Source organism: Eublepharis macularius, chromosome 7 (assembly GCF_028583425.1).
Source record: "Eublepharis macularius isolate TG4126 chromosome 7, MPM_Emac_v1.0, whole genome shotgun sequence".
Lineage (NCBI taxonomy): Eukaryota > Metazoa > Chordata > Lepidosauria > Squamata > Eublepharidae > Eublepharis > Eublepharis macularius.
The window spans coordinates 88,114,487-88,258,665 of record NC_072796.1 but is presented as its reverse complement, the minus strand read 5'-3'; the positions used below and the strand labels follow the sequence as shown (position 1 = coordinate 88,258,665).

The following is a 144,179-nucleotide window of genomic DNA, read 5'->3' as shown; positions in this document are numbered from 1 at the left end:
CAGGATCAGGAGTATAGCAGGAGGGAATGTCCGCCCCCCCTTAACCCAGCTACAATCAAGTGTGGAGCAGGCAGCAATGCCCACCCCCTTCACCCAGCAAGGATCAGGCATGGAGAAGGTGGCAATGCCTGCCCCCTGCCTTCACCTGGCTGGGATCAAGAGCAGAGTAGGTGGCAATGCCCACCCTGTCCTTCACCCAGCAAGGATCAAGCACAGAGTATGCAGCAATGCTCACCCTCCCTTCACCCAGCCAGGATCAGGAGCAGAGCGGGTGGCAATGCCTGTTCCCCTTTCACCCAGTCAGCTGAAGGTATGGAGCAGGAGGCAATGCTTGCCCCCTGCTTCACCCAGCCAGGATCAGGCATGGAGCAGGAGACAATGCCCTCCCTCCTTTCACCCAGTTGGAGTCAGGCACAGAGCAGGTGGCAATGCCCGCCCTCCCCCTTCACTCGGCTGGAATCAGGTATGGAGCAGGAGGCAATGCCCGCCTCCCTTCACCTGGCCAGAATCAGGTGCAGAGCAGGTGGCAATAACCATCCCCCACCTAAACTTGGCCAAGATCAGATACAGAGCAGGCAGCATTGCCTGCCCCCTCACCTTCACCCGGCTTCGATCAGGCGCGGAGGAGGACACAATGCCTGCGTACCCACCCTCCCTTTCCTAAAGCCCATTGTATTTTTTCCTACAATGGGCTTTGTTGCTAGTCTTCTATAATTGTCTATTCAGAAGGTTTCAAAGGCACAGGAAACCCCTCCCTTTCCCAAAGAATAGTTTTTTGCTACACATGTAATGTGCAGTGGGGAACAGAAGCAGCTTTACTTCTGCACCAAATGAAGGTCTGCCTGTGAAGAGTTAAACTGACAGTAATGAGTTACAGCTGCAACAGAGAGTGACTGGGATCAGGTGAGAATGGAGGAGTGTTTGAGAGAGTAGGATCTCCTCCATCTCCCCACATTAGTACCAGCTCAGATTTGACATCTGATAGATTTACCTGCTAGGTGAGCTTTTGTATTAATCAAAACAATGCTCACCACCTTCTATTTTGAGTGAAAATCTTGGTGGATTTGCTGGTTGTACAGACAGATTCTCATTCTGCACGTTTATTCAGTCCCACTGTGTTCAATTGCTTTACTTTTAGGTAAGTGCACACAGGAATGCATCCTAAGAACTCACCAAAGATATTCTGTGCTTCCCATTGCCTTCAGCACAGCATGGTAGAAACTTGTCTCTATATGGGATTTCACGGGCCACTGTTCTACTCTTCCATATAGCACATACATATCTTGTGGCACTACTATGGCAAACACTGCTAGTAGATGATGAAAGAAGGCTTTTTTTTGCCAATACTAGAGCCCTATACATGAGCTATGGACATCCCAACAGTGGTTTGTAAACTACCATGGAATACCATGGACTGGCTGCAAATTTAGCTGGAATCCTTTGTTTTGTGAGAGCTATATGGATGTGGCAAAACAAGAAGGTAGCACTAGTCCTTTTTTCCCCTCCAAAGACTCCAGTAGGTTAAAACAGTTTCTTGCCCTTGTGACTGTCCACTCCTATAGAATAAAAGGTGGGATTTTGCCCTGGAGGACTTCAGGATTGGGACTACAGAGGAGGCTACTCTGCTCCTGCCCTCATACATTCCATCCCATTTCTGGCCAGTTCCAGCAGAGTAGGTAAAGTTCCACCAGAATCATTCTGCCTTAACATGATGACAGCGCATAATGTCAGCAGCATAATCTGAGCATAACTTGAAAGGACTGTACCATTGCTCTCATTTCAGAAAGCTTGGAATTAAAATGTTATTTAATAATAGTTACCATCATGTTTTTAAAAGTACCTTTAATCTGCAGGTGCTCATTTCTATTTTCATGTGCTATTCTCATATTAATTTTTCTGGTAAAAACTAATACTAAGACTCAATTTGTTTGGCAGTTTTTGATGATGAACAGTGAAAAGATTACTTTTCTGGTCACTTCATTTTGATGCAATAAAACAAAGTAACTTGTGATACCATGACCCTTCTATAACAGATGGTTGTTCATCACATGCTGGGTTCAGGCAAACAGAAAAAGAGGGCAAACCTGTGAACCTAAAGTGTTAAAGATAAGGGGGTTATTAAAAATATGGGACTGTGAAACATCATCAGCCAGTATTCTAAGAGGCATGGAGCACAGAAACTCAGATGTCTGACAAGTAAACAAACTATGCAACTGATAATTATCCAGAACCCACAAACATTAGCCTCAGCAAACATGGGGAAAAAAATGCATTTGTCCCAAATATGTTTACAGTGTGCTTAAGCTATTTCTTTTTCAAGATTTCACTTATAAAGGGCACTGTCAAATTACCAGATCAGGTAAGACTGTAAGAAGAGCCCTGCTGGGTCAGACCACTTGTCTATTTAATCAAACATCATGTTTCGCACAGCATCCAATCAGTGGAGAGCCAACACTGCATAGAGGCCAAGGCGTTTCCCTGATGTTGCCTCCGGGCACTGGTATTCAGACATTTACTGCCCTTGAATGTGAAGGTTCCTTTTAGTCACCATGGCTTGTAGCCATTGACAGACCTATCCTCCACGAATCTGTCTAATCCTGTTTTAAAAGTGATTATGTCTGTGGCCATCACTGCAACCTTAGATAACGTGCATATCCCAATTCCTGACATACTTCTAGTACTACTGATCTCCAGCTGGGACGGTAGAATCAGCATGTGATCTTTTGTATTAGCTCCAGCATTTAAAAACACGGGTTGGCACCAACGAGTTTTTCTACTGGCGAAAAGGGGCCCTTTAAAAAATCAAAAAAGCCTCTTGGAAGTCACAGGGCCTGCATGTACCAATGTGTGGGTTGGAGGCTGTAAGTGCAGATGAGATTGGGTGAGTTTGAGTGAAAAAAATGGCTGGATCCAACCGTGTGTAAAAACTTGTCAAAATAAAACCTTTTGCAGTTTTCTGGAAACACAACTCTTTTTTCTCCAGAGAAACGGGCCAGGGCTCTGGGGTTGGAAAAGCCTCATTCTCTCCTCCAATGGTTTTTCATCCATGATGAGATAATGAAAAGCTAAATAAAAATTAGGCTGCAGTGACAGGATGTCCTGTTGTATTTATCTAGCAAAGGCAGATACATGACTCACAAATGTTGGTTTCTACCATGCCATTTACTTTTTTGTTTAAATTTCTACTTTAAGATACGGTTCAAGGCATAACACATGCTTGATCAGTTCAACTGCAAATAATCAGATTTCTCTAGTTTTTAAGGCAGTCCTGTAGTTTAGTATTGAGCTGGTAACTAGTAACATCTCCAGGCCATCAGGGATTTCTTCACTGCTACTATAACTCTGCTTTTAGAAAATGCTCCTATAGGACAATGATACATATAGCTCTCCCTCTATTTTCTTAACTTCAGTATGATTGTCTCTTACACCAAAAGACAGAAAAAGCTCTGTATGTAGCTTTCATAGCTCTGGGCCATGTTACAGAACACTACGAAAGTTGCCATCCATGGCTTGTTCATTGTACCTTTTGGCTTCAACATTGTTTGTAAGTGGATGAATGCTATTCTGCTTATGCAGAAACAAACTGTGGCATGGAGGTGTTGCCTTTTGCTGGGAGAGATTTTGCCATATTGTTATGGGATCTGTATTGTGTTAGGATTTCATGTTTGTTAGCCGCCTTGGATTTTTTTTAACAGAAAGACAGATATAAAGTAAATAAATATTCATTATGGCAACTATCATTCATTTATTAGCAGAGTTCTCTGGGTTGGTTAAATTAAGATTAGCTTTGATTATTTTTTAATAGCTGGTTTTCATTCAGTAGCTAGGGTGGTCAGCAATGGTGACAGCCAGTTTGGTGCAGTGATGAAGAGTGATGGGACTCTAATCTGGAGAGCTGGGTTTGATTCCCCACTTCTCCACTTGAAGCCAGCTGGGTGACCTTGGGTCAGTCATAGCTCTTCCAGAACTCTCTCAGCCCCACCCACAGGGTGATTGTTGTGGGGATAACAACAACATACTTTGTAAACCACTCTGAGGGGGTGTTGTTCTGAAGGGCGGTATATAAACTGAATTATATTATTATTATTATTAGTAAGTCAGAGGTGACTTCTGGTGCCATGGATCCTGCTAACACCTTCCCTAGTGTCCACCAAGTATTCTTAGAAAGTGGGTGGGGCCAGATGGGACTTCTGCCCTGCAGTTATCTGATTGGATGTGCAGATTAAAAAAAAAATTATGGTGTACTGGCTAGAGTGATGAACTAGGATATAGACAACCCAGGTTTGATTCCCTGCTCTGCCATGGAAGCTTGCTGGAGGACTTGGAACAGTTACTTACTCTCAGCCTAACCTACCTCACAGGGTTGTTGTGAGGAAAAAATGGAGACTGAAGAAATGGAGAATGGGGTATAAATGAAGTTAAAATATAAATTATAATATTACTTTGGCGGTTGTCACCACAGCACAAGAATCTTCACTGTGTAACTAAAAGTAAATCGTGTGCATGCAAGAAAATATTGTAAAACATGTTCATGTTAAATAGGGCTTCTGCCTGGAATGTTGAACAGTTACCATTAGAATTATAAATAACCTCAATCCCTGACATTTTGCTGTTGGCTATGCCTCCCCTGTGGCAGCTGTTTTGTGGTTATACCTACAAAGCTGTGTCAGAATTCCAAAGGAGCCTGCAGGCTCAAAGACACTGGGGGGGAGAGGACCCCACTACCTTGATTCTACTTTGACAGAATCAGCACTTGTACTAAGTAGCTGACTCTCTATACAGGCAACACTTGAAAAGCCCTGGGCAGCAACAAAAGCATCACACTGTTAGATGGACAATATTAAATGCAAACTTAAATTTACACCTCCCTCCAATTGTTTGTTTTTTATTCTTCCATCTTCCATGGTTCTTCCACCTCTAGTCCAACAATCTTCTTTATTGACCTGAATTTCTCTCTTCATCCCTTTTAATTTTCTTCTTTTCACCTTTAAACACTGTGTTTCTCGAACTGTTTTCACTGTTTGCATTTTCAAATCCTCCTTGTTCTTTAAATTATACATCATCTCCTGCCAGCCACAGCCTACTCCAATTCAGTTTACAATGTAGGGTAGCACCAATTTCACTCATGGAAGCTTATAGGATTTTCAATAACCTTTTATTTTTCAGATATTTAACTTAAGGTAGTTAAGGAACATAAGGTAAGTTTTCCAAAACAGCAGTGTGATAGTTTCAATATAATGGCCTCGCATCTCCCAATGTAAAGTTAATAATATTCCTCAACACTAACAACCACAGATAACTCAAGTCTTCTTAGAAAATATTTTATTGATACATGTAAGATATCTTAGACATTAATTCTCAAGTCAACAAAAAACAAATACTCTAGAGCAGTCACTAATTGTGAAAATAAATGAATAATGGAGAGAATAAAGTTAGGGATGAGCCACTGTGCATCAACAAAATTGCACATACACACACAGAGGTCAGGATACATCTTGCCTGATTAGATCACCAAAATAGGCAGTTATGGTCTTCAATCGGTTGTTCAGAAAATTTTGCTCTATTTCAGCTTTTCCTCCTGGTCCAGCTAAAGAAGCGATCTTTAAAAAAAAAAGATCAAAATGATACCTAAAATTTTTAGTTAAAAGATGAAAAACAAGTACAACCTGATTGCTTCAGCCATTGTTCTCCCAGCTCACTTCACTTCTGGTAACATAGCTGAGTTTGCAGAAAGTTGTCTAGCATGACTGGCACTTGAAGAAGTGAAGCTGCAGAGTTCAGCTTCTCCTGTGATTTTTGGATGTATATATTAGACACTCCAAACCACCAACTTCATATATATGAACAGAACAGATACATGAACAAATAAACTTTGCTGACTGTGTCACATCTAATTTAGTCCTCAGATATGTGCATAGGTGTACAGCTTTCACATCACATATTCATTTATTATATTTTTATCGCCCAAAATGATCCCAGTAATCTTTCTCAGATCTAAACTACTCAGCTTTTTTCTAAAGTGCAACCCCAAAGACTAACAAAATATACCGCAGCCTGCTGTCCCTCCCTGCCCCATTTGATTTTGTCATGATGTTAACTGACTGCTACTCTAGATAGCTCTTTGCAAAAGAAAAAAAAAACCCTCTCAAGAAACTACATGGTATATTATTTGAAAGGGTCAACAACATTTTATAAAGAGCCAAATTATGTCAAAATTCATAGTGTTAAACAGAACCAGCATAAGAAAACCTATTTTCATAATTGAAAATATATAATTTAACATGAATGATAATTGACATGTTGATTAATAATCCATAAAGATTCTACAGTACAAGCACTGGTTGCTGTGACTATTAGCAAGTAGCTAGAAGGAATCTCAAAATTAGTAATAAATATTCAAAAGACTACTTAGTATTTGCTGTTTTAGTGCACCAGAGTAAATCTGCACATGGTTCACACTTGGATTGCTAGCACTTTGTTCACCTCTATCATTTCCATTTAAGGGTATCTTTACAGGGCATCTCTAAACAGCCCTTTAATCCCATGATTTTTGCCTGCCATTCCTTTCATATACAGGATATTCTAGCATCTACTTATCCCTCCAATATATTCTCCTATTTTTAAGCAAGCTCACCAAGTACATTTAGAACAGTTATAAGATATTAAATAATTTTTAAAAAGCGGGGAGGGGGAGATGGTACATACAGGTTCCCTCTAATTTACATAGTTAAGCAACAATTCAGATCATATTGAGACATGTTCAAAACTTCTTGTGCATGTGGAAGAGTCTACCCCTTTTCAGCCCAAACGCCCTTCCCTGCTCAAAACATGTCTCAAATTGCATTTTGAAATTCGTTTCAGTTTTGATTTCTTTTTGTACAGTGCACACAGAAGCACTCTGAGAAAAACAGAAGGCAAATTCTGAGGACTGGCTCCAGGTTTAGAAAGTCCTGGGCAAGGTATCTCTGTGGGCCCACCTCCAAGCTTGCCTAGCTTCTTTCACTCCATCTGTCCTCCACACACAACCTGTGAGTCACAGCTGCAGCCCCTCCAGAATCTCAAATTAGACCATGGGTAACTGTCTCACAAGGTTTTTGGGGATGACTCCCCATTTCCTTGTAGGAAGATCTCTCTGCAAGCTCTTGTGAGAGCATGTCTCTGTTTTTGAGCCCTTTTAAAACAGCCAATTTGTAATGTTTTTATACTGAGCAACAGTACACCCACATCTGGAATACTGTGTACAGTTCTTGTTGCTGTATCTCAAAAAGGATATTGCAGAACTGGAAAAAGTACAGAGGTGGCCAACCAAGGTATGTAAGGGGCTGGACCGTTCCTATGAGGAAAGGTGGAGGTTCTGTGACTTTTCAGCTGGAAAAAAGAAGGCTAAGAGGGCACATGGTAGAGGTTTACAGAATTATACGTGGGGTGGAGAAAGTAGATAGAGGGAGCTTCTTCTTCCTCTACAATAACAGTTCTAACTCAGGGGCATTTGATGAAGTTGATGGGCAATAACTGCAGAACAAAAGGAAATTATTCTTTACTCAATAAGTAATTAAACTGTGATGCAGTAGGGCTTTTCTTGTTTTCTTCTTTACAAATGTTTGCACTCCAAGCCTTCTTGACCCATATTTCAGCCATACGGAATTTTCCCACAAAGCTGCATGAATACAGTGGACTGTAGCACATATTAGACTCTGGACTGGGACATTAATCTAATACTGGCATTAAAGAAGACTAAAACAAAACACCTCAGGCATTCTCCTACAGTCGGACAAGTCAGGAAGGAGTTGGCTGGGGGAAAAGACAATATGGCTGCAAGTTTCTACATTACTGAAAGTTCAATGCTTAATATAGTTTCAGTGGGGAACTTGCATCGCTAGCAAGAAAATTTCTTCGGATTTGCCTTCATCAGGATCTTCTGTATCCGACTTCAGAATATCTTGTGTGTGTGTGCGCGCGCACACACACACACACACGAGTATTGTTCCACAGTTTAACAAATGTTTCATCAGTAGTTTAATATCTATTTTTAACAAGTAGAATACAATTATCCAAGCATGGCTGAAGGCAGAGAGCAAGTGACATTCTGCTGACTTTCTTGATATGAATGTTTCCATGTATCAAGAGTGCTTGCCACAGCAAGGACTATATACCCTGACTATATCATGCCTTAATTCTATTTACTGATAGCCTCTGGAAATACTGCTACACTTACACGTGGTACTGAATAAATAAGATTTTATACTGACCAAGCATGAAATTCTGCAGATATCAAACCATGTATAAATGCCTTTCTACAGAATATTATTTCAAAGTTTTGCATCTATATTCCTTTAAGACTTCTGTTCTGGCTTCAACACACTGAACTTCCTCTATCTTCAAGCTATTATTAACCGAACAAACTTACTGTAAAGAAAGAGGAAGTAAAAACCAGTTAATATTTTAAATGACTGATTCCTTGGCAGGCAAAAGAAAAATCAGAGGGCTGCCCAACCCCCTGACAAAATGTGTCCTTTCATTTAATACACACAAATCCTGTTTTAGTAAAAACAAACAAAACCACAAGCACACACAACAAACCAGGAATCTGGTAGTATAACAGAACCAGAAATCCATCATGATGAGGTAGCAAAGTGCCCCTTGAAGGGGGTGGGGGGAAGAAGAGCTCAAACTGCAGGATCCTTAGGAAATACGTACGCAATGCCCTGCATGCGCTACGCTTTAGGAGCCACCCTCAAGAGAAGATCAGTTTCAGTACTGACAGGCAGAAGAATCGTGCCAGTCATTTGTTTATTTAAGAGAAAGCAAAGGGTGTTGTATTCAGGAAAAGGACTGGTGACCTCACTTTTGGGGGGGGGGTGTCTGCGTCTCTCCCTACATCCTTGCATTCCCAGACTGCAAACTCCCTGACAGGAACTGAGAACCAAGACTATTTTAACCTGAAAAGCACTTCCGTTTCACATGCTCAGCTGCCAATCCTCCAAGTTCTACTTTTTAAGACGTGTAGAGCACAGACAGCAGATGAGGTGGCCGACCTGGCTGGACTTCCAGACTGCAGGCATGGGATCACATGACAACTTATCCCCCAACATAGTTTTTCTATATTCAGGGATTTTTTTTTAAATGGAGGAACTTTCTGCTGTACAAGTGCTGTAGTCAGAGATACTACTTATCACTTTATCTGCTGACTATGAGGACTTAGGGTCAGTCATGACAGAAAATAGAACTAGAGTACGGAAGGGAGAATGCTGGCAACTGGCTGTTACATATAACTTGTCCAACAGACCGATTTGGAAAATAAACTAACAAGTTAACTTTCCTGTACTTCCTCACATGACATACTGTATTTACCCAGCACGAAAATGACCCTGAATGTGACAATCCTCCTGCCAAATAAAAGTTACACACAAGAACTTTTGATGTACATACTTGCAAGAAAAATATACAATAATCCCCTTCTTTTCTTGGCATCACACTTGGATAAAGCCTGCTTTACCTTTTGACTAGATACAGTATTCACAAGAGAAAATGAAACATTCAAATTCAGGCCAAGATCTGAACTGAATTCTTAAAAACTGAGGGGCAGGAAGATTCATCACCTTCAAGGTACTGTGGACAATGTATCAAACAACTGAATCAGAACGGGGATACATTTCAGTCATGAATAAATTAAGGAGATGCTGAAGCCCAGACACAAAATAAGGGCAAATTCAAAAAGCCTCGTGGCAAGAAATTGGCTATTGATAAAAATCGCTATTTCTTCAGCTTCTTGCAAGGTAACTGGGAAGTCAGCAAGGGTGAAAAAGTAAATGCAGCAACAAGTTGTATCTTATCTCCTCTCCCCAAAAGAACTCAGCAGTTTCTTCTCTAGCTAATATAAAAATGACTGGGGGCCATTCTCCTGAAACCAGACTTCACCAAAGTTCACTGAACTCTGGCAGTTCATGAGGGAAAGAACTGGATTGCATAAGACTTTTAATACAGACTAGCTAGAAAAAACCCTGCTTTTGGAAATTCCAGCCAATATTCAGTTCCTGACCTCTCTGCATTTGGGTTATTAAAACACATTTCTTTCATTTCCGATATTTCAAGGCACTTGCACTGTTCTACCTAAGAATGTAAGTGTTCCCATAAAAATAATTTGCAACTAGGACAGCAACAGCTCCACAGAAACATGACCAAAATTAAACAAAGAAAATGATCCAATCCAGACACACTGCTTGCACAAGGAGGATTCCCATATGTTTAAAATCACTCCCTGCTTGATGCACATGCAGACAACAAGGAGATCTGGACACCAGTACATGCTTACTATTCCCCCTTTCAACCCCACCTCTTCTATTCAGTGCAAGTTACTAGTAGTCCAGAGACTTCAAGAAACACTGAAAGGATGATCAAACTCCTGTGACAATGTCATCAGTGATGGGATTATGTAAGTCAGAAGTCTCCAGTAGTTTGCAAACTAATGGAAGTTCACTGGCTACTGCAAAGCATCATGTGTATTCCCTATAAAATGCCAAGGTAAAGAGATGAAAAGATTCACTCAAGGCTTTGATAACTGGTAAGAGGTAGATCAGGATAATTTTTTGTTACTTAGAAGCATCTCCCACGAAAGAAAGATTATGCAGCAATGTTTGACAGGTTTTTCACCATAAAGATGCAATCCTTTGTACCTATTGACCTAATTGGGACTTAACCATGTAAGATGTGTCAGAGAGTAGTTTTTCCAGCACTTTTCAAACTTCCACATGCATATAACTCACCCCTTGTGATATGCATCCTGCAGCCAAATGAGAAATGTTTTGGTCCTACTTGACGTGATGATCCTGTACTGAGGTAGCTGTAGGATGTGTCTCTCCTCCCCATGGGAATTATTCCTTTAATTGGACCAACACATTTGCACAGCCTCAGCTATCCTCACAAGGAACACTGCAATTACTCAGCAGAGTCTTATTTGCATCCATTTATCTTATGCATATCCCTGCATCTTATATGTATTACCATGTTCTTCCAGTGGTTTTACAGATGCAATCATTTTGTTGATTCTGTAAATATTAGTAGTATACAATAATTCTGGAACCTGTTCTGTCTGAATAGATTTCACTGAATTTTTATGGAAACTTGGGTAAGGACTCAATATCCCAGGAGAGTGTTTCTGTGTACACTGAAATATCAATAGTGCTGAGAAACATCAGCGCTCTGGCTGATTCAATCACTGCATTCAACTTCTTGAAGGATCAGTATCAGAGAGGGTGGCCTTTTGAAGAAACTTCAAAGGAGAAATATGAAACTGAAAATGATGGGATAGAAGATAAAGTTTGTAGTTGTTCCTGGGGGGCTAGTAAGTTGTGAGTTACATAACATTTTATTTCGTTTGTACTTTGCCTTTCTCTCCAGTGGGCACTGAAAGCATTACTATATTGTACAAGGTGCGGTTAATTCTCCATCTTCAATATTATTATCTACTGAAGTAGATTGCAGCTAAATATTAGGAGAAACTTCCTAGTGGTAAAAGAGATGTTCAACAGTGGTGGAACAGACAAGCTCAGGAGGCTGTAGACTCACTTTTACTAGAGGTTTAGTGAAGCTGGGTGGCTGAATTGATTAGATCCAGAATTACTAAAAATAAATAAGGACTGGTGGGAAACTTTCCTAGCCTCACTATTTACTTATATTGATGAAACCAGCCACATCCCCAAAGACTGGGGAATGGCTATAGTAGTCCCTTTCCATAAGAAGGGGAAGAAGGAGGATCCGTCCAATTATAGACCAATCAGCTTACTAAGCATTGTAAGCAAGTTATATACAAAACATCTGCTGGAGAAATTTTTAGACTGGCTAGACCAGGAGGATATAATTGCTGATGAGCAAGCTGGGTTTAGAGCCGGCAGGTCAACAACAGATCACTGCCTAGTAATGCAACACCTTGTAGACAAATACGCTACAGGAGGCCAAGCATCACTTTACGCGGCATTTGTTGATTTAAAAGCAGCTTTTGACACAGTCTCTAGGAACAGACTTTGGGAAAAACTGCAGGCCTCCTCTATTGATAGGCGACTGTTGTTCCTTATTTGGGCCATGCACAAGCAAACTGCCCTTAGAGTGAGGTACAGCCGAATTGGGCATTTGACTGACCCCATTCAAACTTACAAGGGAGTCAGGCAGGGGTGCCTTCTTAGCCCCCTTTCTGTTTATCTTCTACATCAACAATTTGGTAAACCTTTTGAATGACCCTGGACTGCACCCTCCCAAATTAACAAATAGGCACATTCATGTACTGCTCTATGCAGATGATGCTGTATTACTTTCTAGGACCCCCAAAGGGCTGAATTGAGCCCTAAAAAAATTCTCCCAATTCTGTGATACTGAACACCTTCTAATTAATTACCAAAAAACTAAGATCCTGGCTTTCGGTAAAAATCCAAAGATCAGACGATGGGAGCTTCAGGGGCATCTGTTAGAACAAGTTACCAGCTTCAAAACAATAGATAGCAGCTTTGTTGCTGATATGGAGAAAAAACAGCAAACAGTATCCTGAAATTCTATCCATCACAAGGGGGGCAGTATGTACCGGCTGCACTCAGATTGTTTAAAGCCAAACCATTGGCCCAATTAGTATACGGATCATTCTTGGGGCTGCCATCCTCCTCTTTCTCTCAACTTGAGAGACTGCAGTCCAAATTCCTTAGAGCTCTATTACAAGTGCCCAAATGCGTGCCTAACTCATGGGTTAGACTGGAAACAGGAATGTTAAGGGCAGAGGCCAGAATCACCATCCTTTCAATTTTCAAATGGCTGTCAGGAAGTCTAAACCCGCAAGGTCTGCTCCCTCTGTTATTACAAGACAAATTTCAATCTAATTGGCAAAAGGCAACTCTGAAATCCCTGGGAAAATTGGGTCTTTTCCCTCAAAGTCTGTTAGTCACGGGGTTAGACCGGGCAAAATCACTCATTAAGCAGAGAGTGACAGACACAGAAAGACAAAGAGATTTACTTAGAGCACCAGGTTTTATTTCCTCAGATACTACTAAATATATTGCCACTCCTGCAGCCTATTTTTACTTTCTTGAATCCAGTAACTCCAGAAGGGCATTTACTTTAGCTAGAAGTTCGACTCTACCCTCTGCCGTTCTGGAAGGAAAGTTTAAAGCTGTCCATTACTCTTTTAGGCTTTGCTCCTGTCCCCTAAGAGAAATTGACTCAATGGAGCACATCTTCTTTAACTGCCCAAGTCACAGTAAAATTAGAGCAGAAACCATCAGTCCATTAGTAGAAAGGTTCCCTGGAAGTTCAAATAAAATCAAACTTGATTATCTTTTGTCTGATCGGAATCACCAGACAACACGTCAAGTAGCAAGATTCCGTGCCCAGGTCTACAAGCAACGTAAATCACCTATTTATGATGATCTTATTTTTCTACTCTTATATTTATTCATCGTTCTTTTCCTGTATACAGTCTCAACTGTTTTTAAACTGATTTGAAAATGGTTTTATATGTGCTGGTCGCAGACTGTAATAATAAAGTTGACTTGACTAGATAACCTTCAAAGCCCCTTCCAGTTTTAGCACTCTGGCTCTAGTTTGCTAACATTTACTTGCTTCTGTGGCCCAGATTTGAAAGAGGTACACACCATTTTATGCCAACTAAGTATATCAGAAGGCAAATACTTCGACATGTTAAGTGCCCACCCAAAGCCCACACCAAGCCTTACAATCTGTTTTTTTGACTTTAAATGACATTATGGCTGTTTTCACACTGTCTATAAATCTCACGAAACTCACGGAAGGCTGCCGGCTTTCTCCCGCAATTTTTGACACCATCTGTTTACAAAATGCCACAAAGTGATTTACAGAGTTTTGTAATCGGATGGTGTTAAAAATCACGTGAGGAAGCCAGCAGCCTTCTGCGAGTCTCCCGCCATTTATAGACAGTGTGAAAATGGCCTATTTCTTATACTACGTATTACTTGTATGATTGCTCCCTCTAGGGGAGGAAAAGGGACAAGCAATAACTGGGAATGTTCTATCACGCTACAACTAAAGTGCTTGGTCCTTTCCCTTCATGGCTTCTTATCATCTGGAGTGAGTAACCTGCTGGATTCAAGTGGTAGTAAATTCCTGCTTGAGAGAGGGGATGGCCCTGACCTCATGAAAGTGGCAGTTGTGAGACCACACCTAAAGAAATGCTTTGGAGTTCTAATGAATTATTCCAACTATTAGCTGTTAACTGCTCTTCTGTTTTGGGGTACATTGTTCAAGTAGATGATGGAGGTAACTGATGTTCTGGATCCTATGTTAATTACCACATGGCAATTGTGCCTTGGCCACAACTGTAGCTGCACATATTTCCAATGCCAATGTGTTAACGATGTCAGAATTCAAAGTTTTCATAACAGGAATAAAGCTGTTTCTATTATGTTAGAACTGTGACCTGCCATGCTGTTTTATAAATATTCTCCTCTGTAATACAGAAGCTGTTTGCTTCTAAAACTTAAAAAATGAAAGCAGCTGTTTCATGCTTAAATCCTGAAATCCTCCCCACCCCCCTCTCTCTCACACACACACCCATCTCACTGTGTTTGGAAGATGCTTGGAGGGTAACACATTCCATAAGATTGTTTCCAAAATTATACATTTAAAATTTTAAAACACTGTATTTGTCTACACTTTACACAGGAAATTACTGTTCAGTGCTGTAGACTGTCTATTTTTTGTACTACAAGTTTTGGGGAAAACATGGCTTTCAGTTTACTCATTCCAAAAGGGAAAATATCATAGAAGTTTTTTTTCTTCAGTCCAGTATTTTCCAATTATTCCACTGGAGAAATTGAGAAAGTTCTCAGAAATTTTCAAGCTATACAAGTTGAGTGAAAAAAAACCCTTGTCTTAAACTTCTCACAAGATCTAAAAGAAAATATTTTAGTTTTTTTTTCCAATGCTCCCACAAATCTCTCAATTGTTCCATTGGAAAAACGGGGAGAAATGTTCTTTGACAACCCCCCCCCCCGCCTTTTCCCCCTGGGCCTTCACATCTCTACTTGTTTACTTCCTGACAGCACTTCTGCTGATTTGGTACGGGCCCATTTAGCCCAGCATCCTATTGATAACAACTAGTCAGATGCTTTCATAAAGTCTATACACTGGGCAGGAATGCAACAGCTGTCTCCAGGATTTGCCCCTCAGCAACTTGGTAAAGCTGTGGTTCTCAGTGACAATACACCTGATTTGCAAAAGAAGGTCCCAGATGTACTTCCCCATATCTCAAGTTAAAAGGATCAGACAGGTGATGTAAAAGACCTCTGTGTTGTCCCTGGAGAGCTGCTGCTGCTAATCAGAATAGACAATTATCTTGGAACCAGATTCACTTTAGTTATCATAACTACTATAACCATTGAAAGACTTATGCTCCATGACTTATCTGGCCATTCAAGTCATCTAAGCTTGTGACCCTTTTTTAAAAAGCCATCTAAGCTATTGTCATCTGAATTATTCAGTTGCAGTGACACCTCCTTCCCAATTTCTAGTATTCTGTGTGAAGTTTTAGTGTTATATTCTACCTACACTGTCCATAATTTTATTTCTATCATGTACCTCCTTAATCTTTTCCCTAATCTCTAAAATAAAAAAATGCAGTATATTTTCTTGAGCATCTGGGATTGAAGCTTAATGGCAAATATAAAAAGAACTTTGAAAATTCTGTACCATTTCACACGCACAATCCTTTTAACAGCTCTGTGTTATAATATGTAAATTGCCTCCATATTTAAAATGTGGAAATTAGGCTGAAAGATGTGTTAAGAGCCTGCTGTTTAGTACGTTGAAGAGACAGGATTTGAACTAGGGCATTCCAAGTTTCCATTGTGCTGCAACAGCTACACCTGACAATCACCACTCACCTGGTCAATATCAGCATTACGAGGAAGGAAGTACACAACATTGTTGGTAATCTTCTGAGAAAGTTTGAAAATTTCAAATGTAGGGATGTGTCAAGGAAGAAAAAGTTAACATTTCCTTTTTGGAGGTTCTCTTAGTCAACATTCAGAGAGTTGGCACGAGTGTGCTGGCCCAGCCCCCGCCCCCCTGAGCACAGTGCTGATGCATCATATACATGTCAGCCACTGTCTCTAAGATGATGATGATGATGATCATAACAACAACATTTGATTTATATACTGCCCTTCAGGATGACTTAACACCCACTCAGAGTGGTTTACAAAGTATGTTATGATTATCTCCACAAAAAACCACTCTTTGAGGTGGGTAGGGATGAGAGAGCTAGAAGCTGTGACTGACCCAAGGTCACCCAGCTGGCTTCAAGTGGAGGAGTGAGGAATCAAACTCGGTTCTCCAGATTAGAGTCCTGCACTCTTAACCACTACACCAAACTGGTTTTCTGCCACTAAACTGATCAGGACAACTGCTTTCCAAATGTTGCTGATGGCTGTGAATATCTGGGTGCAGAGACTTCTGCCACTCACAGAGAAGATCTGGTATGCCCCTCCACGAAACATACCTCATGGAAAGCAAATCTTACACATTTTGTTGGTGTCAATAAGTGGAATTAGGATTAACTATGAGTCTGGCCTGTACCTTTTATGTGTGATGGTGGATATATGAATGATTGCCACATCTGGCAATGTATACAGCCACCCAAAAAGAATGCAGAAATTTGAATATAGAAGAGATTAATATTACTGTAAGGTGTTCCTATTTCAGGACAAAGGGCATGACTGGATAAACATCTGAAATCTTTCAGCACCATGAACCATATAACTAAATCGACACTGATAAAATACAACTGTAAGAAAAGGTTATTACATGATTAACTACACTTTATAAAACCAAACCTTCCAAGGGCCTTTGATTTTGCTAAGAAATAAAATCTACAAAAATCTCCCAGGTGACAGAGGCTCCTTTCACATCTTTTCTGTCAACTCCAATGGAATAGCTGTAAGCTGCTTGTTTTGTCCTAATAATTAACAATTCTGGAAATCTGCCTGAGAATGCGCAACAGCCAATTAAGGAAGAAGGATCCCCTAATCTAAAGTAACGACAAGACAAATTTTGTCACATTTTTCAACCTACAATAGAAAATACTTCTAGAAAAAGTGCTAAGGCAAGATTTGATAAAGAAAAGGATATCCATTGGGAGAAATCATTGTTTCAATATCAAAGATTTCTGCAGTGGCATATTCAGGCCCACCCCATGGAGGGCTAAGGAACACAACATCTGCTTTTAACCTGGATGCCAGCTGCATGAAGTTGCCACATATGAACTCTATCTGGTCTGCCACGCCATACACTTCTGCATTATTGTGAGCAAGAGCGATCTTCACAGGATCAATATCGATAGCAATGACTGAAAGGAACAAAATAGATCTCTATAAATTGGTTGCAAAAAATCAGATCAGACACGTTATTGTCAAACCACTTCCCAAAACTCAAATTTTCCTGGCATTTCAGGCACAATCCTATTTTAAATATTTTCACCATGGTTAATCAATGGCAATTTAGTCACAGGAGTGAATTCAATGAAACATACTTACAAATTCTATTTAAACTTTGCTTAACGTAAGCCATGCTAAGTTTATGTAAGTTATATCAATTTTTCTTTGTATATGAGACAAGTAAATGGTTTAAATGCTGTGCAAGGCACTGAAGATGTGACCTTTGTTTCTGCCAAGAAGTATCCATTTGGAAACAGCTGCCTCCTTTTAAAGGAGGATTCTTGGTTGAGAATCTCTTAACATTTTATGGACTCTTCCAACATTTTATGATTAGACCCAATCATAGCTGCTATTCTGTGATTGTTCCCCAAATTCTACAGTTGTGACAAGGCTGGGGACTTTGGCCTACTGCTCAAAGACCAAAAATGAAGAAAAGGCCAGAGAGTTTGATGGAGCAAAAGAAGGGGTTGTATCACATATATTTGTTTTACTAATGGTGATGCTTCCCTGTGGTGCGAGGTGCCAGTAGTAGAAATTGCTGCCATTATTGGGAAAGATTCATGGCATTTACCTCAAGGTAGGTATTTCTGTTAAGAAAAGAATGGAACCAGATCAGTACAAAGAGTTCTCAGAAGAAGCAAGTCTAAGAAGAGACTGGAGAAGAGAAGGTTTGTGCTATAAAGATAGTATTGTCAAAGACTGACCAAACATTGACCAAAGGAAAATCATAATACAAGGTTCTGCAGTGCAGTCAAATCAAGTGGGAAAAAAAAAGACAAGTGGAAGCTACAGGTGAGTGCTTCCCTGGCCCACTTACATCTCCAGCCTCGCCATAACCACTGTCTGAGCTGCTACTACACATGTATGCACCTCTCCACCTCTTCTTGTCCCTGACACTACATTTTCCTCAGCCAATAAAATACTGTTTTGACAGCTGCCAATCTCATCTCTTTTCTTACAACTGACAAAAACATCAGAATATATAGGTATATGTAGGCTATAGCATTTCAGTTTGCTGTGACCCATGTTCAACAAGCACGATAAACAGATGAACTAGCAATTGTCTGTCTTAGTCTCCTTCCTCTTTCCAACAGAATACTATGTGCACACAGCAGTGCAGTGTTAATGTCACGTTTCTCCTACACAGAGGGATAAACACAGACCTACAGCAGCTTCCAGACTTGACACTCTACCTTCTAAGTACATTCATAGTGAATAGTCATCATATTCCTGGGACAGGTGCAAAACAGAGAGCAGCTACCAGTTCTGGCTTTAACGTCCAGGGCAGAATCAATCTTGCAATTATGGGAGATCAGAGTGAGCAGCTAGAAACAATTCATCACAAAGGTATGAAAAGAAATTGCTATTCGCTCCAGGAAGCAATAAATTGTCTAATTGAATGCAAGTCTTTGTATTTTGCCAGTATTTAAAATAGAAGCAAGCTTGTGTTTCAGTTGGCAAAACATCTTAAAACATAGAAACAATTCTCAGCTTTAATTACAGAAAACACATTTAAAAAAACATTTACAACAATACACAACAGAGGAGAGAGAAGCCTTTTACCTCTTTTTGCTGCCAAGGCAAACTGAATAGCATTCCCCCCAACACCACAGAATGCATCTATTATGATGTCAGCATTGAAGGACTGCTTCACACGGTCTGCAATGTGCTCTGCAATCTTCTCAGGTGTAACAGAAAACCATCCCTCTGACAGAAGAAAGCAGCTGTCATATTTCTGAGTTCAACACACAGACAAGTCTGGTTGTTAAATTAATAGAGTGTCTTAGATCCTAAATATGTTCTCTGTTGATGGAAGATGCTTCTGCCACCAGTTTCCCCACTGCAGACTCTCCCACTTCATCCTGTTCCTGGGGGGTTAACAATCCCAGAGGCATGATTTGTGGGGGGGGGGGCACACAGCAGGCTGCAGCAGGCAAGGAGAAGCTGCTCTGTCCATGCCAGAAAACATCTCAGCCAGTATTTTTGGTGTGAGCAGCTTCACATATACATGTAGGATTAAGCAGATAAAACACCACAGCTAAAACTTCAAAAAAAAAATAAAGTTTCAATTTAGACAGTGAGTCAGAATGTCAAAAAATCATGAACTTACCTCTGTCTAACTGAATCCCCTCATCAAATCGAGAGAATAGTCTATACCGTTGTGCCCAATATTTGGCTAGCTCTGGATCAGTGACTATTTCTGAAGGTAGGGACTGTGAAGGTCTGGCTTTTTTCTGCTTCTTTTTCTTGTTTTTCTTCTTTTTAGGATAATCTACTTCACCTTCACCAAGAAAAAAAATACCTCAATTGTTACCATATCTCTCTCAATGTTAAGATCATCAGGGCAAATGTGAACAACTTTATTATACTTGCAAGAAAAATACAGAAGTCACAGTGACTGCCTTGACTTTGCTATACTATACAGTCACAATTCATAACATGTTAAAATTTCTACCTATTCATAAGTGGAGAAAAACGTCCCAACAAAAAATAGGTAATGGTAATATGCTATCAAACAAAGGTTGGGAGAAAACACTTGACAAAAATAGCATGCAAAAACAATTTTCTGAAATCTTTTGAAAAGGTCTGTTATAAATTTTATCATGATTGTCAAAAACATTACTTACATCTTCTGAGAAACACAGAAATTCACCAGGAAGATGAACATAAAACCATCTGTTCCACCTATACTGACAGACAACTAAATAGCTTTCATGTCACTTTATTTGTTAAAAAAGAACATTAGCTTGAATTCACTGACGTTTTTCCCTGGATGGAAGGAGTATGACTCCACCCCCACCCACTTCAGCCCAAAATGCCTTCCAAAATCTAGCTTCCTCCTCACAGGAACAGCATTTGGGGGTGTTTCAGGCTGCAGAGGAAGGGGGGAGGTGGAATGTCATGTTCTGTAGGCAGAAATCCTTCCATCCAAGGAAAAGCTTTGGAAAATCTGAGCCATTAATAATAATAATAATATTTGATTTATACGCTGCCCTTCAGGACAACTTAATGCCCACTCAGAGTGGTTTACAAAGTATGTTATTATTATCCTCACAACAAACACCCTGCGAGGTGGGTAGGGCTGAGAGAGCTCCAGAGAGCTGTGACTAGCCCAAGGTCACCCAGCTGGCTTCAAGTGGGGAATCAAACCTGGCCCTCCAGATTAGAGTTTCACTCTCTTAACCACTACACCAAACTGGCTCTTAGTGGTTTTGAAGTTTTAAAAAAGTTGTCAGGAAGTTCTTATTTTTAAGAAGTCACCAAAAAAAATCAGCACTGGATGGGATCCAAACAATTGTCAGGTAGAGTGTGGCAGTTCCCCCCCCCCCCCTGCATTTTCTTCTTCCCAAAAATCCCTTCTCAAACCCAAGAAAGATTACTCCTGAAGTGGTGGGACCCTTGTAGACAAAACAAACATGCTTGTTTCCTCATTGTTACATGGTTTTAATTGTAAGCTCTGTCAAGCAGGACTCTGGAGCAGCAGCATGGAAATATCCTAAATAAATAAATGCAGGCCAAGAGGGAGCTTCTTCAAGCACAGCTCTACCAAATAAAAAGGGAGCTACTTTTCTCCCTTCTAACCCTTCATTGAAACCCCATCCCCAGGTTTTTGTCCACAGAAACAATTCTGTTTTCTAGCCTACTACTTCCATTGTAATACTGTAACAATAATGCATGCACACCCATAAAATCTTTATTCAGAATTTTCTCGCACCTTCTGTTTCTATCTGCAGGTACTCTGGGATGTCCAGGGGAATTAGCTGTCTTCCCAAAGGGCATTCTCCTCCTTTTCCTGGCTCTGATTCCTGAGAATTACAGTCATTTTCGGCTATTACCAGCTTATCCTTGCCTCTCTCTTCAAGGTTGAATCTTTCTACTTTACAAGAAGCTGAGCTGGAAGGTACCAGGCCACAATTTTGGAAATCCAAAGTAGTTTCAGAGCCACCATCACTTTCCTGCTCTTCTAAATCACTGCTTGTAGAAGTGTGATGAACTCCATCTTGTGGCAAAGAGTCCTGAGATTTATCTTCCTCAGGCTCATCATTCACTTGTTTGAAGAACTTTTCTACCTGTAAATGCCATGCACCACAAACAGGATGAGCTCCAAACCAGCAATTATGGAAATAAATCACCCAAGTTGAGTAAAAAGAAATGCATATACAGATCTATTTCAGCTCATGCTAAATGAAATTTCATTATAATACAGTTGCTTATAAATTCAAAACATGTTTACAAGTCACATTATTTTTTGTCCTGAACGTAGTTGAGATACACAGTTCTGCAATTTGTTTACAATAAAATTTGAAGAAGTGGAATTACAAGTGTTTGTGGGTATCCTGTTCTTTATTACACAGTCTCTTGACTTTAACGCTTGAGTTCTTTTTTTGTATGACATTTAAGGCCTTGCAGGAAAACATGTAATACTTTGCGAATGAGTGTTACGCCACATGCTCACCCACCCTTTGCACGTTCAGCATCAATGAACTGGCAAATTCTGGTTTACCATTTCCATCCCAACCAAGCCATGGTTTGAGACCTCCTCCTCCTTATCCATTCAGATGTAATGGCAAACTATGATCTGCACTAAAGCAGAAGCCATTAGTTGAATCAGAGCAGGTGGAGAAAGCGGAAGCGATTATGCTAGATTTAACTGTCACAGATTTCCCTCTTAGACTCACAAAATAAATTATTCCAAAGGCACTCTTAACTTCAGTTGTTACAAAAGTATTGCTGTTCTAACGTAAATGCAGTGTGAAATAAACCATTAGGCATTAGAAAATAAACTGCATAAAAAGAGTTAAAACAGTACTTTACACTGTGTGTTCTATCAAGCCTAATAATTTTACTACATATTAGCAACTGCTACCTTATTTAAAGTCTTGCTCTTCTTGCAAAACAATCTATCAGATTCTTCTGTAAAAAAGATGTGTTTGTTTTTGGTCTTGACTGTTCTGCGCATATCCAAGAACTTAGACTTAAACTTCATATTTTTATTGAAATGTGTCACTCTTCTTTCGCTGAAATCTGGAATTCCCCTGTATCTACAGAAAGATTAAAATCAACAACTTTTTTACCTAGGGAACAAAGCACATGACATACCTCTTGGTGGATGGCTTTTAATTAAAGCCTTTCCACTAGCTTTACATCAACTGGGGGAGGAGGAGATAATTTAAACTGAGGTCACAGGAGAGCTTTTTTTTTAATTCCCCATGTACCTTTGCTCAAAGAGAAATCAGCCTATCTGAGCTATTTGATGACAGGGGGGAAAACTCTTGTCTTATCATGTTGAGGTCATGGGAGGATACAGCACAGGGGGACAGATGACCCCCCAACACTGCAACATCATTCCAAATCAAGAAAGGCACTTAGATGACTTTGGAGATCAACCTCCGCCCCCCTGCCCCAGGAGCTGGGGGTGGCATATACCATTTTCCCTTCACCATTATATTCTTACAGTGATCTTGAGGGGTAGCTTAGGCTAAGAGTAAGTGACTAACTAATGAGCTTCACTGAGCGGGGACCAGAATCCAGAACTTCACAGATACTACTCTGACACTCCAACCACTATATCAAACTAGATCCACAGTATCACGTATCGTGTAGTTCATATAAATGTAAATAAATTCTTTTGGTAAGATACTTTGTACTAATTTTCAAAACACGCTGAATCAAATAGCTTGAACAGCTTACATAGGAGTTGTTAATTAAAAAAAATCAAAATAAATACATAAAGCCAGTTTGATATGATCATATAATTTCTGAAGTTATTTACAAGACTACAACATATTGCAGCAAAGTTTCTGCAGGAACTAAATGGAGTAATTCTCCAGTAACTCAACAGAAAAAAGGAGGATATATTATACACACTCTAAAATCACTGAGAATTTTTGACAAAGCTGTGGCATCTAAAAGAAACTAGGTTTTGAAGGAAAATATTAGAATATATATTACTTTTTTCCCATGCCAAGTTTGAGTCCCAGAAGACAACAAATGCTTTCTGGACCTGCTAGAGAGTGTTCTTCAGAATCTAGTTCATGGCTAGAAAGAAAACACAATGCTTTTGTTACATCAAGAACAGAAAAATCTGATAAGGTTAAGCCTTCATTACTAACTTGATCTTCTGAAAAAGGTAAATTAATTTTTAAGTAATAATAATAGTTAGAGATACAGAAATAGGGCTATATTGGACAGAAGACTTAAGTTGTACAACAGGAACTCCAGATGTGCAATTTGGCCCTCCAAAAGCAGGTGCATGGTGGGGAGAAATGGACCAGAGATTTAGCAATGGGTAAGGAGAAGAGAGCATTTCCAGCTGAGGAAACCATTGGGGAGGGGGGCTGAAAGCCTCCTTTTCCTAGACCCTCTGCTCAGATCCAGGGTGGTCCACCTTGCAGCTGCTTTTTAGAGTCAAATTACTCATCTCATAAGTACAGTGGCCCCAAATATCCTTCAAATTCCCCAGTTTATTAACCGTGTAAGAAATTCTGTCGTTCCCGCATACAAGTTTTTCGTGATTCCCCTCCCACCCCATCTATAACATAGCTACAAGCATAAATTTTCCTAATACTGTTTCCAAGCCACATTTCAAGTCTTCAAAAAACTGTTCTAACTATTTTTGTTTTATCTGTACAGCAGAGGTATACATTATTTTTAGCTAATTGGACAATATATATACACATATATATTGGACTATACACACACACACACGCATATATATACTCAGCAGATGGTAAATTATTGACCAGAAGCAAAATATGGTTTAACTAGAAAATATGTTAACATCCAATAAGGATCAATAATACAGAGCTATATAAACATACAAAACTGGGTTACAATTAGAATAAATGATTGATAACCTGCCTCCTCTTTAATGTAACAGGTCTACATTCGGGGGGCTCCTCACCATCATCATTGCTATTAGGAGAACCCCCACCTCCTGTAGCATCTGCTGTAGAGGACCTCCGAGACACTAAAATGGAAACAGAAAATGTCTTAGTGTAACTAAGGGATGATGTAATCAGAGATACTATTTGGGAGGCTTTTTAGGATATTATGTTTTACCCAGCTATCTAATGAAATGAACTAATTAACAGATGACATTCCTGACCCTCTTTACTTGGCATTATTGCATGTGACTTCGGGGATATAAAATCAGATATCTTCATTTACAATTTAAGCTTCAAAACAGTGGGGTGTGTGTGTGTGTGTGGAATAATTTGGACTGAGGCCATGGTAAATTAAAAAAAAATTCCCCATGTACCATTTCTCAAAGAGAAATCAGACTACCTTAGCTACTCTCAGCCCCACCCACCTCACAGGGTGTTTTGTTGTGGGGATAATAGTAGCATACTTTGTAAACCACTCTGAGTGGGCATTAAGTTGTCTTGACGGGCAGTATATAAATCGAATGTTGTTGCTGTTGTTATTATTATTCTTGGTGCGTGGGGCGGGGGGGTTATCCGCTATGTTTAAGTCATGGGAGGATAAACTCCAGACATATCAGTGTATCAGGCACACTGAATTCTTTTATCCTTCAAAGTTCACAGGTCTAGGAATGTAAGGAGAGCCCTGCTGGATCAGACAAGCGGTTCATCTAGCTCAGCATCCTTTTTCACACAGCAGCCAATCAGCTGCACTGGAAGGCCTAACAAGCAGAACACGGCGGCCACCGTCTCCCCCTGATGTTGCCTCCCAGCACTGCGACTGAAGTTTAGAGCCTCTGGATGTGGGGGGTTCCCTTTAGTGGCAATGACATTTCCAGTTTAAAAGGACCAGGCAGTAAGTGATGTGACAGACCTCTACTTGAGACCCTCAAGAACAGCTGCCAGACAGAACAGGCATTAGATAATAACTGATGATCCAATGGTGTGACTTAGGAGAGGAGGCAGATTCACATGTGCATTATTTATGCGGGTAATTGATAAACCTTATTCTTGATAAAGTTGTCTAATCTCTCTTTAAAATCCTCTATGATCATGGCCATCACTATGTTTGCTAGTACTAAATTCTACAATTTATTTACTTGTTGAATAAAGAAGTTCTTCTTTTTAACAGTTCTGAATCTTTTGGCCATCAACTTCATTAGTGGCTCTTGCGTTCTAATATTATCGGAGAGGGAGAAAAGTTCCCTGTATCCACTTACTCCTTTCCATGCATCATTTTATAAGCCTGCAGATGTATAAATTACTTGAGCTGGATGCAAGATATAAGATCATCTCATAGGACTATCCCTCCCCAGTATCAGGACCACTGGAATGTACCCCTTGGAAGGCTGGAAGAATAGAATTTCTGACCCTGGCATACAACCTGGCTGATTTGAACATCCTTCCTCTGAAGACTCATTTCTTCTCCTTGACTCCTTATCAGATGTTTCAGTCTGATTAGCACAACTTCTTAAACTTTGTCCTTGATTGCCTGTACTATCAACCATGTTTGCTGGCTTGTTCTGCTTCACTTCTTCAAAATCAATATTTATCTCTCTAATTCCCGTAAGAATTTCATTACATTGTTCTTCACATGAAATGGGATTTTCCTTGCAGCTCACACTGGAAGAAAGACAATGAAATTCGGAGTCTAGTATTTCTCCATGGTCACCATTTGCACCAATATTCTGTGTTTCTTCTGGCTGCCTTGTTTCCAGCACACTTGTGCTAGTTACCATGCTGTTATTATGTACAGCATCAACAGTCCAACCTTGGCTCACCCAATAGTGAAACTGTTCCCAGTAATACCAGTACAGTTCACTATAATGCTGCTCCCACTTTTCTTTCACCTCAGGATTATTCCAGGGTTCAGACACAGTTAAAAGGGCAGAATCAGCATCCTTGTATTTCTCCTGCCAGCTCTGCCACAGAAATCCTTCTCCATATTCGTGCCAATATTTTCCCCATTTTTCATTATCATGAAGTTCTTCATGTACAACAGACGCATTTTCACATTTCTCTTCATATTCATTCTCCTTTTTAGTTAAGATCTCATTCTCAGAAAGAGAGTGGTCATCATCTCTGTGATCCTTTTCCAAAATCTCTTGTGTTACTTCAAGAATATCTTTTTGCAGCTTATTTTTCTTTTTCTTTCTTTTCTTTTTCACTATTTTATACCTCTTTTCAACAGTTTCAAATTCCTGTAATTCAATGAGAGAAAGAATAAACACCTGCAACAATTTCCTTACTGGAAGCAAATTAAATGTGGATTATTCACTTCTCATGGTAATTCAACAATGAGATTACAAGCAATGTACCGACTGTAGTACAAAGTCCACATCCACAAATGGCATGATGAGTATACTTTTGCTTTCTGCTTCTTGTTATTTTCACCACTATATTTTGTCTGTTTTCTGTTCTCCCACTTTCAAAAGTCTATTTTCTCTATTCTTTTTCCTAATTTAACTGTGGCTTTAATTCTGGAGACAGGAGGTCACACAAGTTCTGATGAAGTTTGGTATTGCGTATTCCATTCATGATTTTTGAGATCAAGCTATTATTTTAAGCTTCTATGTTGAGGGTCATATGATGCAAGACTCTTTGAGATATAGGATAATTTGGTAAGAACAACAGCTACACAAATTCATTGAGTGGTAAACTAATCATATAAATATTTGTCTCTTTTGAAATAGATCTGACAGTTGGCACCAGGGGTCATTTTGTAGAAAAAGAGCAGCAGGAACTCATTAGCATAACTCATTAGCATAAGCCACACCCCCTGACATCACTGCAAGTGTCATTAGCATAATTGATTTGATCGGGCCCGAAATGGCCAGGATTCAGCTGCTGCAAGATGGGGAAGTGTTCCCCCACCTGGCAGTTTTGGCCCCAATCCAGGCTGAAAAGGGCCCCAAATGGCTATTTTGGGCACCTTTTGGCCTGGATCGTGCCCAAAATGGCCCAGATTTGGTTGGTGCCAGGCAGAGGAGAGGTCCCCCCGCCAGGCATCAACCCAATCCTGGCAGTGTTGGCCCTGATCCTGGCCGAAACAGGCCCCAAATGGCCAAAAATGGCCATTTTGGGCCCAGATCAGGGCCAATACAGCCTGGACCAGGTCAGTGCTGGGCAGGGGAGGATTCCCCTACCTGGCACCAACATTATCCTGGCTGTTTCGGCCCTCATACCAGTGGAAATGTGCTCAAAATGGCCAGGACCGGGTCGGTGCTGGGCAGGCGAGGGTTCACCCACCCAGAAATGGCCATTTTGGGTCCGTTTGGGCCCAGATCAGGGCTGAAACGGCAGGGATAGGGTTGGTGCTGGGCAGGGGAGTGTTTCCCCACCCGGCCCCGATCCGAGCCACCAGCCCCGATCAAGGCCTAAACAGTCCCTAATGGCCAAAAGTCAGGTCAGTGGGGCCACATGACACGTGACCTGTTGGGGGAACTGCTGGAACGGTGTTCCAGCACGTTCCCCCTCAAAATGAGCCCTGATCAGCACTGAGATGTTAGAACATATGCAATTAAAGCCATCGTTGAGATTAGCCAGAAAGGATTTCGTCTTAAAATTCTTTGGTTGTCAATTTTCAAAAGAAAGCTTGCTTATTTTTCTGCCAATTAAATTCTGTTATTTGGAAATATTTTGAGAGACCTATATTGTAAAAAATTTTCATCACTAACCAGGTAAATGAAACATCAACCACATATCTACATGCAGCTGTGCAGCAAATTGAGTGATAATCATTCCACTGGCTTCTGCAAAACAGAATCTTGCCTAGACCTCCTTACTACATTTTGCTAATTATAATCTATTTGTTTTGCAGCTGTTATGAAAATACATGATGTAAATTCACAATCTATTCAAGATTTTGAAAAAAAGAGTAAATATAAATTAAAATGCATAAATATGAAGTTAACTCAGTAAATCCTTTTGTGCTAATTTGTCAATACACAAACTACTCTAATATCAACAATTTAAAACAATACAAAGAAATAAGGAAAATATAATGGGATTTACCACAAATGCTTTAGGGCTAGTTACACTGCCAAATTGTACAGGTAAGCCCATGCTCTTCATGAGTTCAGCCTCTGAATCCAATTCATTTTCTTCCAGCCCCAAAGCATGGTTATTCGATAAACCAGACGGCAAAATAGAATTAAGCTTCTTTTTTCCCTCTTCTTTCTCTTCCACAGTGACTTGATCTTCTCCTATTAATAAGTAACATTAAGTTACTTTATTTCCAACTCATCAGCTGCAGATTTCAGCAACCTTCCAGTTTTAAAGGATTACAATACCAAATTATTTTGTCCTGCAAGAATTCTACATGACTAATGCATGTCTATTTTGTAAAACCAAATTTATGCTTAGCTTATTTTGGGGAAGAAGCAAGTGAGCAATAGGAAGCACATTTTCAGGCACCATGGCACTATTAGGCACCACAATGGGGATCAAAGTAAAATTCAGATTTAAATCTAGACACTGTAATAATAAATTATATACAAGCTATAAAATTTTAACACAAGCTTCCCTAGATGCAAGACAAAATTCTTTCACAATTTTTTTTTACAAAGCACAAAGTTTAGCATTATAATTTAAATGTATCTTACCTAAACTGTCATGTTCATTGTTGACATAAAACCCCTTTAAGCCTTGTTTGTACAATTTTCGATCCCTGGGAGTGATGCCAAGATAGAACACAAGCATGTGTTACACAATGGAACAGTTTTGCATTATACATACTAATCGCTGAATTATCATACTTGCAGTGCAATCCTATGGGGAGTTACTACAGTCTAAGGCCATTGACTTCAGTAACTCTCCATAGGATTGCATTGTTAGTAAACTTTCTAAACCAATGATCTGCTATCACAACAGATACACAAAGAGAGCCTGGGACTTCATTCAGAAGTAAGCATTCAAAGCTATAACCACATCGCAGAATTCTTTAGAAGCAGAGCTCATTCAGATGGTCATTGCGCTTCAGTCTGGACGCGCATAACCTCCCCTCATCATTTTTGAGTAACAAGGGGAACATCTGCCCTACACTGAAGTATGGGGCTACAACCCCAAGATATAATTTCTCTCTGTGTTTTCTCCAGCAGGTAGACGAAGAGCTGCCACTCCACAAACAAATGAACTACCTATGAGAAGGTCAACAGAATCAAATTAGCAAAACCTCCATGCTGCCCGAACCACAATTAAAGAAGGGTCTTTCATACACTAGGCAAGCAAAGTCGCCACGCCTGGTTCTCTTCACCCGCCACCCCTGACTCACTCCACGAAGACCCGGGAGCACACGCAGAGGATGCCCTGGGCGCCGCTACTGCCTTCCCCTTCGCCCTGCAGCACAAACAGCAACTCGGCCACCCTCAGGCTCCACGGATCCTCGCGCAGCATGTCGAAGCCAGCAGCTTCAGTCACACGGAACGCCAAGCAAGCATGCGGTGCAGAGCCTCACCCAAACGAGCTCTTCCGGCGGAAGCAGATCTAGCTGTGTGTTTCACCATTACAGTCCGGAACAGGAGAGAGTCCGTGTGCCACGAATCTTCTGGAGGTCACTTAGTTCCCTTTGGCTTTCTGTGCAGGGAGATCTGCAGTCCTGGTTCTCAGCGTGTTTATCCATATTGTAACTTCCTATTTGCCCTTACTGAGGATCAGCTCACATCGTTTAGTGGGATAAATCAGCATGCATAAATTCGGGCTGCATATGTCTTTAGGAGGAGCTAAGACAGAGTTTTCTGATCAAATGCAGAATGCGTTTTCCTACTGTTGGGGAATAGTTTAAAAAAAACATTGCAAAGCAGGACTGCCTTTTAAGTATGGGGAGAATTTTTTTTTTAAAAAAACAAAACCCTCGCATCTGGAATAACAAAAGAAAAGCTGACCACGTATTTTTGTTCTGGGCTTTACCTGCTTCTGCTCTGTTATGTGTGATACTGCAGATAATAAGTTTAGTTAAACGGACTGAGTATAGCGTTTTATAAAGTCTTTTTTCGGGGAGTCGGGTATTGTCATGAAGAGCAATTTTAAATATGTTTATACATGATAAAGTTCTATTGATTTTAATTAGAATTATTAACTAGGGTTGCCAGCTGCACGTTGGAAAATACCTGGAGATTTGGGGGGGTAAACCCTGGAGAGTGCAGGGTTTGGGGAGGGAAGGGACCTCAGCATGATATAGGGTTGCCAGCCTCCAGGTAGTGGCTGGAGATCTCCTGGAATTACAAGTGGTCTCCAGGCCACAGAGATCAGTTCACCTAGAGAAAATGGCTACTTTGGGGGGTGGACTCTGTGGAATTTTGCCATGCCAAGGTCCTTTCCGTCCCCAAACCGCACTTTTTCCAGGTTTCACCCCCCAGATCTCCAGGAATTTCCTAACTTGGAGCTGGCAACCATAGCATGGTATAATGCCATAGAGTCCACCCTCCAAAGCATCCCATTTCTCTAGATGAACTGATCTCTGTGCTCTGGAGATCAGTTGTAATTCCAGGAGATCTCCAGCTATCACCTGGAGGCTGGCAACCCTAATTATTCCCTAGTAAAGGTCTAATCCTATGCACGTTTATGGAAGCGGGTAAGTCCCATGTGCTGTGCATTGGGGAGAAATATGCAGCTCTAAACTTTTAACGTGTAATAGAAGCAAAGACCTTTCCACCTAATGAAAGTGGTAATGGAAAGTTACAGTAAGCATGCTACTGTGAAATCTGCAGGTCTTTTACATTCTCAGGCCTAGGAGCGGGCCTCTTTTTTAGCTTTTAGTCTCTTATTTTTGGGTTAGTCTCTTAAAGTCTCTTTTTCAGAATAAGTCTCTTTTCTCTCCTTTTTTGCGCCTTCAAGTGCTCAAGAAATTAAAATTGTGGAACAGGATTGTGGGATGCACTATTCTTCAAATGCAATAAAGGTATGTGATTTGCCTTATTAAATGTACAATCAATATTTCTTTTTTATGAGTTTCTTATGATGAGAATTTGCTCATAATGCATGCAGGGTTTTTCTGTGTGAGAGTTGTGATGCTCTGAAGAAGCTAACTTGTATCATTTTCCTGTGTAGCCCTTTTTCAACCCCCCCCCCCAAAATGTTACATTTCATGAGTATTAGGCATGTTGCATTTTATTATAGTTTTATGTTTTATTCTATTAGTAACTTACTTTGTTTAATTTTTTTAGTATTAGTGTTTTACTTTAGTGCTTTACTTTTTTCACTTTCTAATTCTTTTTTCCTTCTTTTCAGGATTCATGTTGAAATGGTTGGCTGCTGATCTGAAGTGTTAATGATGGGAAAGAGCAAATTTAGAGCTGATTGGCTTCTTAAAAAAGACCGCAATGGACATTTGATGTCAGTACGGGCGTCAAGACATAGTGAAACTGAAGTGTTTTGCAAACTTTGTTTGTGTACAGTAGATTTTCAGAACAAGGGTCTTCATGCTCTTCTTCAACACTCATACTATGCTAAACATAAAAAATTAGCCTCTGATCTTCTAGGGCCTAAACAGATGGTTTTAGTTGCAGCTAATCCTGGTGATTCGTCTGAAACAATCCAGAGTGAATATCCCGGATCAAGCCATAGTTCTTCAGCACCTGTTATTAAACTCTATAGTTTGAAGAATGCGGCAACAGTATCTGAACTCATTTGGGTTATGAAGTCGGTGTGTTGCAACTTTTCGGCATCTTCTTGCAGTGGCATAAAAGAAACATTTGATGCAATGTTTCCAGGGGGTGTTCCAACTGATTTTTCTTTAAGCCCTAAAAAGATGCGATATTTAATAACTGATGCACTGGGACCATATTTTAAACAGATGATCTCAGATGATGTGGGAACCTCCTTTTATTCAATCTGTTTTGATGAAACAACCAGTGTTGAAGACAAAAAGGAGCTCCAGATATCGGTGAGATATTGGTCAGAGGGTAGAGGTGAAGTAGTTTCAAGACATTTGCAGACATTCTTCATCGGGAAAGCTGATGCACAAACTCTTCATGAAAAAATTCGCACTGCCATCAGTAGGGCAAACCTGCCCATTCACAAGCTGCTGATGATTGGTTCAGATGGACCTAATGTGAATAAGAAAGTTCACAGACTTTTCAATGAAAATTTGATTGAAATGAGGTCACATGGATTAGTTCATATCGGGACATGCCCCCTTCACATTGTTCACAACTCATATCTGAAAGCCTTGCAGACCTTTGGTTAAGATGCATCTGAATTAGCTATTGCTGTTTACCACTACTTTGAGGGGTGGCCAGCGAGGGTAGAGGAATATGAAAAGATCCAAGAAGATCTCAAATTACCTCAAAAGAAATTCCTCAAACATTCTCCTTCTAGGTGGCTTACATTTTGCTCTGCTGCCGAGAGACTTCTCGAACAGTGGCAAGGAGTAAATCATTACTTTCTTAAATTCATCCCATCAACAAAGAATCAGGCTGTGTTACAGTCTAGTTCATACAGAAAGATTGTCAACCTTTTACGTTGCTCAACTATCAGAGCAGAATTGTACTTCACTATATCTTCTGCAGAACTTTTCACTAGTTTCACCGAAAGATTCCAACGAGATGAACCTTTAATTCACATCCTGTACCCTCAGCTACAAGAACGGTTAGGGAAACTGGCTAGACGTGTTTGCAAGTTGGTTTCTGAAGATAAATATGATGTGAATGAGTTATTTGATTTGAAAAACATGTTACCCATAAAAGATGTTGTTGTTTCATGGGAAGTTAAAAAGGAACTCTCACATCTTCCAGAAAAAGATTTATTGCTATTTATGAAAAATGCTAAAGAGCATTATGTTGCTGGATGCAAATACTTGATTGAAAAGGCAATAAAAGGTTGTGGTTTGTTGAAAGCTCTGAGATGTTTAAACCCCTTCTCTTGTGAAAACCCGAAAAAGCTGTCAAGATGTAGTTTCAGTTGCCAGAGAACTCCCTATCGATACAAAAGAAGATGTTCTCATTGATGAATGGAAAATGTTGCAGATGGAGACAGACCACCCAGCTTTTGAAGGAAGAATTGATAGTTTTTGGGATAAAATTTTAAAGAAAACTAATGTAGCTGGGAAAACAAAATTTCAAGAGTTGGCGAAAGTTATCAAGACTCTCAAGTCTCTATCACATGGAAATGCAGACATTGAGAGGCGTTTTTCTGTGTCAAGATGGGCTTTAACTGAGGACAAGGCTTCTACTTGTGAACAAACATTGAATGCAATTTTGTTGGTCAAAGATACATTGAAAACCTACGGAAATAAACCTGAACTGGTTCCCATGACATCAAAACTTATTGCTATGGGACAAAGTGCACATAAGCAATACATAATGTACTTAGAGGAACAAAAAAGATTGAAAGAGGAGGAAGAAAAAAAGAAAGAGGAGGAGATACATTTAGCTAAAGAGATGGAAGAAAAGATTAAACAAGCAGAAGAGTCTAGGAAAAAAATTTCTGAGATAGAAAGTAAGATATCACTGACAAAAAAGGACCATGAGGCAACTTCTGAAGCATCTGATCGTCTGTTCAAAGAAGCCAATGAACGATTGAAGAGAGCAATACGGAAAGGAAATTTGCAGGAAGTTAGTGTTGCACAGGGTATGTTGGAAGGCTGTGTTGTGATGCGTGGAACTGAGCGGCAAGTGGAAACTCTTCAAAAAACTGTAGAGAAAAGAAAAAATAGTTTAATCACTGCTTTCTTTGGTAAAAAACCTAAAAAATCTTGATTTATTTTTTATTTGAATTAGCATTCCATTTAATAAAAAAAAATCCTAATCATACTTTTTAGTGTGGTTTTTGTTTTTATTCAATAATAAATGAACAAGCCATACCCCATCCAGGACCAGAAACAAATGAAACTTAGCCTCAAACACCAGGTGATAACCTGTGCATGAATATATATGTATATATACATGCACATAATATATTCTACTGTATGGTATACTACATTTTTTTTGAAGTTTTGGAGTTATAAATAGCTTGATTAACAAAATGAAAAATTTAAGTGGGAAGAAAACCACTAGGTAGATATTATCATAAATGATCATAATCCATTTGATGCTCAGCTAAATAACTTTTTCAGGTTTTTTAGTGTGACTGTTGATGTAATTTTACATCCCGCTCAAGTTTTGAGAGAAAAATTATATTCTTTAGCGTTTCGTAGTTACACAAAATGTGTATACTTACACATTTGTTTCTGGTCTCAACCGGCTGTCCGAGTTCGGACTCTCTGGCCCCCAGGGAAGGTGGGAGTGTTACCTCCCATCTCCAAGCAAGGAGGCCACCATCAAGCTGGAGGAGAGCTGGGGAGATGGGGGAGTGGAAGACAAGGAGGGATACAGCAGACAAGCAGACCAGGATGCATTCACTAAAGAGGGCTGGACTGGCAGAGCTTTGAGAACTGGAGATGCTCTGAAGCCCAGAAGAAGCAAGATGAAGAGAAGAGGAAGAGAGATCGAGCCCTGAGGAGATAAAGATGCAACCTCAATGTCCTGTAGACAAGATCCACCAGGGCAGAAAGGTGGAAACATACCCGGAGCGAGTTCTCAACGATTGGCGGGTGAGAAGAGGGGAAGCCTAGGAATTGATTATTTATGAGGGAAGTCAAGGGAGAGCCGGGGAGGACGTGCCTGCTTGACTCCACATGCAGAGACCTTGAAGGTCAAACGGGAGAAAGTGGGAGACAGGGAAGAGGGACACGAAGGTCAGGAGAAACTTCCCCCCCTTCCTTTGTCACGACTGAGGCTCATCCTGTGACTAGAATCCTCTGAGAATAATTGTTCTGGAGCAACCGTCCTCTCTGCACTCGGCACAACAAAACCCAGGTACCAACTCTGGCCTATTTTTTTGGTTGGGGATTATTGAAAAAATACATATATTTTATTTATCAGAATTTTTAGTGCGAAAACAGGTGAGCATCAAACATTTGAACCATATGGAGCACTTGATGACTTGGTCTCTTTAGTCTCTTTTCAGTCTCTTTTCAGTCTCTTTTCCTGCCATTTTAGTCTCTTTTCTCTCTCTTTTGGGGGTGGTCTACCAGTCCTAGCCCTGCATTCTTCACAGAATATAAAGAGAGATTTTTTTCTTCTTTCTTCTGTTTCAGTCTTATTTGTAGCATGAATAGACAAGAGGGCTCCTCCAAGTCAGAAACAACCAATATCTAAGGAAAAACCTTGAAGGTCAAAAGGAATAAATTGATATTATGAATTTTTAATTTTTTTTTAAAAAAAAAATTAAATTCAAAGCACAAAGTGCTAAAGTGTCAACATGCAATTTCTAATAAGTATTATATATAAGTATCAATAGATCATCCCATAAATATCAAATAAATATCCAAATATACAATTATATACAAATACAGTCAGGAGTTCAACCGGTCAAGTTCCATCCTATGAAGATAATGCAAGTTTTCTAGAGATGTACTACGTGATGTAATTCTATTTGCTCGCTCCTTTATATCACCCCAGAACCAAGATGGTTCATCGGCAATGGTCCGTCGGATACATTTCTTCCTGGAGATGAAAATCTTGGTGCTGGAATGATTTATGTATAATTAAGAGCCTTTGATAAAGAATTTGCCAAAATGGAATAACAAGTTGGCAGTATCCGTCAGGCTCTTGGGCTCGTGTTTGGCCATCAACTATAACCATTGGACTGCATTATCCTTTGAAGAAAACTCCATATTAACACCAATGAACCTATAAAGGAACAAGCAAATAGAAATACATCACGTAGTACATCTCTGGAAGACTTGCATTATCTTCATAGGATGGAACTTTACCGGTTTAACTATTGACTGTATTTTTATATAATTGTATATTTATTGGATATTTATGGAATAATCTATTGATACTTATGTGTAATATTTATTAGAAATTGCATGTTGACGCTTTAGCACTTCACACTTCGAATTCAAAATATTGGAAAATTCATAATACCAATTTATTCCTTTTGACCTTCAAGGTTTTTCCTTAGATATTGGTTATTTGTACCATGAACAATACCGGTTAGTTTTCTCCCTAAAGAATACTCTGTTGTTGACATTTTGAATATGTATGAAGTATATACCATAAAACAAATCCCCATTTCACCTACACAGGAATAAAGAGGTGGTGCAGAACTGCATAAGGTGTGTTCAAGATCCTTCCAGTGACTAGGATCCTTACAGAGGATGCAAGCTACCAGCTGTTACACCATCAGTTTGTAGATCTGGAAAGAAAAGTGCTGGAACACTCCAGTATTACAATACAGATTTGAAATGAGGCCTGTTGAGTAGAGGGCCATGGCATAATGTACGGCAGCTGGAGAAAAGTGGGACAGGAGAACCTGGATGAGGCTTAGTAGGAAAAACAGGAGTATTGTCCTCCTTGCTCCTACTGGGTGCTTGCTGGAATTTTGCTCAATCTCCTTGGAGCCCAGCTAGCTCACTCATCCTTCTAGGAGGGACAAAGAATTAGATTCCCCGTGCACCAGAATTTTCAGTAAGTCTGTCTGTGATGTTCCTGTTAATTTGCAACAGCCACGTCTGGACCTGTTTTTTTTTTTTTTTGGCAAGACCTGGCCTTTGGAATAGTTTACCAGAATAGGTGTGGAGTGGGCCTTCATGGAATTCAAAAAGGCATGTAAAATAGTCTTGTAATGTTTTGCATATAATTAAGTTTGAATATTGCTGAATACTGCTTGCTGATGTGGAGTTTTTTAAGTTGTTGCAGTGAGTTTAAACTCAGGCCTCTAAGGAAAGAAGGGGGGTTGGATGGGTGAATAGAGTCTGCTCTAATTGGCTGGTAGCTGTACTCTAGGGAGTAGAGTGAATTGCAAGTTTTTAATCAGAGAGCTGAGGAGAGAAGTTTCAGTCAGTCTTTGGATGTCTCAGAGAAAAGATTCTGGCTAAACCAGAAAACTATGTAGAAGCCAAAGAGGGGGTTTATTCTAGCTAAGTCAGGCAAACTGTGTGCTCGCTTAGCCAGTTCCCTGCTGGTGGTGGGCAATCTCCTGGTGCCCACCGATTGCTGGTGATTGGTGGGAGGTGGCAACCCCTCCCCTGGTGATTGCCCTTCACCGGCAGGCAACCTGGGACAGGGTGCACCAGGCATGCTCCTGGCAGGGCATGATAATGTCACTTCTTGAAGGGGTATCATTGCGCTGGCTGCAGTTGTGCTCCCATGCTTTGCTGGGGCCAATTTGGGGCTAAACAGGCCAGAATTAGCCCTGTGCAAAGCACGAGACCATGCCTATGGCTGGCATGATGATGTCACCCTCCTGCCGGGAGGCTATAAGAACCTGGGAACCCTAGCACCTTAAGCAGTTTGTGTATATCTAAGAGAGATATTATTCTATCTAGGTAGGTAAGCTGTGTGGAAGGACCTGTGAATCTGTGAATGAGAAGAGAGACACTGAGAGATCTCTGTCTTTTGGTGCTACACCTCTGAAGATACCAGCCACAGCTGCTGGCGAAACGTCAGGATCTACAATGCCAAGACCATGGCAATACAGCCCGGAAAACCCACAACAACCAGAGTTTCTTCTGTTAGTGAAGACCTGTGTGGAAAATTAGTCGGTGTGTCTGAGTCTTTGAAAATACCTTTAAGAAGATATATTTGAAACTGTAAAGCTTAAAAACTATTCTGAAACCAAAACATTTATCAAAACTCTGCAAACATCACACTTGCAAATAAATTTAACAAGGGAAAAAATAGATCCTTTTAAACCTCACAACCACCCTCATTTGCTGACCCTTCACACACAACTTCTCATAGCTAGTTCATTTGTGTGTGGAAGGTTTGCCTGTTCTGTCAAACTACCATCTATAACAAGCCTTCCTATGTATTACTAGTTAAACTGAAAAGGTCTAAGGCAAAAGCCTTTGGTGTCAGCAAAAACCTTTTGAGGAAATCAGGGAGACAGCAATATATAGGTCACACAAACAAAAAAAGGAAGGTGTTCTGAAGATAAAAGCCTGGATAAAGTAGAGAACACCTGAACCTCTGTGTGAGTGGAGGTTGTAACCAGAGCCCTCCTGGGGTATAAGGTAATGTAAGAAGGAACTGAATTGAAGGTTCAAAAGCAAAGGTTTTAAAAAGTTTAAAAAGAACAACCAATGAGTCATTACAACTCTTACTTCAAAGGGCATTTGGTGGAGGGTTAATTGGTTATAGCAGATCTATTTGTACTGTTTTTATCTTGCTGATTGATTGTTCTACAGTTCATTATTTATTTACTTTATAGTCTGTCTCCCTGAAATGCAAAGCAGAGTACAAAATTTTAAAACGATGCATTAAGAACAGCACAAGACAAAAATTATGCAATGAAATAGTATTACAAAAATTAGAAATTGTTCCCTTTATAAAAATGCCTTCCTAAATCAATCAATCAATCAATAACAATAAAACACAGTATTTAAAAATATATCAGATTAAATGTGTGGAAGATTTAAAGAGTTACAATTACGCCTTTTTCTCATCTATACTGGGTACTCATGAGTTGTCTGTCTTTTCAGAACCTGAATTAACGCAATAAAATTTCTCATGCTTTAATATATCCCCCACATAAATATGCATCAATATTACTTGAGCTGGATTTATGGAGTGAAATTTATTAATTCTTTAGCATTTGGCCAAAAACATAGTGGTTTAAGAATGCTAAAGAACCAGCCAGTTTCTGAGATTTTAGTCTCTATCTTTGTAAAAATATTAGAGCATGCAGTTGTATCATTTCACATATACACAACACCCTCTGTAAAGAAAAATGTTATGTTTTAAGAGTATGTGGGAAGCCCTTTTGAGAACTGGTTTGGAAGCTTCCTTGTTTAGAGAAATTCCCTTCCTCCTTGGAGGCCTTTCGCTTTTGCTAGCAATAAGTTACTTGTGCTTCTGTCCTTGAGTCAAGATAAGCTGTTCTTGCTGGCTAATTACCAACCAGTTCTTGCTGGTTGGTAATTAACTTCGCACCTGTAGCTCTGGGTCGTGTGCCAAGAGCTGCAGACTTGCCCCATGTCCCTTTTCACATTTGTCAGGTGATGTAGGCTGATTCCGCACATGTTGGATAATGCACTTCCAATCCTCTTTATAGATCATTTGGAACGGATTTTTTCGTGCGCGGAACAAAAAATCCACTTCAAACGATCGATAAAGTTCATTGAAAGTGCATTATCCAACGTGTGCGGAATCAGCCGTAGTCAAGCTAGGAACAGGTGTGGTTTCAGGTCTGCCTCACTTTGGTTCCAGCTTGAACCAATATAAATTGTCTGTTAAACAACATGGAGTAGGAAGCTTGTGGTGGGTATCTACCTTAGACCTCTGCCTATGCTCTTTTGCTTTGTTTCTGGTTTCATCTGGTGAGAAGGACTGAAGCTTCCATCTTTGGTTTTGCTATTTTGTGGACCCTTTACCAGGGACTTTTGCTTGCTACGCTTGAGAAACCAACTTGTTTTGCCTCCTAAGAATTCAGTGTGGTATATAGAGCTTACTGCTGTAGGTTTTTTTGTTTGTACTCACTCTGTGTCTTATGTGTGATAATCTTGCACCTTGAATTAATAAATCTTTCTATTTTTACCTTGTGTAGGTTATTAAGACTCTGAAGCCTCACTGCTATAAAACCTTTGTTGAACTCACCCTGTGTGTGCTTGAGATCCACCTACCAAACAACTATTCTTTGGCTGTGAACTCTGCCTGCAAGCTTACCTTTACAAGGTAGACTGCTTTGGCTAATTCCCTAATAGGCTCTGGAGCTTTGCTCCCTAACTCCTTAGTAGAGATGGGCACGATCGGCATTACGATAGAAAAATACACACGATAATGGTGTTTGCACGATTGGGACCTGGCGGATTGGTGCCATCCATGGCGACCGATCCAGTGTTCGGGGAGGGGGGGGGCTTCATCGGGGCGATCAGTATCTGATTGGAGATCCAGTCACTCCGGTGCCAGTAATCTATTCCCCTGGCAATGGAGCTAGGGGAATGCCTGAGCTGAGTTTGCCCTCCTTCTGTCAACCTGGCAACCCGAATGGAAGCCCAGCTTGCCTTGATCAGCAGGGCTTCCTTCCAACCACGGAGCAGCAACGCACTCACTAGTTGGAAGACAGCCAGGGGAGGGAGGGGGAAGGGGTGTTCTGTAGTCATGGGCACTCCAAACGTTTTTTGCTTTTTAAAAAAACGGGGCTTTGTAGGAGGAATGGCTGTTTTTCTGTCTGTCACTCTCTGTTTTTAACCTGCTTTTAAAACACTGTATTTTGTGGGAAAACCTCATCCACATACAGCTGCTTCCAGGCAATTACCTGTTGGTCACTTTAGCTGTGGTAGGTGTAAAGTCTGTGCTGTGGTACTCAGCGAAAAGGAATTTCAGGAGTTAGGTATTAAAACAAACCGGGGCTTTGGCAATTGTAACACTTGCAATGTGGTTTATTTAATTCAATGTAAATGTGCAATGCTGTATGTTGGAAGCACCACACGCCAGGTAAAACAACGTATTCTTGAGCATCAATCTCGTATTCGCAATGGCGTTCTAGAGACACCTCTGGTTAGTCATTTTTTGAATGCTGGCCATGGTGATCAGGATTTTAAGTACGCTGTTCTATATGCCACTACAGCTAAACAACCAGAGGTAGCCTCTATTGATATACACAGGAAAGAAACTTTCTGGATTTACAAACTCCAAACATTAGCACCTCAGGGTCTAAATGCCAGTAATGACTACTCATGTTTTCTTTAAATACTGATTAACTGTTTTCCCTCGTTGCTGCACTTGAGGGCTGCCGGTAAGTATGCCTTTAAATGGTTCAATTGATTTATGGGCTTAGTATTGTATAAAGTGACTCCTTGGACGAGTAATGAGCACACACATTGTTACAGCTGATGTTTATGAAGGAGAGTGGTGATGTGTATGAAACTACTGTGTAAGTATATATTTGTAATGAAGGGGTGTTTTCTGTGTACAGTTTTGTGGTATAGTAATATTTTGAATTATCATAAGAATGAATTAGAAATGCATCTTCAACTTACTTGATATCTTCTGGCCATCTTTGAAGAAGAATCAAAACGGCTTCTTAGGAACTGGTCCATCCGTCGATGGCTTGTTTATACTGGATGCCTCCTTCTTGAAAATTGCCAACGGCTCTTCCATTATTTAGGACTGACCTTTTATGAAGCACCTTGTGCTTGAATGAACATTCGCTGCTCTTGCACCTTGCACTTTAATAATATCGTTTTAATTGTATTTATAAAAACTATATTTACAGCAGGGTTGAGCACGTAGCTCTTTAAATTGTAGCCTCTTATTAATGAATTGTATACTCAGGAGGTGGCTGTGGTGCCTTTGTGTGTGTTATTACATGAATGTTAACTAGAACTGTGGTTATAGAAATATTAATGAAATAGAGATATTAATATAGCTTTACTGTTGTTGTGAGTCATTGTGGTTAGTAAGGTTCACAAAATTGTTTCTTTTTTTGGTTTCCTGCTTTTCTTGATACTCTCTTGTATTGTTACATTTTTTAAAAAGCTGGCTGAAACATGTTGACGGGGTGTCTCTCTCTATTTGGAGAGGCAGGGACAGGTTAAAAACTCCCCCCCCTCTGTTCTAAGTGTGTGTGTGTGTGTGTGTGTGTGTGTGTGTGTGTGTGTGTGTGTGTGTGTGTGTGTGTGAACGTCCCCTCCCTGAGAGGAGGCAGCTCGTCGCCGGGTTAAAAACTCTCCCCTGCTCTAAGTGTGTGTGTGTGTGTGAACGCCCCCTCCCTGAGGGGAGGCGGCTCATTGCCGCCTCTCCGTGCCCGCCAGACCCGGCGGTCGCTACCATCACCCACCTTCCCACATAGCTGGGAACAGCGGCGCGCCCCCTCCGCTTTGGCCTCCCCAATCCCTGATCCATGGATTGGAAATGGGAGATGACCGGTGTGGATCGGTGATTTGGGGTCGTCGCCGGTGCCGATCCCCGATCAGTAATTTTTTTTTGGATCATGCCCACCTCTACTCCTTAGCCTAGAGATAGACTGGGGAGCTGGTGGCAGCTTATCTGGTTTACAATTTGTAACAGGAGCTTCCAGGCAGCCCAGCTGGGCTGGGCGCCAGGGGTCTGGAACTCCTTGACTCTTGGTTCCAAGAAGCAAAAAACATAGTATATGTTCAGGTTTAAAGGAATCAGCAGGTGCGGACTGAGATTGTTTTTAAACAAATCCAGAGTATGCAGACTGTACTTACTCTGCTGCTGTTAGAATTGTGTTCCAGGCTAACATCCAATATTGGAGCTGGGCTGAATGAAAGACCCTAGAAGCAACAAAAGCCAAATGGTTCACTGCTGAATCAATGCTCAGGCACACTCAGGAAAAAGGCAAAAAGGTAAGCAATTGTTAGGAAAGTGATTGAAAATAAAATGGTCAATATTGTAATGCCCTTGTATAAAGCTATGGTATGGCCTCATTTGGAATATTATATGCAGTTCTGGTAGCTGTATCTCATAAAGGACATTGCAGAACTGGAAATAGTAGAAAGGAGGGCAACCAAGATGAAATATGACCCCCTCTGTTGTGCACAGACTTGTGCCTCTGTGGTTCGTTCTCTTTTTTCCCAACCAACCACAATAAAAATTAAAATAAAATCCAGGAGTCCTTCTTGAATTGAAGCAAAACAGATGGTTCTTTATTAACCCGGGGGATGAGCCTCTTCCCTTACACAGAAGTAGATGGTCTCCTTGTGTGTAAAAAGCTCAACCCCTTACAATAGAAGTGTAGAGTAATTAATACTTTCAGATAATCATAACAATATTACAATATTCTAATATTTGCTATCTTATTGGCTCATAAGGTATCTAGGGTTAGTTCTGATTTGAAGATGCAATTCTGGGTTGGCTCTTCTTCTGGGGAGAATTCCAAATCCTGCAAACCCCTTATCTTGTCCTCAATTCAGAAGGACATAGGCTAACCTCTCACCCACTTTCTTCTGGGCATAAAACTTTCAATAGCGCCAATGCGTCTCGATCTAGCAACCTTGATACCCTCTGATAACTGAATTCTGCTGGTAAGAAGGGATGTTTTATTTTCTCTGTGTCCTTTCCTCCAGTTCCTTCTCTGCCTTAAGGAAAGTAGGCCACAGGTGGCCAAAACCAGCTTGCTGCATCAAATCAGTTTTCTACAAAAGGCTCTCTGGTACTAATTTCTTTTGGAATCTTATAGAATAATATAACATATGCATAATATTTTATAAGTGCAGCTCTAAAAGCAGTATATCAGTTCTTACACAGTTTCAAGTCTTCTTGTTTCAAGTGTCATATTCTTACAGGTTGCATTACAAGTACTACATTGGCTCCTGAGCATAGGAAGAAAGTGCAAGGCATATATGTGTTGTATAAAAGTAATATATAAAATCCTTTTCTTCAATTCTATATCCATCAGACCCCCCTTTTCGTGTTGTTGAAATGTAACTGTGGCACACTGTGCATTTCAACAACTATAAGGTATCCTCACATGGTGTCCCAGCCCGTCCATCAGCATCCTGGTCACCCCGCTCACTTTGTTCACAGAACGGGCGCACCATCATTACCAAACACTCTTCTCTGGTCTGTGGTGTAGGCTTCGGAATGAAATAGTGTGCACAGGAAAGAATAAGAGGAAAACATTGAATACAAGTGCAGACACATACTATCAGCAAAATCCCTGCCGCTACATATATGAGAATGGCTTTAAAACCCGACCCCAGTCCCGAAAACAAACTTCTCACCCATCCAAACCAATCATTAAGCCTGCTGGTACTTTTGGAAATCTCTGCTGCAAAGTCTTGCAACTTCCTGATGTGGGATTCGACAGTATGGGAGTGGTCAGTCAGGTTCAAACAGCACATTCCATCAAACTCTTCACAGCCATGGTTGGATTTCAAAAGCAAAAAGTCAACAGCCATACGGTTTTGTAGTGTCGCTCTTTCTGTTGCTTGAAGATCTTGTAACAGTCCTGCCAGCGCCTGGGACGTCTCATTCAGTCCTTTAGCCATCAGGCAGGCCAGTCCATCAATGTTCCTGGTGTTTCTCACGGCCAGTCCTGGTACTCCTACCAGGGAACCAGCTAGAAGTGCCGCTTCAGTGATGGTAATAAGTGCTAGTTCGGGATCACAGTGGTCATCAATTACTAGAGTCCTCTTGTAGCGGGAGGATAAGGGCCTGTGTAGTTCCTTCCTCCAGGGGACTAGTAATGGCGTCAGTCTCCCTATGGTGCAGGGTCCCCCCGTAGAATACTCAGGAATATAAGAAAAGGCTACAGTCCCGCACAGCCTAAACCAGCCAGCTGGCAGCTCCACATTCCCCTTCTCATGTCTAAGGGGATATGTCTCGTTGCATATCAGGGAATGGCCGTGGGACACATCAAAACAGCCTCCTCCCTGCCTTGTGCATACCAGAAATTGAAAACATTCTTGCGCAGGTAATACTTTAGAAAGCCCAATCATCATCATGCGCGGTGTATGAGTCTTCACCGGTCCATAAGTCCATTGATAAAGATACCGAAAGGCCCTTAGTTGTAGAAAGTAACTGAACTGCATTATCTCGTGTAGCGCACGTGGGCTAGTGGGGATTCCCCAAAGGCAGGACGAAAACAGCTCATCCCCTGACAGGCCGCTGTGTAGACAAAAGGAAGAAACGTTCATACAATCCGCAAGGCTCACCCAGAAATTGGTTTTGGAACCCCAGCTCAGCGGAAGAGTCGCAGTGTTACTCTGCATTATCGGCAGCTGGATCAGGAGCAAAATAGCCATAAGGGGCCAGCGGGATTGGATGAGGCTCATGCCGCGCCCTTCTTCGCCTCGCCCTGCAGCCTCTGGGTATCCCCTGTATCGAGGGATACCAGTTAGGTTCCGATGGGAGACAAAGTCTGTGGCTGGAATTCCGGTTCTGTTGGTCTTGAGAGCTGTAATAGGGGTACTGGTCCCTCCAGCAATGCCAGCATTTGTATCCTTTGCTCCCCCACCAGGACCTCCCTTCCGGGGAGGAGACATCTTCATAGGCAAGCGGGCCCACCCAAAATCCTGGGTCCCAATCAAACACTGAGACAAGTCCCGGGACGCAGGTAGGCAGATGGGTGGTCCCACAGTGGAGCTGGACCTTCCAGGGGCCTGTATGGCGCATCCAATCTCCGATTCCATCAAGGAGTACGAGGTAGGTCACCCTCTTGCGCCACTCAGAGGCGGTGTCAGTTCGGTACTCCCACTCACAGATCTCTACAGTGCCGTAGAAGTTGACTATCTGAGACCAAGTCCACCTAGCGTGTGGACAAGGGTAATCAATTCTCAGAATTGATTGGTCTACGCTCCGCTGCACTCGCCTGCTTCCCTCTACAACGGGGCTATTCCCCAAAAGTCCTGCTTCAGGCCAAAACCGAGATTGGAAGTAACGGTAGACTGCTTCCGGTGAAGGGGGTGGGAGATCCAGTAGTGGTTGCTGTCCAATGAACTCTGGAAAACCTCATTACCTTTTACAAGCTACTAAATGTTCAGGGCAGTTAAAGCACAAAGAACAGAAAGGGAAAAGATGGACTGGTTGAATTTTGCCTGCTTATACTCCTAACACCATAGAGGATTAAGGTTAGGGAATATGCACCTTGAATGTACATCCCCTTACCCTATTTTATCCACCCCCTTCACAGTCTAGGATAACATTTTTAAGGATTTCTGATCACTTTGAAGTTAAAACAATCCTGGCAAAGAATCTAATTAGGATCAGAGCAAAAGTGCTTCCTTATTCATTCTCATGCTCCCAGGGATTCTTTGAGTTGTGAAGTGTCTTGAAAAGAAACAGTGGGGGCTGAAATTCATCCAATTTTAATTTCTCATAGATCTCCAACTTTTATGATCAGCTCACCTATCTAGTTCCATAGCTCACTGAAAAGGAAACATGCATGGAAAGTCCATAGAATCCACAGAAAAAGGGAGAGTTGAATACTCTCATGGTCATTGCAATCAACAAAAATGCCACCAGGGAGCAACCTTTCTGCAAGCGAGAGGGCCATGTGCAGAAGAGAGAAGGAACCATAGACAGCAGCGCATAGGAATCAGGACCTGCCTGGTGATACCACATGTGCTCCCTTTCACATATTTCCTTATGATAAATAAATTGTATGTTGGCTCCAGAAACCTAATTAAAGGATTCCATGTTTGGGCCATTAGCAGAATTTATCATTTAGCAGTGGATGTATACTTATAGGTGATTGTGAGCTGGTTCTGCTGGCTGGTGTGTATGCATGAGAGAAAATAACAAAGCATACATTTACTTATATTCAGAAAGGAAATAAGAGTTCTTTATTGTAGGAACTCCATCTTCCGATAGGAAAGGAGGAGAGACAGATCCTAACTACCTATCTAGTCTAAGGATGGGCACAGGTACTAGGACAAGTCCTGCATCCATACGTCCAGGATGGAGGGAGGAGAAGGAGAGAGAGAGTGCCTGGAACAAAGCCAGGAAGAAAAGAGTGAGGAGGATGTGGAGGAGGAAGTCCTGAGAGTAACAATCTACATATCAAAGGGATAGAACAGTAAACAGGATGCCCTGCCCTCTCTGTCTTTCTAACTCTTTGGTTTGTCCTCCTCTGAAACCTGAGGAAAGGGACAGCACTGAGTTCTCCTCTTCCAATATCTTAGGTACATGTGGACTCTCTAATTTGGTTCTGGAACTCACCCAGAACAGCAACTGATTTGGGGAATTAGGCTCACTGTCAGGGGGAAATCTCTTCCAGCTTCCACAGCCTGGCTAGCTTGGCAAACACACACATGCTAATTAGGGGGAGCAGAACATGTGATTAAGGGATCTTTCACCTGGATAATGAGCAGGCAAGCTCAAAGTGCCTCTAATAGGCTACCAGTAACCATGAAACAAACAGGTTTTTTTTCCAAAGCAAGGTTTAGAATTTATTGAGGGAAATATAGAGGTACAGGAATTAAAAAGGTACACAAGCATAAGAACAGTGCAACTGTTGGGTTCAGAGGGACAAGCATATAGAGAGTTACATGAGAGGAGAGAAAGTAAAAGAAAACCAAGATTCAGGCTGAGAGAAAACTCTGCACCTGGGAATGGCCACAAGGGGCGGGGGAGAGATTTAATGAAGGGAGAAATGAGATTTTTCAGAGGAAAGAAGTGAATAGAGAAGAAGTTCAGTCTGCTGAGCTGTATAGAGTATGTTGTCTGCCTTGCTGGCCCCGAGATTGAGAGAAAAAGACCTCAGGCAGGGCTCCTGAAGGTCCCAAGGAAAAGGATGGCTGGTTCCAGTGGAGAAGAGTGGAGTGGGCAGCCTCTAAGAGGGAATTAGGCTGCCTACTTTTGGCTAGCTAAACAGCAATAGTTAAAGGAGCCTGCACAAAAGAATATCAAAGAAATAATTGTAACTTCCGGGAATTCAGGGTGAGTGCTGGGTGCGAATCTATGCATTTCCTGAATATGAATGAGTAGGAAGGAGGTTTCCCAGAAAGTTAATGAAAAGGTGATTGCCTCTAGGCAGTGCGGGCAAAAAGGATGGCAGGATGCAAAAAGGGCTGGCAGGGTGGAGGCTTCACCCATTACTGCAACAGGTTGGTAGGAGACATTCTATCTGCAATAGACATTCTGTCCTGCAACAGCAGTGCTTCTTCCTCCTCCAGAAAACATTAGTTCTGTCAGGAAGGTGTCAAACTTTGCTGAGCTCAGTAATAGGATGCAAGCCACTATTTCAAGTAGTGTTCGGAATGAGTCAACAATGTGAGTCATATTAATCTCTGCCTTAATATATGCATAAAACCTAAAATTATAAATACAGTATTGATCTCCATTTTCTTTATTTTTATCTTTTCCTCATCTATTTCTTCTTAAGAATCTCATATGTACAGCATCACAAACTTCTCTGGACACCATTTTTGACACCTATATATCTAAACCATGTTTGTTCTTAACACAGGAGAAAAAATCAAATCTGTATGTTGTCAAATCTAATTCACCTACAGATTTGACCAGAGGAAAGAGTTTGCTTCTCTTTCAGCACATCTGGGGCTGGGGGAGTGCTCAGGGACCTGACCAACTACTACACTAGTCTGTACTCTAGCTATACTGGCACAATTTGACAATATGCCCGCAAAGTGTACCAGCACTGTTGTGCCATTGCTGATCACTGGTGGCTCTCTGGAGAAGAGCTGTGGCATTGCCCAATGCCAGAGACTTGCTGGTGCAACCCCCTGTGCTGGTGGGCAAGAAGGGGGGACCTTGCAGGAATTAGTTCCCCAAGTCACCCCAACCTATAAATGGCCAACAGCAATGGTGCAGAGCTATGCCCAGAAAAAACGTAGTATAGCACATAGGTATCCACTGAGTACAGGAAAAGCAGTTCTCCCAGAAACTGCTACACCCCTGGTGCCTTGAGGAGGCTGTTTGGTGCCACTGTTACCGGGAATGGAGCTCCTTGAGAGTAAGTGGGTGGAATTAGTGGCAAGAAAGAAGGCTATGGAAGAGGGGTAACTACGGGATAACTCCACCAGTATTTACAGGGCCCCCTCCCTAAGGAAGCAAACGAGGCTTACGGTCTTTGAAAAAAAGAGTATCTTTATTTAAAGGGGGAAACTGACACACAAGAGATTGTACACAAACACACAAGATGCTTAGGAAAAGCAGTGGTAAAAGTGGAATAGATCTGAGGGATTTCAGGGTGATAATTACCTATCCAGAGAGTAGAGTAGTCCACGGAGGAAAAGGGCTTCAAACTTCCTGTGTTCTCAGCCACGAGAGAATCTTAGGGAAAGTGACCCTAAGGGTACAGTGCTTGGATCCAGGAAACCATGCATGGTTTGAATGGGGCAAGAGTCCTGGTTCTGGTAGGGCAAAACATGTCCCGAGGCTGAGGAGCCTCCTCAGCTGTTGGAACAAAAGACCTTAATAGTCATCTCCTAGAAATGACAAAGGTTTAATTACTGCTACCAGGATGTGATAAAGAAAATGCAGAGTGTTTTCCTAGCGGTTTGGAAAGAGGCAGTTTGCTAATTAATCTTCCTGGAGCTGAGTTGATGAATTTAAACTGGGATGGCATTTTCCCAGGGACAAATTAGAAACTTACCAGTGCCGATTGATTGCTTCTCAATCTTAGGGTGGGTGTGCAATCATGGAAGGAGGGTATTGGAATGTCCTGTAGGGTGATTCAACGAGAACCTTTCTTATCATGGTCATGCCTGCAGCTGGTGGGGCCGAAAATCAATCACCTCAGTCTTCTGCCTTAATCTCCCAGGTGGGAATCAGCAAAACTCTGTCCAGCATGCTGGAATTCCCCTACTGCAGATCTGGCAGTATTAATTTAGAGGTGATTTTTATATCACAATCTTATATTACCAGAGAAGTTAGCCATGTTAGTCTGTAGTAGCAAAATCGAAAACAGTCCAGTAGCACCTTTAAGACTAACCAACTTCACTGTAGCATAAGCTTTCGAGAATCATAGTTCTCTTAGTCAGATGCGAGTCTTATATTAAGCATGGCTGAGGCGGGGCTGACTACTTACAATTCTCTGCGCCCGCTGCAAATTCACATGGCTTGCTGGGTGAAATTTGCAGTGCATCCTGGCTAGAGTCGGATTCAAGGGCTTGAGTCCATATTGAGGAAAGAGGGGACCGAAAAGAGGATCAGGGAGAAAAGCCATCAACTGTCACTGTAAGGAAAATGGAGCAATTTGGAAGCCACATTGAACAAAAACCCTTTTGATAGCCAAATAAAAATAAGTTCCAGTTCAAAAGAGGCAACGCTGCCTTCCTCTATGGACTGAAGTCAGGGGGCAACTGAAACTATGAGTTTAAACTAAACTTAGCAACACAAACTTTCTAACTCTAAGGTAAAGCAAAATGAAGCAATTTTAACTTAAAATGGGCAAATGAAACTAAATTAAACTCAATAAACCATTAAATGAAACCATTTCAAAACAAAAGGCAATGCACAAACTTAAATGAAGCAATCAATAGACGCACACACACAAACAATGAAATGAGGGCAGAAAACCATCAACTTTGTATAAGGGGGAAGGTGGGGGGCTTATATGCGTCCTCCCCTACTAATAAAAGATAATCCGGAGCTGGAGGGCTCAAATAGTATAGCAGTTTGAGAGTCCAATGGCTCAAGCAGCAAAATTCTTCAGAGCCAGTCGGCTCAAGTTTTAAAGGAGTTTGTCGCGGTTCATCCCCCCTTTGGCACCAAAATGTGGAGGGGTGGTTGGTGGCAGCAAGCAATGACAGTCCAAATGCTCTCCAGGCAATCCCAAGCACTGGGGCTGCGAGGCAGGCTCACTTTTCTGATCACGGCTCAGGAAAAGAGTTCATGAAGCAGGCAGCAAAGTGCTGGTTGGAAGCAGTTAGGCAAGAGCAGCAGGGCTGCGTAAGGCTGCAGCTTGAGGCAGCAGCAAGCTTGGAAAGGTGGCAGACCGAACCCGCGGTCCACTTGGATGGGCTTCCTCTGGGGGAACATCAGCTCTGGCAGGGTATAAAGGCACATAGTGTTGGCTCAGCACGGCCGTGCATAAGGGGGCAGGCAACATAATTAGAACAGCAAACTGCCATGTTTGCTTCTTGGGGCACAGCACGTTGGCTGTGGATTCTTTGTCTGTCAATTCCGGGGCGGTAAAACTGGCAAGAGGGTTAGTGGGGCTCTGCGCCTCCTGGGGAGTGGAGCGGAGCAATCGGAGCTGTCCAGCTCGATTGACTGTGGGGTGAAAAGGGCAGCGGCTTCTGAAAACTAATGAGCCAAGCCAAAGGTGCCTGGTGCCACTAAGTCTGGGGCGATCAGGGGTTCGTGCTAGCATGGGGCATTCTGTCTATGCAAATGAGGCACTTTCCTCACTGAGTATAACAAACATACCACAGTTACAAATTCTTGGGCTTTTTCCACATAAAACAAAATCAGGATGTAAAAGAGCAGGAACAAGTGTACCAAAAGGCGGTGTTATAGGGCTTAGTGATAGTGAGGACTCCTCAGGAGAAGAGCCTCGTGTAGCCAGTCTAGCCAGCTCTGACTCAGCAGAAGCTGGTGATCAGGAGGAACAGCTGCTGGTGGATCAGAGTCCATAGCCAGCAGCTGAACCAGAGGCACTGATGCCCTCCTGCTCCAACACCACTGGTAAAGCTCAGCCACCGGTTGACCACAGTCCTCAGCCAGCAGCTGAGCCAGAGGCACCAACACCCTCCTGCTCCAACAGCACTGGTGAAGTGCAGCCAAAGGCAACCAAACCTCCAGCCTCACCCAGAGAGCGCTGCAGACAAAGACAACGGGTGGAGCTACAGGAGAGGTGGCAAAGTGCACGTCTCCTGGCCAGACGGCAGCTGCTTGCTGAGAGCGATGAGGAGTGACCACAGCATAGCACCCAAGCAGTTGGCTGCAAGCCCAACCTGCCTATAAAACCCAGCCACAGAAGACCAGGAGCATGGAAGCAACACGTCAGAATCCTGTTCCTGCTGTGACCACGCCACTAAAACTTGTCTTGCTCTTGCCTTGCTCTGTGACCTCTGGACCGTGCCTTGACTCTTTTTCTGTGTAGCTCTCGAACTGACCAGCAATTGACCTATGGACCTCCTGACTTTGGCTTTTGGACTTTGGACTTATCCCTGGCTTTGAACTTGTGCTCAGACCCCAGACCAGACCTGGACTGCTCTGCTTGGGCTGGCTCAGCCCATGATAGGCAGCACGAGGGTATTTGGTTACCATGACCGGTTAGGACATTGACAGAAGGAGGGACTCTAAATCCTTGCAGAGGCATCTCCAACGGAAGGCTTCAGCCTTCCGAGCCAACACTGGCTGCTCGCGGATGAGTGGCTGATGCGGTGAGAACCCCGGCTCCATACGGTTATGAGATTCTCATATGCAGTGGCTTGTATTTGGCTACTGCTTCTGTCTTTAGAAACCGACAAGCTGCATCTCCGCTTGTGGTCTGAATTGGCTCTGAATGCTGGAGTAATCTGACCCATATGGTCCCAAACTGGGGCTCGCCTATAAGAGTAAAAGAATAGAAAAGTGAAAGGAAAAGGAGATAAGTGAGAGAAGAGGGAAGGAGGCAGAACAGCAGTGGCTGTAGCCCAGGTGGTTCCCAATTTCGCGTAGCGGGTTACCTCGCTCAGAGCCTCTAGGCGGATCATCTGGTGGCGAACCCAACAAATTAAAGTAATGAGGGAAATGGCAAGCAGGACTTGAAATATCAAGATTATCACTATGGGGTGTAACATTATATTGAGCATGCCAGTGGCACGTTCTGACCATCCTAGAAGTGTTTCCCACCAGGCATGATGGCTAGTGGATTCAATGGTGGTGGACAGGATGGCTACCCTGGCACCATTGTGAGAGACCGTGAAAAAGGCTTGCTCTCCCGCTTCCTTTATCTTCTGGCATTCCCGTTGAAGGGAGGGATGAGTGAGGAGGTCATGGATGAGTTCCAGACCTAGTCCAAGGAAAATGGGGGCCACAGAGTGATATAAAACCGGGAACAAGGAGATTTCCTGCCTAGTCCAGAGAGGGACAGTAAATTCAAAATCACAACCTTTGATGGAAGTTAGATTACAGAACCATCTATTTATGAGGGTCACCATGAGCTGTATTTTGTCTGAATTAATGTGGACTGTGCTGCATGCAGTTCCAACACAGGCACAGCCTTTTCCTTTGTAAACCAGGATGGGTTTTTCTTCAGTTGCTACATCGTATGAGCACTGGCCTTCTAGATCCTTTCTGAGGGCTAGGCAAGGGTGATGTGCCTCTAAGGCATCACTGTCGCAGATGAACCCGAGGTTTTCTCTGTGTCAGCAGCCTTCAGTATTAACAGTCTGCCAGCTGGAGGTGGAAGCTCTGGCCCAGTGATTGCAGACCTTGAGTACAAAATGGTCCCAGTGCTCGTTTGCAAGCCAAGGGGAACAATTGGATAGATGGGGAAGGATTTTTGGGCCATCACAGAATGAACAGGCGCAGTTCGTGGTGGTAAGAGTCATAGGAGGCATTAACGAGACTCTGCCAGTCTTCTAGTTGGATTTCCGTTTGGGTGAGGTTGGCTTTTATGAGCCATCTCACTTCGATGGGGATGGTGACGCTCATGGAATTGCGTATGATATCCATGGCTATGAGCAGAACCACAAGTGACAAAAGGCACAGATTGGACACTTGTCTGCTTCCCTCAAGTTTTGATGGGAAATGTAGGCATCCTGGTCTCGCAGCTTCGCTCTCTGACTGCTGTCCAATGGACTTTTCAACTGTCACTTGTCCAACATTCCGCCAAGCTGCCTACATTTCCCATCAAAACTTGAGGGAAGCAGACAAGTGTCCAATCTGTGCCTTTTGTCACTTGTGGTTCTGCTCTGAAACCATGTTAATGGCTTGAGCTTGGGTGCAGGCAATTGCCATGGAAATATTGTGCTGCAGGGACTAGGTTCCTTTAGTCAGCAGGGAGAAATCTTTTTCTATTAGCTGCTTCCAAGTAATTAACAGGGAGGAAATGGAGTGCTACACATTGGTGACTGAAGTGAGGGACTGGGTCAGCAGGTCTCCTAGCTTGGCTATGTTGGCAGTTGCATAGGAGACTTCATTTTCCAGGACTTTTATATTGGCGGCATCTATTAGAGATACACCAACCCCGACTGGAGCAGTCCAGTCTTTTGAATTGTGACTTTCTTATGAAGGGCTGTTGGCGCCTTGCCACATTCTAACCCATTCTTCCCAACCTCGTTCACTAGAGCGAAGGTAGGAGGCGCACTCTGGGATTGCAGGAGAGGTATTGAGGCCAATCAAACTAACATGCACCTCCTTCATGAACATTTGAGGTTGGATAGGACTCATTCCTGGATATCCGTCTTAAGGACATGAGATCCAACTATGAGGGAGGAAGCCCTCTTTAAGGATTCTATGTTATGGGTCAGAGGGTCAAATTGCAAAGAGGCAGGGTTCTTTTGTCCTATAAGTAGGGTGTAATTTCCATCTTGGTGAGTGATATTTATGGTCAGGATTCCTACTGACTTGAAGGGGTTTCTGGGGGAGCGAAGCCTGTCAAACCAACTATCCAATCTGGGAGACCTTGTCGTATGAGGTCTTGCCTAGTGAGTGCCCAGGGATTTGTTGCCAATTAATCATGGTCGGGCTATGGTTTGAGCCTGCCGGGTTTGTGAGGGTGATTGCCAATTGATCTTCCTCTTCCCTAGGGTAGAAAATGCCAATTGCTACAACAGTTTGGACAAGGTCTCCCACTTTACAGGATGCAGCAGTAATTAAAACTAGTTCACAGTGTAAGTGAGTTTCTTTTTCTGGCAGGTCCCCCGTGGGGATTTCTGTGGTTTGTCTGTGTTGTGGTTTACAAAGAGCTGGAACGGCTTAGATGGAGGGGATTCCTGGAGCGTAGCAGAAAGTTCACCTGAAGTTCTGTGGGTACACTTGACTACAAAAGTCAGGGGGGGATTTTATGAGTGAAACCTGGTGGATCCTGTCTAGTCCTTGGTAAACAGAGGGGTTTTGGGGGTTTGCATAATACGCCATCATTTTGCAAAGCAGTTTTTCAGTTGCACCTGGCAGCTCCAGTATGGTAAGGGCAATGGAGGTCTAGGAGTAGTTGGCTGAGGGGCGGTACATACTATAGAAACAAGAAGAGAAAGCACAACACAAGAAAGGCGGAGCAGCATACTTACCTACTCTGGCAGCTGTATTTCTTTGATCAATATCCTTCTTAAGGGAAAGGGGTTTTTGCCTTCTGGTATACACACACATTATATTAACAGGAATTTGCCCAGGCTCCTGAAAACATTTACATGGGCTTGTGGGAGGGGCTATTTTTCTCTGCCTCCCCCCTTCATTTTCAGGAAACTAAGGCAAATGGTGAAGCTAGGGGGCCACAAAACTTCAGCTAAGTTCACAGTCAGCAGATCAGGTGCCGCAGGACTGTGGGACTTGGCATCTTGCACCATGATGTTCGTTCACATACCCAGAGACCTGAGCATACCATATGAGAGCATGTCTCATTGCCAGGACAGAGTTGGGGGGAACCATCCTCAAACAGTTATCAGACTCCTGTGGATCGGATTACCCCCAAAGGGTGCTGCTTGCTGCCACAAGGGACACTCTTGGTTTTTTCTACAGCCATATCAACCTGGAACAGCTAAGTAGCAGCCCACTGCCTGATGGCTCCCTGAGTCAGCAGCCATGGCATGAACATCCCAGCATGGAGCAAGGTCAGTTCAATACCCCCAGCTCTGGTCTCCCATCTACACCCCCGTTAACCCTACCCCAGCCAGAGGCCACAGATGCGTCTGAGCAGCTGTGACAGATGGCCCTGGTGCTGGCATTGACACAGTGCCAGGCCCCTGAGGCACTTCTCTGAGACCCACCTACTGCCAAGCTGGTACCCCACAGAGTATTGGTCACATGGCCAGTCTCTGATGCCCAACCACAGCCCAGCTGGGGTGTGATACTGACCACAGGTCCATGCAGGTGCCCAGGAGCCAGTTACTGGCATCAGACTGCAGATTAATCTAACATGATGAAATGTTCCTCTATAAACAAACATCCTACAAACACACACACAAATATATTGTCGAAGGCTTTCACGGCTGGAGAACGATGGTTGTTGTGGATTTTCCGGGCCAAGACCACGGCTATACAGCCCGGAAAATCCACAACAACCACACACACAAATACCTAGCAAGTTATGTCAAAAGAAACGCTGGGTTATATTCCCTCTCCCGAACACAATTTTCATTGTGTAGAGTTTTTTCCCATGGAAGGCATTTATCATATAAACTCATAGCTACTGTCTGAAGTAATACAGTCTAGAAGCAGTTTCACCAGGTGAACTTGGCCTTCACCTTCACAAATAAATTCCCTATCTCTAAAAGGAAATTGATTCATTCCACATAAATTCTCACCTCCAATAGTCTGCCCATGCTGTAAGATCACCACAAATGAAATCCCAACAATATTCAATATAGATTGACCCGAAAACTGTAAGATGCATAAACTAAATATTATAGAATTGATAACTGCCAAAGATGTGCTGACGACTGGAAAAAGAACATTTCAAAGAGGGAAACTGAGGGAGTTGATACATGGTAAACGAGGATAGTTTTTGTATCATTTACAGTCGTGGAGAGCATGGGAATTTTAGAAGTACAGCTTGACACAGAAGGATGAAAAAGTTGTTTCAGCTAGAATGTCTTCTTTTACACCAATATTAAAATAACAGGCTCTTCTATCTGGTCAGCCTGTGTGCAAGAGAAAAAAAGTGGACTTGTGCAACCAAATTAAAACTTATGTAGAGACCACAGATCAGTTTAATCTTCCAAAACTCTATTTCTTCTGGTGCTCTGTTGCCTTATGCAAAAAGTAACATTTAACCATGTAAGGAAATAATTGCTACAATGCACAACTAATCGGCTCTTTTACTCTGTAGGTGCTATTGGACAGACTAGTGTAACAGTGTATTCCTCCTTACCCCAGCCTATTATTATATTCAAGATCTGTTCAAAGCCACCTAGTAGTTTCCTAATTCTCTCTGTAATTAGGCCACTCATGCAACATGAAGGAGAATTACGTCCTTATAACCCCATTGACTTCAATAGACTGAGAAGAGTGTAACTCTGTTTAGGAATGCACTGACAATCTCTTATCTATTACGTTGCATAATACACTGACATTCCCCCTGTTTTCCCTCCCTTACTATGTACCCAATTACAGCATCTAAACTACGTATCCAATGCTCACTTCTACCATTTGTGTTGGGAAAACGGCACAACAGTGGATGGTCAAATCCACATTCACCCATTACCCGCATGTTTATCGGATATCTTCCGTTTGCCTCCAATCCGCAATTTTTTCCTCTTCGTTCACATTCCTGCTTCCAATATGTCTTTCTCGCGCGTCCCTCTGGTCACACGGCCGCTCGAAAACCGCTTTTTTGGGCGGGACCTTTTTTCCCCACCCATTTTTTTTTATTTTTTTGAGCGCACTTTTTCGTTATTTCGATCTTGCCTTATAAAGAAACATCATTGAAGATAATGATGCCTCTTTCCCCCACTGACAGCACTGATGGCTCTCTCCCGTTTCTTTTTTGGAAATTTGGAAGCATGTGGGAAGCTTTCGTGGGCATTTCCTATGCAGGACAGTTCAGTGCCTGAATTTTACTGAAGTTTCACTTCCTTGGAGTGTCATTATGTTCCCAATAGTCACTGGCCGAATCCGCATTCACCCCACACCCGCATTTTCCGCTTTTGAGGGAGGGAACAAATCTTCCCGCCTTTTTTTTAAAAAATTACTTTTCCGTTATTTTGATCTTGCCTTATAAGGATATTGTATTTCCTTATAAGGATATTGTAATTTTGATATTACAGTAATATAAAATAAAAAAAATAAAAAACAGTTAAAAAGGAAGTTTCGCAATTCCGTTCTGAGGATGGATTCACCCCAAAATGATTTTTCAAACTACCAGATTTGATTCAGAAACAGCATCATCAATAAATCCAATGCTATGAAGTCAAAAACAGTCTTTTGCAGACTACGGAGTACTTGCAAGTTGAATCAGCCAATAGGAACTCTTGGAACGGCCGAAGAGACAGGAAGGGGGGTGGTTTTTAAAAAAACCGTGTAAATTGCGCATTGGCCCGTTCATGGCCACCGTGAAACTCCCGTTGAAAACCTGTGACCGCATATTCAGGAGAAATGTGAATGAAATGCATCTGTTTAATGAGGTAATGTGACCGGCACTCGGGATTGCGTGGGGAATGCGGGGAACATGCGTCTTAGAATGAGTAATGTGGATTCGCCTGATGTTTCTGTGTTGAACAGTAACATATTTTTTAATCAGATTGATTTGGAGCTTAGTATGCTTTTGCAGTGGAGTATAGTATACTTGCTGAAACTGAAAGCAACTTGCCTATGCTGATTTGTAGGGTTCCAAACTGTTGCAAAAGGAAATATAGCAATTGCTGAAGCACAATAAAACACTTCACTCCTGTCCTTCACTATAGAACAGTGAGCCTCCCATTTGGAATGTTTTCATTCCTGGTTCCTGTTGCAGTATCTCAGTAAAATGTCAGTCAGGTGCCTTAGGGGTGATAACTCCAGCGATATGTTTGCTGACTGGCTTATACTATCACTTTCAGGAGATGGAGGAAATGAGTTTGAGCTTGTGGGAACAGGTTGGCACTCAATGGTGAGTCTGCAACTAGTGTTGAAGGACTGGTGTTTGGAGACTTTTTTGGAAGGTTGGCACAGTCTAAGAACATCTTGAGATGCTGAACCATAAAAAGTATGGACTGAATCCTCTCATAGGAGTAACACATATAGCAAACAGGAATGTAATGAATTGTGGGACTAGAGACAATATTCATTATGAATATGTTTTGCCATGGGTTCTGGGCCTTGTGGCCCTCCTAGGCCCTCGAGTAATGTTGCTAGTCTCCAGGTGTAATTCCAGGAGACCTCCAGCCACCAACTGCTCTTCAGTCGATAAAGATCAGTTCTTCTGGAGAAAATGGCTGCTTTAGAGGGTGGACTTTATGGTACGATACCATTATGAGGCCCCTCCTCAAACCCCACCCCTAAAATCTCCAGGAATTTCCCAGCCTCGACCTGGCAACCCTAGGCCTCAGGGCATTTGCATTTGGACTCCTTAGTAGGGACTATGTGTTTAAGAGAATTTGTCTTGGGGTAGTATTGGCACTCAGGATTAGTCCTTCTCTTCCTTCCTAAACCTCCCAAGGGAAATTCAGTACTCAAGATTGGCCTTTTGCTATTCTGGACTCGGGAAAATAATAACCAATCTCAAGTGAGGGAGCAGGATTGTAAAAAGTTATAAAATCACTCAGTGTACATTTCCTGGAGTTGCTCAGCAAGATAGTTGAGTAAAGTGTACTCTCACATAGGGAATATAGGTAGGGTTACCAGGTGTCCGCTGGTGGCGGGCAAACTCCCGGAGATTTGCCCCCTTATCCTCTGATTGCTCAACGATCAGTGAGAGGGGGCAAACTCCCGGAATGTGCCCACCACTGGCATGCACCTCAGGAGCGCACGCCGTGCACATGCTCCCACCCCTCATGCTGGCCACGGGAGCATCCCTGCGCTCTGATTTGGCCCTAAACCAGCCAAATTGGAGTGTGAGAGCACTCCTGCGGCTCGTGTGATGACATCACTTACAGAAGTGACATAATCATGCCACCACCGGAGCACACGTGCACACGCTAATGTGTGTGAGGGTCAGTTCCAGGCCCCTATCCTCCTGCTGAGAGGATAGAGGGGCCTGGCAACCCTAAATATGGGTTTGATGACTTGACCCAAGGTACAAAACCAAAGGAAGGAGGTGAACTGGGGACCAGTTAAAAGTAGTTGTGTTAAGTAATTTTTTTTATTTTATATTGCCTCCTTTTCTTATGTGAAAACAGCTGGGTATTTTTTCTGTGACCACATTTTAGGCCAGATTTTCATAGGCTTTCCAACTGTGGTTTAAGAAATTAATAGAGATTTGAAGTTCTGGTGAGGAGGGCAAGGAAGGTGGACGCCCAGCAAGGAGCTGAGGGACAGCACTACTAACATGCCATATGGGAATTTTTCCACTCGAATATCTGCTTGGATCAAAAGACAGAACGTGAGTTTATCTCATCTGCATTCCTAAGACTGCTTGCTGGGCGGGGGGGGGGGGTTGCTGAGACAGAGGTTTTGGCATTGGTCCCTTCCATAGCATTTGGAATCTGGGAAAGTTATCTTCACTCGTAGCAGTGCTGGAGCTGATAATCGACACCAAGCATTCCGCTCCTCGTTTCTTGTTGTTAGAAGAGACTAGTTTAAACGAAGAGAGATTTTCTCCAAGACAATGAGATAACATCTTTTGGGGAGAGAGCCTTTTTTAAAGGAGATATAATGGACATTTGAATAAATCTTTCTTATTCCAGCTTTTCAGAGGATTTATAGACCTGGGAAGTGAAAAGTCTAAAGACTGAATGTTTTTTCAAGATTTATTAATGTAGATTTGGACATTTTAAGGGGAAAGCACTTTTGCGATTAAAAGCATTGCTTAGTAAAGGAACAGTTAAGCTGGGAAAGTGAAACTGGGAAAACAACTGGGAAATCTGCGTTCTTTCATCCACAGGCTTAAGTGTGCAAAGGAATTCCTCCACAAGGATGAAAGAACGTGGATTTGCACAGCACAGCAGCATTTTCTTCACTTCTTCCCCACCTAGAGGAGGGCCTTTCCCTGTATCTTGAATGTTGACTATCAGGGTGGAACATTCCTTGGAGTGAGAACATATTACAGACTACTTGTGGACTTAGACAGAGAGACATTTTTCTGTATTGATTTGTACATATGTAATTCCACATGTAGTTCTTTATTCATTGACTGTGTATTGGTTTAAGTAGACTATATTGGTTAAAGTATTCATTGTGAGAGATAAAATAGTTTTTGCTAAGTGTCTGTGATTCATATATGAGGTTAGAGGAAGTGATTTAGCAGTAAGGAGACACTATTGGATTTTTTACACAGTTTAAAAATTTTTGGGGAGACCCCTTTGGTAACAGTTTTCTACAGTCTTTCCCATAGCCTTTGTTTTTGCTACCAATTGGAGCAGACCAAAGAGGAGGAAGAAGAGGATGCCCATACTTAACTCTGCTCTTTACTTTTACATATATTGGGATCCCTCCCCCCATTTTATTAAATTTTAAAATTTCACGGCACTATGGATTACAAAATTTTAACATGGAATATTAATGGAGCAAATTCAGCCCCAAAATGGAAGAAATTTTTTCACTGCTTAAAGAAACTAAAATATGATATGATTTGTTTGCAAGAAACCCATATTAGGAGAAAAGAGATAAAATTTCTGACTTATAAAATTTTGGGTGAAGAATTTATAGCAGCAGATACCAAAAAGAAGAATGGAATTCCTTTATATATCAAGCCACATTTAAAGCCTAAATTGATAATGAGTGATGAGCATGGAAGATATGTGGTGGTAGAAATTGATGTACAGGGGACAAAAACATTGGTGGTGGGTCTTTATGCTCCAAATGAGAATAAAACTGGATTGCAGATGATTTGCAGATGATTTGGTGTTGATTTTGGAGGACCCTTTGAACAGAATTGAAACTCTAATGACAAAGTTGAAAGAATTTGGTGTACTGGCCAGTTTTAAGGTTAATAATCAGAAAACAAAAGTCAACTAAAAATATGAAAATACAAGATCAAATGAAACTTGAGAGCAAAACAGGGTTTAAAGTTGAGAAAAAGGTAAAATACTTGGGTATTACTTTGTCAAATATGAACTGTATGTTATTCCAAAATAATTATAGTAAGACTTGGAAAGAAATTAAAAGGGATATGCTAAGATGGGATAAAATTCAATTATCGCTGTTGGGAAGAATAGCTACAGTTAAAATGAATGTCTTACCCAGAATGTTATTCCTATTTCAGACAATTCCTGTATTGACAACAGAGGTACCATTTAAGCAGTGGCAGAAGGATATATCGAGATTTATATGGCAAGGCAAAAAGCCAAGGGTTAAATTTAAGGTTCTACAGGATGCAAAAGAAAGAGGTGGTTTGGGCCTCCCAGATTTGAGATTATATTTTGCAGCTAACTGTTTGGTTTGGATGAAGGAATGGATACTGTCAAAAAATAGACAATTACTGGACCTGGAAGGGCATGATCTAAAATTTGGGTGGCATGGGTATCTATGGTATGACAAAGTTAAAGCCAATGCGGAGTTTAATAATCATTATGTAAGGCGTGCAATCCTGAGAGTATAGAATAAATACAAATTTAGGTATTGTTCGAAAATACCTCTCTGGCTGTCATCACAAGAAGCTCATTTTAGAAGGGAAATGGTTAGTCCACCTAAATGGTTAATTTATCAGGATTTATTGGGATTCTCTCAGGACCAAGTTAAAATTAAATCAAAAGCAGCAGAAGGGCACGCCTGTCAGTGGTTTCCATATATGCAAATTCTGGAGAGATTCAAATTAGACAAGAGTCATTATGACTTTGAGAAATCTAAAACTGAATTTGAAATAGCCCTTTGTACAAATGATTAAAATGTTATATCTAAAATGTATAAACTTTTGTTGAGGTTTGAGATAGAAGAAGAGCAAGTAAAAGATTTTATGATTAAATGGGCAAAAAAATGTGGACACGATATATTAATGAAGAAATGGGAAAATATGTGGACAAGAGGGCTGAAATTTACATTAAGCTCCAGTATTAAAGAAAATTTTTACAAAATGATGTATCGTTGGTATATGACTCCTGAAAAATTGGCTAGAATGTATAAGGGGGCATCAAATGTATGTTGGAAATGTGCTAAACAAGAAGGAACATTTTTTCATATGTGGTGGACACGTAAGAAAGAAAGAGTTTTTGGTTGCAGATACAATCATCGATTCAGAAGGTTTTGAAGATTAAACTTCAGCTGAAACCAGAGACTTTTCTGTTGGGAATAACAGACAGCCAGTTGGAAAAAAGCTTTAGAACACTGTTTTTATACTTTATTACAGCGGCAAGAGTACTTTATGCACAAAAGTGGAAAACTACAACAGTGCCTACAGTGGAGGAATGGTTGACAAAAGTTTTGGAGTTTGCGTCAATGGCAAAACTTACTGCATTGATTAGAGAAAGGACATTAGTTAACTTCTTGACTGAATGGAAACCGTTAATAGACTTTTTGCATGAAATGGATAACAAGGATTTGATGACATCTGCATTTATAGATTAAGATGTTAGCATTACATTGCTAGAAGACTGCAGGCAATTAGTGGATGGCCATAATCTCTGACAGCTGTATGTACCTGACTGAGCCGGTTTGGTCTGGTTCCTCCCCTGTGAATGATGCAATGCAGGAGGAGCTAGATGACTCAGCATCTGACTGCTGATTGGACACTTGTCAGGGCTGAAATGTATATATGTGTACATGTTCTGTACCGTTTCCCCCTGCCTAAAAACAGACTGTCTGGTGAAGCACTTTGTCGGATTGTACAAAGTACTGGATGGCTCTTTAGACTGTATATTTTGTAAATAAAAAGTAAATGGTTTTAGCACTAGTCTTTACTGGTGTGTGTGACTCTGCTTTGCTCACCTGTGGCCTCGGTGCTGGGATGCACGCACACTGACATAAGAAACATGAACAATAGAAAAAAGACTGAAACCTTTCAAAAACAAAATCCAAGGGGAAGCTGCTGAATTGGAATTCATATGTAAATTTGACTCAGTCAGGCTGGGACTGAGTAGAGACTATGAATGGTTATCTCATTATCAGAAGTAACTGACTTCCTTAACAGAAGCAAACTGATCTCCATATCAGAAGCAACTGTTTCCATCTACTCCTCCCTCCCCTCTCCACCTATATATCTGACCAGTTTCTTCTTGCCCTCCATGCATCTGACGAAGAGAACAGTGATTCTCGAAAGCTTATGCTACAATAAAGTTGGTTAGTCTTAAAGGTGCTACTGGACTCTTTTTGATATAAACAGGTAAGGGCTGTGCAAATTCAATTCTAATAAATCTTTTTCTTTGTTGCAGGTGGAAATGATTGAAGTCACAAGTGATGTCATAGCATTGTGTGATGCTCTAGGCATTTCTGAAATTCCTGAAGTTCTCACTCATTTTACTTCTGTTTCTCACCAATCTTTGTTGCGAGCTTGGACCCTGGGGGTGGGAGATCTCTCACCACAGAAGGAAATCTAGCACTGCTACACTTCTTTAAGCAATAATTAGCTGTTGGAGAAATGTTGCAACTGAACCAGTGGTTATTTGACATTGCTGTGTACATGTATGAAATTTTAAGCCTGCAGCATAGTCTCTTGGATTCAAAAGTTCTGCGGTAGATTTTAAGCATATTAATAGGCTGCTTTAGGCCACCCAATAGTTGAATGTCATCTGGGAAAGGATTCTACTTCCCTCTGTTCTACCTTAGTTGGTTGGAATGTAGACCAATCACTTCTTTGACATCCCAAGCCAAGACTTTTGAAAATAATGTCCTGTGACAAAGGCAGAAATATCTCTGTGGATGCTACAAGAGTCAAGCTATAACTATTAAAATATATTCAAAAATATTTATTATGCAGTGTACACAGTAATAAAATTAAAAACATAAGGCCTGAACGACAGGCTACATAAGAAATCAGAGCAAGTTTTGGATAAACTATAACATTTTCCAAATACAGTTCATAAAAATATCAAAAATATCAGATGACCATACAAGACCATATGTGTTTCGACCTTAGGGCCTTCCTCAATGATCAATATTACCTTTCAGGTAGATCCTTTCAAGTGGCCACTTGATTTTAATTACAGATTGATGATACACACATCCAGAAATATTGGAAACTTAATACCAAATTAAAACACCTATGAAGAGTTTTGTGTGAGTGCAGTTACCATGTGAAGGGATCCATGGCCCGCTGTAATAATTTATATTACACCACACAATATATGAGGTAATATCCTCACAGCAGAATTGATACATATTGGCTTCTGGATGTATAGGTTTGTTTTTTGTAAAAGTGTGTAATATTAACCTAGGGTTCAAATGTATATGGTCTTGTGTTGGTCATTTACTATTTTTATCAACTGCCACACAAAAATGGCACCTTAACCAGGATTTACTTCCCATCCCTCAGTCTCACTATCCCATGCCTGATGGAGGACTGAAAAATCCGGTGTGTGTGTGTGTGTGTGTCACATCTCTTTCAGGGTGACCATTTCATCCTCCTTCACCCAGGTCTCTGTCATACACACCAAATCCATATTATTCATTGCAAAATACTGATGCACTGTCTTATTGGTGATGGACCTGGCATTACACAATATCAGTGCTGGGAGGAGGCAATTTTTTCTAGCCCCACTGCCAACGTGCCTTGGAATGGGGCGATGGTTGGAAGCTGAGCAAATCTGTCTCCTTCCTCTACAATACCTGGCCCCACTACTATACTTCCCGTGTCCTATGAGCACTGGGATCCCCGACTCCATACTGACTGCCCCCATCGATGATTACACCACTCCCACCCGATTGTATCATACAACTGGCTGTATATTATGGACATCTAGTACATCACTCCACTAGCTAATAGGCTGAAAACTCAATTCTCCCCACCCCTACTAACCAATTTCTCTATAATCCACCCCAAAGAGCTTAACTTACCCAATATAAAATCTAAACTAGTAAACCTTATGAGGAAAGTCTAAAGATTCTGGGATTTCTCAGTTTAAGGAAGGACATAAAGTTATAAAATTATGCATGGGGTGAAGAAAGTGGATCCAGAGAACTTTTTCATTCTCTCCCATAATACTGGCACCCAATAAATGTGATTATGCAATACATTCAGAATGGACAAAAAGACTATGCAATGGTTAATTAAATTGTGCAGCTCACTGCCAGGGGATATAATGCTGGCCACTAGCACAGAGGGTTTTTAAAAGGGAATAACACAGATTCGTGGGGATTAGGTCCATCAGTAGTTATGAGTAGAGATGGGCATGGTCTGCATAACGGACCTAATTTCGTCACGAACTTACCCAGTTCGTCCTTCGCGAACACGCGGGCTGTGGGTGCGTGTTTTTCTCACGAAACCGCCAAACATTGGGGCTTTCTGTCCGTGTGTCCGTTGGCCCGTCATGCTAGGATTCCTGCTCAAACAATTTCCTCGGCAGCGGTGTGGAGCCACCTTCTCCGTTTGGAACACACCAATCTTAGCCCAGGAAACCTTGATTGGCAGCTCTGTCAGCCAAACAGAGATCACTAGCCTTTCTGCACAAAAGACAAAGTGTGCGAAGCTCTGCTCCATTTTGCTGGTGCAGGGACGCGAGTTAGCTTAGCAACTGCTTGCTGCGGGGAAGGTTTTTTTTTGGTGAGAGCACGGCTTGTGCCTTGGGGCTTTGGGGCTTCAGTTGCAAGAGAGCTTACTCTTTTCTCCATTCCTGTTTAATTTTTTTCTCCTCCTTTCTACTCTAGTTTTCTTGAGAGCACTTTAAAAAAAATCCTTTTACCACACTATCGGGTTACTCTGTTTTCTTTCTGCGTTTTTCGAGTCCTTGGGTTCTTCTTGGGCTTAATCCCCCCCCCAAATCTCTTCCTTTTTTCTGGGTTGCCGGTGGGTTCTATTGTGCTCTGACGCCACCCACTCACAGAGCCACAGTGGGTGCAAGGCAGCTTTGGGCGTTGTCTGCCTGAGTTCTTGCCTTCTTTCCCCCACGTTCTTTCTTGGCTGCTGATGAGATGCAAGCAGAGGGAGAGTGCTATTAGGCTCTGTGAAACACCCACTCTCTGATCACCGGCAGCAGGTTTTGGGGAGCTCTGTCTGCTTCACTTCTTTCTAAGCCTTTTTCACTCCCTAAATAGTGGGTGATTTGGGGGGATATTTCCAGCCTGGCTTTTGAGGTGCAGGGGGAAGACTGCTACTGGCCTCTGTGAAACACCCACCCTAGAACCACTGGCAGCAGGTTTTGGGGGGCTCTGTCTGCTTCACTTCTTTCTAAGCCTTTTTCACTCCCTAAATAGTGGATTTGTATTTGTATATTGACGAAACAGTGTAAGGCACATGATGACTGAGCTTTACAAATATATATTATCCTCCTCCCGATGACAAGCCCTGTCCCTGGCACCTTCTAAGTACCTCCTCTTTTTCTTGATATGATTTGTATGCTGACAAAACAGTCTAAGGCACATGATGAGCTTCCTTGGTGGACTGCATCACGTTCAGTGAAGTGGGTTTTGTCGGCGACCGTCCTGCTCTTGCGAGCGCAAGGACCCCTCTGAGGGTCAATCCCCAAAGTCCAGTGAGAAGTAGGACAGTGGCCCAGGTCAGCTTGCTTGATAGCAAGCAAGCTGACACACCACGTCACTAAGGTGGGACTCGTTGTCCACTGCCCAAAGAGGCTCCCTCTGAACAGGGTAGCATACGTTTCCTTCCCTCAAGGTGTGGAAGACATCCTTTCCATCCCTCCTGTGCCTTCCATTCCAGCAAGGGGCCTTTGAATTGCTACATGATCCTGTTGCGGAGTTGGCTTTCACTCAAGTACATCCATTCATTTCCCATCATGGAGAGTTGGTCTTCCCGCCCCTGGGGAGGGCATATCTTGTTGATGCAGCCCCATGTAGGTGGGTTTTGTGGGCAGCCACCTCTCCTGGACAGGAGCACAAGTCTCTCTCCTTCCCCCAAGGGTGGGTAAGGGTCAGTCAGAACAGGGGAGGGGAAGTTGTTGTTTGTCTCTTTGGAAAAGTGATAATCGAGGAGCGTTACATGAGAACCTTTGGTGGGGAAAGTCGACTGAAGTGAAAATCTGTGGGAAAACCAAGGCCTTTTCTGACTCGAACCGCTTCTTGAACCAGGCTTGGTCTGTTAAAAGTTCATGGACCATGTCCGTGGAAGCCCACGAACCCCGAACCGGTGGTCCGTAGGCAAATGCCAGTCCATGCCCATCTCTAGTTATGAGTTATTATGACTAAAGGAAACTTGTACATTCAGTAAACCTCTGAACAGTTCTAGGAGGCAGTGACAGGGGGAGATTCTGACCTCTATGCCCTGTTTGTTGGCCCTCCAGGACAACTGGTCAACATCAGTTTGAAACAAGACACTACATCTGATGGATCAACTGGTTTGAGCCAGCAGAGCCCTTCTTATGTTCAATTTATGTCTTAAATACATGGTTAAAATGTGCCAAACTTCTTGTTTCTGCTCATCACAAATGAAGTCTCAGCTTTTTCATGGAAATAAACTGAAGGAATATTTCTACTATTGCTTTTCTTTTCAGTTTGCTAATTTTTGTGGAGAACATATAAGCCCACAGGGTTATTCTAAGATCTAATATAAAAAGAGGCAAGGGAAAGCTGAAGTGGATATGGTGGTTAAATAGGAATACCAAAAGGGAGGTTGAGTTTAGACAGCTAACAAAGGCTCTATGAAGGCACTGAGAGACTCCTTGAAGTATACAGTGGAGATTGGAATAAGAATACCAGGAACGATGAGCTTAAGCTTAGTTTAAGAAGTATAAGATAATTTAATATTTAAGTTCCCATAGTTCTCTTATCAAATATCATATATATGTACTTCATTAGTTACATTATTTATCTTTGTGATAGTTCACAAAACGCTCCCAAAGAGCTCTTCTTATGCTTCCTGGTATTTTCTGATGTTTGTCCCGTAAGGCTTCTATCGCAATTTTTGTCTGTTGGGAGAGAAAACAAACATATTTAGAATAAAGCATTTACCTCCGTTTTCAGAAATTTAGGGAAGATTTATAAAGTTCCCTGTACCAACTGATATCTAGGCCTTGTCATAGACTGCCCCTTGCATGTACATGCAGCAATAGGTACCGTTCTATCTATGATTATGTGGCATGTCAGTGCAGCTTTCAAAGTCTCAGGAATAAAGTTGGTTCTGACTTCCTGGAATCTGGGCCTTTTCCTGCTGTCTCTTCTGGGCTGAGACATTATAGGATATTGACAACGTAAGCTGCTGGTATGCTGTGGCCAGAAATATTTTTAACAGTATACAAAAACAAATGGCACAAAAGATGCAAAGGAAACAAAACAGATCATGCCCCCCAATCGCCTGATAAGACTGAGCCTGCTCTGTGCCCTCGAGGAGGCACAGAATGCTTAGAACAATTTGGCAGTTAATAATACCCTGGAGTACATGGGTTGTACATGAGTAGCTTACTGTTTGCTTAAGCCCAAATTCCAATAGTTAGCAGTGTAAAGCAATTGCACTATAGCTCAAGGCTTAGTCCTCAGGAGGAACCTGTTATTCTAGTCCCAGAGTTTAGTATCTTTCATTATTGTTTACTCCACGCCTCTCCTCCCATGAGTCTTTGTGGATCCCCAATGTCGGGCTTTCACTTTTCCCCTCAACAGCAGGCGAGACTATGCACATGCTATATACAAGTATAATGGGTGCTCAGCAATTCACATAATGGTAGTGTGCACTGCCCATGATGTTTCTGATTCTCATGTCTCCATGTTGTCCTATTTTGCATATGCATGTAGCTTTGATATGTGTGAACCAGAATGTATGTTTGAGCATACTGGAGTTTTATATGCATGCAAAGTACATGTGTTTCCTCCTTTTCATACAACACGATGAATGTATGTTTTGGGAGAATTTACATGTGGTTGGATGTAACATCTGAAAAGAGCCCTTTATCCCAGATATACCCATACTTTCTCAAACCTATATTCCAGGTATATCCCACATCCATCCAATGCTATAAGAGGCTTATAAAGTCACTAATTAAAAATAAATACATTAATTAATACATTAATATTACTTAATAAACATTAATAAATCAAAAAGTCATTTAAACATAGTGCATCTCTTGCAAAGTGAGCCCTATGCTTGGACTTCTGTACCAGTTCTGTTATTTGATTAAGCACTCATTCAGCTGATCCTAAGGACTACTATGTATATACCAAGCATTATAAAGTCCCAAGCTCAGAGCCTGTTCAACAATTTGAGCAAACTGTGCAGCAATCATGTTACTTTCTGGATACTTGCCCCTCTTGCACTATGTTACCTGACATGGTCCTTCAGAGCTTTGGTTGATATTCATGTCACAGAAACCTTGCCTGCCCTGGGTTCTGCTACTTGTCACTAGCCCCAGCTGACAGACAGCTGGCTTTCTCTGAATACCCAAAACGGATTGTTTTCATTTGGATTCAAATGACCATGACACAAACTTAGCTTTGTAAATCATTCCCAGTACAATACAGACTAGGTTTATATTGGGTGTGACTGACAGGCAATTTGTTGGGAGCATTAGCCTTTAAGCATTGAAATACTTACTTTTTCAGCCAATTCTTCAGCAGTTATACTTGGGTCATAAGGAATGGGTTCTCCAATATGTGTCCGAAGTTTAACTGGAATTAGTCCATATGATGGAAAGAATATACATCGTGTTTTTTCAAAAAGCCATCTCATCGGCCCTGTATATTAAGGTAAGATTGGGATAATATTAAAACATCAAACATTATCTGAGGCTTGCAAGGAGCCAAGAGAGGTACCACATGCAGCTTGCCTTCAGCTGAATAAAGAACATTTAAAAATGAAAATGCAAGAGAAGAAAGCTACTGGATGCACATCTGCGGGTAGAAAATCCATGAAAAGTCATGAACACTTTGAGTAGGTTACCAGAGCATAGCATCTTTGCTAGAGTGACAGACTAGAATCTGGGAAAACCAAGTTTGAATTCCCAGTCTTCCCTGGAAGTTTGCCGGGTGACTTTAGTCTCTCCATCTAACCTATCTCACAAAGTTGTTTGTGAGGATGAAATGAAGAACCATGTTCTAAGCCACTTTGAGTCTCTAGGAGGGAGAAAATTAGGATATAAATATCGAAATACCTATTATTTATCTTGGCTGTAATTTAAAAGCTTCAACTCTGTATTGGATCTGTCAGACTATGGCATCCCAGTTATCTAGAGTTCGTCTTCCGCCTTCTGCAAGAAGCACAAAGTTTCTTGATTCCAAAAGGTTTATTGAAAGACAATGCTCAGGATACAAGTAGCCATATTCCAAGAACTATAAAGGCCTTGGCTGAACGAAAGCTTTGTTGAGAATGACAAACAAAATGAAAGTAACCACACTTCAAACACCCCTTCCCAGCCTCCCCCCTTAGTCCTGTCTAGAAGGCCTGGGAAGGCGAGGACGTCAAGGTCAGCCGGAACGGGCTGATAAGAATTCTTCGCTCCCATGGAAAGAGGTGGCCTGGGCAGCACCTGGGCCTGGAGGGAGAGAACTAAACAACTACAGATTATAACACGAGAACATGGTGTAGCTTTGGCTTGAGAACTGACCAGCAAACTGACACTCTGACAGAATCCTTGCTAATGCTATGTCCTTGTAAAAACTTATGACATTGTTTACGGAAATGTCCTTGACACTGTTTGGAAATGCCCTTGATAACTGTATGGAAATGGATACTGATTGTACTAATCTCACACTATGTAATCCTCCTTGAGTCTCAGTGAGAAAGGCAGACTCTAAATGACATAAACAAACAAACAAACAGAGTTCCATGCACAGAATATAGTCCTAGCATATATGCACAGAACATTTTCTTTCATTGAAAACAAACAAAATTGAGGAGGTGCACTTTTTTAAAAGAAATAATGAACATTCATCCCTGGTCTCTAGAAAAGTGTAGAACAAAATTCATCATAAGTATATTTATTTACTCAACTTGCAGTATAAATATGAAAGCAGACAACTTCTATGCAGATAAACTGGATTTTTACATTTAAAAACTGGGGGAAGTAAAGTTGAAACCAAACCAACACACAAATCAAATTAAAACATTGAGGAACAAAGATATAAGAAAAAAACAAATCTGCTCTTAGAAACCAATAATCAGAACAAACGAAATAGAATTTAATGGGGGGAAATCTATAATCTTCTGAACCACAAAACCATAAAAGACCAAATGCATTTAAACATATTGTCTTTGTCAGTGTTCTCATCACAAAGTGTATACACACAACTGTTCTTCTATAAAAGATACGCAAATATATTAAATTTAATTTAATTTATTACATTTATATTCCGCCCTCCCCGCATCCGCAGGCTCATAGCCTAATAATTCTATTAAATATCAGAAGGTAAAATGTCTTGGTAAAGACTAGTTTAGAATTTTCCAGGTAATAGTAACTCAAATAAGTTATGGAAAAAGAGATATATGTCCAGGCTTACAAGAACCTCATGTGTTTATCGCAAGTCTCTGGAAGATCTGCCTATTATTAAAAAGCAGCTGCTATCATCTACATCTAACAGGTTGTGGTTCCTGAAAAATCCCAAAGGACAACTGATCTTAGCTCCCATATGTAGGGCTGCCAGTTTCCTTCTAGGGGTAAGAGATCCCTTGTCCCTGGTTCCTGTTTCACTGCCATTCCTGTGGCCAACTAGAGAAAAATAATGGGATGAAAAAGATGTCAGCGATGGTATCACATCACTTCTGGGGGGAACCCAGAAGTGACATCATTCCTCTCCAGAACTCACCAGAAATTCTATGGTTTCCCCCAGAAGTGACATCATGCCATCACTGATGGCATTCCCCCATGTTCCCCCCAATTCCTACCTAATATGTGTTTTCTTGTGAAAAAATCCCACTGAATTAAATAGAGTTTAAAAGTATGCATAGAATGCAGTATAAATAATTGCTTATTAAGAATATATCAAATGTAACTTACATATATTTCCATATGTCTGGTATCCTTCCCGGATGTTTTGTGTAAACATAGGTATGATTGGCTAAAAAAAATGAAATAAATGAAATTATGAAGACTTAGTTAAACATCTGGTTGTGTAAATCAGTGAAATGCTATGTTGGCATGTTTTAAATGAAGGTCTTATTGGAAAATGCTCCAGATTATAAGATTGTCAACAAATTCATTTTTACTGAGCCACTTTGAGACGAAGGTAGTAAGAAGAACATTTAGGGGATGGTAATGTGGTAAACCATGTGGACTAGGATCACTGCTGCAATGCAACATGGAATTGTCTCATTTGCTTTTGACCTTGCCAAATAAACATCAGTTGAGGTGCAAATTTGCCTTGTTGCTGATTGCTGCCCTTGAAGGATCACTGAACCTATTATAATCCTGAAATTCGCCAGTATTTTGAAATTTGTATTATTGCTAGGAATGAAGTATGAGTGAAATGTGATGTTCTTTACCTTGAATAAGTATAGATATGAATTCGATTGCTTCTTATCAGGTAAACGGCACCAAATTATCCTACTAAATGAAATAAATTCCTTATGGTAGGAGAAATAATTATATCTAGCCAGCTTACAATCTAAGAAGGGACAAAGGGACAGTCAAGGAGAAATCACTCACCACTTTTGTATCTATAGCTACTTGAGCAAATCCTTTACGGTTCCCCCAGATCATTTTGTAAGTGTTATCTCCATAGTTTTGCTCTCGAAGTCCACCTGGTGCAATACCCACCAGATGGCCTTTCTTTAGCTTTTCAATACATTCTTCTCTTGATTTACAAAGACAAATGATGTTCCTAATCAGTTTTGTGACTGAAAAAAGGGGACCAGGAGAAACATGGAAAATGATTATTGTGCATGTACTTTTAAATAATAGATAGCATGTGTGTTATGTAAAACTGTTGTCCTCACTTTAGTTTTAATGAATTGGTGAGGCCTTTGCAGGAAAGTATCAGCATGTGTGTTATACCATTCTCCTTCCCCCGCCTTAGTTTTCCCCTTCTTTTACAGGCTTTCCCTCATACCCCCAGACTTAAGGTCCAGAGGGTAAATTAGGTAGTTGTTAATTTCCTGCATTGTGCGGGGGGGGGGGGGGCTTGATGATTCTGTGCTTCTACTCCCATTGGGGAAAAATTGTCTTGGACAAAGGGCTGTCACAAAGAGTTTGATTTAAGCAACTGCCTCCCCTTGAATGTCTGACCCCTTCAGATCTCCTTCCCCATTAAATACATACTATAGTGCAGTATATACACAATAACACTTGAGTGTCTCTTTTAAAAATGTATTCATTGTTGTTTCATTTGGTATAAAATATGTTTGATTTTCTAGTGAAACCTGGTGGAACCAGTCTAGTCTGATCTAGTCTAGTAACAAAAGATATAGAATTCTTTTTTACATGGGAGATGATGAAGGCAATGATCTATCACACTGTAGCAGAATCTTCCTGTGGTGATGAAGAATAAGTATACAAAAAACACATAATCTATAGGCAAGGCTCCATGGTAATAGATAATAAGTCCTGGGCCTTCTGGTATATTTTCAATTCCACAGACCTCATAACCTGTGAACGAGATGACATAATAGCTTCAGTATTGTTTCATATAGACACAGATCTCATCCTTATCTACATTTCTTAAAACAAGATGATTGCATAAGGTGGGCAAATGAACAGTGGGTATGACGGGAAAAACTTTCCATGTTGTTTTCTTAAAAAACTTTTAAAGCTATTGAGGTACTAGTCAAGCAATTTCTTGACTATGTGTCTATAATAATCTCTGTACCTATTAATACATTAATCAGCCATCCATTTATTATCCCTTAATTTTCATCCCTCCTTACCCTGGGAACTCAGGGCAGCATATATGCTTCACTCCATTTTGTCCTAGGTTAAACTGAGGGAATGACAACGCTGGGGGGGCGGGGAGATCATGATTCTATAGCAGAAATCCTGAGAGATTAGACGCATGAAGGTGCTTCTGCTTGTTGCAGAGCAGCGTAGTGTGTGTAGCAGAGAGTGTGAAGGTGAGTTCAAAGTATATGCAGAGAAACAGACTCCCACTTGGAGCCAGATTTAAGCTTTAGAAAAGAAATATGAGTCCTTTATTTAAGGCACTCCTGGGGATAGGAATGAATCACAGAATCATAGAGTTGGAAGGGGCCATACAGACCATCTAGTCCAACCCCGTGCCCAGTGCAGGATCAGCCTAAAGCATCTCTGACAAGTATTCATCCAGCCTCTTCTTGAAAACTGCCAGTGAGGGGGAGCTCACCACCTCCCTAGGCAGCTGATTCCACTTTTGAACTACTCTGACTGTGAAAAAGTTTTTCCTAATATCCAGCCGGTACCTTTGTGCATGTAGTTTTAGCCCATTGCTTCGCGTCCTACCCTCTGCTGCCAACTGGAACAGCTCTTTGCCCTCCTCCAAATGACAGCCTTTCATTTGGAGGAGGGCAAAGAGCTGTTCCAGTAGGCAGCAGAGGGTAGGACGCGAAGCAATGGGCTAAAACTACATGCACAAAGGTACCGGCTGGATGCAGTAGGGATGGCTTGTCCTACCCTCATGGCTGCAACATGAAAAAGAGAGCAAGAAGAGAGGTATGCAAGGCAGAAGGAAGGATGTCCTGAGAATACCAATCTACTCTTCAAAGGATAATAGAAAGGAAAGAGGCACTAGCCTTGACTTTATTGTGTCTCCCCTCTCCTATAAGCTAAGACTAAGGGACAGCCTAAAGCACTTCACTTCTTACTGCCAGGTCCCCCAGTGGGAGAGGTGGATTCCCCACTCCCAGCCTCTGCCCCCCGCTACCATTCACCTGGCCAGTGGGGGGGAAAGGCCTGGGGAATGGGCCCAGGAGGCAAAAAACTTCCCAGGCCAGCACACTCCTGCCAGCTGTGAGACATCACTTCCTCAAGTGACATCCTTGTGTCTAGTGGCAGGCATGCTTCCGTGCTTCACAGAGGCCCAAGAAGATTATAAAGGTAAGTGCCAGGTTCCCTCCCCACCTGCTGGGAGGGTAAGAGGACTTGGCAAACCTAATTCTTACACTGCTAAACAAGGAACACTCAGTGAAAAAGCCTGCAAGCAGAAAAGAAACGTGGAACTGGGGGAGAAGTTAATCAAAATTGGCAATGACTGTTGATTATTTATTTACCCTTCAATCTGTGCCTGACCAAAACATAACAAGATAAAGGTGTTAAGTATGGAGTTCTTCAATAGGGTCTGATGGTTTATTTTATAACCCAACCTGCAGGTATTTTTATTTTAGATTTGACATGAACCTTCCTGATATGATCTTTCCTGATGCAATTATATGGTCTTGCTCTTTGTACAAAGCTTGTCCATCTGAAGCTTCTTCATAGCATGCTTTTGATTGATGTACAGGCCTGGCTGTCCCATTAGGTAGATCTACGGAATTGTCTAGGGCACCAGAGTGGTGAATGGGGGATGCCAGGGGCAATAAGTGGAAATCCTGAGCAGCACCCCCAGCCCCAGTGCTGCTGCTTGGTTTCATGACCTGGGGGCCAGGGCCTGCTTACCTGGGATACCTTCTCCCACTTCACCCCAACCCCTACCCCATTAAGAAGGCACGGAGAAAAGAGCAGGCAGCATCCAGCTCTGCCCCCGCCAGTTTCCCCACCCACCCAGTGTATAGAGTAACAGCAGGTGCTTCTTGCTTGCCAGGGTCCCAGATTAGTGGTTGGGGCATGTCTGGGTCTGTGAACTAAGGTTGCCATGCCATGCTAGGTAACTAGTGGAAGCTTTGAAAATGGGGGCCATGGGGCACGATGTCATGTATGCTGCGACATCACATCTAGTAACTCTAGAAATCACTGGAAACTTTTAGGTAAAACCATAGTTTCCAGTGATTCCAAGAACTACCCAACATCACTTCTGGGTTTCCCCCAGAAGTGACATCACAGTGCACATGATACCGACTTAATTTTTTCTTTCTCACCTCCACTGTGAGCAGAGGTGGGCAACAAGTGCTGCCTCCTACTGTAGCATGAGGCCTGGCAGCCCTACTGTGATCATCAGCTTGGACACAGTGGCTCAGGGGATGCCTAGGTCTGTGTGCACCCAGTTCAGGTTCAGCAACTTTGGGGTGTGCCTGAATTTGGTGTGGCAGCTTAAGGAGCACCTAGGGCTTGTGCACCTGGCTCATTGTGTGGCAGCTCAGCTTAGGGTATGGAGGTTCTGTGCACACCCAGGCTATTGGGGTGGTGGTGCTTGGGTGGCAGGCAAGGTACTCAGCTAGCTGCTAGCAGAGGGTGCTGAAAAATGTTTGGCTGGTCTTGTTCATATACTAGAGTGTCCCTCCCTGTTTATCTTTTCATTTTATGAAGGCAAATCTGTGTTGTTGCCTTGCTGCTGCTAGTGTTTTTAATTATTAGGAATTTCGGGATACTTTCCCACCCTATGAGATTCCATCTTATTGAAAAAAAATCAATAAAAATGCACACTAAACTTGTGTTCTCTAACCTAGATTCAAAATATTAAATTCATGATTCCTTAAATTGAATAGAATTCTATTCCTTAAATTGAATAGAATTCTTTAAATTCTATTCAAGTGTCAAATATAATTTATCAAATAAGTTTCTCAGATCATGATCAAATCACATTGAATTACTTGTAATAAAATAAGATGATTGCTGGATTCTCATTGTCTTTCTGAAGAGAAGGGGTACTGTATCACAAAGAGTTCTTTCACAATACTTGAAGGTCAAACAAGATGAGATGTTGGCAGAAAAATCTTCCAGAAACATTTCCCCAGGGATGCATCTGACAAAGAGAACTGTGTTTCTTGAAAGCTTATGCTACAGTAAAGTTGGTTAAAGGTACTACTGGACTCTTTACTATTTTGCTACTACAGACTAACACGGCTAACTCCTCTGGATCTATGCAGCAGGAAGAAGGAATTGGTGGAAATTTACCTATCCTTTCCATTAGTGGAAAATTTTGTCTAGACCCAACCTACTGTGTGCCCCACTGGAGGTGTGTGTATGTGTGCGTGTGTGCATGAGCATGAGAAGGGCCCCTTTCCTCCATGTCTGAGCCCTAACACAATCTGCAGATGATATTTGTGAATTGAAAACATGCTCAGAAGATCTTTCCATGGAAATCTTTTAAAGCTAAACAAGATAAAATGCCAGGATCTCATACTACCTGTGCTTCATGTTGTCTAATGACAGTCCTAGAATTGATTATGTTCTGTTTCAGCAGTTCTTCAACTCTGTATTGAATCCTTGCTAATGCTACGTCTTTGATCCAGTGGAGTTAGCCGTGTTAGTCTGTAGTAGCAAAATCAAAAAGAGTCCAGTAGCACCTTTAAGACTAACCAATTTTATTGTAGCATAAGCTTTCGAGAATCGCAGTTCTCTTCGTCAGATGCATGCATGCCCTCCATGCCCTCCATGCATCTGACGAAGAGAACTGTGATTCTCAAAAGCTTATGCTACAATAAAATTGGTTAGTCTTAAAGGTGCTATGTCTTTGTAAACTGTATTTATTTATCCTATGGCATTGTCTATGGAAATGTCCTTGACACTGTATGGAAATGTCTTTGATACTGATTGTACTAATTTCATACTATGTAATCTGCCTTGAGTCTTAGTGAGAAAGGCAGACTATAAATGACATAAATAAAGGACAAAGAAAGAAATTAATGCTTACCGTGCAACAACTTTCCTAGGATAGTCCCAACAGATGCCACCAAATATCTTGGTCTGTTCCATTCTTTTCTTAAAACATCTTCTGGCAGGTTATATATTTTTTTATAAGCGTAATAGAAAATTTGATTTAAATAGATCAGAAACAGTGAAAAAAAATTGGGATAATTGAGTATTATTACAGTCACTAACAGTATCAAGGTATATGTCATATAATCTTGATAACCTTTCAAAGTATGAGTCAGGCAAGTTGTAAATTTCTGCCCTAGGGTACAGTTTATGATCTCCATCATCTTTGGAGTAAATGGCACAAACCAAGTAAAATCCCATTCATCGAGTCACTTCTGACCTGGAAAAATAAAGATAATTCATTGTTAAGAGGCCTTCTATTGCATTAATAAGGCGATTCTGGCAAGAAAAGGAGGGAAGCAAGCTCCCTGTGATACTCCTTTGTGGCCTATGTCTGAGGCCAGGCCAGGCTTCTCCTTCCTGTGGTGTTCTTTCCAGGTGGAAAGAACTGAAGCTATGTTACTCTTCAAGCAATTCAAATATTCCATCACATTTTAGAATGACTAAGAAATTAGGAGAGGAAAATGCAAAAAAATGCTGACTTGGGCTGTTATGACTCATTGAATCCCATGGGTCAACCCAAGTAAATTAGAGCTAATCCACATGTTACAAATTCTTTGTATGTTCTGGAAGCTGACTGTGTGTTGGCCAAATTCAAATCAAGATCATAAGGTTTCCAGGTCCCTAGGGGCCCCAACTGGAGTGTGTGTGTGTGTGTATGTGTGTGTGTGTGTGTGTCACAGGGGGACACTTAACTTGCTTGCATGAGCTCTGGAGTTCCCTGCATTGCACCAGCAATGATATTATTCCTGGCACAACGTGGAAGTAATGGGTCACCCTGGGGGCTGATGGAGTGAAAATCATCCTTAAGCACTAAATTTTCATTCAATCGGTCCCCAGTGCAACCCATTATTTCCGAGTCACACTACAAATGACATCATTGCTGTTGCGATGTGGGTGTGTATGTGGGCGCTTTGAAGCATGTAGGAACACGCTTTGACCCTGCCACTACATGCCATCATCTTTTTCCCAGCCAACTGGGTGAGAGGTGTCGGGGGGTGGAGGCTAGGGTGGGGTATTCCCTGCCCCTTCTGGGGGACTGGCAAGCCTAATCATGGAACATGAGGATAGGACTAAGCCTTCTTTTCACACTATTTCCCCTGAAAAGCCATTATTTTGCCCCATTGGGGAAACTTGTATTTATTCCATCAATATATGAAAGTTTCCCCAATGGGGAAATGTCCTTTGAGCTGTTTCATGTTTGGAAAACCGTGCAGGAGTGAAAGCTTAAATTTTAGGAATTAAGTCCTGAGCTTAGAACTCCCAGTACGTTTGATCCAACAGGAAAAGGATGAACACAGGGGTGGCCATGAGGGCTCTGTCATTTGTGAATTGGCCCTGACTGGACATATTTGAGGGGGGGGGGGTGCGCAATCACTCTAGATGCTGATATCACTAAGGCAATTTTATGCTGCATCACAACAATGACCCATTTAGGATACAGTTACAGAAGAGTCATAATCATTTCCTTTGTCATGTCTGATCCCACAGTGATCAGAGGACAGAGGACAGAACCATTCTCCAAGCTTATTACAAGTCAGTTAGAGTGATGGGCTGCAACCTAGGAGAGCTGTGTTCAGATCCCCCTCAGCCCTAAAGCTCATTGTGTGTGACCTTGAGCCATTTATTCTCAAGTTAACTTGCTTCATAGACTGGTTGTACAAATAAAATATGGAGGAAAATACGTATGCCCCCGCATCTCCTGGGGGGCCAAATCAGACATGTGTACAGAAAGATCAAGGTAGAAATGCATAACACAAGCAAAACTGTCAGCATAGCTAGCATTTTGTAGCCCAATAAAAATCTGATCCTGGAAAGTGACATGAACTGGTTGTTTTTCAGGACAAGAAAGAAAAATTTCCTTCACTTCAGCAAAAATTTGTTTCATAGATTGGTCCAATTTTTGAACTTGCTCTGTTATTTGATCTCTCAATGCAACCATCTATTCATTTCTCAAGGGAGTCCATTTTGCTCCCCAGGTTCTTCCCCAACTCCTCCACCTTAACAGCTATTTGCTGGAAATACTTCTGAAATTGTTCCATTTCTGGAAAATCCAGAGATCCATGTTGGGTTTTTTTGTGGTGGCAGTCATTATCTATAAATATTCTGTAGATGCCAGAGGGTGCCCAAAGGTGGCAGCATGCATCTAAAAATCCATAACCAGAAAGTTTATCTCTTTCGCTATGGCAACCATATAGCTTTCGCTTTTAATTTAGTACTGTTATCATAGAACCAGGCTCAAGGTCGAATCTTCTAGAGTCTCTTATCTCCTTTAGTCAAAACAGCAGAAATTCTACTACTTCACTGTTTAAAAAAATGAGCAATACTTTTAATCTCAAATGTACTTTTCCCCAGAATAAGGAACTTGCAAATCTTTGCCTTTAATTCAAAGTTTAGACTTTTTACTTTCTAGGTCCATAAATCTTCCAAGAAGTTGGAAAAAGATTTATTCAAATGTCTTTTTGTAGCCTCCTAAAAAAAGGCTCTCTCACCAAAGGAAATTATCTCATTGTTTTGGAGAAAATCTCTCTTCATTGTTAAAGTAGTTATTCTCTTCTAAAATCAAGAAATGAGGAAAGCTTAATGTCTATTAATAGGCTATAGCACAGCTTTGAGCAGAGTTGGATTTCCCTGATTCCAACTGCTTAAGGCAGGGACCGGACTGCCGAGACCTCCGCCCTCTGCAATGAACTCCCCCACAGAAACAATCTTAGGAATGCATATAGGGGAAAACTCACTATCTGTCCTTTGATCCCGGCAGATTAGCTGGGAACCTCTCCCACTACAGGCAATAGCTGTGCTGTCTCTCAGCTCTCGCTGGGATGTCTGCTTTCCTTGCCCTCCTCGCTGGAAGGTCAAGATCTTAGAGAACAAACTAGATTCTCATGACATGGAAAAACAAATGGATAATTTTGCTCTATTAGAAATGCGAAAAAAAGAATTTTCTTTGAGGTTTAGATCCATTCAAGAAGAGGATGGCGAGGACATCACAGACAAAATGACTACGGCCTTGGCTGTGTTTTTGGATTGGGATCAGGAAGTAATGTGAATGGAAATTGACAAAGTATACAGAATTAACTCTAAATTTGCTAAAACAAGGGAGGTCCCAAGGGATGTACTGGTTTATTTTCTAAGAAGAAAGGTGAAGGAACAAATTTTACAACAGCATTATAACACAAAATTAACAATTGGTGGTGCCCAGATTATTGTTCTAAAAGAAATTCCTGTGCGATTTTTGTGCAAATGGAAGGAAGGAAGCTTTTTGGTGGAAAAATTAAAACAGAAAAATATTGCTTTTCATTGGGATACTCCAGAGGGTGTGATTTTTTACATTTCAAAAACAAAGATTTAGGCTGAACTCAGTTCATAAAGCCAGAGACTTTCTGGAAAAATACAAACATTTGGATGACATTCTGTCAGAAAGTTCAACAGAGGCATCAACAGGACAACAATTGGAATAGAGCAAGAAGTAGGAAATGAAGGCTACCAGTCTTATTTAACTCCACCTTTTCTACTTTCTCATAATTATTTCTTTGATTTTTTGCCTCCCATTTTATGAACCTTAAGAATCTGATGGCAATATGGATTACAAAAGTTTAACATGGAACATTAATGGGGCAAACAGCCCAAAAAAGGAAGAAAATATTTCACTATTTGAAGAACCTAAAATATGATATGATTTGTTTGCAAGAAACCCATGTTAGAAAAAAGATACATTTTTTTTACCTCTAAGGTATTAGGTGAAGAATTTATAGCAGCAGATACTAAAAAGAAAAATGGAATTGTTTTGTATATCAAACCACATTTAAAGCCCAAATTGATACTGAGCGATGTGCATGGAAGATATGTGGTGGTGGAAGTTGATATACAGGGGTCTAAAACATTGGTGGTGGGTCTCTACGCTCCAAATATTCTCAGTTGGGTTTTACAAAAAAATTGGGGAATGATTAACAGATTTATCATATGAAAACTGTTGCTTGATGGGGGACTGGAATGGAGTGATTGACCCGAAGATAGATAGGTGTTCTGAGAAACACATCAAGACGACCCAGGGTAAATTGCCCAAAGCTTTTTTTGATTTAATGGACAATTTGGGTTTGATTGATTTGTGGAGACAGAAAAATGGTAATGCAAGAGAGTATACTTTTTTTCAGAAAGGTATAGATCCTTTTCAAGAATAGATATGATTTTGACATCAAGGGACATCGCCACTAGGGTGGCTAAAATAGAGGTTTTACCCAAGACTTTCTCAGATCATAATCCTGTATCTATGATTTATAGGGGGGAAAGGGGTACCTTTCGGTGGAGATTAAATGAAGCTATTTTACAAAATGAAAGGATTATTAAAGATTGTAGAAGTAAACTAAAAGAATTCTTCAAATTAAATTTAAATAAAGGCACAGACATGAGAGTGGTCTGGGATGCAAGTAAGGCGTTTATTAGAGGTTATTTAATCCAGCATAATGCTCAACTGAAGAAAAAGAATCAAGAGAAAAAGCAACTTATTCTGGAGGAGATAAAGAGCAAAGAGGAAGAATTAAAGGGAACTCCAGGAAATACAAACACTTTACAACATATTAAGATCTTACAACAATAATTATCAATGTTCATGTCAAGAGAAATGGAAATAAAATTGAATTATGCCAAACAAAGAACATTTGAATATGCAAATAAACCAGGGAAATTATTGGCATACAAACTGAGAAAGGAGAATAACATTGAAAATACAAGAGGCTGGATGCTGTGTTAACAGATACTTCACACATACAAAAGGCATTCTATCAATATTACACAAATCTGTATGAGTTGTGACATATCAGTGGAAAAAATAGATGAATATATTAATAACCAGAAGTTACATAAGATCATGTAACAACAAAGAAAAATTATGAATGGACCTATAACAGTAAGAGATGCTATAAAAAGGAGTATGTTGGGGAAGGCACCTGGACCCGATGGACTCCCAAGCAGCTACTATAAGTGTTTTGAGGATGAACTTCTCCAGCCTTTACAAAAAATGATGAACTCTATCCTAGAGGGAGGTAAAATGCCTGATACGATGCCTGAATATAACATTTTTGCCAAAAGATGGACAAGATCAGACATTGACAAGAAATTACAGGCCAATATCATTATTAAATAATGACTATAAGTTGTTTGCAACAATATTGGCTAGAAGACTTAAAGGTATTCTCCAGATCATTATTCATGAAGACCAAAGTGGATTTCTACCAAAGAGGCAGCTGAAGGACAATATAAGAATAGAGTACTTGGAAAAACAATGAAAAACAAGCTGCTCTGATTTTTCTAGATGCTGAGAAGGCCTTTGATAATTTATATTGGAAATTTTTGTTTAAGATCTTGGAAGATATGGACTTTGGAGATAATTTTAGAAAAGTCAATTTATACATTCCAGTCAACACGAATAGTCGTTAACGGGGAGTTAACTAAACCATGTGGAATTCAAAGAGGTACAAGACAAGGTTGCCCGCTGTCACTCTTTTTATATTGAGATCTCTATTCAGGACTTCAAGCACCAGTATAAAAAGGGTGACAGCGGGCAACCCTGTCTTGTGGAGGTTTAAAGGTGAAACAGGAGATTTACAAGTTAAGAGCCTTTGCAGATGATATGGTGATGGTTTTAGAGGATCCCCTAAAGGGAACTGAAACTTTAATGTCAAAATTGAATGACTTTGATCAGTGGCAGGTTTTAAGGTAAAAAGTAGAAGTCCAAAGTGCTAACTAAAAATATGAAAATTCAAGACCAAATGAAATTGGAGAGCAAAACAGGGTTTAAAATTGAGAAAAAGGTAAATACTTGGGTATCAGTTTGTCAAATATGAATTTATGTTATTCCAAAATAATTATATTATGACCTGGAGTGAAATTAAAAGTGATACGTTAAGATGAGATAAAATTCAGTTATTGTTGTTGGGAAGAATAGCTACAATTAAAATGAATGTTTTACCTAGAATGTTATTCCTATTTCAGACAATTCCAGTATTGACAACTGAGGCATTATTTAAGCAATGGCAGCAGGATATATCAAAATTTATATAGCAAGGCAAAAAATCAAGGGGTAAATTTAAGGTTCTACAGGATGCGAAGGAAAAAGGAGGTTTGGGTCTACCAGATATGAGATTATATTTTGTGGCTGTCTGGTTTGGATGAATCCATTCGGATTTTGTTAAAAAATAGAAGACTATGGACCTCGAAGGGCACGACTTAACATTTGGGTGGTGGCATGGATACTTATGGTATGACGAGGTCAAGTTTAATGTAGAGTTTAATAATCATTATGTAAGGCATGCCATCTTGAGAGTATGGAATAAATACAAACTTAGGTTTTGTTTGAAAATACCTCTCTGGCTATCATCACAAGAAGCTCATTTTAGAAGGGAAATGGTTAATCCAACTAAATGGCTAATTTACAATGATTTTTTGGAATTTTCTCAAGGTCAAATTAAAATTAAATCAAGAGAGGATTTAGTAGCAGTATTTCTAAAATGCACAAACTTTTGTTGAGGTTTGAGACAAAAGAGCAAGTAAAAGAATGTATGATTAAATGGGCTAAAAATTGTGGACATGACATATTAATGGAGCAGTGGGAAAATATGTGGACAAGGGGGCTGAAATTTACATTAAGCTCTAGTATTAAGAAGAATTTCTATAAGATGATGTATCATTGGTATATGACTCCCAAAAAATTGGCTAGAATGTATAAGGATGCCTCAAAAGTATGTTAGAAACATGCTAATGAGAAGGGATGTTTTATTGTATGTGGTGGACATGCAAGAAAGCAAAGAGTTTTTGGTTGCAGATACAATCATCGATTCAGAAGATTTTGAAGATTAAACTTCAGCTGAAACCAGAGACTTTTCTGTTGGGAACAACGGACAGCCAGTTGGAAAGAAACTTTGGAACTTTGTTTTTATATTTGAGCACGGCAGCAAGAGTACTTTGTACACAAAAATGGAAGACTCCAACATTGCCTACAATTGAGGAATGGTGGATAAAAGGTTTGGAGTTTGCATCAATGGCAAAACTTCACTGATCAGAGAAAAGACAGTATCTACATTTTTGGTTGAATGGAAACCGTTTATAAACTTTTCACATGAAATTGATAATAATGACTTGATGATATCTAGATTTATGGATTAAAAATCATGAACATAGAAAAAGGGCTCTTATGTTTAACAGAATAAGTGAGACTTTGAAAATGATATATATTTGTTGAGGAGAAAATCGGAACTCAATTTGTAGTTTAGTGTTAGTCTTCTTTTTTTAAACTGTATTTTTCCTTTATTATTATTATTTACTTGTTTGTTATTTTATGTGTATATGTATTGTTACTGTGGTTCCTTTAGGATGGTGTATTTTTATTTTTTATGTTTATCGTTTATAGTTCTTATATTTACTGTTGATAGTTTAAATAAAGAAAATTCTTCTTGAAAAAAAAAGCCTAAAAAAAAGAAAGAAAAATTTCCTGAATATTAAAAAGAGTTTGTAATGTTTTGCCTCCATTTGGGATTCACTAAAGATGCTAAAACTTGGGGGAAATTGTGCAATATTAAAGAACACAAGAGGGAACACATAATGACTCAAGGGAGGCATGTCATTTCCCTACCCTGTTATTTCCTCTTTCCCTTCCCTGAGAGCCCCCTTTTCCTGTTTCCTTCTTTCTTATTCACATGCCCCGCTACCTTTATCTGACTGGTCTTCAGCTTTCCCTCCTTCCTTCCTCTGATAGCCTCTACCTGGGAAAACTATGGCCCTGTTACATGGCACTGGGTCCAGTTGTGTGGTGGGGCACCTCATTTCCCCCTGTATACCTTCCCCACACCATTTCCCTACTTCCTTCTCTCCTCTCTGCCCACCCACCAACCTCCCTTTTATCTGTCCTCCATCTTCATCTTTATTATTTATTTACTTCATTTATACCCCACCTTTCTCCACTACTAGGACCAAAAGTAGTTTACATCATTCTCCTCTCCTCTATTTTATCCTTTCAGCATTCTTGTGAAGTTCCTATACTCCCCGGGAGGGGGAGGGACCAGGCACTTACCTCATGCCAGCAGTGTGGTGTTTCTTCATGCGTGCGCTCTGCACGTGCACCCCCCTCAGCACCTACATGATAATGCCACTCCTAGAAGTTACATTGTTGTACCAGTTGTGTGAGTGGTCCTGCACTCCGTGTGGAGTCAATTTTTCCCATTTGGGACCAAAATAGATCCCAGACAAAGTGCATGAGCCCTCTTGTGGCTGGTGCAACAACATTACTTCCGGGAGTGACATTGTTGTGCCCGCTGGAAGTATGCATGCAGTGTGCATTCCTGGGGTGCCTTCCGATGGCAGGCAACCTCTGATTGATTGATTAGATTTTTAGCCTGCCCTCCCCGCAAGCAGGCTCAGGGTGGGTTACAATCATAAATTCCAATGGATAAAAACAATAAAATAACATCTCGGTACAAACATGAATTTCAGTATTCCAGATGGGGCACCCTTCCCCCTTTCCCTGCCCACAATACACCAAGGAAGAAAAGGGTGGAGGTGTGGGTTGGTAAAAGTCTAACTCCCCAAGCATAGGGGGGGGGAGCAGATGGACCATATAGCCTCACATCCCACTGGCAGGAGACCAGCAGGGAGGCTAATTAGATGGATCCCGTGCTGGCCTCAACCATATGCCTTGCGGAACATCTCTGTCTTACAGGCCCGCCAAAAAGATATAAGATCTTGGTGGGCCCGAGTGTCTTCCAACAGAGAGTTCCACCAGGTTGGGGCCAGAACAGAAAATGCTCTGGCCGAGGTCGAGGCCAGCCAAGCCTTCCTGGGGCCAGGGACCACCAGTAGGTGTTTACCTGCAGAGCGAAGAGCTCTCTGAGGTACATACATGGAGAGGCAGACCCTCAGGTATGCTGGTCCCAGTCCATTTATAGGTCAGAACCAGAACCTTGAACCTGATCCGGAACTCCACAGGGAGCCAATGCAGCTGCTGCAGAGTTGGAGTCACATGTGCCCTGAATGAAATTCCTGACAGGACATGAGCAGCAGCATTTTGGACCTGTTGTAGTTTCCAGGTCAGACCCAAGGGAAGCCCTGCATACAGTGAGTTACAGTAGTCTAATCTGGAGGTAACCATTGCATGGATCACCATCATTAGGTCATGGGTTGAGGGATAGGGGGCAAGCTGCTTGGCCTGCCAGAGATGGAAAAAGGCAGTTCGGGCAGCTGCCTTGACCGGGGTCTCCATTGACAAGGAGGAATATAGCATCATACCAAGGATCCTGACCGATGGAATAGGCACAAGTGGTGCCCCCTCAAATGTCGGGAGCTGGATTCCCATATCTACCTCGCCACGGCCCAAGTACAGGATCTCCGTCTTTGAGGGGTTCAACTTCAGTCTGCTCTGCTTCACCCATCCAGACACGGCCCCCAATGCTCTAATTAGGGTATTGGGAGCAGAGCCAGGCCGGCTATCCATCAACAGGTACAACTGGGTGTCATCCGCATATTGATGGCAACCCAGTCTGAAACTCTGTACCAGCTGGGCAAGAGGGCGCATGTAGAGATTAAACAACAATGGAGAAAGTAACGCCCCCTGTGGGATGCCGCACACCAAGGATTGGAGCGCTGATATCCTCTCCCTCAGCGCCACTCTCTGTCCCTGACCGTGAAGAAAAGAGAGCTTGCCCGCTCTGAGATCTTGCCTGCTCTGAAATCTTGCCCCCTCCCACTGATCACAGGTGGGTTGGTGGGCAAGGTGGCAACCCCTCAGCAGTTTTCCTGCCACCGATGGACACCTGGGAACCCTACCTCCTCCCCAACAGTGCAACATAAAGTATTTCAGAATAAAATAATCAAGAGCCAACACTCAAAACCACTGCACCCCCCAACTGAAACACCAAAGAAAATAAAGTTTAAAAAGGAACCTGAAAGGATTGCCTCTTTCTGTTACCACCCCCCACCCCACCCCACATCAGCATTCCAACATTAGGTCAACCCTCTCCCCCACCTAAACCAGGAAAACTGTAATTAAGCTGTTGATGGGTGGCCGGCCGGCCGGCCTGACTCTGCCCCTGATGTCCTAGTGAGAGCTTTGGAGGTCGTGGCTGGATGGGTAAAGCAGAGCCAGCTAATGTTGAACCCAGTAAACATGGAAGTCCTGTACTTGGGCCGGGGGTTGCCAGATTTGGGAATCTGGCTCCCGACCTTTGATGGGGCACTGTTAGCACCTGTCTCATCGATCTGGAGTCTTGGAGTGATACTGGATTCCTCCTTATCAATGGAGGGCCAGAACATGGCAGTTGCCCAGTGTGCGTTCTTCCTCTCTTGTGCTTGCCTGACTCTTGCACCATTGAAAGCTGCTTAAAATAAGTTAATTGACTAGCATAGTTGTCCCTTATATCTGCATGCAATGATACACAAAGATCTTCCAGTCATTCTCTGGTTTATCAGTGCTATATTAAAGGCACAGGAGCCTTACTGTTCCAAGAGATGTGGCAGTCCCATTCATCTGGCTTGTTTTCAGAAATCCATTCAATACATCTGTGGATTGTTTCATAGCTGTGTCTTTGGATGGGAGAAGCTGTGGCCTTTCATGGAGTTAGGGTGCCATGCTTTCTGCTATGTGTGTGTCTGTCTAGGCAGCCTAAATCTTCAGTCTGGTAGCTGGAGTGTGGCCCCCGCCCCCAGTATTATCTAGAATGGCTCCGATTGTTTCATGAGCTACCTTTCTGGCTCAAGCTACCTATTTCGCCCAGGCAATGTCAATGATGATGTAACTCATTCAGGGTGGGAGGATAAAGCCAGAAGACATCATGTCCTCCAGTACGGAACCTGCCCATTTGGTGAGATGTTTAGATATTGGGATTTTAGTTTATATAGTTGTGCCATTTAGTTTATAGGGTTTTGTATAACAGCTTTATTTCATAATGGGTATGGTTTGTGTGTGGTTTTTTTTTACTATTTTGTGCATATTTAAGGTTTGTTAAACCTTTGATTCTGCTATGTATGGGGGGTATGTCAATTTATTTATTTAATTTATTTATTTACATCATTTATAGTCCAACTTGCTCACTGAGAACTTCCATGGAACATGTGTCTGGAATTCTAAGATCCTCAGACATTTTGGAATCTAGAAGTGTCCACGAGCCTTTATGGGTGAATAATTTTAACTGGACTCCCCATTTGTGGGGTGTTGGGGCCATATTTACTTTTTCCTTCAGTAGATGGTCTGACCACAGTTCAGGCCAAATCTCCAACACTGAAACAAGACTTTCTCTCAAAGGTTCAGTGCAAAATATTAAGTCCAAGTTGTGGCCTCTTTCATGTGTAGGGCCTGTCACTATTTGAGAGAGGCCTAGGATTGCCAGGGAAGCTAAAAATTCCTGAGCTGGGCCTGACTTGAAACACTCAGCATAGACGTTGAAGTCCCCCAGGACAATAAGCGTAGGTGTCTCCAACACCATATCCACTAGCAGCTCTGCCAACTCAGAAAGGGTGCTTAATGGGGAGCTGGGCGGTCTGTAAACAAGCAGGATACCCAGTCTGTCTTTAATTCCCAGAGACAGGAAAATGCAGTCAATACCAACTATAGCTTGTACTGGAAGTCTACGGAAGTTGAAGGACTCATGGAGAATAATAGCAACCCCTCCTCCCCACTTACCATAGCAAAATTGGTATAGGACAGCATAACCAGGGGGAGTTAGATGGGGCGGACATACCACGTCATTTTCCTGTAGCCATGTCTCTGTTAGGCAAACAACATCAGTAGGGAATATAGGTAGGCAAGACAGATTCAGATTTGTTTCAGGTATAATCTCCATCTAAGCCCAGTGTATAATATAAACAAAGTCTGGTTAAAATTCCTTTTTCAGCCTTCATGTTGATAAATACCAATTCTATGAAAAATAAGATATTTTACACGATTTTATTGTGAAAGATGTTGATGGCATCATCTTACATACTAATTGCCAAGTGGCTCTAATCTGCGGATACTTATATCCATGGATCATGGCCACTTACACTAAAGTAAGTCTTTTCTACAAGCTTGGGAAATCTCTGAGATTTGCAGAAAAATCTGAAAACTATAAAAACTAGGGAATGGGGGAAACACCAAAAACACACAAACATGCTTTGCGCTTGTACAAAGACTCCAGAACAAATGTAGAACTGATTTAAAGAATATAGAAGGCATGCTCAGCTCGCCAAAACTTGGCCATCTCCAAAACATTGCCCCTTACCCTGAAGCAAAAGAGAGCCGTTTCCCAGGCACAAAATGTCTATCAACAAACCATCCCTACTAATGCACAACAACATTCAAACTCTCAGCAGACTCAAACTCCACATTTAGCAACAACAACATTGCTGAGGTGGCAGATGAAAAGAGCAGGAGTACTCCATCAGTACACCCCTTTCCTCCCCTCCGAGGTTCCATGCACGCCACTCTCCGTTACACCCCCTCTAACAGCCTCAACAGTGAAGCAGCAACAACAAGTAGCTGCAGCAGGCAAGTCCAGGGAAAGCTTTGCAAACACAGCAGGGATGGTAATGGTGGGAGGGCAGGCAGGGGAAAGCAGCACATGAGGGATCACCCCCAATCTAAATACAGGGTCCTCTGCTGTCCCCCTTACATATTAAGCAGGCAGGCAGATCTCCCCCAGTAGCACCAGTTTCAAAAGTCTGTCATCCAGAACTGCTGGAAAAAGGCAGATATGAAAACCCTTGAGCGCTGGATGAAACATGGCTGGATATTATTTATGGTTACATTCTATCTCATCTGATTACAGGTGAGTATGTGGTCTTTCATCAGCTTCAGACTACAGGATAAGGAAAGGGTATTGCTATAATAAATGCTTTTTTGTTTTTTAAAATGGTGCAGGTACCCATCTATATAGCTGCAATGGTTTATACCAATTCCCCCCTCAGGTATTGAGAGCTCTCTCTCAAAGATCCCACCAGGAAAAAAACCTGGCTATAAGCAGGGAGGGCGGAATATAAATATAATAAATTAAATTAAATTAAAATTAAATATATTCCTCTGAGAGTCCTTTTCTACTTGCTGATACTTGACGCAAGTAGATGCTAGCTTTGGTTGCGTACCTTGTATTAGTTTCCAGGGGATATACTATTCACATAGCTTGTCTGTGAGAGACCTAGCTGAGCTGACAGAGGTTGACTCAGTTTTGATGTTTGAAATCTCCAGGTTGTTAGTTAGGGTAAGGCATGCCTTCTCTGGTATAGCTCAGGACTTCTTGGCTTCCATGGAAACCATAGGATTGTCCCAAGTTTAATGAGATATACAATGCAATGAACTATGAATGTACAAAGATAACAACTCAGGTAGAATGAAAGAGAGAGCACAACATATTTGCAAGCTTATGAAGTGGCAATAATTGCAGCAAATAAATATTACATCACCTGAATGCCATTCAGCGGAGCTTTGCTGGGCTTTGGGCAGAGATCTCCCCTCCCACTCCCCCACCCCCACTCAAAGCAGATTAGGTAGAAGAAAGCATCTCATTGGCCTGCACGGACACATTTGATAGATTCTTTGATGACCAAGTCTGTCTGATCTGACCTGGATACAACATCGAAGCTGCCGCTTGCTTTGGTAATTTTCGATGGCTTTCCTGCCTGATAGTGACAAGGTTCTCGGGGTGGTGGCGTACAAATGAAATCCATGTTCTTAATGGCTAATTCAATCATGCCAGTTATCTAGTTATAATAATTAATACCTCACTCATCTGCCAAAAGTGTAGAAAATGGCCCTGTCTGGGGGAAAAAGCAAAGTCCTTCCTTAGAGAAGGATAATTTGGTTAACTGTAGACCAGGATCTAATTCCCCTTTAAGGTTGCAAAGTGACTGAGTGATCTGTGGCAGATCAGCTTCAGGTGTATCTGAATGATGCACCTTCCCTTGGCCCTATTCAACTGGGCTTCTGTCCTAATTTCCAACAGTGACAGCTTTATTAGCACTACTAGATGATATGTGTTTACAAATAGGTAAGGGGATTTCTTCCTTGCTGACAATGTTCAATCTATCGGCAGTTGGGATGCCATCCTCCAGGAGGGGCCTGGAGATGTCCTGGAAATACAAGTGATCTCCAGATGATAGAGAGTACTTCCCCTGGAGAAAATGGTTGCTTTGGAGGATGGACTAAATGGTGTTAGCCGCCACTGAGGTCCTTCCCCACCCTAAACCCCGCCCTCCCCTGGCTCCACACAGCAGATCTCTAGGAATGTTCCAATCTGGAGTTGGCAACTCTAATTGGCAGTCTTTGATAAGGTTCACCATGACATCTTTTTAAATCAGTTAGAGCATAGTTTTGAGAATATAGGTACTATTTTTCATTGGCTTTACTTTTTCCTATTGGACTTATGGCAGTGAGTTTCCACCAGAAAGCTGGAGTCATCTATATGGGATCTGGAGAATATAGATTTGTCTTTACTATATACTTTGTTGTCATTGGGCCAGGTTAAAAATTGAGGTGTGCCCCTGGATCCATCCTTGCTATTAGAAAAATGGGGAAGGATCAAGCCTACAATACTGTATAATAGTGACTTACAATACAATGAACATTCATTTCACACAATACAATGAGCATTCATTTCACACAGTGCTATATAAATATGGTCAGGAGGAGCATGAGTGTCTATTCCATTTAACATGGAAGTCTCAGTATGTTGACTTTGAAGTGGTCCATACTCAAGGCCAACTCACTGCCCAAGTGACCCAAGTTACCACTTGGGCAGTAGAAATTGAGGAGGGCAGCACTGCAGAGAGGCAACGAGCGTGGCTGGCACTCATTATCCTATCCTGGACCTGCCTTGCCATTGCACAACTTGGGAAAATGTGAGCTGCAGCAGCACTAACAGTGCTGCTTGGGTTTGCCTTTCTTCTAGCTGCTAGCGACCACGGGTAGGGAGACGATGGATTCCTGTTGTCTCTCCAACCCATGCCACTCAGAAAGAAGGTAGCATCCAGCAGGCTTGCTTTCCTTCCAGCCACTGCTGGTACAGGTCAGAGAGGCAGTGGTCAGTAACTTCCTGACTCACAACTTTGCCTTCCTCCCAGCTGCAGGCAGCACTACTGGATTTGACAAAATGATCAAGCCAGTTAATTTATGAGTTAAATAACATTGGCCTCAGTCAGATCTCTGAAGACCAGTTACATATTCATAATCAAATTTACACAGTTCTAAATCCCTCGGAGTCAATGGGCTTGGAAGGGATTTGGCAGTCTGTCCCTCTCTAAAAAACTATATAATCCGAAAATATATTTGGAAGTTAAAGTTGTCCTGAATAAAGCTGCAATTGGTTCAGTCACTTACAGTCATTTCTAGTAAATATGTAACAGAGAATATAAGAATATAAATTATTTATTTACTTCATTTATACCCCCCTTTCTCCCCAATGGGAACCCATAATTTACCTTTCCTCTATTTTATCCTCACAACAACCTTGTGAGGTAGGTTAGGCTGTGATTGTGACTGGCCCAAAGTCTCCCACTGAACTTCCATGGCAGAGTGGGGATTTGAACCATAGTTTCCCAGATCCTAACCACTACACCACACAGGCTCTGCAATTAGTATGATCTAGAGCAACAAATACAAATATTTACACATACTCCCAATATTCAGCTTCTACTGTTTATAGCTATCTCTTCTTTTCTTATAAACATTTGAAACATGTATAAAATTAATAGCCCAGTCTTATCATCCTAACAAAAGTCTACTAACCCCTTCCCATATCCCCATGCCATTACCTCTTTCCTGTGGCAGGTACTGTAAAGGTTTTGATTCTAGCTTCAGTTTTTAATATCTTCCTCTGCCACCCCCAGAGAGTGGACTGAGTATATACTTATGAAAATGAATTTCCCCTGAATTCATCATAAACAGCTGACGAATCAGAATTACTCCACCTTTATTAGCCTTGGCATCACTTCATTGTATCATATGCTGAATAACTGGATTTTGTGCAATTGAGCAACAGTCTGATGGTGGCTTTGATTGTTTAGAAAATTAGATCACAGATAGGTTGAGACGATGGAAAACTGCTGTGTGAAAAACACAAAAAGAGCAGATACCACACATTTCATGGCTAGAATAATGATCAGTGATTAATTCTATCTGCAGAAAATTCATTAAACCCTTAGAGTCTAGATATCCAGATATCTTCCTCATTAATTCCTGCACAAAATTAACACCCATATTATGTAGAACAAATGCTCCCATGAAAACTAAACTAAATAAATGAAAATATGGTTCACATTGTAAGGCATTGCATGCAAACACATTTGTGTGTATTAACGTAGGGTTTTAAAATATTTGTTACTGTGGGTTTAATAATAATAATAATAACATTCAATTTATATACCGCCCTTCAGGACAACTTAGTGCCCACTCAGAGTGGTTTACAAAGTATGTCATTATTATCCCCACAACAAAACACCCTGTGAGGTGGGTGGGGCTGAGAGAGCTCCAGAGAGCCGTGACCTGGCCAAGGTCTCCCAGCTGGCTTCAAGTGGAGGAGTGGGGAATCAAACCCAGCACTCCAGATTAGAGTCCCACACTCTTAACCACTACACTTTTGGGACATAACCTACAGTTTGAGAATCACTCACACAGGAGAAGCAAAATGTGATTGTCTACATGTGTGCTACATTATTACTTCATAATATATAACACTCTTTCTAAAAATCCAAGTTACATCATCACAGATAAGGGTGTGCACTAAATTTACATTACGTTCCAGACACTGAAATGTACATCTGAAATAACAGAGCTAAGACACCACCCTTTGTAAGCTTAAATATTGCCAGAGTATATACTCTAATCAGCTGCAAGTTCTTTAATAAGATTTGAAGGTCCTACCCACGGCCTAAACTCCTCGAATGAAAAGCTAGAGGACAACTCTTGGAAGATCACAGCTCCAATTTACTAGAGGAAATAGTGGACTGTTCCGATAGAGGGTGAAGCCATATTAATTGTTTGCCCTAAAAAGGGACTAGGAACATGCACCCCTTCTTTCTGCTGCCATTAGGAACCTCTTCCTAAAGTATTGTTTGCATACATGCAAATATACACATTTAGATAGGGCTGCTGTAGTATGAGAGTAGTATGTAGTAGTATGAGAGACAGCATCTCAAATCCTAAGTGAGCAACAACTCCAGAAAACCTTTATAGGGGAAGGTAGTTAGGGATCCCGGGTACCTGCTGGTAGCAGAATATTTCCCAGCAGTTTACCTGCTTGCCAGCTAGGAGGTTTTGGGCTGTCTAAAGATCGCTCACCACAGGTGGGCACCCTAAAAAAATTCATGACGCACATGCTCTTATGGGGCATGACAACATCACTTCCTGAAGGCAGGCACCCTGAGAACATGCAGGCACCCTAAGAACATGCACATCGCACATACTCTTGGGGGACATGACAACATCACTTCCTGAAGTGATATCATTGCACTGGCTATGGACATTCTCCCATGCTTCATTGGGGCCAATTTTGGCCCCAAATGGGCTGGAATTAGCTCTGTGCAAAGCACCGGATCACATCTGTGGCCAGCATGACGATGTCACTTTCTGGAAGTGATGTCATCATACTGCTCTGGCAGCGCACTTTGCGCACATGCGAGAACACCTCTGAAGGTAAGTCCTGGGTCCCCCACCTCCCACCAGGACAGGATAGGGACCTGGGAACCCTAAAATTATTTAAACAACTTCACTTCTAGGGTTGTCCTGACTTTTGACCCAAAGGACCTTTCAGCTGCTACTTCCCAAATAGCAACTTATGTAGCTTTAGTCACAAAGAATCTGGAGGGCTGCTGGCTGCTGGTCTTATTCAGTCCTTAATGGAATCATTCTGTTCCTTGCTAATAGCCAGATTATTTTGTCAAATGTGTATGCTACAGTTATAGATTTTTTACTCCATTCACCCTGTAGTGGTAACTGAAAGGATAAAAGTTTATATACCAGAGGTATGGGTAGAGGTGTGCACAGGAAAATAAATGGCAAATTCAAGTTCAGAAATCTGAACTGGGAAAAAAATTGGTATCCCCAAATACCAAATTCATTCTCCAGTTAATTTCGCTAAAACAGATCAAATTCGGTAAAATTCGGCAATTGTTTTCTATGGGAAACTCAATTCTGAATATAAAGTGGTCTGAGGGGGCATTTTTTGATCAAACGTTACCAAATTTGCAGGGTGCCTACTCCTCACTGTCCTCTAAAGATCACCCAAGTTTTAGGGAGATTGGAAGCCAAGGAACCACTTTATAGCCCCCCCAAAAGGTGCCCCAGCAGCTCCATTTGTTTCTATTGTGGCAGAAAACTCCGAGCTGTGCAGAAACACATGGACCAAGGCTGCCATGGCCAGAGGCACACCCTCAAATACAAGCTCCTCACCGGACAGTCCAACAGAACCAAATAGATGCCTCCTCAGCAGGCTGTCCAGCTACTCTCCATTGTTTCCAATGATGAGAACTTTTAAGACTTCTTTCCCAGGGACACATATGCACAAGGCAAGAATGCCACAGCTGAGGCACACTCCCAGATGCAAGCTCATCCCTGGGGAAGCCTCACAGAACCAAACTGATGCCACCTCAAAACCTACCATCCCCTGAACAGGTTGACCAGCCACTCTCCATTGTTCTCTATGAGGACCAACATCACACCAGAGAATCACCCATACCAAACTGAAGCAAGGGACAATCTTGCAACCAGAAGCAAACTGAAACAAGGAAATGGACCCCCCTCCCCAAGAACCTAACTAAAGCAAGGGATACTCTTGCAACTTAGCCCACATCAGAGAATTTTATTAAGAATCATATCCATTCCACCCAAACCAATCTGAGCCAAGGGACACTCTTGCAACTTAGTCCAATAGAACCAGTGTCATTCTCAGCAACCAGGCACTGAGTTCAGCCAGAGGGGGAACACCATAGAACAGAACCTTGCAATACCAAGCCACAAGCACAAGACAATAACATGTACCAAACATAGTTGCATAAGATAGATCCCATTCCTACCCACTAGTCTCAGGCTGAAACTGCCTGTGAGATGTACTACTCTTGGGAAACTAAAGTAATTCTCCCTCTGTAATAGCCTTCATCATTAGCCATTCTTCCCACCCCTGCAATGGGGAAAGTTAAGTTTACAACATTACAACAACATGATTTATATCAGCCATCTCTCCCACCTCTGCAATGAGGAAAGTTACATTTAGTTAACATTAGCTTCATTTGGATGTTTCTGCAGGTATCCTCTGTGACACACGGTGTGTCTTGTTCTCTGCTTTCCCTAACATCTCTTTCTGACTCTTCCCATCCCAGTGGCAAGCCAACTAAATTTCTGGGGCCTCTTTTCTCAATTATCTGCAAATATTTGTGCTAAAATGGGCTGGTGGTTTTCTTCTGTGTGTGTGTGTGTGTGTGGAGGGCAAAATTGCAGTGTGTATTTGTTGTGCCAGCTGAATCAACTGTCCTCCTGCTGGCTTTCTACCGAACTTTTAGGTGCAGAAAAGAGCCTTTTCCCCTCACCTCACAGACTTCCACTTTTCACTCTAAGCATATTAATTTTTTTGGACACCACAGTCTTTTTGAGTGAACCAAATAAAGTGGCTATCAAAACATTTACAAAACCTACCGATAAGAATTCTTACTTACACTACACATCATTCTGTTCACCACACCTCCACAATAATATTCCTTTTGGATAACTCCTAAGGATCAAAAGAAATTCGACCTCTCCACAAGAGTTTGCACATGACAGTTCCATACTTTCTCAGCAATTTATCAATAGAGGCTACCCACAGAGGATTGTTCATTTGCCACACAATCGTGCCAAAAAGGCTGAACGCAAAGAACTGCTTCACACAACAGATTTCGTGTGCTTTTCAGCTTACTAATTTGGCTTATTAGGTCCATTATTTTTAAACATGGACATCTCTTATCAGTGATACCCGGCTGTGATCTTAGACCTTTAATTGGCTTTTGTAAAACTAGAAGCATCAAAGTAGTTTGGCCTGTAGAGTGCACTTTTAAGAATCCACCTCTGAATCAAGGACATGTTAAATGTCAACATTGTTCTATTTGTCATTTAGCATTAGTAACTACTGAGTTCAAACATCCCAGAGGACACTGCATCTTTAAGTTGCAACAACAAACCAGCTGCATTTCTAGGAATGTGGTTTATTTAATAATTTGTGCATGCCAATTACTGTAAGGACCAGCATTAGACTTGTTAAGAATTATGGAACACATGTCACATATCCTTCATAAAGTGGGAGAAGCAGCTCTTGTTAGTCATTTTATTGAACATCATCAACATTAACCTGATTTCTGTTTTTTGGTTTTGTATCAGTTTAAAGCTCATCCGTACAATCCGATGAATGTGTCCAGAAGGCTTTTATAACAAGAAGCACAATTTATTTATAAATTTCAAACTGTTGCTCTTTTAGGACTAAATCAGGCATTAGACTTATCATCATTTCTTTGAAGTTGGTATGTAAATTCAGTATGCTGAGAATATTTGTTATGGTTTGGTATGAGAAGTGATCTAAGGTGAGAGTCAGTTTGGTGTAGTGGCAGGACTTTAATCTGAAGAACCAAGTTTGATTCCCCACTCCTCTGCTTGAAGCCAGCTGGGTGACCTTGTGTCAGTCACAGCGTCTCAGAGCTCTCTCAGCCCCACCCACCTCACAGGGTGATTGTCATGAGGATAATAATAACACACTTTGCAAACTGCTCTGAATGGCCATTAAGTTGTCCTGAAGGGCGGTATATAAATCTTCTATTATTATTATTATTATTGTGTGTAACTAGCATAAATAGATGGAATGTCCTTTGTATTATGATTCAGATATGAGATATTTTGTAAACACTGTTGGCGTGTCACCCGTTTAATTCCATAATACATAAGATATTTTGTAAACTTTTCTGGCTTGCTGCCCCTTTAATTTCATGGCATTTGTGAACACACCTGCAATCTACTCTGTAATTAATCCAATGAGTTTATTCTTTTAAGCTCTTACTGTGTATTGTTTCATACAAACTCCTTGCCAACCATTTTGAAACCTGGACAGCTCATGTTAGTGTGATTGGCTATTCACTTTAATCATGTATGGTATGTGTATAAACTTGATAATTTATTGCAGTGGTGTTCACCTATTGGTTTCCTATGGTGTGTTACAGATGTTTTCAACTTCTATGAAGTAATCAGCTTATATTGACTTAGAAGTAGGCATGGTAAATCATGATTATACAGATTGTGCTATTGACAATTGATAAAAGTTATGCTCTTGTTATTACATCTGTATATTGTGTTTTAGATCTTTTCTGCTTTTGTGCTACTTACTCTCTTGGAACTTTTACCTTCCTCCAGACTTGATGAAGACATTCCTTGAAATGGGATTGTTGACATGCTGCCCCTAGTTTTACTCTTCTTGATGTTTAACAGCTGTTTGCTTGTATTAATTATGTATTTTGCTTTAGTTATTATTACCCATGTGTAGTTTTCCTAAATATATTTGTATAATTTAGAAAAAAAGTTTTACTATTTTTGATGTTTGACAGCTGTTTTCTTGTACTGTTCTTGTATTTTACTTTAGTTATTGACCATTTGAAGTTATCCTGAATATATTTGTATAATCTAGTAAATATATGTTGCCCTTGTTTCTTTTCCCTTTTTGTATAACAGTTAAGGCTTCTGCATACCATTTTTGCTTTTTTACAACTAATGTCACACTTAGCTCTATCTGCTGATGGACAGCCAGTCTGATCTCGCTCTGGATTCCTTGGCCAAGGGTCTTGAGGCTGTGACGGTATGGTTACATCAGAATCCCCTGAGGATGGAGGTTCTGTGTCTGGGTCGTGGGGTGATCGAGCTGGGGACCCGGCTCCCAGCCCTCAATGGGGTACAATTGAAACCTTCACTGATGGTGAGGAGCCTGGGTGTGACTTTGGATGCCACACTTTCAATGGAGGCCCAGGTCACGACCATTGCCAGGTCTGCCTTTTTTCATCGACAGGCTAGGCAACTGGTGCCTTATCTTTTGCTCTGGGACCTGGCACAGTAATCCATGCAACGGTCACCTCCAGGCTAGACTACTGTAACTCACTCTATGCTGGGCTGCCCTTGGGCCTGACCCGGAAGTTACAGCTGGTCCAGAATGCAGCGGCACGCGTCCTTAGAGGAACACCAATCCAAGTGCACATTCATCCTGTGCTGTGCCAGCTGTGCTGGCTCCCAGTGGAGTTCTGGATCCGGTTCAAGGTGTTAACCTTGGTGTTTAAAGCCCTTCACGGACTTGGGCCTGCATACCTGCAGGACCACCTCTTCCATTACATCCCCTGCAGGGCATTGCGTTCTGCAGACAAGCAACTCCTGGTGGTCCCCGGCCCAAAGGACATCCGTCTGGCCTCAATCAGGGCCAGGGCTTTTTCTGCCCTGGCCCTGGCCTGGTGGAAAGCTCTCTCACTGGAGATCCAGGCCCTGTGGGACCTGTTATAGTTTCACAGGGCCTGTAAAACAGAGATGTTCCGCCGGGCCTTTGGGTGAGTACCAGCGGGTGTCCTCCTTTCATCTAAGACCACCACTTCTTCTGGGGCTGCCCTCGGCCATCTGCTATGCCCGTATACAGACTCCCAATATTTGTTTAAATAGTCTGCTCCTGGACTATTTTAATGACTTTTAAAAAATTATTATTGATTTTATGTTTTTATGACTTTTAATGTATTTTTTGAATGTTGTTAGCTGCCCTGAGTCCACCGGTGGGGAGGGCGGGTTATAAATAAAATAAATAAATAAGGGCCTCTATGGTTAATTTATTAAAGCTTTTTATAGCTCCTCTGTCAATATTTCCCATAGAGTCAATCGGGAGTTTGTTCAACAGCATATGCACTCTGCTTTAGTTCCTTTTTCTTTTCTTCTCTTCCTATCTTGTTAAAAAAAATAGGAAGCAGTGTTTCTTTGCCACAATTTCTGAAGTTTACTTAATTTTACCGAAATAAATTTGGTAAAGTTAAAATTTTGTAATACTAAATTTTACCAAGTCATGTAATATTTGGAATTTTTTGCTGAATTCCTAACCTGAATCATATACCCCTAGTTATGGGTCTCTTAGGTTTCTCCACCATAAATCCACTGGTGCAGAAACTATACCATACTTACAGTATACTTAAAATACTTTCAGTATTTTATTGCTGACTGCCTTTGTATCTCTCCAGTAGTCTGCAGGCACAACTGCAAAGAACAAAACAGCTCATGGAAATGTGGAACATATCTTACAAAGAATCAGAAAATATTCTAAATGCTAGTGAGATGGTGCAATGATAAATAGGAAATGGAAACACTGTATACTGACACAAATCAGGATGACCTTGTTTGTCTGGAAGATGGACAAAGTGTTCTCAAGTCTCTCCAACTCTGGGCAACCTCCACATTCTACTAATTACTAGTGAAGGAGTTGATTGCAATTTCTTTTTCATGGTTATCAGTTTTAAACTGTTTACAGAAGTTGCATGTGTATACAAGTCTGCAAATAATCCAGGAGATTACACAGCCTAGATAGAACAGATAACTGCTATGGAGATCAGTGGTGCTTCTCATGATTAAATTGGCATATGTGTCTCTTTATGGGGAAGGAGGCATCAAAATTCTGATGCTCACAAGCTGCTGCTACTGTTCTGTGGCTTTTCAGACTGGGGTGTGTGTGAAACTGGAGGATCCCCCCCCCCCAGGCAGCTAGCTGGTGAGTGGAAGAATCTCTTTTCTACCTTGCTTCTACTTGCAACTTTAGTGCTATTTCTGCTGTGACTTGGCATTGTGCCTCAGTATGCCCTGGAAATATAGTTCTCAAGGTAACTACCTGTTTAGCTCAATGTGGCAAACAATGGCTCCTTGAGGACATTTCAGGCTTGGAAAAAGATATGTATGTTTTGGGGGGAGACTTAAGCCCCCTCCATCCATGATGGTCCCTGTCAGAATCAAGCTGAAACAAGTCTCATTAGGCTCTTAGTGTAAAGTGTAAAGAACTGCATGAATCAGAACTAGAGGAAGAAGAGGAAGGAAAGTTCTAAGCAATGAATGAATGAATGGCATTTGTTCATTTGTTGCTTTTCCATTAGCTTTCAGTGTCCAAAGGAATGGAGAGACTTTATTTTTTCATTAATTTGAAAAGAAACGCAGATCTAGCAGAATCTTACATCACACTGGAACATGTTCTTGTAGCCTCTTATATGCACATTGAATAATGTATATGGTGGTATTAATTCACTAGAAGAGGGGGACTCAACCTTTTGGAACCTGTGGGCACCTTTGGAATTCTGACTCAGTGTGGTAGGTACAACCCAAAAAAGTGGCTGCTGCTACAGGACTCATAGCCAGCCACAAAATGTCAGGGAGTAAAGGTTATGCATAAATCTAGTATTAACCCTTCAACATTTCAGGCAGAAGCACTGTTTAAAAACATGCCTTTTAATCTGCACAGCCTCTCCGATCTCCAGTGGCCATTCAGAAGCCCTGCTGGGAAAAAGCTGCACCACGCCCCATCCCCTTTCTAACCACTGTGCTACAGCAGCTCTCTAAATGTGCTTCAAGTTAGAAAAAGGTTTGTACATGGGAAAGAAGCTACTACTTATATAAATAATAAGAAAAACAGTATATGAGCTAGCAAGTTAAAATGTCTAATAATGCATTAGTGGTCCTAGGCAAACCTGATCTTGTCAGATTTCAGAAACTAAGCAGGGTCAGCCTTGGTTAGTGATTGTATGGGAGACCGCCAACGAAGACCAGGGTTCCTGAGGCAGATAGTGGCAAACTGCCTCTGTTAGTCTTTTGCCATGAAAACCCTACAAGGGGTTGCCGTAAGTCAGCTAAGACTTGACCTCCCCTTCCACCATAATGCATTAGTAAAGCTCTGTAATTTGACAACAGTTGTGGAAAATCACCTAAGTTTTAGGAAAGGAGCAAGTTAACATTCATGGGTGAGGATCTGGGCGCCCCAGATTCAAATATCAAAGCCAGGGTAGCTTGCTGCATGATCTTGGCCCATCCATTCTCCCTCAATTTGATCGATCTTCACGTTGTTGTGAGGATAAAATGGAAGAGGGGAGAAGAATACATGCCTTCCAAAGCATTTTGCAATTTGACAAATCATCCTTGACCTCTTTCTTACAGCAGTATCATGAATCTTATTTTCATGAACGTTTAGATTAATTCTAAAGTACATCAATTAAAACAATTGTTCTCTTATTCCTAACCATTTAAAGTGAAGGAATTAAAGGAATGTGCACAGAAAATTGTGGCATGGTAATATGTTTCTGGATAAACTTCTTGAATATGTTGCTTGATATACTTCTGCCCCCTCCTTTCAAGTTCCAGGAAGTTACAGTGTATCTGGAAAAAGTCATATATTAAAATATATAAAATATATATGAGCTATCCAGGTAAGTATTCTAAAGTCCTATGGATTTCAATGGGAGAGATTTCATCTGGTGATTAACTCTCTGAGTGAAATCAAGAATACTTGAAAGTGGTTCTGTTTGACTGGATGGTGCCCTATGAAATTTAAAAATCAGGATTTCAGAGGAACAAGCAAAAAAAAATCAAGCATATAATTCCCTTGCCCAGCTCTCCACAGTATTTCCATTTGCTTGTCCAAAGACCTTTGAAAAAAGAGAGGCTTTACTAAATACCTAAAACCTAGGAGGGAGGAATTTATTTATATGAGGCTATTTCATAACACCAAAACAATCCACAGGTGAAGCCCTACTAGTTATAGTGCAGGTTATAATTTCTCAAGTTGAGACTGCCTGAAGAAAGACCCTCAAGATTATCTCCACGCAGGCAAATAGGATCATATGGAATAAACTCATATTCAAGACAGTACCTAACTACATCAGACACATGAGTTAAGTGTTATTAGAATGAATCAAGAACAAGGCTGCAGTCCTAAGAATCCCTTTCCTGGGAGTAAAACCCACTGAATAAATCAGATGTACTACCAAGTAAACCTCCTGGGCTGGATTCCTAATAACCTCAAAGTTGATTTTATTGTTGAAGTTTATATGTGTGCCTTTTCAAAGCACGTTTTAAAGAAATGTGTGCAGCGGAAAGGGAGGCAGTGGAAAACTGAATGCAGAAGCAAACACCTTCAAAAGCGTATCAGTAAAAGTACATGCAAACTTCAAAACAAAAACAACACATTTTATTTGGAATCCATACAACAGAGTTGAGTAAAATGATGTATTCAAGATGGTTTTTATTGAGTTACACTGCGGTTTATAAGCGAGTTCATGTAGCAGTTTTAAACAGCAAAATGATTTTGGTATTTTTAAATGTTATATAACATACAAACTTAGGGTTGCCATTCCCCCAGTGGGGGCAGGGAATCCCCATCCCAGCCTCCTTCCTCTGCCACTACTCACTTGGCTGGCAGGGGGGAAAGTGTGGGAACAGGCCTCCTGGGGTGTGTTCCTCGTGTGGCGCGACATTGCTCCCAAGAGTGATGTCATCGCACAGGCCCCAGGAGTGTTCTTGGGCTTTGTGCAGGGCCAGTTTGGGGAAAGTGATGTCATTGGATTGGGCTGGGTGCATGCAAGTATAAGATTCAGGTAAGTGCCAGTTCCTCCCTCCCACTGGGAGGGTAAGGGAACCTGGCAAGCCTATACAAACTTCATAAAGGAAAAAATAAAAATATAACAACGATGGCAGATCTACACATAAATGTCTGAAAATGCGTTCAAATACTGATACAGTTGTAAGGTCCTCAGTCTATTGAATTATGTGAGGTAGACATTTGTCTGTCCAATCTTCTATCTACAATAAGGGCACAGAGTGTCCATTTTAACTGACCATTAGTTAGTCTCCAGGAGAAAGGCAAATAAATTTAGAAGTACATAAGCATAATGAATTCAATGAATATTCTGATACAAAACTAGTATGAGTAATGATGACTTTCTCTCAAAAAGACCAGTAACTGGACATGCCCAAAGCATAAGAGACATGTCCTGTAAGTTACACCAGCAAGAAATCTATGCTCAAGATTTTTTTTAAAAGGCAAAAGCAGATGTCAGCTATGTTTGGAAAAGCTATGCTGAAAGCAAAGAACTGGCTAGAATCTTATCCCCTCACCTACTTTTAAAAAACAAAGCCTTGGAAAAGTATTTGAAAGTGTTATTTGGAATGGTACAGACTCCCACTACATTCAGCTGTACATAAAAGTAATGAAAGTGGTTAGTTCCAAGTGAGAGGGAAAATAATGTACAGCGGCCCTTAAGAGATTCACAGTGAAATTCTAAAGAGTTACTTCAGTCTAAGCTTAGATTGGAATAACTTTGTTTAGGATTTCACTGTAAGACTACAATCCGTGGCCAATCTATTCAGTAGGAAGTCTCGCTTTAGCCAACGGAAGTATTTTTAGGATACCAGCCCAGGAGAATTTACTGCAGTTTAAGGTTTTTCAAGTCAGTGCTTCAGCCTGGTTTAAACAAAGGGTGTCTTTGCGACATGACAGGTTTGTAAAAAGGATTTGCGTGGAGATTTGCGTGGAGATTTACCAACAGCGGCAAAAGTGTGCTTTTGCGGCAAATGAAAATCTTTCCTCCCACTTTCGCAACAGAAGGACGTCCAACGTCTCCACTGCATTGCGGCTCCCGTTCGGTCCTCCGCCCCTCCCAGCCTGGTACTCTGATGAATCCGCCGCTGCGATCTGCGCCGCCCTGGGCGCTTCTTCGACAGCTGCAGGCGTGGATTGGAAGAATCCTCGGTGCTCCGCCGGCCTGATCTGCTCCGCGCCGCCGGGGTCTTCGATGGGCTGGCAGGCGCCAAAAGAATGCTTTTGGGGAGAGAGGGCGACGGACGCCTGAGCCTGACCTCCAAGCCGCAGTCCGAGCCAGGTGATGTCGGGCGTGGGCGGGCAGCTGGGCGGCATCTTCTTATCTCACGGAACGGCGCGAGGGAGAGGCGGAGGGAGGACGCCAGTGCTGAAGCGCGGAAGGAGACGGAGGGCGGCCGTTTGAGCGATGAATTCGTGGGCTGGTCTCGGGGCCTAATGTTGGGCCTCGGGCATTTGAAACGCTGAAAGATTAGCGAGGTGTTGTGGCGGCCGGGGGCTGCTCAGGGTTTTTTTGCGCCCCAGACGGCGGGGAGTCGGCCTCTGTCGGCGCTGCCAGAACGAGCCTTGAACATGGGCTGTAGCCTGTGTAACACGGAAGAAGGTGGCCGCTGTTTGCAGACACTTTAATTTGGGTACTAAACTTCATGTGTGGGAAAAGAAGAATAGAGTGTTGTCTGTTGACCACATTACTGCAAAAGCTAATTATGTGTCTATATTTATAAGGCAAGCCCTGACTTGGATTGCCCAGGTGAGCATGATTTTGTTAGATCTCAGAAACCAAGCAGGGTTGGCCTTGGTTAGTAATTGGATGGAAGACGTCCAACGAAGGCCGAGGTTGTAGAGGCAAGCAATGGCAAACCACCTCTTTTAGTTCTGTTGCCAGGAAAACCCTGCCAGGGGTCGCCATAAGTCAGCTATGACTTGAGGGCACTCTCCACCATTTGTAAAGCAGAAGTAGATGTTATTAGCTGGAATGCTAATAATCATTTTTTTACTGTTAAAAGTGTATCCATTTTTGTAGGAAGCAGTGTCAGATGAAGGTTTCCAGCTTCTGCCAAGTTCATATAAGAGACAACAATTGATCCTGTGGTTTTGAGCCGCAGTCTAAATTGTGCATTTACTTATCTGGCCTCTTTAGGCATGAATCAAACAATTGAAACAAAATTTTGTTTTCTATAATTATTAAAACATACAAAACAACATTCAAAAACCTATACAATGATAAATATACCCCATTGGTTATAAAAGATATTGTCACTAAGCTAACTCATAAAAGAAGTAACATTCAACTGATCTGAAGAGTTTAATTCAAAAATTAATCCTGAGGCAATCCAACAAAATGTGAAGCCGTAACTAATATTATTGTAACAAATTTATCACTTAGGACGTCTGCTGTAAAGTTATCTCCTTAAAAAAAATTAAAAGCTGCCTCTTCAATACAGAATTTCATCTTCTCTTAATCACAGTTTCCCTGACTATTCCTTTTTAAAAGATTTGGTTTGACTCCTCCTCCTTGGACAGGTGAAGAGATACATGACATCTAGTACAAAGCATGATACGGAGGGAGTGTACCATGACTCAAGCCAGTGTTCGGCTTGGATCTTGCGGCATTCAAGTCCTTGTAATTTCAGTTTAAAACTACTTTGGAATGAAACTCAAGTTTAGCCTAAATGTTCCAGTTGTACTGTAATAAAATATAAGATATTAAGTCATTTTTTAATATCGAGGGTTGACATTAAAAAATTGCTTTCTCCATAAACTTGGTTTGATTTCTTTTTACACAGAAGATGACCAGCGGAAGTGAATCTTACTCTTCTGGGCAAGAAGATGTGACCTGGCTGTCAAGTTTATTGAAAGAATGGATTTATCCAAATCATTACCTACAACATTTTGGAAACTATGAAGTGTATCTCTTGATGCCCCTCATAATCCTGTTTTCACCTGTTGTAATTATACTTGGCTTCATTTATCTTTCTATTCTTCTCCTTCATATTTACAAAAGAAAGAACAATTTAAAGAGTGATTATCTCAGTAAATCATGGGACAATGGAAGGAGGGCAGTGAGTTATCTTTGGGACATATATGGCATAGTGTGGCATGGTAAGAATTGTTACAGTGGGGTATCATATTGTATTGGTGGATTCGGATAGAGCCCACATTATGACAATTTTTAAACACTCTGTTTAAAATATCTTAGAATTGATGTTTGCTTTTGAGTATTCACAGTGGTTCCTATTCATTGTGTCGGGAATCTTATCTCTGTAAGGTGAGCTAGTCTTATTTCTGTATTACAGTCTGGGGGTAGGGGAAATAAAGGCTGTGAGACCTTCCTAAGGCAACCTAGTAAGTTTGTAGGTGTTACAGTTTGAACTGGGTATGTCCTGGCTCTTAGCCAATACACAACTCTAGCAAATAATTTGAGTTGAGTTAGTTTTTATAAAGCATGCCTTTTATCTCATTATTATACAATATAGTCAAATTATTTATTTATTGTTTAACAATTTCTGGTGGTATGTAAAATATTTAAACAGTTCCGTGGAACATATAAACATATATAAAAATACAACCAGGGAGGAGGGCCAATAATAGTTAGTGGGGGAACACCAAACCAAACAAAAAGGGCTTCACCTGCTGGCAGGAGACAATGATAGAGACAGATGAATCTCCCTAAGGAGGGAGTTCCAAAGTTTTGGCACTACAGCCAAGAAGGCCGTGTCTTGGGTTGCCACCTGTCTAATCTCAGATGACAGGGGCAACTGAAGAAGGGCCTCCCAAAATTAATTGCTTTTTTATTCATTGTACTATTATACTTTATTATACAAATTGAGATGTTCAACTCTTACCCAATACAGAAAACCAGCCTCCCTTCCTCCCTTCCTACCTAGTAAGACACAAGGGAGATTACGCAATGCAAGTGAAATACAATATACTAGGACATTCTATGAGCAAAATACAATAATGACTAACAGGACATTTAGTGAGCAGATACAATAGGGAATAGTAGCAGAAAATTTGAAACAAGCATAAAGAGATGACATCTTTCTGAAACACAGTGTAACTAATTAACATGACATGCTTAGCATGTGGAAACACCCTAGTAGGAGCCTAGCTACACCAGCAGACAGTACCCAATAGCACAGTCTATAGCCCCTATCCCTACCAAGGGATCTTTCTAAGCTATTTATTATGACACAGCCCTATAATCTGAGGAGAATGCCCTCCTCCTGAATAATCCAGTGTTGCATACCTTGTGGAAAGCTGGGAGAGTGGGAGCTTTACTGACCTTATGCAAGCTATTCTATAAGTTCTTAGCAGCTGGAATTCATTTTGACCATGAGTGCTCTTTGTCATTCATGCTTTCAAGAGAAGTAATACACATTGTGCTAAAGAACGCTTTATGGGCTTTGTATTAATACTAGTAAATTACTAACCAATGCTATCGTCTTACTTTCTTGACTAAGGTCAAGGACCTTAGGTCGAGGAGTTTTTTACACAGAAATCTGCTGTGGCTACTGTGGGCCAAAAACTTATTTGGGGAATTTTCTGACATTCATGTAAGTGGAAGGACTCATTATTTAAAACATGAGGGGGATTGCCTATTGTTGCCTCGATATATGGTAGCAGTACATTTCAGCTTCCCACAGGATATGAATAAAATGTCCCATCTCTTTAATAGAAGCTTAATGAGTGGAAATGAGCAGTTAAAGATTTCCTTGGCATGAAATTAAACAACATCACCTGATAATTGCCTGCATATCAAACTAATATCAGTTTGAACAGCTAGAGAAACCAGTTTACAGGTTGGCAACCCAAGATATGGCTTGGGTTCCAGGTAGTCTTGTGGTGATACAGGAGTTTAGAAATTGCTCTACATTCCTGTTGTATCCAGTGAGTACAAATCAGATTCATAATTTTTAGGTGCCACAATCTACTGTAGTGAGTCAGCTTCAGTCTCCATTCTCCCCTGAATAGTAAAAACGGAAAACCTGTGCTGGAGGTACAAGGCTTAATCTGACTGACTACTGGAAATTCAAGATGGAATTGGGGGCAGGATAAATTCCTGGGTCCCAAAGCTTGTACTAGGGCTCCTCAATCTTGTTAAGCCTATAGACATTTTTGGAATTTTGAGAACTTGTAACAAGCACCACAACAAAATGGCTGCCATGGGGGTCATGGGACCAATAAATAATGGGGAGTTTCCACAAAATGTGAGGAGATTCAGAACCAAGCATCCTCCTCTAATGGAGGCATTTGTTTGCAAGTGAATACTCTCTTCAGGTACGAAAATGATGCCCCTGGGTGCTTTCGAGGTACCTTTTTTCCTCCAGTAAAGTGGAGAAAAGCCAGAAGTTTGCTCTTTGCTTTAAGGAACAGATGCTTTGGGGGAAAGTAAGCACCCGGAAACATAGGTGGGAGCCATAGCATCCAAGGGTACCGTGTTGTGGATCTTTGGACTATAGTAATGTCCCTACTGGTTATAACATCTTTTTTTATTTCCTACTAATCTTTAGGTAAAAAAAATGCTTCTACCAAAATAATATTATTTTTTTTCCATTTTGAACAGGTTATGAAGTGCGTGGAATGGATAAGGTACCAAAAGGACCAGGGCTTTTTGTATTTTACCATGGAGCATTTCCTCTAGACTATTTCTACTTTGTTTCTAGACTGTACTTACAGACAGGCAGACTCTGCCACTCTGTGGTTGATTATCATTTTTCAAAAATACCAGGTAAAATGTGTGTTTTGTGTTGGTAGAAATGTGTGTGTTACAGACTAAGAGACTATAATCTGTAGTTGAATAAAAATATAACAATATGTTATATGCCAGTTCTGAAACATTCAAACCAAAAAAGGAGACGCCTTCAAACAGTGTAATACAGTAACGTGAGTGGAAAACCACAAGTGAAGGCAAAAGCGATTAACTAATTAACAACAATATATTACACCATATAAGTGAATCCGATCTTACTTGTTTATTGGATTCACTTATATGGTGTAATATAATGTTGTTAATTAGTTAATCGTTTTTGCCTTCATTTGTGGTTTTCCACTCACGTTATTGTATAGTTCTGAAATGTTGGCATATTTGAGTATACTTGGGTGGTTGTCAAAAAGCTTCTCTTTCTGGGCACGTGTTGACATGTTGCCTGGAAATCTGTGTGAATGTGTGTCATCATAACTGTCCTCCCATTAATACATATAAAAGAGGCTAATATTGGGGCTTTATGGAGTCAGTATTGGTAAGACACTGAAGGATTCAATTAGTTATTGTCACAAACTTATTTTTAATGAGCTAACTGCATACGTTTTAATTTTTTAATATTTTTGTGTATTTTAGCTTGGTTTTAATTGTTCTAATGATGTGTTTTTGTTTGTTTTTAAGAAATTTAAGATGTGTTTTATTATGTATTTTTGTAATTTGTTAGTTGCTTTGGTGGCTCCTTTGAGGGCAGAAAGGTGGGGTATACATTTTGTAAAATAAATATAATGAATAAATAAATATAATGAATATAATGCTTCACCCCAGAAGACAATGCCCCATCCAGTTGTCAGCTGAACAGATATGCCTGCTGATAAATCTGCAAAGAGGGTGATCGTATAAGAAAATCATGCAAGTGATGGATTCCCCCATTCAGACACTGTGATTTTTCAAGGTCTGTTCCACTCGAGCCATTGTTGCTCTCTCTCTCTGGGACCCTTAGCCTTCCTTAACCTGCGCTTCTCCTTGTCTTATCCCTGATCTGAACAATCTTTCTCTCACTTTCCTGAATTTCATGTTAACATGTTGCAGTGAATGCACATGCATCTGTTTATAAGAAATTACCAATCTGCATTCTCTTTACAAATGAAACTGGGGATCAGTACCTGGAAAATGTGGGGTTTCAATCACATGTTGAGCCATACAGGCATTGAGCATAACATTAGAATTATTCATGTATAAAGACAAATCAAGTGTACACTGTACACAGTTTGTATGTGTTTTCACTGTAACTTGTGAACAGGGTACAGTCTTGCTAAAGCACAATGGGAGCATTGTTTTAAGCTAACAGATGCCCTTAGATTATCACATACTTGGTTGCACTTAGAAAATGTTGCTAGGATCACAAAGAAGAAAAAAAATCTTGATTTTACACATCTATGAAGCCTAATTTTTTAAAAGAGTGGTGCATTGTTAAACCTTTTTAAACAAATAGTATAATTTGTTTGACCTTGAATGCTTTTGATTTAGCAGATACATAAATAAATTGGATGAAAATATTTATCATTGTACTGCAAGCAAGTAGGAATGTGTATATGTCAGATTTTATTTTGTGACGTAGATGAATAATTTATTCATGCTGGCAATAGAGTAATTTCCTGCAAAGATAATAAATTGCATATCTCATTATTAACTTCGGGAGAAAGAAAAAGTAGCTCTGGTAGTACCTTAAAGACTAACAGTTTATTTCAGCATGAGCTTTTGAGAGTCAGAGTGTACTTCCTCAAATGCATAAAAATGTACATTCATTAAGGGTTAAATATTCAGAAGGGTTATAAAGAGATTATAACACTTTAAAAAGAGAGGTTGGTGTAAATTATAGTGAATTTTTGATTGATCCACTTAGATAATACAGCCAAAGAATCCAAACAAGATTTTCACCTGCCTCTCTCTGTAGCATTTCCAGACCCCTTCTGAGTATTTAAACCAGTCTGATAGAAGAGATTTGGGTTCCCCTCAGGAACAGCATGTGGGTGTGAGGGAAGTCAGAAGTCTGCTGCAGGATGTGTAAATCAGCAAAAATCCCTTCCCTCTTGCTTGCATAGAAATTATCTAGTGAATCAAAACCCTCATGGATTGTAGTTGATTTTTTCCCTGCACTTTGGGAGGAGGTAATCTTTTGTCACATATCTACTCTATGGAATTCTTAGACGTTTTAGGAATTTCAGTATAATAGCCTATTTTCTTTTTCAGGTATAAGGCTGTTTTATAATGTACAAGGTCTTACGCAAGATGGAAGAGTCCAATGTGTTGAAATTCTGAAAAAGGGGTACTTATTAGGTGTCCTACCTGGTGGAGTCCGGGAAGCGCTGTTTAGCGATGAGAACTACAGTCTCTTGTGGGGCAAGCGTACAGGTTTTGCTCATGTGGCCATAGATGCAAAAGTGGTAAGTGGCCACATGCTGTGCTCTGAAGTTCTTGTCATTCAAATGAAATCTGCATGCAATCATCTGCGTTAAAACTGTCGATAAAATTAGTAGAATCCTCAGCCATTTATACAGGTTTAGTGAGAATGTATGTGTAGGTTGTTTTGATTTGTCCTGAAATGAGAAATGTTGTCTGTTGGACTTCTTATATTGAACTATGATATGCTGCAGAGTTGTTGCCAGTGAGGGTAAGCAATGGTGATTTTGATAAACCAATGATCTGATTCAGTATAAGACTGCTTCTTGTGTTCACATGATACAACCTTTCAGCAGTACCATAGAGGATACATTTTAATTAGTACTGTTACTGCATGTACTTGTGGGAGAGGAGGAGAAAAAGTATCACAAGGGTCCCATCAGCATGATTGCACCCTCTGACAACTTTCCTGGTGCCCGCCAAGTGTTTTTAGAAAGTGGGTTTGGCAGGGTGGGGCTTTTGCCAAGCATGGCTTCTGATTGACTATTGGAGATTTGGTTGGCTGTGCAGATTTTTAAAAACACTGCTTTGGCAAAAGCTGCCTCCAGAACACAAAGATCTTCAGTATGCGACTGAAGGTAAGCTGTAGCAGCCATTTTTTGGCTTGCTTCACCTTCTGCAGCAGCCATTTTGTGGCAGCCATTTTGTTGCTGCACTTACCACACTCTGTCAGAGTTCCAAAGGTGCACAGTTCAGGACCTCTGATCTATCATGACAGGATATGAAAGAAGAAATGAGGGGGAAAAAGCGTCTTCATTCCACTGGTGTTCAGAATAGTTTGTGGGGCAAGAAAGGTGAAGGAGAGGGGTTAACCATTGCCTTCTCAGGCCCACAGAGAGAAAAAAGCAGCAGAAGGATCTCTTCATGCTTCTGTTGCTCCATGCAAGTCTGTCTTCCTTACTCAAAGTTTAAAGTTCCTAATTTGCTTAAGCTGCCATTTTCTTAGACTGATCCAGAGACCAGCAGCTAACCAAACAAACAGTTTGCTTTTTGAAATATTTTGCAGTTGCGGAGAAGAAAGATACGAAGTGAAGCTGGTGAAAAGGTGGCAGCTACTTCTGAGTAGATATGGGCACGAACAGAAAAAAACCCAAACGTGATGTTTGTTGTTCAAACAGGGACTCACAAACAACCACAAACATGGCCCTGTTCATGAACATGTTCATGGTTGGCTGTTTGTGGGGGCCAGCAGGCTCTCCTCCAGCCATCATCCAAGTCAAGATCCCTACTGCACCACTCCCAGAAGCCTTACCTGAGCAGGCAGCAGGAAAGCAGCCCTGAAACTTGAAGGGGTAGACCCCTATCCCACCACACACACAGAAAATTCAAGCTCCAATGCACTCTCTCTGTCAAAATGCCAACAGCAACTGTCTCTCTCCCACTCCACTGTCTGTGGAGTCAGAGCTGGGATCCCCCCTCCCCCCTGCTCTTGGCTCCCTTGTAACAAATTGGAGCTCCACACTTGAAAAGAAGACCTGCCTATCAAGCTAAATTAGGCTTAGTTTGGGGTTTCCAGGGCAGCAGCAAGAGTTCAGACAATCCCTGCCTAAGTTGCCAAGGGAATTGATTGTGTTGGAAATAGCAATGTCTGGTGTACTGCAGCAGCAAGAAGGAAGAAGAGCCTACCATGCAGGGGGCAGCAAGGATCACTTAGTTAGGACAGTGAGAGCAGCACCTCTCTTGTTTCCTGGGGGTCATTTCCTTGTCTCCTATTGGGCTAAACAGGGCAATATCCTGCTTCTTCTCTCTCCTGCCACACTTCTTCTCTCTCTGCAAGATGTAGTCAGATAGCAAGGATCTCTCTCTCTCCTCTTTACGATCAAGTATGTAACTTCCTCAAATAAAACTTTTTGCCTCTCTAATCAGCACAGCGTAATTCCGCTGCATTATTTACACTCACTCCATCAGATTGCAGGTGCCTGTCTGGCTTGACAAAAAGCAATGGACAGCAACGAACGAGGCTTGCAATGACTACCTGTTCGTTTAGAATGGGGCCTCATGAACAGCTGATTGGGTTTTTCGTGACTTTTTTTGTTTGTATTGCTGTTCGTGCCCATCTCTGTTGAGCGCAGGTGAATCCTCAATAAGTCAGTCCCTGAAGGCTCTCCTGTCCAGATTAACTGCTCTGAACATTAGTGGGAAAGAACCCTCTTAATTTCCCCAGAATGCCACAGAGTTCTTCAAGGACTCTCATCCATGCATTTCTTCAACACATGAACTGAGTCTTAATGTTGCAAATTAAGCTTTCAAAATGTGGTTTTAAATGGTTCTAACTCTGTTCCTTTGATTACCCAACAGTACAGAGTTACGCCAGTTTAAGCCCATTGATTTCAGTATCCTATTGCACAGTAAGGCAGAGTAAACAAGAGTCTTGCAGTAGCTTCAAGAGTGACGAATTTTAGTTCTGACATGAGCAGTGAGACAAAATTTCATACTGTAGAGATTATTCCAAGTAACATTTTCTTTATGGACACTGTGATACTAACACAGGATTATTAAACAATGGGAGACTGAAATTCTGGTAATGTTTTTCCCACATCTTTCAGCCCATCATCCCTATTTTTACAACCAATCTTCGGGAAGGATACAGGGCACTTGGAAAAATATGTAAGATTGATTCTGCTTTATCTTCCCATATGCTGCTTATACCTCAGAGATGAACATTTTATAAATTCCACTGATTTTAAATAGACTTCCATGTAATTGCAGTTCATTTGAAGTCTTACTGAGCTTTCAGCTGCTGGGCATGCATCCTTCTCATTTTTCTGTCTCCTTTAGGTGTCCCTCAATCTATCCTGCTCATGTTTTCTTTCTGTTTCTTAAATGTTCAACTGCCTTTTTGCGTGTTTTCCCTCTAGAATTCACTACCATTTGACATTGGCTAGTTATTTCATAACTTGATTTTTTTGGATTAATATCTAGCACATGTTTATATACTCATAAATGAATATAATAATTGAAGGTTAAACATGCATAATTATGAATTAGATTAAGGCCCTGCAACATATCATGCATGACAGCCTAGGCATGTATTGCACAATTATGAGTCAACTGCATGGCCTTTTCTCATGTACCACTACACCCTACTTATATTACAAAACAGATAATAAGGGGTCTGTTTAAAATCAGGGCTTATTCCATCGCCTATGTCTGCAATAGAACATTTCTCAAAACCTTTTATTAAATTATTTTAAATCTTATGTACAGGGCCATTGAAGTGGCTGTATGAGCATACCCGATGGCCAATTGTTCCCATATATGGAGGGTTTCCAGTCAAATTTTGCACATACGTAGGAGATCCCATTACTTATGATCCACATATAACAGCTGAGGAACTAGCTGAAAAGGCAAGTTTCATATTAACAATATTGCATACTTAATTATATATGTACTCCCATTGGTTGTTTTTAGTGGAGCAGTATTTTAATTCATGTGTAACTGTTTTTAAATGTGTATACTTTGTAATCTGCCTTGGGCACCATGGAAAGGTAGGATATAAATATTTTAAATAAAGAAATCTTGTGCTGTGATAAGTTCATCATATATAAACTAGTGTGTTTTGCTAGAGCAGCATTATGTAAGGTGTGGGAGATGAAAAAAATTCTTATTTTTTTCATGCAGTCTTGCACTAGTGCTAGCACAAGAGTCCCAGAAAAGTGCTTAAGTTATTATAGGAGCCAATCCAATTAAAAATACAGTAGTTTTAAATAGGAAGCCAAGTAAAAGTTGCATTCTTATAGTTTCCTGGGTGATAAAACCTTACTACAAAACCTCAGCAGTCCTTTGGGATAAGCTGCTCATATTGATTGGATAATCCACATACCAGTCATTTTGGTTGGTCCATGCACTTGCTGCAGATAGGCGGTTTGGTGTTGCCACCTGTTCATATTAATCCTAGTAGCCCAGTGCTCCATCCAGCTCCCACCCTCTCATTTAGGTTGCATGGTTTTATTAGATGCCAGTGATGATTGCGGGGAGGGGAGAGTATAACCTGGGGGACCTCCTGCTCCATTGAAAATGGAGGTCATGTTTAATACCCTCTGGGTGTGAACAGGGTTGCCAAAGGCTTGGAGGAAAAAAGTCCCATTCCTTTAATAGATGCTTAATGGGATGCTATTTATTTATTTTAAAAAGTTCTATCCTGCCTTATCTGCTTGGGCTTATGGTGATCTTATTTACCTCTATGCCATGAAAAGCTTCAGCTGTTCTTTTTGTACATGAAGCTTCTGTTAAAGGAACAGGACATTTCTCTCCAGGCTTGTTTTTAACCCTATACCTGTATGGCTTCTAAGCAGAGCAGTATCGCAGGAAGGTACAGCAGTGTTCTCTCTCTCGGTGGTTTAAGCAATGTGTTTCCTTTTGGTTGCACAATTCAGTTTTTCTAGAGTTCTCTATAGGCATCTCGTTGTACTATGGAAGATGGCCACTAGTCCTCAGTGAGGAGTGTATCTCCATAGCTCCCCCCCCCCCACACACACACCTGCAGGATTTCTTTTTAGTATTACCTGTATTTTGGGAATTAGAGATATACTTGCTGTAACCCAGACCTTCTGATTCTTTCTATTAAGGGCCAAACTAGTTGATGCCATGGCTTCCATAAGGCACTATTTTAGAGCCTTGATTTTTTTACTTTTCAAAGCACAACAGGGGCCCAATCTTGATAGGCACTATAGTGCCAGAGGAGGAGGGGCTCCTTTCTTCCCTCCACATTGTTTTCAAGAGTCCTATTAAAGGGACAAATCATTTTTGTCAAGGTAACGCTTTGCAACCATACTTAGAACCCAGAATGTTGCTGGGGATATTTTTTTATAGACTGCACTTTAAAATACTTTGGAGATGGAATGAAGGAGATATTAGGCAGCCTTTAAGTAGATGTATTTATTTAAAAGATTTCCATCTTACTCCTCAGCCTAAAATGTTTTCAAGGCGGCCAGCAGGTTTGATCTTACTAGATACCAAAAGATCTTTGGCTGTTAGGCCAAAGAGTATTAGGCCAGTCAAACAATGGTATGCTCACTTTGAAAATATAAAAGCTTGCAATTATATGGATCTGCCTCTAGCGCTGATCAGAACACATGGGCTCCTTATACGGCAAAGAGCATGTGAAAAGAAGAAAAGGGTATTCCTAATTCAAATATTGTAACCAGTTCGAACGGCGGTATGTGGGAGAACTATGAACTATGCATGAATTATGAACTATGCCCAAGTACTAAATGTGACAGTATCCTGTATCATTGACCCAGAGCTTTTCCATCTGCTTTTTGACTATTCTATTTATTGATTAATGATGATTGATTGTGATTTATGACTATTGTATGATCATTGTATTTTGTAACTATTGTTGACTATTATTGTATTCTTGATACTCTAAGAGCACTTCTGCACTTTATGTATGTAAATATATCTTCCAATAGTTTTCATAGAGTGGTATTGTAAAAACCTATGAAGAGAGCTTTGTAATTGAGCTAATCCTAATATTGGCAAACATAGAGATGAATTTTAGGTGATGCACTGGTGTAATCAGAAGTCAGTTTGGGTACTGTCAACTAGTGATTTGATAATACATTCCTTCCCTATGCAAAGTCATATCATTATATGGTAGATGTTCATGGGGTGATAGGGTACATTTGGATCGTTTCTTAAGAAGTTAATAAGATGGAGGTTGAATGGAATTTATCAGTTAAATAAGATACTTAATAATAGCTACTTTTAATAAACTAAAATACTGTAGCTCTAATTCTAAATTTACAGTGGCCTTGAAATGCTCAATATGAATGCTTCTTGAGTATTTTGTTTGTGGTAATGCAGAGTAAAAATGTTCATTTCTATTTTTTCCCTCTCTTTTTCAGACAAAGATTGCAATAAAAAACCTCAGAGATAAGCACCAAAAAATTCCAGGTAGCATACAAAAAGCTTTGTTGGAACGCTTTGAGAAATATCCAAAACATGAGTCGTGAAACCTCTTTTGTGTGTGCGTGTGTGCGTTATGTATGTATGTTTGGTTTACTTATCTATAACATAAAATAATTAAAACATTTCTTTATGTTTGTTAACTTCTATCAAACATGCAGTTACAGCACTGTTCTTTATGCATTTCAGCTAGGCCACTTTAGCTTGGAGGCTTTTTTCTACCATAAAGTTGTATTTGACTTGTTAATGATCTTTAATGAAATTAATCTATTGAAACAAACTTTGCTTGAACTATTGATTTCATAGATTACAGTACTTTGGCTCAGGGGAGTGGAGTTTTGGTTGCTTAATCTGAAGATCAATGGTTTTACCATGAAGGATTGCCTAGATGATTCTGTATTAACGCTTTGTCATTCCACAGTTCAGATTTTATTATTTGTATCCATCTTTCTCTTTCAATGAGTAGGCAAGGAGATTGTATACTTTACTAAGATAAAATTTGTGTGATCATGTTGCAAATATGGTTGCTGTAGAATTCCTTTCAAAAGATTGAATTTGAGTCAGTATTTAAGGTTTCACTTCTGCTAAATAGTGTTCCGGAACTACAATTAGATCTATTTAAATTTTACTTTACTTTAACAGTAGATTTATTCTTGTGTGTGCTTATTTTACATGTGTTGTGGTTTTGGAATTTTAGCATAAAATATATGCAGTTGGAACTACACAGAACTTATTTTGTGGTGTATCTCTGAAGGTGCAAAGTGCTGCTCATGACTTACTGTTTTCTGTCATCTTCCAGAGGAGTCAGGAGTATGGAGCCTCCCTAACAACTTATGCGAGTGCCCATTCCACATGAGGTTGTTTAAGAGTAGTAACACTGGCTGCTTCCACACACGTTGGATAATCCGCTTTCAATACTCTTTAGTGAACATTTGAAACTGATTTTCCATGTGTGGAACAAAAAATCCACTTCAAAAGGATTGCGAAAGTGCATTGAAAGTGCATTATTCAACATGTGTGGAAATGGCCATTATCTAATGATAATGAGTTCTTTTTTGTAAGTTGCTTTGAGAGCTTTTTAAGTAGAAAAGCAACTAAAAATGTATAAAATGAATAAAAACACTACATAAAAAAATAGTATGAGGGGCAGCTGTTTGTAAAGATAGTGCACCACATTTGCACAGAACATAGTCCTGCCTTTTATCTAAAGACCCCCAAATCTCAAGCAGATTGAACAGAAGGGTGTGTGTGTCAGTTTTACAATCCCTTGAAGCTGATCCCTCTCTGCATAGCCATGCTTCTCTCTACTGCTTCCTAAAATGGCCATCAAGCAGCAGTCTAGCAAGAGAGCTCCAACCAGTCACTGGCGTTAAAAAAAAAAACCGCCCTGTTTCATTCATTTTATTTTCCTGCTCTTACTTTGACTATTTTTTTTTAAATCTGCATTTGCCATCTTTCCTTGTTTTATTTCACACAGTGAAGGAGGTTTCCTTTTTATAACTCCTGCCGCCTGGTCAGTTTGCCATTCTCTATGTGGGACTTTTTATGGGGTGGGGGGAGGTCGGAATGGTTCATTTCCAGCCAAATGACACTAAAATTACAGGTCAGCGAGGACTTCCTATCCAGTAAATAATCCCTATATTTCAAGTGAATTGGCCCAAGGGTTCCAATTCTACAGGCCCTTAACAAAGTGCCCTCAAGGCTTTCAAAGGGAATGAAGAAATCAGCAGCTTGCAAAGGTGACTGGGTGGGAGTGCTCTATGCAAGGTGATGTGCTGTCTAGGATTATGGGAGAAAGAAGTCATGGCTGATATTAAAGTAAGACATTGGGATCAGGCTGCAGTGTGATCTTTCCCGCTGTCGGCATGGGCAGTGCCTGGGGGATCCATTGCAGCTGGGCAGCGATGCCGGGTGTGCGATGGGTCCCAGGGGGGGAAGTCCCTCCAAGGCTGTACATGCGGCCCGTGCGCTAGCTGGAGCTCCTGGCTTCCTTAGTTTGGCCTCAGATGGCCAAAGGCTGTTATGGGTGCTTGCAGCAGCCCGGTCCCACAACACTCTGTCCCAGGGAGTGGCCCTTGCATCAGGACCAACCTCCCTGTTATCTCCTCCCTGGCCTGGAAGCCTTGAGCTCCTTTTATCCCCTCCCTCTAGGGGCAGCCCCGCCCCACTGCCCAATTGCCAGCCCCCAAGGTGAGCCCAATCACCTGGGCCCTAACACCTGGCCCCACCCCTGTTTAGGCTGCAGCCTCTGTGCCTTGCAGCCCCTGGTGCTCCCCGTGTCTTCTGCCCACTTGTTCCCCATTGGGCCTTCTCTGCGGGTGGGGCCGGCTGGCAGGCCGATGGGCCTCTCACAGGCCGGCGTTTCGGCTGGCCCCCGCCCCTCCTGCAGCTGGGTGGGCAGGCGCCTGCGTGGCTTCGCGGGCTGGTGGGCCAAGGCCTCGTGGCTGTGGCGCAGCCTCTGCCGGGCCCGGGCGGCCCGCCCTGCTCGCCGGCGCACTGCCGGGCGCTCTGTCTTCGGGGCGTCCTTCCCCCCGCTGCGGCCGATGGGCTCAGGCTGTGGCACGGCGGCGGCAGCGAGGTCTCCCAGTGGCGCAGTGCAGGCCGCGCTTGGCTCCTTGGTGCCGCTTCTTCTCCTCCGGCTCTCCTCTGCCTCCGGGTAAGCCGAGGGCCCTCTGGGGGGGGGGGGTGGAGGGTGCCGGGTTCGAGGGAGGGGAGGCCCGTCCCCGGACATGCAGGAACAGAAAAGGTGACTCATGGGAAGGTAGCCAGGCTCCCCTGGAGGCCTAAACACTCCCTTGACAATAGTTCTAGTCTTCCTGAGGGCCCATCAAAATTCAGGCCATATTTTACAGACCATGGGTTTCTGGACAATGATCAGCCTTTTAGAAATTTGTCTTAACAATGCAGATTTCCCTGAAAAACCTAATCACAAGGAACACTAGGGCTATCAACCATCTCCTACTCTTTTTTAAATCTGGCTTGCCATGCAGATAAATTAATCAAGCTACTACCCAAACTTTGTACAACTTGAGCTGAGCAGCTGTTGGGTAAATAATTAGCCCAGGATGATTTTCCATACTTTTGCCATACTTTTAAATCATGTCCATACTTGGAGTTCTTTCTACCTTATACTCCCCTAAAATTCGAATCTTCCAATAAGATTAAAAGTTTCTAGCCTGGATCAAATCCCGTTGCAACAGAGACACTGTCCCTTTTCAATGCAACTAAATGCACACAAGACACCTCTTAGCCCCCAAACCTTTGTAGCTGGTTCTAACTTGGATTCTAATCTTTGTAGCTGGTTTCTGGATTCTAACTCGGAGTTTTTTCTGGGCTTCAAATGGAGTTTGCCATAGACTCCCAACAGACTAGATCCTTCCTCCTCCTAATTGCTACGCACTACGCAGCATAGGAAATATATTGTTTGCTCCATGCCTTATTTTCCAGTTCATATTGCATCACAAAAGAGAGCTGACATTTTGCTTCTCTCTGGAACCTTTCTGGGAGGCCCAGACACTCACTTCTCCTCTGACCTGTTTCCCATTTATGCCTTTGGCTTAGAAATAACTCCTCTAAATGTGCTATTTGTCTTGATTTAGTATTTGCTAGTATCTGCTTAGGATATCCCCCTTCCCCAGTATTGTACCAAATCTCTCAATAAAATCCATATTTCTTGTTAAACCTTCAAGTGTCCTTTTCCTACTGAATCATGGTCCTCACAGTTATAGCCAAAGATTTAGGTAAAAGATCCCCACTCCCTGCTCAAACACACTTAATTCCCCATGTTGGTCTGAAAACGCATGTTCACATTTGCAGGGGTGTGATAACAAAACCAACATGCTATGACACTTGAAAAATATGTTGACAGTCTTAGGAAATTGAGGGCATGGAGTCAGCTGCTAATGTAGCAATACTTGGCAGCAATTAGGAATACCAATCCTGCGATCAAAAGCAATGTTTTAATTATCAAAATTTTAAAAATGTATGAAATATTCACATAATCTACAGGTTGACTGAGGTAGAAGAAAAATGAGAACTCCTCTTGCATGTACAGAAACTGTATTTCGAAATAAAGATTTGCATATTATCTATAATTCTATATCTTTGTGAAAATTAAAACCAAATTATTATTGCTTTCCTTTCTTAAATCATGAATACAAAATACATCATACTCATTGTAACGCATCTTGCTTAACACTTTCTGCTGGTTTACCTGTTCCTTTAATCTCATTTTAGCAGTTAATAAACGGTTGCTAATTCTGAATGTATGTTTCTTGTGTATAATGTTTGCTTTTCATAAATGTTTGTTTAGTGACAATTTATCCATTATCATCACAAATTGGGTTTCCAAAGTCAAATATCAGTTCCTTATACAAATTAGTGTTTCTAGGTTTAATTTGTTTAACTGAAGTAATAATAATTGCTATCAAATTAATTCTTCTTTTCAAATGTTACTTAATTAGGTTATGTTGTACCCTGGTAGCCAATTAACATCATAGGATTTTAAGGCAGAAGACAAAAAAATGACAGATTTTATCATATTCCTTCTTGTTGCTCCTTATCATTCCTTTTAAATCTAGAATTTCTTTCATGGAGTTTTATGAACTGTTATTTTGGTTTAGCATTGGGTTGCAGCACTTTGTTTGGTTTGCATGAAATTGCAGTAGTTGTAGAGTGTACCTGTAAAGTTTTTGATTGGCTAATGCAGGGGTCCCCAGTGTGGTGCCTATGGGCACCATGGTGCCTGCCTGGCACCCACTGTGTTTCTAGAAAGTGGGCAGGGCCAAATGAGGATGTTACCCATCAAGTTTTCTGATCACCCATTAACAATCTGATTGGCTGTGCAGACCCAAAAAACATGATTTCATCAACTACTGCCATCACAACACAAAGATTTTCACTGCATGACTGAAGGTAAGCAATGTGTATGCAACGAAATGTTTTTAAACAATGTGTTCATTTTAAAAGGCATCATGTTAAACTTCCTCAGTAGTCATTTCAAGTCTTTTCTTCCAGTAATGTGGTATCATTTGCATATCTCAAATGGTTAATGTTCTTTCCACTAATTTTCATTCCATTTTCATCTAAATCTAATCCAGCTTTCCTTATATGATGGGTTGAACAGGTAGGGAGATAATGTACATCACTGACACTTTTGCAACTTGGAAACCATTCTGTTTCCCCATATTTTGTCCTAACAGTAGCCTCTTATCCAGAATACAGGTTTCACATCAACACAATCAGATGTTGTAGCACACCGATTTGCCACCATAGTTGGAATGAAGAGTCAGACACATAATTGGGAACTAATGGGCCACTTTATTAACATAACAGCAACATATTAACAAACACAGCAAGGGCCTAAACTAGTGGTACAGGCCGGGCCCTGGAGTCACTCCTGGACTACTGCCTTGACCTGTCTGGGTGAGTCACCTGCTGCCCCAGGTATGAGCCATCCACTGTATGGCTGGGACCCAGCCTGGCCAGATGAAGTGGTTCACCCCTTTAAAGCTCCCCCACCTGGCTGTAAAGCTGTGCGGGGAGACTGGCTTGTCCAGGGGTTCCCCACCAGGGCATTTGTTCTCGCAACTGGGCCGTAAAGCAGCCAGCTGCTCCTGACAGACCCATGTTTTCCCACCAATGGGGATATGCCAAGGGTGCTCACCAGCCCGCTCCTTTTCCCCTAGCTTCCCACCTGCCCCCACGGGGAATCAACCCACCTAGCCAATTACCTCCCCCAAACGTAACAGTGTAAGCTAGGCAAAAAACTCATCGCCCGCAAGCCAATTCAGGGAGAAAGAGAAAAAATTCCTACTTGGCCCCAACAATAGGCTGCTCCTGCACTGAATTAGGGTGAGGTGGGTGAGCTTGAACATCTGGCATTTCTCATTCCATATATGGTAAGAATTGCACAACAATATTTGGATTCAAATACAGATACATAAAAAGCATGTTATTTATTTATTTATTATTTCAATTTATAAACTGCCCATCCTCAGGGACTTTGGGTGGTGAACAACAGTTAAAATCAATAAAAACAAGAAAACAATTCTAAAATAAACAAACAATAAGCAATAATAAAAGAAATTAACCAAGTACATTAAAGTACAATGGTGGGAAGTTCTCACCACCACAAAGTTGGGAGGCTGACATGACACTGCCCCCTTCAACCACTGAATGCCTGGCTTGATACGTGACTGGTAGGATATACCAGTCAGGACCTGCACCGCTGCATTCTGGACCAGTTGCAGTTTCCAGATCAGGCCCAGGGGAAGCCCAGCGTAGAGTGAGTTACAGTAATCTAGCCTGGAGGTGACAGTTGCATGGGTCACTGTAGCCAGGTCCCTGGAGTGTCAGATAAGGGGCAAGTTGCCTGATCTGACGGAGATGGAAAAATGCAGACTTGGCAACTGCCGTGACCTGGGCCTCCATTGACAGGCATCCAGGAGCACGCCTAGACTCTTCACCACTGGCAAAGTTGCCAGTGGTGTCCCATCCAGGGCAGGGAGCTGGATCACAACATCTGGCAGCCCCCGTCCCAGCTGCAGGACCTCCGTCTTCACTGGGTTCAGTTTCAGCCTGCTCTGTTTCAGCCATGCCGTCACAGCCTCCAGAGCTCTGGCCAAATTGTCTGGGGCCGTGTCTGGCTGGCCATCCATCAACAGAAAAAGCTGGGTGTCATCTGCATATTGATGACAACCCAGCCCAAACCTCTGCACCAACTGGGTGAGGGGGCGCATGTAGATGTTAAATAACATCGGGGAGAGTATTGCCCCTTGCGTAACCCTGCACACCAAAGGGCGATAGATCTCCCCCGAGCGCCACCCTCTGTCCCCGACCCTGGAGAAAGGAGACCAGCCACTGTAAGGCTGTCCCCCTAATCCCCATGTCGGTGAGGTAGCTGGCCAACAAGTCATAGTTGACCATGTCAAACGCTGCTGTGAGATTGAGTAACACAAGCAGCACCGACCCGCCTCAATCCAGAGGCCTGCGAAGGTCATTTGTGAGGGCAACCAAGGCTGTCTCCATCCCATGGCCAGGACAGAAGCTGGACTGGAAAGGGTCCAGGACTACAGCATCATTCAGGAATTCCTGCAGTTGTACCGCCAACGCCCGCTCAATCACCGTGCCCAGGAACGGGAGGTTTGTCACTGGGTGGTAACTGGATGGGTTGGTGGGGTCCAAAGATGGTTTTTTCAGGAGGGGCCGCACCACCACCTCCTTTAACGCTCTGGGAAAACCCCCAGAACTCAGGGAGATGTTAACAATGGCCTCCAAATGGTCCCTCACCAGCCAGGATGGGCAGGGGTCCAGAGGACAGGTGATTGGCCTCATCCCCTGCAGGATCCTGTCAACTTCATCCCAGGAGAGCAGCCTGAAATGATCTAATACAGACCCAGAAGATGGCCAAGGGGTCTCCAGTTCCCTTACTGTATCAACAGTGGGTGGCAGGCCACGGTGAAGGGACAAATAGCTGCAAAATAGCTCGCAGAAGCCTCGCAGCCAATAGTCGAATTAAGAATTTGGCAGTCTCCCTGAGAGAGGGAGACCAAGGACCGAACTGTTTGAAATAACTGAGCTATGAGAATGGCACAGGCCACCATTGCAGAAATGCTGACATTCTAATTCTTATTTGTGTTATCAAAATACAAAGTAAATAAATGACATAAATAATTATTTTGAACACAGCCTCTGAAGTTTCCTAAGGTCTTCTGCTAAGTGGTCCTGTAATGATTCCAAGTAAATGTGTGCATGTATCTTTAAATGCTTGATGAGATAGGTGAAGAGTGGGGGGTGAAGGAGATGGATGAGTGAGTGATATGATTGGTTGAGGACTGAGAGGGTGGGTGGAGTGAATGCAGTTTGAGACTGAGAGTAGAGAGAAAATTGTTAGTCAGAAGAAAGCAGGCTAGCTGTGTGCTGCCTGAATATGTTGAAGTGTTTATGAGAGAAATATAACCTGTGTGGAACCTGAACTGAGCATGTTTGTGAAAGGACACTCAGTCAGGGAAAGAGAGGCCAGCTGTGTGAATGAGAGTAAATGAAGTAACTTTAAGAACCGAGAACTACGTTTATGAAACTGATACGCTTCTTGACTAAATAAAAGTTTATTTTTGTTTTGTTATATCCCAGTGTAGCTGTCATTGCTATATCCCATTCCTATCTTCAGGGCCACATAGAACCACGAAGGAGCCTGATGCTTAGGAACGTTACCAAAGGGAAAATTTAAATAAAATATCTTGGAATAAAATATTCCTGGTGGCAGCAGACTACCCAGAGGGTTAAGGGATAGATTAAAAGAAAAATCTACCCTAAAGAAAGTAGAGGTCATAACAGGTCCACAGATGCTTAATTTTTTTTTAATGAACTTGCAGGGGGAGGGGAACATAATTAAGGAGTGAAGATCCCAGGTCCATGCACTTGCATCTACATAAGAAGTATAAGGGGCACATTTTAATTGAACCAAAACAAGAATTTAATTATTCTCCTTTCCCTGTGATCCTGGGAAAGCTGTGTATGTGTGCACACTTGTATGTTCTGTTGCTGTACTTATCTATAACAGATTATGATTGCAAGTTACCCTAAGTGAAAATGCTCTGAGAGGGTGGTTCCTTGGTCAGCGGATTCCTGGAAGAGCTCTCCAAAGTGATCCCAGTGGTCAAAATGTTCTGAGGGTGGGCTTTTGATCCCTTACTGAAAGTTGGTGAGGAGACTTCCCATCTCATTGTTAATAGGTTCATAGCCACAAGCTGTACTATTCTTATTTTCTTAGGTAGTTAATACACACATCTATCATGCAGTATTCCTAACTGAGCAAGAAGTTTATTCACTGACCTGGTGTCTGACATGGCTTGCATGCTGGGTACAGGCATTTGCTTGGAGTGGGCAAGAAGGCTAAGAGAAAAACTGAGCAAGTGGAAGAAAGATTCAGAGGGGTAAAGCTAGACCATGCTATTTCATAGAACAGCACTAAATACAGCTATCTAAACTAAGTTTAAGGATTCCTGGATGAAGTAAATGGTCTGGATCCTTTCCAAACTGGTTCCAGGCCTGGTTATGGGAATGAAATGGCCTTGGTCACCTAGGTGGATGACCTGCAGTGGGAAACAGACAGAGGGAGAACAACTTTGCTAATTCTCCTGGATCTCTCAGCAGCCTCGATACCATTAATGATGGTATCGTTCTGGACTGCCTTTCAGTGCTGGACTAGGAGGCAACATTTTGCATTATTTTTAGTCCTTTATGAAAATAGGTTTCCAGAGGTAGTGTTGGAGGACTACTACTTGGCCCCTTGGCCTAGAGATGCCAACTCTGGGTTAGGAAATTCCTGGAGATTTGGGGGTACACTCTGTAGAAGGTGGTGTTTGGGGAGGGACTTCGGCAGAGTATAATGCCATAGAGCCTATCCTCCAAAGCAGCCATTTTCTCCAGAGGAACTGATTTCTGTAGTCTGGAGAACAGATATAATTCAAGGAGATCTCCAGGCCCCACCTGGAAGTAGGGGTGCCAGGTCTCCCAAGGACCAGGCTGGAGGAGAGGGTGTTGGGGGACTGGAGCCAGTGGGAATTCACCCTTCAAATGCATGAGAAGCAAGTGAAGTGCTCCTGCTCTCCCTTGTGCTAGAAAATGGCATCATTTTCCAGCACAGCGAGGGAGCGTGGGTGTGCTTTGTGAGCGTGCCTCCCTCCAGGTGCATCTGCCCCCACCGGCCAGGTGAGTGGAGTTGAGAGGCAGGGGCTGGGGATTCCTTGCCCCAAGTGGGAGATGGCAACCCCATCTGGAAGTCTACAACCCTACCTTGGTCCATGAAGACTTGCAAGCTTCCATCTGCCCTCTACGCTTTTTAAGATATACATGGATCTATTGGGTGAAGTCATCTGAAGAACTGGATGGGTTGTCACCAATATGCAGATGACACTCAACTCTGTTTCACACTTTCAGCAGATCCCACAGAGGCTGTAAAAACCCTGAACTGGTGCCTGGAGGCAGTTTTGTGGTGGATGCAGGCTAAAAAATTGAATCACAACAAGATTGAAGTGCTATTGTTAGCAGAAAGACTTATCTCGATTCTAATTTTTTTTTTAATTAGGTGAGAATATTAATACATACAACTTTCAAATATCATCTCGATATCATTTTTCCCCACCCTTTCCCTCTCCCCTTTTTCAGGACTTCCAACAGCTTTCCAACTCTATATCTTAATCTATTCCTAATCTATCCCCTTTTTCTGTAACTCATTATATCATATTTACATTCTGCTCTGTTAAACTAAGCCCTATCTGTTAGCTTCGGATCTATTATGACTTGCCTCGATTCTAGATGGGGTTGCACTCCCCCTGAAGGAACGGGGCTGTAGCCTACTGCTAGATAAGCAGGTGGAGTATGTGACCAGGAGTGCCTTTTACCAGCTTTGACAAGTTATTGCAGCCTTTGCTGGGCAGAAGAGATCTGGCCACTGTGGTGCAAGCTCTGGTTACATCTAGATTAGATTACTATAATGTATTCTACCTGGAGTTAGCCTTAAAAAGCTTTAAGAAATTTAAGGTGGTACAGCAGGATTTTAGTCCAGTGGCACCTTAGAGACTAACAAGATTATCAGAGTGGGACTTCAGGGATATGGTGTCCTGTATACAGCTCCTTGGATCTCAACTCCTAAAGAGCATTTTATCTTCAATGCCAAATCTCTCTTTCACCCCTCTGAGAGGAGGCTCTTCAACAGGTGACCCTCTCTGATACTGTATAACAGCCTCGGAAGGGCCGGATTTCATCGACTGTGTGAGCTGAGGTTGGTACAGTGCCAAATAAGGCTGCCTCCCTTTTCTTCTTTCCTCTTTCATTCCACCCTCTCCCTCTTATTTTTTTTTAAAGATAACTGTGCCGTATAGTTTTGATTTCCAGGGATTTCTGGTGCTTTCTGAAGATTTTTCCCTCTTGATTATTATAAGCAGTTTCTGGTTCTATTTTCACCAGGAAGGAACTTAAAACTACATTCATGAATCTTAATGGTCTTCACTACCACCTTGTGTTAGAATTTAAAAATTGCAACAACAAAAATTGTCTGTATTTCAATCTCCAGGATTAATTACCAAGACTGCTTGTATAATTGAAGATCCAAGCTTCTCTTAATACTAAAAATTACTAATTTTTTAAAATAATTGTGAAATTAACCATAATAATAAACTAATAATAACATTCATTAAATTCTTTTAACCTATATACTTTCTCATTGTTTCTTTTTGTTAAAATTTAAGTAAACCAGCCTCCTTCTGACCTAAATACTTTCTCCCCCCGCTAAAGAAAGAAATTAAATTTAATGATTATTTGTATTTTAAGTATCTTTGTTTATACTTTTTGGAATTCTTAAAGTTATAAAACATTTGCATCATAATCATGTTTTCTTCTTAAATTTAGCTGTAAATGAGAAGTTTGTATCAAATATTGATAGAAAGATGAAAGACGACACAGAATGACAATGCATCTGAAGGAAAAGAAAAAGCAGCACAGAGATACAGAAGAGGAACTAGATTTCTCAGACCTCATGGAAAAACTTCAAGAGACTTTTGTGATACAATAGCAAACTATTACTGCTTGGATTAAAGAGTCTGAAGAACATACTCTAGAATGAATTAAATAAGCTGGGGAAAGTAGTTTTGACAAAATCAAAAAACATTTCAACCCTTAAACAAGAACTTACAGTAGGACTAGCAGAGATTCAAAAGAAAGTTCAACAAAATTCACAGGAGATTGATAACATTAAAGTCCAATATACAGATTATAGAAGTTCAGCAGTACAGAAGTTTTAGTTCAGCAGCTGGAGCTAGCAAATCACAAGATTGTATAGACTCATCTTACTGAATGTGGACTACACATTTTTTACTTTGATAAAGACAAAAAGGCTGAGAAAATATATAACAAATTATTCATTCTGATCAAACTGGCTGTGTACCAAAGAGGTACATAGGAGGAAAGGAAAATGTTCGATTTGTTATTGATTCAATGGAATTTGTGGAGAGAAAAAGACAAACGTGGCATTTGGTTGTTGTGGGTTTTCCGGGCTGTATTGCTGTGGTCTTGGCATTGTAGTTCCTGACGTTTCGCCAGCAGCTGTGGCTGGCATCTTCAGAGGTGTAGCACCAAAAGACAGAGATCTCTCAGTGTCACCAAATGTGGCATTTGTTTTTTTTAAACTTTACTTTCATTTTCTTAATAACAAGTATAACATTTTTTAAACATTGTGTATAACAATTATAATAGCGTTTTTGTTCTTTTGAAGGTCTATTGTCCATTTTCATTTATAAGTGTCTGGATTAGTTTTAGTAATGTTCCAAGGGTTAGTCAAAGTTTTGGTATGTTGTTTGATGATTGTAATTTCATTTTTTGGTAGGTCCTCAGAGGTCAATTTATTCTGTTGTTTTAATAACTCAGTCCGTTTGTTAGCTTGGGAGATATTTAGTAGATGGGTTGTTGTTGAGTCTTCATAAGCAGTGACTGTTTGGTAATCTACCAATTTTATAACACACATTTTTGGTATATTCTTTTTTTTAATTGGATTGTTGAATCTTTGGACATTAAGAGAAATTACGTTCAGTTTTGAGTACATTCCAAAGGTTTCCCCAAAGTTATAACTTAACAAAAGTTGTGTTGTCTAAATTAGATTGAACAGTATTTGAGAGTTTACAGTAGTTTGTGGTTGTTAGTAGTGGAGAAAAAAAAATATTGAAAAATAAAGGATATATTGTAAGGTTGATATTGTAACCTACTGTTACAATAAGGTAAAAGAATTTTTAAATTTTTTATTGTTATTATTAATTTAATTTTATTTGTGTGCGCACACACACAAAATTTGTTTCGTATATCTGAATATAACTATATATATATATATATATATATATATATATATATATATATATATATATATATATATATATATATATATGCTTTTTTTCTTACTCCACTGTATTTACATATACACTTAAACAGTAATTATAGTTACACAGCTTTCAAGCAGTGTGCCCACTATTTATTAATTAGTTCACCAACAATAATGAAGAATAAGTACTAGGCTTCTATATGTTCTTTTGTTTCCCCTTTTCTTTCTCTCAAAACAAGCAAACAAAAGATATATCCCCCACTACCTCCACCCTCTCAATAAAATTGTATAACGTTTTATGTTTTAAGTTGTTCCCCTCCTTCTTCTTCCGCCTTTGAAGGATACTAAATATTTAGCTTTTTAAAGTATAATACCCTCTAACCTGGGACAAATATCTCTACATAGGTTATTGGTATAATTACCGGTAAACCAGCATAATATTAATTTGAGAGCTATTCAAGGGATTTCCTTCCCCTAAACCCAGTGCATTATAACTTTAATGTTATATAATTTAGCCATAATTTTCCCTATTTCACTTTTTTCTGTAGCATTACATCCTTATATTTTTCATGTGTTGGACTGGATGAGTATTTTACTCCCTTTATGTGGAGTATGTAGTTGTTCCATTTTCTCCTTTTGGGAAATGGAGTAGATATGTTCAAATCCTGCAGTACTAATAGACTTGACTCGTGATCTGAGATGTGGTATAGTTTGTCTTTGGGCTTAAATTGTAGATTGGTGTAGTTTGACCATTTGTATTTGACTTTGGCTTATCGTAGTGTTTCAGTTATTGTTTTTAATTCCTTCCATTTGTCCAGCATTTCACTGGGTAGGTCAATGAAAACAGATTAGAGCATCATTAAGAGAGTTGATTGGGTTTTGGCTATGTCTAATATTTTTCTTCTTGTTTTCCAATTCAGTATGACTTCCAGAATGTCCCTGGAGTTTTTCTTTTTTGAATTGGTTTGTGATCCTATTTGGTAAGCTTTTGTTATTATAGGTGCAATTCCATCTTCTAAATGCCTGACGTTTGCTGGCCAGTTTGCCCAAGAAGAAGGTAAGTATTCTGTGGATGTTGAGTATTTGTCAGCTCCCCTGAATTTTAAATTAGATTGGCGAGTTGCAACTTCTAGATTGAATATTCTCTCCTGCATGCCACTGTTTTCCTTTTGGAGAACATGGATCTCCTCTTGTAGTGTTACACTTAGATCAAGGGCACAGTCAGCTTTTTGAGAGGTTTTTGTTTGTTTGATTGTTTTTTAATCAATATATCTTTATTAAAAATTATAACAAACTATTAAACTATATACAATCATGAATTTGCAGTCATACAAGAAGTTAATACTAAAATCCATTAATAAATACATACATCAAAATTAATAAACACATAACATGCCATAATAAGTAACAATTGAGTGCATTTTAAAGCAGTTTAGAGGGTTATATCTGAGCATCTATCTGAACAAATATAAGGAGGAAGTACTTGTAAATTCTAACATATTAAATTGACAGATTACTTATATATTTGCATATGTATGAAAGAGTTTAAGACCAGGTAAGGAACTATTATTTTCAAGGTATTCAAATAAAGGAAACCATTTCTCAATAAAGTTGGTTGTTCTTGGAAAATTTTCTACTTGGTAAATTTTCAGTGCAATCCTAAGAAGAGTTACTCCAGTCTAAGCCCATTGAAATCAATGGGCTTAGACTGGAGTAACTCTTCTAAGGATTGCTCTGCAAATCATATAACTTTTCTGATATATAATGGTCCCAGATTTTTTTGTTGATAGAAATTTTAAGCTGTGAGAGCTGCAAGAGGTTTAATTAATAGCATCATTTTTTCCAAGATGGTTGTTTTCCATTGATGCTAATAGCATTGGTAGCGTTGGGTTGGGAGGGGAATTCAGCAACAGATTTACTGGGCTTTCCTCGACTACCATTTTCTCCATGCTGCTTTCTCTCCTGTCCTGATGATCCTGTGTGTGAGATGATGGGAAAAAATCCTGCAACTTTTTTTGCTGCTGCTTGCTTCTATTCCAGATTGTGTTTGGCCATAATTTACCTTGTTTTTAAGAAATTATGGCTTTTATTTGGGGGTTTGGGGTTCTAGGAGGGTCAGAGTTCTCTCCTTAGGTCTCTGCTCTTCTTTGTGCCGACTCCCAGCAGCATTTATGTTTCTAGATGCTGAAAAGGCATTTGATAGTCTCTCTTGGACTTTTCTACAAAAAGTATTACTATAATTAAATTGTGGATCTAAGTTTGAGAGTTGGATACAAGGAATTTATAAAAAGCAGAATGCAAAAATTTTAATCCACCACCCTCACCAGTAATGTTACCAGTATGTACATTTTGAGTTAACTATGTGAAGAAAACTAATGATTTTATAACTTACGAAGACATGATAAATCCACAAGAAGAAATTAAATTGTGTTAAACAGTTAATGAAGAAGGAAGGAAAATAAATAGTTGGTATATCTCCAATTAACTTCTAGACTTAAAGAAGCTGCTCACAGTTACAGAGGTCAAATAAGAGACTTACAGTGCAATCCTAACCCCCCTAGGCAGTGCCATCGCTCGTGCGCCAGTGTAAATGGGGCTGCGCTGGATGGCACCCTATTGACTTTTGCAGGATAGTTCCACCATCGCCCGAGCGTGGTAAGGTGAAATGCAGCGGCCCCTGGGAGGTCCCGCCCACTGTTCCCCTGACAACGCTGCTCACACCAGCCAATAGCCACACCCCTCCCCTCACATCCAGGTGTGAGAAAAGCAGCAGCGCAGCCAATGAGGAGGCTGCGATCCCCGCCGCCACTGCCGCTGCTGCCTCCAATAGGCCCCCGTCAGAGGGCAGGCATCCCTACCAGGGAGGGGGGCAGAGGTGACAGTGAAGGTCTAGATCGAACACCCCCCTCGCCCATCCAGCCCCCATTTCTGATGAGGCTCTTGGTGCTCCTGCACATACCTGCTTCCACTGCCACCCCCCAAAAGAAAAAGGTTTCCCCCCGCTGAAAAGTAGAGCCAGACAGTAGGGCGTGGATCTCTGTTGCCTGGGAAGCAGTTGTAATTTTGGGAGATCTCCAGCTACCACCTGGAGACCGGCAACCCTAATTAGTCCCCAGGTTCCAGAAAAGCAGGTGGGGGGAGGTGGGGCCGGCAATGAGTGACAGGAACACCCATTAGGAACCACTTGGGGGGCCGGGGGGCCATTTGGAAATGAGGGGAATGAAAAGCACGCTCAGACTTTCTGCCGCGCAACGGGAACACATCACTGCATCTCTACAAAGCAAGAGCGGGGGCCGGACCTTGATAGCCACGTCCCAGTACTGGGGAAATGCCCCCCCAGAGCCAACTGACAGACCCTCCCCATGCCAAGCCCATCCCTGCTTCTGCAAACACAACCCCCACCCCCTGCCAGCAGCTTTCCACCTACACCCCATCTTCCTGGCTTATCAGATGCCAGCCGCTCAGCTTATCAGAGAATGAAAGTCCTCAGTGCCTTCCCCCTCCCCGCAGACATTGATGGGCCACAGTTCAATTCCCACCCTTCTGCTTGACTTACATTGGGTGGAGGAAGGGGGCAGGGAGGCTGAACGGGGTCCACTTGATACATTTGTGGGGATGTGCAATTGGAAATGTGTGACAGGGTGTTGGGGGAGGGGCTAAGGACAAGGTCAGTCAGGCATGCAAACACACAAGTTTGTTGTTTTTCAATTCGTTTTATTAAACTGGAAACAGTGCAATTGTTTCTAGGCTGGAAAGGGGGCCAAGGCATTTCGCGCAGCCCTCCTTCTAGCTCCCAGGGGCGAGGCTAAGATGTGGACTGCTGTAAGATATTGCTTCCTGGGCTGGATCCGGATGTCACTCGGAGAGGATTCTGGGGCGGGGGGGGGGAAGCAGACATGCTCGGGACGTGCCTGCAAGAGAAAGACATGCATGTGGGCTTTGTCTCAGTCCATGACTGAGGCAAAGCCCACACTCCAACATCTGAGGAGATGCTCATAGTATAGATCACCAATGGCAGCGGCAGTGACCAGCTGATGCAAGACCATCTGGCAAGGATGCACTCTGCCTTGGGGTGCTTTTACCTTTAAGGGAGGAAACGAGCTGGTAGTTACAAACACCTGGTCAAGAGTAGTTTTCTGGGCAACTGCCTCTGGGGCAGGCAGGGGCTGCCGCCATTGCTCCCTCCCCTGCTGAGCCTCACCTGAAGAGGCTAGTGGTCAGGTGGGTTCAGGTGATGGGGCAGTTAGCACTAATCTCCTCCTTACCTGTCAGTGCTCCCTTGCTTCTTACTGAGCTGGAACGTCAGAGTCAGAACACCTGCAAGGAAAGAGGAGTGGCTGTTGTTAGTTAGCCAGACATTCTGGACTTTGTCCTTCTTCCCTTCAGCGAGTGCACAGTTCTCCCACTTTCCTCACAAAGTCCCCAAAGTGCACCCAGTGCCTGCCACTGTGGGCACCCTCTCTCCCGCCTTGTGTTCAAAGTGCCCATGGCACACAGCAAACAGGCAGAGCTTCCCGCCATGTGCTCACTTACCTGAGGCGTGGGCAGCGCTGGCTGGATGTTTTATAGGGTGCATTTGTGGATGATTGGGTGTGGGGAGAAGGGCTTGTCCATGCTGGAAGCGCATGCTGATTGGTCCCCATGATAGTTCTTATCCTATGCTCCTTCTGGTCATGGGGGTGGGGCTGGGCGCTTGGAGAGGGGGCCGAGTTTTTGCTGTTCAATGGGCGCCTATGGGCTACGCCTTGTTCTTTCGTGGCATAGCTCTTTTGCGCCGCTGTGGGCATTCCCGCTTCTGGAAGGGCTTAGGGAGCAAACTAAGTCTGGCCCCACCCTCCTCCTTGCCCCCTCCTGTGCCGATGCGGGGCTCTATGCTGTTCCTCCGCCTCTGCCTGGCTGCCTGTAGCATTCGGCAGCGCCAGCCGCCGGCGGTGCTGTGCCTCATGCTACCGCCGATGGAAGGGCATTTACACGCACGTAGGAGCTAGTTCCGCCATCGCAAGTCATAGTTCGGTTCCTATTCACTTTCCCCACCCCCATTAGGATTGCACTGTTAACTGATTTTGAAAACATAATTGCTCAAAGGAAAGACCGTTTATTAGAACAAATTACAAACTTTTACTTCAATATGATACAGAAACAGAACAAGTTAAAACGTGTGTGCTGAAATGGATCCAGAATTTTGGAGAAGATATAACATTTCAACAGTGGGAAAACCTATGGAGGAAAGATAGAAAATTCACTGCAAGGCAAGGATTAAGAGAAAATTGGAGCAATCCAGCCTGGAAACAAATACATGGCCATTGTAGATTTTGCTACTAAGTATCAAGAAGCTATGCTTCTGAGGGACATTGAAGTAAAAACAGTTGTCAATATTTTATTGTCAGTATTTGCCAGGCTAGGCTTTCCTCAAGAGACGGTCACTGATCTGGGAACCACCTTTATGTCCTGAGTCATGAAAGAGATGTTTCAGGCTTGCAACATCAAGCACATCTCTACAACAACATATCACTTGCAAGCGGCCTCAATGAACGGGTCAACGGCACACTGAACCACATGCTGAAGACATATGCTGCCAAACATCCAAATGACTGGGACCAGAAACTTCAGCATCTATTTTTTGGATACAGAGAAGGGCCACAGGAGAGTCTTTTCAAGCTGCTCTTTGAAAGTCAGGCAACAGGACCAATGAACTTCCTGAAAGAAACTTGGGTGGGCAGAGAGGACATCGAGAGCTGAGATGTCAGCACCTATCTTCAAGAGCATGAAGAGAACCTGCAGGAACGGTGTGTGGCCTGCTGCAGACAACATACCAGATCTTCTGCAGAAGCAGAAGATCTGGTAGAATGCCAGAATGCACAGAAAGGTTTTTCAAGCCTAGAAATCAAGCCCTTGTGCAGAAGCCCTGCAGAAAACACAAACTTGAAGTGGTTTAGGAAGGACCTCTATTAGTAGTGCATAAGTTTCTAATGTAAATTATACGTTGAATGTTAATGCTGAAGGGGGGCAATGTAAACTGTTCCATATTAACATGTTGAAACCCTGTTATGACCAAAGTAATCAGGTTCTTATGACCAAAAGTGGGAAGAAAGATGAGACTGATATATGTAGTTAGATTTTTAAAAAATGTAATGATGAAAAATTAAGCAATACCTAGTGGTGAAAATGGTCATGCTAATTAGAGGTGTCCGTCCATAGTTAGTCTAAGCAGAACCGACCTGTCACTGAGTGCTTTGTGCCCCTAAGGAGAGGAAAAGAAGAAGATGGGTGGGAAGGTGCTACAGCAAGGACTGAACAGTGACCATGCTGTTCAGACAGTCTTGGGAGGAAAGAATCAGTCTTGGAGCCGGAGTGAAGGGGGAAAGTGCCAGGAGTATAGTGTGTGGTTTCAGGGAGCTGGAAGAAGCTTGGCAGCTGAACAAGTCTAAGAGTCTCTCTACACGAGATGCCTCAGTGCAAGTTCATCAAGTGTAGGGAGATGAAATGTTAGCCTGGAAGCGTAGTTCAAAAAGACTACATGAAGTCTTTTTGATCTCCATGGAGACCTATCCTCAGATCTATCCATGGAGATCTATCCTCAGATCTATCCAATTTCATCTTCACCTCCCTGAAGGCTCTGTCAGTTTCACCTCTCCAATCTAAAACTGTGTGGTATTGCAACTAGAAAGCAGCGAGGAATGGAAATGGTCTGGAGCTGCAAAGCCTTTGCCCTGCTGCTGGCTCTGTCTTTTTAAATTAACCTTCTTGACTGCCATTGCATCTTCCAACATGTGTTCTTCACATGTCAGATGTCTCGTGTAGACAGACCCTAAGAGAAAGGAAGAAGGGGGAAGTAGCATAGTGCCCAGGAGCTGCTTGAAAGAAAAAGAGAGGAGGGCTGTATTGCTGGCAGAGAGTGTACAATTATTTCATGAGAGAGAGGGAAAGAGATTCATATGATGCCGGATCCTGAAGCAAGATCATTTTCTAGAGTTATGGCAATGGAGGAGCAGTTCTAAAATGGTTGGCTAAAAGTAGATCTGTTTAAACCAAAATGGTTGGCTAAAGGTAGATCTGTTTAAACCAAAATGTATTACCCTTTTTGCTACTCTTGAGATACTCCACAGAAAATACTAATGGGCTACAGATGAGCTTATTCTTTCTGATCGAGGACTTCATTCCTTTACCTGGACTGGCATGTATTATTCTGGATGTTCCCTGAGTAGAATGGAATGTCAGGTTAGTTTCCCACGAGGGCTGGTTGTTCATTCGAGTTTACATGTTAAAAAATCCCAACAAGTTACAAGACAGGCCCTTGATGAAAGGGTGTGCAGTTTCTCAGGGAAACTGGGAGCAGAGCAGCATGAGGAGGAGGGAGAGTGTGGAGGGCAACCCTGAGAAAGAAAGGTTGAGAAAAAGAGGGGAGTTAGATTATACTCTGCCAATCCCAAAGAGTGTGTGTTGTCATTTGTCAGTGGTGGCCCAAGTGAAAAACCTAGCTCAAAATGCTGGAGTCAAGTCACTTTTATACCTAAAGCTGATACCATTTTCTGACAGAAAGTCAGGATATTTTGGTTCCTTCATAGGGAATGCTAATGCAGCAGGAGTTATCCTGCTGATTGAAGATTTGAATAGGTTTTCAGATGTGTTTTCATTGTGAGAGTTACACTTGAGTGAAATGGATTGCTGAATTATTATCCTGCAAACACAGGGCATTCTTTTTGGCCTGGGTGTGAGGGATTTCAGAGAGTCACAGAAGTTGTCCTTGATGGGGTGTGTGACAGCTTTATCAGGAATGTGGCTGTTTCGTCATGAGATACACTTAAGTGCACATAATCCTGTTTTTGATTCATTCGGATGATACCAGAAGGAGTCTCTTTGCATCTCTTGCTAAATAGAGCCCTGGAAATGAAGGTTGCTCTGGAAATCATGGTTCCAGCCAGGATGGGATTTTGGAGTAACACCAATCATTGAGAGGGTGTATGTGTGTGTGTGTTGGGGGGGTGGGGTTAATGCCCTTTTCATCCATCACTCCTATATGCCAATTTATAAAGTAGGTTGTTAGTGACAGTGATTGAGTAGATCTGTTGCCTGAAATGTTGAAAAGTAACTATTAGAGTTATGCATGACCTCATTCTCTTAACATTTTGTGGTTGGGTCTGCCTGTGGTTGTGTCCACTGCTTTTTATAGAATTCCAAAAGTGCCTGTTGGCTCAAAAAGGTTAGAGAAATATGGATTACAGCATTTGCCTGGTAAGAAAATGTGTTTTTGTGTTTATTTGTTTACATGTTTATGTTGTAATTAATTGGAATTGTTTTTATGTTTGTGTGTTTATTCCATTTTAATGTTTTATTATTATTATTATTTTTGCCTTGGGAACTCTATGTAGGGTGAAAAGGTGGCTTTAAAATTATTTAAATAAATATATTTGTGATGGTGTTAAGGTTTTTAAAGGTTTTTCCATGGACGCACCACTATTAACGATGGATTTTACCTTGGTTCATGTCTAAATGGATAAGCCTTATTTTTCCTGATAATTCCAAAGAGAAATACCAACAGGAGTTAAAAGGAGTTCACCAGAGATGTACTGATATGTTATATTTTCTATAAAGTACAAAATCCAGTAGCACCTTTACCAGCTTTATTAATGCATAAGCTTTCAAGAACCACAGCTCTCTTTGTCAGAGCTGTGATTCTTGAAAGCTTATGCCTCATTAAAGTTGGTTAGTCTTAAAGGTGCTATTGGACTTTTTACTATTTTGCAACTACAGACTAACATGGCTAACATCTCTGGATCTACTGTAAATAAAGAAAATCATTATTTATTAATTTACACAATTTATACCTGGCCTCATCAGGACTAGCCAGGTAGCTAACAGGTTAAAAACATACATGATAAAAACATGCTTTAAAAACACACAGAGGATCAAAGCCTGCAGAGCGAAAATCAGCATGGCTTTTGCAAAAGAAAGTTCCATCTCACCAAGATTTTTGTTTTTTTTGAAAAAGTGAACAAACTTCAAAAAATATTTTTCCAGAATCTTACCTGACTGGTATCCATTTTGTTTTATTTCAGGCCAGGCAGTGTCTTGCACTTATGCTATATGAGGAAGGAAGCTTATGATTTTATATCTATAAACTGCCCCTCAGTGGGAGGAGGGGTCTGACCACTGACATCCCCTGCTCCCATCTGCTGCCACTCACCTGGCCAGCAAGGGTGTGTGTGTGGGGAAGCGCCTAGGGAATAGACCAGGGAGGCCAAAAACCTCTCACGCCAGTGTATGGCAGGTTCTCTCTCCATGGGCAGAATGACATCATTCCCAGAAGTGTCATCAGCACGCTGCACTGGATATGTGCAACAGATCTGCAAAGGTGAGAGTCAGGTCCCCCCACCAGGAGGGTAAGGAGACCTGGCAACCCTACTTCCATGTCACGCTGGAAATGATGTCCTTTTCTAGAGCAACAAGTGGGCACGTGCATGCTTCAGGCCTGCCTCTAGCCTTTTCAGATTCCTCTCTTCCCCACTCCCTGTGCTGGCCTGGCGGCAATGGGGTGGTGGGGGGGAAGAGTCCAGCAGAGGCTAAGTTCAGGGGATCCCCCTCTACAGTAAGGGATCGTGGTTTTCCTGGAAGTGACATGGCTCAGCAACCATTCGTCCACCTCTCATTTCCCTTCCCCCTAAGCTCCTTCCAGTTGCCAAGTGTGACCTAACAACCCTAAGACAGGATTCTTTAACTCTTCTCCCAATTGGAATTCTGTGGTACCAATCTTTACTTTGGGAAGCGATCTTCCCAAAGCCTACAAAACCTGTTATCAAATCCTATGATGTTTTGTACCACAGGCTGGTGATATTAAAAGCTATTAATCTTTTCCTGTTGGCAATGGCACCGAAAGGATCCCTCTGTATAACATTTATCTTCATAAATATGACTATTTCCTTCCCGGACTGCAGCATTTTTATGGAAGTGGTCACACAGAAGTATATATTTTTTTCAGGCCAGCTTCTGCCATTGCCCTAATATTTGTTCTGCCCTCCTTCACCACGTAGTCTACCCAAGCCACTAACTGCTTCTCGATGATGGTAGAGTTGTGGGCCACTGTGTACGCCTCATCCAGAACCTCAGTATGAAGCAAAGCCTGGCAACCAGCTGTCCCTTTCACCCTGCCTAGTGCTGGTTGCCCTCCCTCCCCTCAGAACATCCTTGGGTTGTCAACAGCGCACAGTCAGCAAGAGGTACACATGCTGTGACTGAGGGCAGGTTCAAATGTCAGATGTGAAGTGCACAATTCTCTCACAACTCCAGGACAACTGTGCCTTAACATGGTTCCTAGCATCCCTGAACAGGAAGGGTGCCACAGTCCTGCTCAGTGTGCTACAAGCAGAGATTATGTATCAGGGATCTTGGAGCAGCCTGTAGAGCTCATCTACAGTGACCATCTTTCAACTGAAGCAAGGGACCTTCTTCCATGCTTACTTCTGCCCACCCATTAGCGCCCTAGTACCAGCTGCTCCAAACATCTCCATGAGAGATGCTTGACATCCTTTCCTTACAAGAACCTTGCAGGAAAGACTGCCAGAGGGGATCACAAAGTGACTCCTCTCTTGATTGGCTGGCAGCTGCATAACCATCTCACCAGCCCCTCTTTCCCCCTGAAAAAGCACTGCCTGGCGGTGCCTCTTCAAATGGTTCCTGAGCACCATTTCAAGAGATGACCTGGCTCTTTCCATCAACTGATCCTAGCCCTGCGCAGCTGGCATTGTGCAAAATGGGGATCCTTGATCTTCTGGAGGTAGTGTCAGACAGTGGGGCAATAGGTGCGGATAACTAGCAGATGTGAGCACCACTGGTGCTGCCTCCTGTGAGGGGTTTGGGGCAGACACACCATGTCCGGGGAGGGGGGGAAGTGGGGAAGGAGATGTCTGAGGGAGAAGAGGTTGAGATGGCAACACCTCAGGGTGTACCTCCATCTCTTCTTGAACCACCTCCAGTGTCTCTTCTTCCTTCTCTTCAGAAGACCTTCTGGAATCTGGAGGAACTGCAGAAGGGGTTCCCAATCTCTCCAGCATCCTCTGGGTCCTTGGAGTTCAAAGACTCTCATCCCCCAAGTTCAGCCCACAATACTCATCTGGCTCCTCCTCCTCCAGCTGCTGAGTCACAACAGCTGGACGGGGGGGACTCTTGGCATCATCCCCTTGTCCAGTGCCAACATCTACCTCAGGCACCTCTGGAAGTGGTGTTCCAGCCCCAGACTCAATGAAGAGGACCATGTGAGGCCTCTTAATTGCACCACCCCAGCCAGAGAAAGGAGCAGTGGAAGCCTGCTGAGGGGCAGGCCTCTGCACAGGTGAGAGAAAGCTGCAGCTCTCCCCTCCCTTCCACCTACTTACCCTTCTGCTTAGCCTTTCCCCAGGGTCCTGCTGCATGCTCCTCCTTGTTGTAGAAATTTCTTGCTCTGCAACCGGGGACTAGTCCACCAGTTGCTGTCGGTTCGTTGCTTGGGTTTGCCTCTTATTGTAGGCATGTAAAGAGTGCAACCTCACTTGATCTTTCCCTAGTACTAAACTGATGTCTCTGTTAAGAATAATGTGCCAGCAGCAAAAAGGTCTTAATCAAGACTGGAAGTTTTATTTAAAAGGGCAAAATAGAATACAAGCAGAGAAACAGGGCACCAGTTCAGGGCCTCATCTCTGCTGAACACTAGAACAGTACAGAGATAGATACAGAGTACAAAATCATTAGCTAGACATAACAATGATACAAAACAACTAAGATATCCCCCCCCCGAATCAAGAGCTCTTGAGACCCCCCCCCATTGCAGTTGTGAGAGACTCATCATGTTTGGGAAGGCAGTTGTTCTCCCCTCTACCTCCTTCCCAGTGCCCAGGAAACCTGTTAACCTGGGTATTGGAGCCATAAAATATTGGCCCTGGGTATTCCCAAATATTTCAGGGAATATTCTGGGAATCCTGAATATCTCTCCCACCACCCCAATAGATCCAAAAAATACCAATAAGGGATTTTAAGGTATATATTCAGACTGGAAATATCCGGATGTACACCCCTACTGTCGGTTATCATTCCCTATGTCTCTGTTCAGCATCTGCGGAGCCAATGATTCAACAGGGAGGGGACCTGGGAGAATGATGATTCTGGGGTAGTATGGCCTGGCTAGAGTGGATCCTGCCACTCTGCTATGGTGCTACCATTTCACCAGTTCAAGCCCAGCTCCTGCACCATTCTGGATGCTCAGGCAGCCATCTATTCTACCTCATAAGCATGTCATGATACAGAGGCTTGACATGTTTCACAGGAGCAGCTTGCAAATGCAGGGACAGAGAGAGTTTGCA

The 144,179-nt window shown here is 41.7% G+C and overlaps 3 protein-coding genes across 3 annotated transcripts; 1 reads left to right on the top strand and 2 right to left on the bottom strand.

Moving 5' to 3' along the window:
* Positions 1-5,305: 5,305 nt before the first annotated feature.
* Positions 5,306-29,814, bottom strand: TGS1 (trimethylguanosine synthase 1). The gene is made up of 13 exons (XM_054985256.1): positions 29,643-29,814; positions 28,975-29,039; positions 28,385-28,575; positions 25,755-26,571; positions 24,309-24,417; positions 23,400-23,486; positions 22,315-22,489; positions 21,163-21,517; positions 19,558-19,728; positions 19,011-19,154; positions 17,143-17,359; positions 15,897-15,975; positions 5,306-5,600 (listed from the first exon to the last, which is right to left on the bottom strand). The coding sequence occupies exons 1-13, from the start codon at positions 29,762-29,764 to the stop codon at positions 5,484-5,486; spliced, it is 2,649 nt and encodes an 882-aa protein (XP_054841231.1). The 5' UTR covers positions 29,765-29,814; the 3' UTR covers positions 5,306-5,483.
* A 38,453-nt stretch (positions 29,815-68,267) lies between these two features.
* LOC129333549 (transmembrane protein 68-like) lies at positions 68,268-94,106 on the bottom strand. Its single transcript, XM_054985277.1, has 7 exons — positions 94,062-94,106; positions 78,172-78,516; positions 73,896-74,060; positions 73,122-73,312; positions 72,474-72,534; positions 70,076-70,215; positions 68,268-68,459 (listed from the first exon to the last, which is right to left on the bottom strand). Exons 2-7 carry the CDS (start codon positions 78,458-78,460, stop codon positions 68,355-68,357), a joined length of 951 nt encoding a protein of 316 aa, XP_054841252.1. The 5' UTR covers positions 78,461-78,516; positions 94,062-94,106; the 3' UTR covers positions 68,268-68,354.
* An 11,875-nt stretch (positions 94,107-105,981) lies between these two features.
* LOC129333391 (transmembrane protein 68-like) lies at positions 105,982-119,498 on the top strand. The gene is made up of 7 exons (XM_054985013.1): positions 105,982-106,187; positions 107,692-108,007; positions 110,472-110,636; positions 112,860-113,053; positions 115,616-115,676; positions 116,277-116,416; positions 118,919-119,498. Exons 2-7 carry the CDS (start codon positions 107,695-107,697, stop codon positions 119,024-119,026), a joined length of 981 nt encoding a protein of 326 aa, XP_054840988.1. The 5' UTR covers positions 105,982-106,187; positions 107,692-107,694; the 3' UTR covers positions 119,027-119,498.
* Positions 119,499-144,179: the final 24,681 nt, after the last annotated feature.

Bases quoted from the DNA above. Each gene is read 5' to 3' on its own strand.
- TGS1 (XM_054985256.1), bottom strand. From the start codon at position 29,764: ATGCTGCGCGAGGATCCGTGGAGCCTGAGGGTGGCCGAGTTGCTGTTT. The intron at 28,576-28,974 runs GTAAGATACATT...ACTTATTAATAG, and splicing joins CAATGAACATGACAGTTTAG to GAGAAGATCAAGTCACTGTG. The intron at 22,490-23,399 runs GTAATATATATT...ATCTTTCTGTAG, and splicing joins AAACTTGGCATGGGAAAAAA to ATACAGGGGAATTCCAGATT.
- LOC129333549 (XM_054985277.1), bottom strand. From the start codon at position 78,460: ATGATGGAGATCATAAACTGTACCCTAGGGCAGAAATTTACAACTTGC. The intron at 73,313-73,895 runs GTAAAAAAGAAT...CCCTTTTTTCAG, and splicing joins TTGCCTTCATCATCTCCCAT to TCACAAAACTGATTAGGAAC. The intron at 68,460-70,075 runs GTAAGTATTTCA...CTCTCCCAACAG, and splicing joins CTGAAGAATTGGCTGAAAAA to ACAAAAATTGCGATAGAAGC.
- LOC129333391 (XM_054985013.1), top strand. From the start codon at position 107,695: ATGACCAGCGGAAGTGAATCTTACTCTTCTGGGCAAGAAGATGTGACC. The intron at 108,008-110,471 runs GTAAGAATTGTT...CATTTTGAACAG, and splicing joins ATATGGCATAGTGTGGCATG to GTTATGAAGTGCGTGGAATG. The intron at 113,054-115,615 runs GTAAGTGGCCAC...CACATCTTTCAG, and splicing joins TGGCCATAGATGCAAAAGTG to CCCATCATCCCTATTTTTAC.